We start from the raw sequence: 134,185 nt of genomic DNA, 5'->3' as shown, positions 1-134,185 counted from the left end.
AAGAGCTTTTCTCTTCTTACGGTTGTTGGGATGAATGTTTTCATTATGATAGCTTCAGCAATGTATGCTTCTTCTGTTTCTAAGGTTTACCATATGTAACTATGCCATTATAAAATTGTTGTGTTATCCTCAGTCACTTATCTGTATCAAATAATCACTCCCACAATTATTACCGTACAAGAAACTAGTCCATAGAAATTTTTTATTTAAACTCTGTTGATTGGTGATGTTATGTCTTAAATAATATTTTCTTCCTATCTGAGCCTGTAGCTGCCTAATTGAAGCATGTTTAGAATTCTCCTTTGTATCTGATGATATGCCAACGGTAGCCCATAGAATCATATTGCACATTTCTCATCTTTGTGGTAAATTTTTGAACATTAATATGCACAACTATCTTCTCTATCTAGTTTTCTTTTGCAATTTGTTTCTATGATGATTCATTTTCCCTTCTCAGGATATTTCCCGTTCAAGAAACAAGGAGAAAATTGTTGGGGTTCAGAAAAGTTCAGCTGTGCCTGTTAATAGGAAACATAGCAACCATAAATCTGACAAGATGTCTCAGCAGGCAGCTGTGGATGACATACCGATGGAAATCGTTGAACTCATGGCGAAAAATCAGTATGAGAGATGTCTTCATGATGCTGAACATAATAAGAATATTTTAGAAAACACCAATAAAGCAAGGAAAGCTCAGATGATGGATCATAGTTATGGGATTGGGGACTTGAGAATATCAGAAGAAACCAGTCAGAAACGAAAGCCTCAGGCAAGAAATGCAAAAAATGGCATAACCACAAGGAAAATTTCAGGACCTGCCAAACAGAAGTCAGTTGATTATTCTACTTATATGAACGGAAAAGATTTTGGTGTGAGCCGTCTTGATCAAATGCATTGCCCTACAGGGTTTAGTGCACTCAGTCAGGCGCAAAAGAAGTCAACTCGAGACCAATTTCCTGCAGCTGGTTACAGCAGCTGTAGTTGTGCTCAAAATTGCAAATGGAATGGGGATATGATGGGCCCTGGGTTCTCACATTCTAGCTTGCGGACGTTAGCAACATCTAACACATGCCAGTCTATTCCACACCCAAAGGAAGAAGCAGCTCGTCTTTGGTCATCTGGAATGCCAGTTCACTTGCCCTTAACGTACAGCAATCCTCAAAAGTGTCCAGCTCAGCCTTCTAATGTCGATATGCTTTTACGTCCTCCTGGCTCACTGCATAAGGGAAACGTAAATGGGGATTATGACCTGAATTTGTTTAATCTAAAATCTACCAACCGGGAAAAGCATACTGAAGAAGTTGGTTCTGGGAGCTTCAGCAGATCAAATGCAGAGTACTCATTCTCTTGCAAACGTCATGGATCTGAGCCTCATCAAAATGCAATGGGGTCATTTGATCTATATTCTAATGAAACTATACCAGCAATGCATTTGCTCAGCCTCATGGATGCAGGTATGAGGTCAGGTGCGCACTTCAACATGGGTGGAAACCCGAAATTTCTCAAGAGACCCTTTCCTAATGATCTCTACTCTAAGGAGTATTCTGCGCCGGACATCGGTGGTTATAAGGCTACTGATACTGTGAAGCTTCCATCATCAAATTGTTGTGGCACAAATCACCATTCTGAGAAATCCCTTGATCTATTTCCTATGAATCCTGGCGGGGCATCTACTTCTTCATTTCAACATTCTAAAGGTTTCAGAAAGGCTACAGAATTTATGGGTCAAGGTTCCTTGAGTTGTCAAAAGAAAGAAAAGATACAAAACTCCAATGCACCTGCACAGAATAGAGGTCCTGGATCCCGAAAAGCTGCATGTCCAGGTGGTGGTTTGGGCAAAAACTGTGGAACTATCCCTGTTATGCAGAAAGGATTTCTAACGGTGTCTGATACTATGATGTTTCCCCAGAACTTCCACACCATTGAATATCCAATGCTAAAAAAATTGGAAGCTAACAATGGTAATGGGGCCATGAACCCTCCGAAGAGCAGTTCCATGTCTTTAATGTGCTCAATTAATAGAAACCCTGCAGATTTTAGCCTGCCAGAAGCAGGAAACGAGTACATGATCAGGGGTGAAGACCTGAGAGTTAGGAAGCGGATTAATCAAAGTGGGGACCGGAACAAGCGACGGAGGAACAGGAAGCAGACACCTTGAGTTTGATGAGGTTCGTGATATCTATACTGATAGTACTTTAATTATAACCTCGTAATATCTGAACTGTTTTCAACAAACCATCCTCTTGACTTAGCTGCTGCTTTTAAGTTGTTGCATATATTATTTACAAATTCATCCAGTGGGGTTAATTTATTCAATTTTGACAGGCGAAGATCTCCCCAGCTGGTGCAAAAATAAGGTTCTTGGAGGATCTAAGAGCTAGTCATATTTTGGTGCAAGCTAAGCTGATATTAGTAAGAGACTCCGAAGCTCTGACTCCTCCGAAATATAATCTTGCTGGGTGAAGGTCAAGGCCTGTATATACCTATGTCTTGACCTGCTGCAGGTGTACTTTGCTTGTTATCTTTTTCTTTTTCAATATTTTGAAATATATTGTTGTTTGTTCATGTCATAAGAACAAGGTTATATTACAACCTCAAGATGGCCTTTTAGTTTTCAAAGGCTTAGCCTACAGTTAGCATGGTATTTTGGATCGATGTGTGTGTAGTTTGAGCATTGAGAAATCCAGAGGGGTAACTGATGAACTTTTTTCATGGATATAAACTTCAAAACTTGTAATTTAATACAGTGCCAAAACACATGTGAAAGAAGACATTTGGTTTCACTGTTATGTGAGTGAATTGAGATTGAGATTGAGATTGAGATTGAGATTGAGATTTGGCCTCATATATATCAAGCAGACACAGATGAGCATATCCTAGTTTCTAATTGCAATAGTTCAATATTCTAGCATTATTTTCTGTAAAGATTTTTTATAATTGCTCAGATGGGATATATAGTTTCTTTTTTTAAGTTTATACTGGTAATTTTGCATAGTTTTCCGACACACAAAACAGAGACATCAATCGTTATCACCCATGGCCAAGCAAGAATGTAGCAACATCTGTTATCAAAGCCAAAAGGCAAGAGAAAAGCAACATCTGTTATCAAAACCATCATTCATACAGGACTATCTTATTTTGAGTTGAGAAATGCTAACGGAACTTGCTCAGAAGAGAGTTTGTATTTGGATTTGCTGCCACCTCATGTTTATTATATAAAGTGGGTCGAGTTTAACATTAATTCTTAAACCGAACTCATAAGATAATAGCAAGTCCACGTATATACTCTCTTTTGAGCAAGTCCGTGGGCATCGTGCATCTAAATTATAACCTGGTCCTCTAGGAGGAGTATATTGCAAGGTGGAGTGAGTGATTATAAAATGTATGATGCAAGAGAGCATTGGAAAAAGTGGTTGAACCCAATTATGAATTAATTAATCAGAATATATTATACAACACTTGATGTTATTAGACTTACTTATTAATGCATTATTAGAGATCGAGTTGCTTGAACGTAGGGTAACGAGTAAAACCCTAGCTACTTCCAAAACATATACAACTTTAGATCTTGCCGGGTCTATTTATATGCGAGTGAAGTTCAATGTGGCAGGGACGATAATATACTATTAGGACTCGAACCCAAGACCTTGTCTGAGAAAACGATTGCCCCGAACCTCTACACTAGTGAGTACTTTGCGAATTTATGTTTTATTTAGATAGTCACATTTAATCTTCTTTTCCTTTGTTGTTGAGCACAAACAAACCAAATGCCCCCCTCTCAAAAGAGTACTGCAAAAACAAGCTTTTACCCCAATTAGATATACAGACAACATAATTCTAAAAAGGGTTGTTTAAGTATCTTCAAAGCATGTTTATTGCAAAAATTAGAAACCATATTTATATACATTGATACATCCAAAGTTTTTCACCCAAAAAATAAAAAAAATTAATTGGTCATATTCTGATCCAAAGACAATGCTGCTGAGCTCCTATCTGGTTTATCAAGCAGATTTTAACCTCCTTGGTAATCTTCCATGCAGAACTCAACTGCTCTTTCAATCAGTCTTAATCATATACTACCAGCTAAGATAATAAGACTTATTAGTAATAATTAAGTTACTAATTAAACAACCAAAGTTTGATTAAAATGGTCATGTTCTACATCAAATAGTGAAAATCATGAGAAAAATGAGGGCCTAAGCAAAGGCAGACATATATATCGAGGAACGCCACGACATGCAAACATCGAGATGTTGACTGATCAATGGCGTCAACAGTTCCCTTTTGGATCCTCTTGCTGTTGTCGTATATCCATGTCTTTGTTGGTTAAATCCCATTTTAAATCAACAATGTTGTAGAGAAAAAAATTATTATTTTTAACACAAACGATAGTCTAAATTATAAAAGGGAGAGGGGTTTCTCACACACACAATACAAGGTGTCATAGAGTTTCGAATCTAAGACTACTAATCTGCAAATCAAGACTCTCTTTCATTAAACTAGACGATTATTTAACATTACTTACGTATACCAACCCATTCATTGTAGATAGATAATATGATCATTTACTAAATTGATTTGGAAAATTCCAAATTAAAAGTATATCCAACAATTACAGTTGGACAAAATACCAAATCATATAGAACAAGCTAAAGAATAACCATAATTGATTCTCAAAATAAACAAAATCAAAACAATAATTAATTTACAAAATCAAAACCACTGAAACTTTTAATTATTCAAAATGGCCAATGATGTTTTACTACAATAATTAATTCATCGAATCATAAATCATTCTTATCACTACCTGATCCCACAGAGAATGGTGATGGTGATGATGATGAGTACCTGCAAACTCTAGCCTCCTTATAAACAAGGCCAGGTTTACAGAAATACCCTTTTCCAGGGCTGCAATGCCTGTCCTCGGAGCAAATGCATTGGCCCTCCAGAGCACACCCATCACTCTTCACACCCTCTTTCCCAAATACAACCTCATCAGACCACTCACTTGAGAACAAATTCTGAGGGTCCAATTGTCTTTTCACAGCTACAAATTTATTAAAATTAGGATATTTTTTCTGCACATCCAAAAAGGCTAAGTTCCTGTTCTTAGCCCAATGTGGCTTAGCCCCATACTTGAAGAAAGCCAATTGCTCCACTTCTTCCCACACATCTTGATTGAATCTTGGAGTCAAAGCATCATCAGCACGAAAGTAATTAAAATCAACGACCACGGAGTCTTCAGGTTGGCCAAGATATGCCTCAGATGCCCTAATGAAACGTATCAAAAACCCATTGTATATATCAACCCCACAAAAGTTTTCTGGTTTTAGGTCTCTTAGTTTCTTCACGTCTCTGATGAAGTCTCCAAATTTTGATGCTGGAAATATTGCTGTTGTTTCATAGAAGAAGAGGCCATTGATTCTTGGGTCCCATGCACATGAGTTGTCTGCGGCTGTTGAGTATAGGCATGAGCCTGAGGTTTGCATTTTGCCCTGGGAACCAGTTACTGGGTACCCAGTAAAGATTAGGCCATTCTTCAAGCCATTAGCCACTAATTTCTTCACCCCCAAAAATGAAGCTGCCATTGTGCATTTTCCACCCAAGCTGCGTCCATTATCCATGGTTTTCTCTGCACATTTCATATTTACAGTCTTAAATTAATTTTTTATATTCTTGTACTACTAGTGATGTTTTCAACGAACAAAACTACTTGTACCATCTCAATTAAGTACCTAGTGTAAATTGAAATTACAAAAGTGGGTATCATCTCAATTAGAAAAATTAGTGCACCAAATGATTAGTGGAGATCGTACTAATAAGAGCACTCAGTAACATTTAACACACATTTTTAACCACATCTTTTCAGAATTGGGACCCATCTCGCATAAGAGATGCAATAAATATTTTTTCTTTTACCAAGTAACACAACAATTAATTTGTTTAATATGTTGCCCTAAAGAACAGAAATTAATGTTAAATGAAAGAATGTTATTACCTGTTGCTCTAATACTCTTGGAGATGAGAATAGAATTGGATTGGAAGCCTAGGAAATCATATGTTCCATCGCCTGAGGCATTTAAGGGAACTCTGTTATCATATCTGTAAGCAGATGTATGCTTTGATGGGTACCAAGTTATATCTGCAAACTCATATTTCTTAGCATGGTCCATGTATATGTTCTCAATTTGAGCATCATCCGTAAAGTTGTAAGCTATGCTCCTTTTGAATCTTGGCTCTAGCGATAACTTCACCTATTGACCAATTCCAAAGTTATCTATTTAAATAACTTAAGGATACATAGCATAATGAATTAAATTCGCGACACGATAAACATTTAATGTTATCAGACAAATGTTTATGTCGTCATACTGCAAATCTGGATGAGACGTTAAGATAACATTTTATATATATATATATATATATATTCAATTAAAGCAATTGAAGACAGGGTGTACCAACCTTGGAAATGACACCTAATAATCCCAATGATACTTTGGCAGCATTAAAGATTTGATCTTTTGGTTCTAATTTGATAATCTTGGCAAACCCTTCTGATTGTTTTGCTGGAACAATGAGACTGAGCCCAACAATATGATCATGCACAGCTCCTCCTTTTCCCCACCATGAGCTCCCATGTGCCCCTGTGCTTACAAGCCCTCCTACACTCACACCCTCCCAATATGGCGCAGCCACCAAGCTCAATCCGGCTTCTTCCACCGCGTCGATCAATCGGCGCAGCCCTATGCCAGCATCAACCGTGACAGCCAAATTCTTCGCGTCGATTTCAATCGAGGAGCTGTATTTGGCTGTGCTTATTAGCATTGAATTCCCGGAGCTTGTGGCAGGGCAGGCCAGCTTGGGGATGGTGTGAGAAAATTGGCTCACAACTTTGACTTTGAGCTTGTTCTGATTTGCATAAGCCACAGCTAGCCGGAGCTCCTCTTCGGTTGTTGGGTAAGTGACATTCTGAACACGGCACTCTTTTCTGTCACCCCATACCCCATAGGAGTTGTAGAGGTTGCAGCCATTTTTGTCGCATCGAACCGGGGGTTCAGGCGGCATGGCTTCGATGGAGATCAACATGATTGCAGCCCAGATGACATGGTGAAGAGCACAAAGGAGCCACCAAAATCTGTGCATAATATGATGTCTAAAATCTGGTCCTGGTTTTTTTTTTTTCTGCAAACTGTAAAGAAGGCTTTTTGAGGTTTTTGAAGGAACGGGTTTTCTTATAAGAGGAAGGGCAATGCTTTGAAGGGAAATGATGGAATTAATTACTTGAATTGTACGCTACGATTTGGAAATATAATTCAATTTATACCAACTTGGGGTGGCCCTTTTTCGGTAGGGTTGGCAAGGGGGCTTGTTCGCGCGGGTCAACGGGACCGATAACTATTTTGTTTAAATTCCTTTTTTTTTTTCTTTTTTCTTTCTGATATAATAATGATTTAGTATGTAAAGTGCAAAGCATAAAATGCAACATCTGCTAAACGAACCCTAAAATTAACTGAGTACACCCTATAATCTAAGTACACCCTAATATTTAAATCAAAATATAAAATTAACCAAGCACACCCTATTTAATCACCAAAAATACCCCTATACACTCTATCACACAACACCAAACCTAATGCCTCCTCTGCAGCTGGAGATGATTTTATTGAAGATATTACAACCATTGTAAGTTGTTTTGGATTTGTTTTCCGATCTCTAGTTATTACTGGATGAATTTAAAATTAACCTACTACCCTTTGAAATTTCTACATAGCCATTCAATGCTCATACTGGTCGTCTAAATCTGTTCCGTAAGTCTCTATTTTTAATTACTCTTCCTTCTTCCTTTTGTAGTTCCAGAACCAAATAATAAATAGAAAAAAAGAAAAAAGAAACCAAGAGAATGTTCTAAGTTTGAAGGGCTCAACTTTCATCCAATAAATTATTTATTTATTTTTCCTCCTCGTATGAATCATCCACAACCCCTTAAAGAACCTGTCGGAGTGGACTCCATGGAGCATGTATCCGCTAGAGTGTTATCTACCACAAATGACCAAGATCTGTATCAAACAAACAACTTCATAGCATTTGCTTGCGTTTGATTAGGGTTGAATATAGTGCGTAGGGTGTACTTATTAAAATAATTTGTTTCATAATTCAATATATCCATTTTGGTCATTTTATATTAGGATAAAGTAGTAATTCAATAAATAGTTTGATAGTAGGGTGTACTCAGTTAATTTTAGGGTTCATTTAGCAGCACTCTTAAGAAATATCTAAGAGCAAATGACGCTGTAGTGCATCGGTTTTGGAGCAATTGCTGCATTCAAGAAAATGTCCTGAGTTCGAGTCTTAGTATTCGTATAGTGTGTGTAAGTTTAGTATAATATCGCCCCTCTCAATAAGAAAGATCCTTAAACAAAAATATGAGTTCGAGTCTTCATATCCGTATAGAATGTGTAAGTTTAGTATAATATCGCCATTCTCAATGAAAAATATCCTTTTAAAAAATCTAAGAAATATCCTACATATTTATTAGTAATATAGAGGATGCGGTTAAGAAAAGGCCCAAAGGCAGTAAACGCATATATGTTGACAGCCTTTTTTTTTTGGTTACATTGGAGGAAAGAAACCCCACTGGGGTTCGATCCTGGGTGCCATGGGGGGAAGGGGGAATCCACCACCACTGTGGTGGGAACCCATTGGCATATGTTGACAGCCTTTAGTGTAGACTCAATTGTGATATTTGAACCAGGGTCTTGAAGATGTTTACAAATATTTCCATAAGCTTAAAAATACCAACGAGAAACACAATAAAGAGGATTTGGCTTAATTATGAATAAAACGAGAAATAACCACATTTTGTTGATCCTCTGCTATTTTGGGTCTAAATTCTCTCTCTCTTGAAGGGGGTCTTGAAGCGCCTTCAATAGCTGGGCTCCTTTCCTCCTCCCCCTGCCACTACAATCCCCTTTCAACGCCAGCTCCACCGCACGCGCCACCTCCTCCGCCGGTGCCGCCGCCACAGCCTCCGCAGCCTCTTCTTCCCCGTACCCACCGCTATAGATCACCGCTAACACACCGATAGCATACTCCTTCCCCCGCGCCGATGTCCGCCCCATCATCATCACCATAATCGGCACCGCCAGTGCGTGGGCCCTCACCGCCGCAGCCCCCTCCGCCACAGTACACATGAGCTCCAGTGCCGCGAGTGCCCGCTCTGCCGACGCGGCCTCCAGCTCCAGTGCCGTCTCTACCACGGCCGCCGCCGCACCCGCCTCCACCGCCACGTGGCGGTTGCCCTCCGCCAGGCAGAGGGCTAACAGAATTTTAGTCGCCGCTTTAGCCCCCGCTTTGTTTTTCAAATTTCGCACCAACCCGCGCATCAATTCGGGTGGGCAAACCGGGTCAGGTGGTGGGTAGGGGACGAGGGAGCGTTCTAAGAGTTGGAGAGCCGCGAGCTGCTCCGGGTGTGACCCGACGCTGAGCTGGAGCTCCGCTGCGTGGAAGAGTTCTTGGAGGTTGGTGGAAGAGATGGGTGGTGGTGGTGGTGGTTTTGATTTGGGTTCGGGTTTCGGGTCAGGTTCGGGTTGTGGGTAAGGGAGGATGGGCGAGTCAGGGAGAGCGAATTTCCACTGGGTAAAGCTTTGGGAAGTTGAGGAGGAAGAGGACTCGGATTCAGGCTTGGAGGGATGGTGGGTTGGCGGGTCGGGTTGTGTTGGAGAGGGAGGTGATGAATCTAATGACAGTGAAGGTGGTAATGGGTCGGTGGAAGAGAAGGGGAGAGGTGGAGGGTGAGGGGTTGTGGGGCTGGGGACGGTCCGGGTGCAATGGCGGAAGAACCCGCAAGAGAAGAGCTGGGTTTTGATCTTGGGATGCTGGGCTTTCATGGGTTCTGACTGTTTTGGTGATTGGAGAGAGAGAGAGAGAGAGAGAGAGAGAGAGAGAGAAGTGGTGAATGCTTTGGTTGATTCAGAGAGAGGAGGAAGATGATGAAAGTTGTAAGGAAGTGGCCATGTGAGTTGTGGGGAGTGTACTACAGAAGTTCCAGTATGTGTCAGTTTCCACTTTCACAGAAAAATATTTTAAAAAGAAATTTTTTAAAAATGTCGTGGCATTTCTTCTAGCCATTTGAAGGCAAGAAATGCTCATAATAATTAAATAATAAAAAGAGGTGCCATTTACTGTTCATCACATGAAATTATAAATAAAATAAAAATAAGTAAAAAAACTTTTTTACTTGCTGCTACACAGAGCAATCACCGGCATGGTACAACAGATACAGAACAGAGAGTCAGTAATTTAAAAACTTCTAGGACCAGGGCAGCTCAATCATGGACTGGCTAAGCCAGTACACAGAGCAGGGGAAAAAAAATCTGTATGGCCAAATATCAAATCTGCAGACACAATTTGGATCTAAAAGGCGCGAAAGAGTTCACTATTTTCTTGCACTTCAAATGTACAACATGAAGACTAAATTTGGATTGTCAATACAACTAAACAATATAGAAATTTTACAACAAAAAAATGCCTCTAAAGGAAGGCATGCTAAAAAAATTACAAGTTAGGAGTGGAACCCTCCTAATTTAAGTTAAACTAAGGGCCAAAAAACAAAAATGTCAAGATGCGAAAGACTAGCGGAGGTGTTACCTCCACTTCTCTCGTAGTTCTTTCTTCTCTGACAAAATCCAGGTTACAAAGATTGCTGCTATGAGTGCAACAATGGTGATGAGAAGCAATGCATAGCTGAAATCATCTGTTAGCGAATCGTAGGTCCTCGAGGGTGCGAGTTGAGTGAAAAACAGATCCACTCCGTATGCAAAGGCAAGCGTTGTTGACTCCAGCTTGGCTGGTACTGTCATTATGCCTCGAAGTCCTTCCACTTTGAGGGCATGCGTCACATAGGACTGCATGTGCAAAATTTGTATAATTATAAGATGTTAGGACCAAATCTTCATAAAAAATGAGCTATACTGCTGTCTCATTCATATAGCCTAACCATTTAAAATCTTTAAACACCTCAACTATTTTTTGATTTCACCACAATTAACCACAGAACCAAGAATGTGATATCCAAATACCACATAAAGTTATACACTAAGCCAAGTGACTCACATACAAGAGCATTGCTTCTTTGAAAACCGAACTTGCAAAATTTAGAATAACAGTAGTAATAGTGATTATAATAATAAGAGAAATATGAAACTAAACAACCATAGCTTATATTCAGTCTATTATAATAATAAGTGCAATGACTACGTTGCTAGCAAGCAGATTTTTGTGACCATACAGTAAGATTGAAGGTACTGCTGACAATTAAGAGGATCTAAGGGAATGTTAAGAAGTGCTTTCTCAAAAAACACTCTCAAAATGAAGATGGTAGAGTGGCATACCTGAGGAATTATTGGCAATGAATCTGTTAGAGGAATAATGCCTTCCTCTTTCTCAGCTGTTGTGGGGTTGACTGATCTACGGGGATCCAGAAAACGCTTGTCAAGTGCCAAAACCTACAAAGTGCTTACTCTCATTAAAGACATATATAAAAACAAATCCAATTAATTACATGTGAACTGTTGCCCCAAAATGAGGAATAGAATCTCAAAGAACAAAACAAAATAATAACTCAGGACCCTCAGAGGTTATCCTACCTGATCACCAATTGTACCAATAAGAACCTGCTTTGAAGTTATACCCTTTGCTGTTAATGTCACAGCTAGAGCTTTTACAGAATACGTGAAGAAGTAAGACTGTGATTTTGTCACAACCTCTGGTCGAGAATATGAAGAAATAGGCGAAGTAAGATTATGCTTTCCCAGAACAAGCTTCCAAACATCCTTATTATCCTGTTAATTGTATTTTGATTCAGCTTGCATTATTTTGGGAACCAATAGACACAATAATACACAAAATATTTAAGTTGTGATTTAGCATACCGCTCGGGACTGATCGTATATCTCAATGACTGACATCTCATATCTGTGTGCTCTAAGATTAAAGTAGTGGTAAACAACCCAATTCTCACTAAAAACCTGCAAGATGTATAAAGTTGTTAAGAGAAAGTCTCTCATTCACACAACCATAAACAAAGCTGAAGGAAAACTTACAGCATGCACAGGCCCCTGTGAGCCATGGTGGGTCATACGATGCAATATACGACCAGTTACAGTATCAATAAGATATACAGTCAACCAGGACTCCTCTGGGGTTGCTGTTCCAATTGGACCACTACCCTTTGGTGCAACAGTTGCCACAAAGAGTAGATTTTTAGATATATACTTAAACATCACATCTTCATCTGCAATAGCCTTTGCTTGAGTATGAACAACCTAGAGAAACACAAACCTCTGTCACAAAAATATATACAGCGAAGCATTCTCAAAGACGAAAAGACTAGCATTCTTCTTTTTAGAAAAGAAAATCCATTTGTTTAGAAAGAGGCAAGGGGAAACAGCTCCAGCACACAAGGATAAAAATGGCAAGGTTTAGAGGGAATGGTCAAACTAACCCAAAAAAAAACAGAGAACCAATAATATCATAAAACATACAAAGTGAAGAAATTAAAAGCTACAATAGATTCAAGAAAAGGAAAAATTGCAAACTTTTCAAGGACAATATGTTCGCCAAACCCATATATTAAGTGGCAGCAAGAGAAAACCATACCTCACTCAATTTTCTTGTCACAGTTGCAATGATCCTTTCTGAGTCAGATGGGAATACAATTGACCATATATCCTTGGACTCAAAGCAGTAGTTATCTATGACTTCCTGGATGCAATTGCTCTTCAAGACATGTCCTTTGATGCCATTGTCAGCCTCAACTGAGTACCAGTATATGTTTGTAAGCTCACGTTGAAAAATATCAATGGCCTCAGATGTTCTCGGGTATAGATGCCCGTGCTGGTTTACATCTATTAGTAGATGAAGACGCTGTTCTGTTGAATCAGTAAATGGCAGTGGTATAACTTGCGCAATAGAATGTATGGCAGCCATGGAATTAATTTCCTTGCCAGTGTATGCATCAACAATAGAAAGAACACCTGGTGCATCAGAACTTTTCCCACATCGACCTACTACAAGGACAGATGGATTTTCATCCAGTGCATGATGATGGGGTACCTGCCACTGATAAATATTCAACCCAGTCGGATACTTACACGTTTCAGATCTACGCAGAGTAGGTAGTAAGAGAGACCAGACAACTTGTCCATATCCAGTGTGCAAGGCAAAAAGTTTTCCTGCTCTCGTAAGCACTATGAGCAGCTTCCGGAAACCATTATGGTCACGGGTCATTTTGCTCTTTTCAAAACTTTTCAACCTCATCTCTTGTATAGCTGCAACATCCTCAGCACTTGCAAGCATTAAGGTTCCCTTAAGCTTCAGTATGTGTCCCTTCAAAATAACACAAAATCAAATGAGAAATGAAAAAACCTGTGAGAGAGGAAGTAGTCAATCAGATATATATATTCCGTATTTAAAACCCTGGTCCAAAATGACAACAGAAGTATGCAAAACATCAAAGGAGCATATGCACGAGCGCACACACACACACAGTGCATACCAGACCGCACTGCTATGAAATTCTATAGAATAGGATGACAATGCCATTACATTATGGTGAAACTTGCAGAAAATTGACACCTTTTAACCTTGATTTTAAGTTTCCACTCTATTAAAACACATCATAGTTCATACCTTAAGCCACTCAAAGAGGTTCTGCTCCACTTTTGCTACAGATACACCTTCCTTTTCCACAGGTAGTTCTGATGTTACCACATCAACAATTGAGGCAAGCCCATCCTCCCTACTCCAGACAATTGCACCTTGTTGTAACAATAAAAGTGAATGATCCTCCATCACAATTAGGGCCCTAAACCCGTGAGACCTGTCTGTCCGGATATAATTGTTAATGAAAATCTTATGGACAGTCCCCCTCTGATTGTCCATTTCAATACTCTCTTTCAGCAAATCACCACTCAGGTCATGGCTAGGCTTCACTGTGAGATGGATCTTACCATCTCCATGTTGAATTAGTGCAAAAGCTTGTTGGCCCTCTGAAAGTGAGATTGCATCACTAATAGCCGCCACATTGTTTATTTTATCCAGTACCTCTAATTTTCCTTCACCAGTCACTCTTATGAATACCACCGCTCCATCAATTTTAACAGAAAACACTCCAGGAAGTTTTGAAGGTAATAGCACTGGTGTTCCAAAAGAATCCCCAAAGATATCAGATATGTGTGTCTGTTGATAGTTAATTTCTCCATCCTGAAAGCTTATAATTACCAACTTTGATCTTGTGGAATCCAATGTCACAAGAATTTCACTTGAAACTACTAGCGCTTCACCAGAAAAGCCACCTGAAAACGTTGCACTGTTGTGTTTCAGCAACTCTCCATTCCTAGCATTGATCTTATATGCATCAAACTGGGAAGAACCAAAAAATCCTAGTACATAAATTATATCACTGCCAAGAGGCTGAATAATCTGTTGAACCTGTACACTGAAAACATGGAAACAAAACAAATATTAAGGAAACAGAATTGTTTAAAAATAAAAAAATGAAACATAATATTAATATTACAAATAATTATTTTAAGCATAAAATTCTAAATCTGCATACCTTTCCGGTGCAATTTCCTTTTTCCAAAGAACCTCACCGTCAATGCTAGAAATAGCATGTAGAGACCCTTTACCAAAAACAAGGATCAAATTGTCCTTGTCAACTTTCAAGTTTGTCTGCAAAAGATAACAATAATGAACCACATGTTCAAAAAAATATATATACATAAACTGAATTGTGTATAGCCTTCTTTTTTATTTTTAAAGAAACGAAATTGTGTATAGCCTATACACCTGTGCAACCTGCACCTGAGCGTTTTATAGAGGAAAAGCTGCAAATTAAGCTAGTGAAAAGGAACAAGAAAGAATGATTCAAGATATAAGACGATCTTGAAACACAAATTATTAATTTGGAAGAAAGTTTTGATGCTTATGATAGTGACTGGGGGATCAGAAGCCATGACTACTAAATGTAATAACAATGGATGAGAGAGTGCGAGTAAATATAAGACTTATATCAAGATGCTAAATTAGAAGATAACAGTGAGTAAAAAATGTGGTTTACTAACCGGGACAGTTAATAGTGACTTTGAGGCCCCTGAGCCCTCCAAAAAAGACTCCCACACCATCTGACCATCAGGAAGGTTCCATGCTCTTAAAATACCTCCCCCTGATGAGAGGGTTATGACATCTGAAAATACAAAATGGAATGTTCAACTGTATGATCAACAATATAAGTTCACTGCTCAAGCCTTTAATAGGTACTTCATAAAAGAGAAAAATAATGCAGAAAAATTCAATCCTCATTCTTTTTCTATTAGCAAATCCCATACTGTTATAATGTGAAAACTGTTTGTGATCAAAGAAAGAATCTTTTAACCACAGAGCTCAAACTATGCAATCGTTTATTTTAGAGGCAAATGAAAAACATTATATAAGACAAACGATGAGTGCAAGCATAACAATTACATTTTCCCAAGGCTATGTCAATTCCGTCTATGACATCATTGCTCCCAAGAACATGTCTCCAGACTGCACAAAACAAAAGCACAGATTAACATTGATTTGAGGCGTGAGCTGAGGGTACAGAATAAATTGACATTCTCAACAGTGGAACCTACATATCTCCCCGTGGCGGAGATCAAGTGATGCTATAACATTCTCTTCAGTGGACACTACAACACGCCTTCGCCCGCTTTTCTGAGTATGGAACACTGCTCCCTTCACTTTCCCTATGTACTGCTGGTGCCTGCATTGAAAGAGAAAATTAGAAAATTCAATTTAAAGCTTTTCAGAACATAATCAATGAACTGACTAGAATTGAAGCTCTGTTTGGGTATCGAGATATTGTTCGAAAGCTAAAAACTTTCTATTAACAGCTCGAGACGATGCAATTGGGTATAACACAGATCGAATTACAAAGCTATCCAATAAGAGAGAGGATTGAATTCGTTTCGATTCAGAACTATCAAATCAAAACAATAGAAAAACAGGTCATGAGCGAAGTGATTTCAATCGAATTGAAAGTTTTCTTCCTTTTTCTATGATTTCTGGGCGATGAAAACAGAGGCAAAACAAAAGGAGTATGAGATTGAATCTTACCAATCCATGAGACCAACTTGATCTTCGTAAAGCGAAAGACTGAGATTTGTAGACGATAAGATAATCAGAAGAAGCAGAAAAACCCTACTCGCCATGCTCGTCGTGCCCATGGCGACTCTCTCTCTCCCTCTCTCTCTCTCTCTCTCTCTGTGGGCGTGACAACGAATGAAGTGATGGATCTGAGACTACGATGAAGAGTTTTGTAGGAAGTAAGAAGAACTTCGAAGTGAGCAAGGAGAGAGAGTCACAGAAGTGCGAAGAGCCGGCTCTTCGGAGAAAAGGGAAATCCGAAATGACGGAAATACCCTTCTGTATGGACCGGTCGTAGCGGGCTGAAAATTTTGACCATTGGGTCGAGTTGGACTTAATATATGAGCGAGGCCCGGCCCAAATAATTTCCAAAAATGCAAATAGTTTATTGGAAAAGTAGATGTGCATAAAGAATGCTTTTTTTCGCCAAAAACCTGCTTCATTTTAAAGTTAAGCAGTTTAAGGTGTTTGGTAAAAAGAAAATATCCCGATTATTTTAAAAGCAATGAACTTTTGACATCAGCTTTTAAAAGCAGGCTCTGGGTTGCTTTTCAAAGTTGCTTTCAAAAGAAGCAGAGATGAACATTTAATGAATTTTTTTATTTCCCAAAATACCATCATTCATTTTAAAAAATGACACCACCTCCACTTCCACATCCACCTCCACCACTTGCACCACCACATATTCACTACCTCCACAACCACCACCACCACATCCTCCTCCTCCTCATCCTCCACCACCACCACCGCAACCACAACCTCCTCCACCTCCTCCACCACCTCCTCCTTCACCTCCACCTCCACCTCTACAACCACCACCACCACCACCACAACCACCACCTCCTCCAAAACCTCCAAATCCACCACCACCTTCACAACCAACATCACCACCACTAACACCACCACCACCACCACCACATCCTCATCCTCTGCCACCACCACCTCATCCACCACCTCCTCCACCACTACCACCATCACCACCACCACCACCACCACCACCTCCTCCTCCTCCAAACCCTCCAAATCCACCACAACCTCCACAACCAACACCACTACCACCACCACCACCACCATGCTGCCACTGCCACCACCACCACCTCCACAACCGCCATCCCCACCACCACCTCCACTCCATCACTACAACTACCACCACATGATTAGTACATAACACTTTTAACATCATGTCTATTTTAGTCATTATTCACAGTTACAACAATTTTATATTAAAATTTACCAAACGTTTTTTATATTGCTTTTTGTACTAACAGCACTTTAAAAATATTGTTTACCAAACATGGAGCTGCTTTACTTTACAGCTAATTATTTTCAAAGCACAGCAGAATCAACTTTTTTTTAAAAGTGGCAGCAATCCCAAACTAGGCCTGAGTGTATCCGCCTTTTTACATCCGAGTTCGATCTCATTCTCCATATATACACTTTTTTAATAAGGAATTTTGTTTGACTTCTCTCTTTATTTGTAAATTACATACAACTTATAGAAATATTCATTGATAAAGGAAACTTTTCTGCGCATGTATGAAATTGTGAAATTTTTTTTTTAGTTAAGGAGGAAGGAATTGCTCCTTCAAGGCAAACAATCGAGTATTTTTCTTATTTAATTAATTAATTTATAATTCTTTTACAATTTAGATTTTAGTTCTTCTTAATTTAACATTTTAATTATGCCCTATATATATTTTGCTTAATAAAAGGGAAAAGTAATCCATTATTAGAAGGGGACTGTTTTTATTTTGCTTAATAGATGGCGTCCTCATGAATTTTAGAGATCCTTAGTTGACTGTTCTTATTTCTTGTGGCCGATGGTCAGCTGACCGTTGACAATGAGTTGTTATAATAATACGAGATTAATATATTAACTTTTATGAAAAGAAAAAAAAAGAATTATCAAGTTTACTATATTTGTACCCAAAAAAAAAACAATTTAGTACGTACAGTTATCTATTCACTAAGGTGATTTGTGCATTTACCATCAAAATTAAAATATTTTAAAATTAATCATTCAAACTTATAATTATTTGTATTACCAAAAAAAAACTTATAATGATTTGTATTACCAAAAAAAAAATTATAATTATTTAATTATATGATATTTTCCTCAAATTTTCATTAGATATGAGCATGTGACTTGCATGAAAGGATCTACAAAAGGGGCGAGTAAAGGAACTTGCCTCCACTCATCTAATTTCTTGTCTACTTCCCTAACCTAACAATAATGCGAGTAAATGAAAACTAGGTAGTCACATTCTAAATATTATTTTCCCTAATAAACTCAAGTTCTTAACTTTTTTGGTTAATGAATTTAAAATCTGTTTACATTTTTGGTGAAAACTTTTTTGAGTACAAACGATAGTTTAAACTAAAAGGGGAGAGAATTTCTCACACATACTATTAAGGTGCCATAATATTCGAACCTGAAATCACTGATTTGCAAATTAAGGTCATTTTCTACTAGTTAATCTACTAATTTGAAGTATAGTGACAAGCAACAAATAAATAGGAGCTATTATTAAGTTGTCGTCAACTTGGCAAGACATAAATGGATAATCTCTATAATCTTAGAGCAAGTGGGACCTAATTAAAATGACCCCTCAAAAACGCAAAAATAAAACAAATAATGCAGTGAATCTGAATAACATGCCCAAATTGCACTTGCCCCCTCTTCTTACTATACACAGAAAAACAAAACAAAACAACATAAATTAACAAAAAAACAAAAGAAAATAAGGGGTATAAATGAGTTTTTCCTCCATTAATTGTACGTACTAATTTTTTTATTTTTTTTTCCCTTTAAACAGATGGATTATTGGATGCCGTCGGTCACGCAAGCCAAAAAAAGGCACTGTTTTTCTCTCACCCCAAAAAAATAGAAAGAAGAAAAAAAACAGTATTTTTTTGTGTCTGAATCTACATGAGAGAGAGAGAGAGAGAGAATGGGTGCTGTCACTTGATATGATCTCTTAGAGATTCCTACACTCCTGGCATCGCTACTTCCTCCTCCATAGACGTCTTTACTCTCTGCTTCTTCAACGTCGACGTTTTGTCTGTCCAGCTTGAACAAAGTGGAGCTTGCTGCTGCCTTGCTGGTTTTCTCACTTCTGGGTGTCAAAGATCGAAGACCCATTTGCCATTGAACGGTAATGCAGTGACCCATTTGGTTTCAATGCGAATTTTGCACATTTCATCTGGCATCTCATTGTTTTGGGCCCAAAGCTTGTATCTTTTTAGTCATATTGTTGGTGTGTGATTGGGTGCGGTTCCTTGGTTTCTGGCTCTTTCACTGTAGATCAAGAACTTCACTTTGAGGTGAAATGCTGCAAATTTTTTCAGCTGGTTTTGGGAGTTTATATGGGTAATAAGTAAATCAGATTGAGGCTTTGCATTGATTGGAGGTTGGGATTAGTTTCATATGAAATGCCCACACACTAGTTTGGTAATTTTCTTGTTCTGCTGGTCAACTTTGCTGTAATTGTTAGTAAAGATGAAGCTTTTGACGAGGGTCGTACAGAGAACAAATTTACTACTTTGGACATTGTAGTTATGATGTTCAATGCGAAATAAAATGATGTTTTGATACATCAGGATAAGTTTTTGTCCCATGTGATAGCGTTCGTAAGCAGGTGGAGTATGAAATCAGCTAGATCGAATTGTATTTTGTTTTGATGGCGTCTATTAGAAGAACATTGTCTCCAGTGCCTCGAGCAGGAACTGCACTAAATGGGGAAGCTTGTTCAGTTGCTTCTCCATTGTCCAGGTCCTCATGTACTCACAACAACTACCCAACATCCAATGGATTGTTATCGTCTCTGTCCGCTTCATTGGACCCTTTTGTTCTCAGTGTCTTTTCTCCAAGGTCTTCTAGGCCCCTTGAGAAGTCAAAACCAAAGGGCCATATTTGGAGGAGGGCACTTTCCCATTTCTTCATTTGTTTCATTGTTGGGCTATTCATTGGGCTTACACCCTTTGCCTCAATGAATTTCTCCATGAATCTCATGTCGAAGCATCAAGACTTCTCCTTTGACATGATATCTTCAGTTGGGTTTCAGTTGCATGATAGTGTACACAGAAATGTCACACCATTCGACAGTGTGAAAAGGAAGAAGAATGTTACGACAGAGTTGCAAGTCAAGGAGTGGGAGGCAAAAGATGGCATTCTAGAGAAAGCTGTAGATAACCGGTTACTCATCCAAGAATCAGATTTGGAGTTCCGAAAGCTTTTGATAATTGTGACCCCAACATATGCTCAGCCATTTCAAGCCTATAATCTGAATCGTTTGGCACACACGCTAAAATTAATCTCACCTCCATTGTTATGGATTGTTGTGGAGATGACCTCCCAATCTGCAGAAACAGCTGACATCTTGAAGAGAACTGGGATTATGTACAGGCATCTCGTTTGCAATAAGAATCTTACTGATGTAAGAGACAGAAGTGTTCATCAAAGAAATGTTGCACTTTCTCACATTGAAACTCACCGTCTTGATGGAATCGTCCACTTTGCAGATGAGGATAATGTCTACTCAACTGATCTTTTCGAGCAAATGAGGCAGATCAGGTATTTCCATTTTTCTAAACTAAATTCCTACTATTAGTGTTATACTTTAAGGGAATGTTGTTGATATATCACCTTTTTCTGCATCATCATCTACCAATACATCATGAGAAGATAAGAGAACTTTGGTTTAATTACATTTGCTGGATTTCATAACTTCTTGATAAGTAAGCTTGAGAACTCTTCGTACACAAGGAACACCTTTTTATTGTAATGTCATCGTTTATATCATTTTCTGCTGAAGATCCTCTGCATATAGTCTGTTCATTTCTCATAGAACCTGCTGGAGATCCAATGAGAGAAAGTAATATTGCATTCAGCACAATAAAATTTGGAAAAACTTTTGGTGCCTGCAGTATTGTTGTAAGACAGAACATCATCTTTGCCCCTGTAGTAAATGTTCTTCGTTTGACATTGCATTCTGCATGTTGTGGTGACAATGCCCTTCTTTTTTCCTTTTCCTTAATTCAATTGCAGGCGGTTTGGGACCTGGACAGTGGCCAAACTATTGAGTGGCAAAATGAAACCAATTATTGAGGGCGCGGTTTGTAATGGAACTCAGGTCATAGGATGGCATGTAAATGAATCAAGTAGAAGATTTCAGAGATTTCATGCTAAAATATCAGGATTTGCCTTCAATAGTTCGATACTCTGGGACCCCAAAGGGTGGCATCGACCGACCCTTGAACCTATTAGGCAGCTTGACACAGGCAATGATGATTTCAAGGTTGGTGTCTCTTGTTCCATATTGTCTCATCATCCATCATCCATCATCCATGATAGTGCCCCACATTATAATATGCATGGCTGCTGTGACCTTTAAAGCAAAAGCAACTGGTAGACTTGGATCAAAGTGGCCTATTTTTTAGTAAACTGATATAGTGACCTGAACCTCCTAAATTACTTATTTGTAATTGTACCATATTTAAGCACACCCTTCAATGTTTAAGCCTTTTATTTTTTGTATTGGAGAAATAGAGTCCACACTCCACCCACTGAAAACCTAAATAGTCACTGATTACCGGGTATGACGGTCCGGCTTCAATTTCTAACTCTCATTTAGCAATTTCAATTGGAATTGGAATATTCCCCCTCTCGAAAGAGTTCACTTACTTATTTGCATTTCCAGGCGAGCACATTTATTGAACAAGTTGTCGAAGATGAAAGTCAAATGGAAGGTTTGCTGCATGATTGCTCAACAATCATGGTTTGGCACCATCACCATGAATCATCTAATACCTTCTATCCTCACAAATGGATCATGAAAGATAGCCTGGATGTAATTGCCTCACTTAAGCAAAACTCTTGATGTGAATGGAGTCCAGGTGGATGGCAAAGGTAAGTTATCTTTTTAAAATCTGCATTTCTATAAAATAGTCAATCTCTTTTTTCTTTCAGAAATATTAAGCTGGAGATGTTATCAGCAAAAAGTCTGGGATGTTCAGATGTCAACTAAAGTTAAAAGTGAAAAGAAAATCTCCTGACATGTAAGAGTAGATCTCATCAGAGCTTAAAACAAGGAAATGATATGGGGAATACTTCCTGAGATTCTCAAATAACCTGAACTCTGATGAATCATTGGTCTTCAATTTTCTAGTCCAGACGTTGCACAAATATCAACATACTCACACATATGAATGCTGCTTAGAGGGTAACTTCTTATAGCAGTGAAAGAGCTGAACTTTCCCACCTAATTACCAACATGGATTGTGAAGGGGATAACTTTTGGCTACATAAGCTGGTGGTTTTCAATTAAAAATGATTGATTTAAGTGCTACAATGAATATTTTATTTGGTTGTCAAAACACCTGGTTAACTAATGAAATGCAGTTGAGCTTTCTTGCATATAATTGCTCTCTCTCTTACAAACGCATATTTTTCATGCAATTTTTTTTTTTTGCAGTGCGGGATAGATTGATGCGGAACCACAGATAGTTTTGCCTGTGGTTACTAATCCTCACTGCAGCTGATGCCCGCTCAGGCTGTTCAAACACTTCACCAGTTTCGTGGGGTCATTCAACAAATTGGTTGAGAATTTTCCCACAACGTTTTTCCCAGTTGTTAGATCAGATGCTTTTCCCCTTTTAAGATCAGGGGTGAAAATGATTATTTGTAGTTGTATGAAATGCCCATTTTCCTTTGTAGGCTGCTCTGTTTACCAAGAGAAAATTTATTTGATGAGCTAATGCTTCATCCTAAAGCCTAGAAGGATCCAGGGGTCGTCCATGTCAGTATCAGCTTAATTTTGCCTTTTGTCATGGTTAAGGTATTCTTTGGGTGTGGTAATGTGTAAAAAATTGAATTATTAAGTTGGTGCTTTAAGTCACTTCTTCTTTGTTATTTTGCATTTGTTTCCCCAAAATCCAAACTTGAAAACTGATCAGGTTTGAATCCTGCTGTTAGCGTTTTCATTTAGAGTTTTTCTTTCCTTTTTGTTTTCCATTCATGGAACAAGCACGCAAGTAATTGCAGACAGAGCTGTAGGATCATGGATGAACACCTTTCCAAATGTATGTTACGCCTCTTTGGAACCTTGATCTCTTGAAGCTATTCCAATTACAGTAAGATCCTTAATGATTGCAAAACCTTGTCCCATTTTTTTAAAACCATGAATCTTACTCATTTTATGCAGTTTGACATTTAATGAGCTCAAATGGAATGTCTTGCACTCCAAATAACTGAGCAATATAACTTGAATGCCTTCCACATAGGTTGAAAAAAGGTACCCTTTCAATAGGATGAGTGCAAGTCACTTCATTCTCATTTCTTCTTCAAGCTCAACTTTCTTCCTTTAACAGCCATTACATCCTTATCTCTCTCCCACTTTCTTCAACTACACCCACAGATGGAACCCAACCTAGACCTTATCATACTTGCTCTTCTCCACGGCTCATTCATCGCCGGCTTTCTTCTTCTTGTTACCTCTGTCATGTTGACGGCTCTCTTGCTTGCATTCTCCCTTGGTCTCGTATCAATTCTCATAAATGATTTGTGCTACATTTCCTTGCTTTTTTCTTTCTACTTTGAAACAATTCTGAAGCATAATCTTGAACTGGGTTTTGTTCTAATTGTCTGCAAACTATTGCATCATGCCGTTCGCATCATCTTGGCTTCAAAGCCTTTCCTTGAACGTAAGATTTCCCAGCTCAAAGCAAAAGCAAGACATGTGACGAATCTTATTGATGGCCTGAGACTTTCTTAAATTCCGCCACATTACTTCTCCAACACAAGTAAAATTTCTTTGAGTTGTATTAGAAATTGTTCATGCAATGAGAAGCTTTGTCAAAATATGTTATAAAATGCAATGGGTTATATTTAAAAGTTACAACTTTTGTAGCATCCCCATGTATTATTTTGAAGAAATGTTCTCTTATCGTATAGTCTGACATGTTATGTTGTCAAATTGTCAATATAACATGTTATGTTGTCAAACTATCAATCTGAGTGATTGGTTAGATGAATTCTTATAATGTAAGTTGCAGACTAACATAACGTGTCAAACTGTGTGATAAGAGAACATTACTCATTGAATCCTTATTCCTAATGACGTAGTTCATGTATATGGGCTTTTGATTCCGGCCCAATCTTTGTGACTCTCAATCCAATTTGGGTTCATGTAAGTTGGGCGTGGTTTTGCAAGTACCGGGCCCATCAGCATCCCCCACGACAATTTGACTTTTGTTTCGTGTTGATTCCAAAATACCCGCCACCTCTCATCCAGCTGTCGTCGTTTCACTTGAACACACTCACACACACCTCACCTTCTCTCTGCTCCTCTTTTCCATTTCCAAGTAGCGCAATGGAACCAAGCTTGTCTTCTTCACTGCGCGAACCTCACCATTTCTCTCCGAACTCGGGCTTTCGAACCGCAAACCCTCTGCTCTTCCAAGCTTCAAAGCGCAGCTCCTTGAGGACTCTCAAGCTAGGGTTTCTCCGAACTAATTCCTCCATTTCCTCTTCCACAACTCAACAGGACAAGGACTCCGCGAGCTCTGTGAACCCCGTATACGTCCCCACACCTCAAAATCGAGACCTTCGAACCCCTCACAGCGGGTATGTATGCATATGTTGGGCTTTGATTTCTAAATCGAGTGACATGTTTCTTCTTTATTTTGACTTATCGTGTAATTAGGTACCATTTCGATGGAACGAGCCGGAAATTCTTCGAGGGATGGTACTTCAAGGTTTCGATACCGGAACGGAGGCAGAGCTTCTGCTTCATGTACTCCGTTGAGAATCCTGCGTTCCGTAAGAAGCTGACGCCATTGGAAGTGGCTCAGAACGGGTCTAGATCGACGGGTGTCGGTGCTCAAATTCTGGGTGCATATGACAAGTACATTTGTCAATATTCTGAAGAATCTCATAACTTTTGGGGAAGTAAGAATTTTTATCTGCTTTGTGCTATTCAATTTGTTGTTTTTGAAGAAGTTCAGTACTTTTGGGGATGATGTGTTGGTATCTGATAAAAGAAAAGCTGCTCCTCTAGTGGGCGTCCTAAATTTCTTGTTTTTTACTTATAAATTAAAATTACATTGACATTTTAAATGCATCTATCTTAATTATGCTGGTTGTTAATGTTTGTAATGCATAGGCAGGGATGAGCTTATGTTGGGGAATACTTTTGTAGCAGAAAAACAGTTGAAGCCTCCAAACAAGGAGGTTCCTCCTAAGGTTAAAATGCTTTCTTTGGAACTCCATACTCTTTTGTCTGTTTATATTCATTGTTATTTTGACATGGCCATTTGGTTTCTGATTAAATACTTTTTCCCTGCTAAGATTGTAGCACTGCAGTGTAGGGAGGGTATCTTATTTATGTGTGAGGATTTTACTAGGTGGCAACATAAATTTTTTAACTTTATTTTTAATTTTTTCTGTGTATATGTTATACTGTACAGGAATTCGATAGGAGAGTGATGGAAGGTTTTCAAGTCACCCCACTATGGCACCAAGGTTCCATTCGTGATGATGGCAGGCATGAGTTTCCTTTTGTTTATCAAATTTTACCTATAGAAATATGAGTTTGTGGGCCCCGTAGTTTAGTACTTTGAGGTACAATTTTGTTCTAATGTCAGGTCAGATTATGTGGAAACTGTGCCAACTGCTCGTTGGGAATACAGTACCCGCCCAGTTTATGGCTGGGGTGATGTTGGATCTAAGCAGAAGTCTACTGCAGGATGGTTAGCAGCTTTTCCTGTATTTGAACCCCATTGGCAAATATGCCTGGCTGGTGGATTGTCAACAGGCATTTGCTTATCTCCCCACCTTCTTGCTAATAATTCCTGCAATTTTCTATTGATGCCTTGTTAGTTTTGCAGATGTTCTTTTCTTGCTAAGTTATATCGATTCTTCTTTTAGGTTTTAATTCTTAAAATCTAGAAACTTGCAATTGAAAATTTATTTAGAAGAGCGAACTGTGGAGAGAAATCTGGAATAGTATTTTCGATGTACACTCTGATAGTAATATTTCTCTTTGTAGATGAAATGGAATGCATCTTGGCATGTTGCACTGCCAACTGTAATAGTTATGTGAAACAGTGCAGATAGGCAGAGGGGTGTGAATTTATTAATAGATTATGAAATAGAAGTCAATCATAAACGAACTGAATACTTGTTATACTTGAAATTTCCAAGAGATTTAATCAAATATAAGTAAAATAAGTTTTGCATAAGATTTTTACAAAAATTAGAAACACTGTTAAATTGTAATGAGTTAAGAACTTCTAAGCTATAAATAAATGTAGAACTGGAATCCTCATATGGTTTGTCACAAAAAAAGTTCTATAACTGACCTTACTGTTATAGAGACGGAGAACCCTTTGCACACATATGATGTCCACTTTCACTAATTGCATCTAAATACTCTGGTTCAGCTTTATCCTGTGCATGTTAGCTGTGTTGGTTATAAGTCATCATCCTGTGGAAAATACCATTTGGTTATTCAATGTTTGGACAATCATGTGCTTTTTTCTTTCGAATATTCTATGCTCCAAAATGTGCTCTTTTTAGAAACCTGCATGCATTTTTTCTAGCCATTGTCTAAGGTTCAGTTGAAATCTCAGGTTGGATAGAGTGGGGTGGTGAAAGATTTGAGTTTCGAAATGCCCCTTCTTATTCTGAAAAGAATTGGGGTGGAGCATTCCCAAGAAAATGGTTCTGGGTAGGCTTTTATCCATTCATCAATATCTTATATGGTAAAGGTTAAGCTCATTCTTCATTGTATTATTTATTTGGCATGTGAGCTTCAACCATTTTCCCTTTCTGGAAAGGGAACAGATAATCAAGATCATTGACCCACGATGAACAAAGATGAGCCAGAATCATAGTTTTTATTTATTTATATATAATTAATAAATTTAAGAAAAAGCCTTCGAGTTGTATTTGAAAATTACAACTGGAAGATTTAAATTAACATCAATGGTGCGTGCTAGCCAAACAATTGAAGAAGCCTGAAGAGCAGGGCCTGCTTCTTCATTAGCCAAATCGTACAATGCTTTTTAAATTATAGTTCATTGGTGGAGCCTTGTGGGGATGCTTGGTATATTTACAGTATTATTATTCTTCTTTCATTGCTTTATCTGGAATACATACTGCAGGTTCAGTGTAATGTTTTTGAAGGCGCTAGTGGAGAAGTTGCACTCACTGCAGGTGGTGGATTGAGGCAACTACCTGGATTAACAGAGACTTTTGAAAACGCTGCATTGGTACTTGTCCTGTTGAGAGTTCTGTAAATATGTGTAATTTCCAGTTAGGGTTAGAGCAAACCATGCTCTTTATTGCAAACAAATAGTACCTGCATTTTTTTTCCTTAATACATGCTCATGCATTTTTTTATGCAGATTGGAGTTCACTATGGTGGAAAGTTTTATGAATTTGTACCATGGAATGGTGATGTTAGTTGGGAAATTTCTCCTTGGGGTTACTGGTCCATTGCTGCAGAGAATGAAACGCACAAGGTAAATGAACATCTCTTTCGTCTTGCCCCTCCCTCCTTTGTGATAGTAGTAAAGAGTTACATCTGATACTTCTGGAAATGAAATCTATTTAGTTGTGCTAAGTGGTCTGTGCTCTTGAATTCTTTTGGAATATCAGAAGGTTCACGTTGGTTCTAGCCTTTTAGTTAGTATTAGTAAAACATTTGTAGTCACCAAAAAATTGGTGTTGGTAATGAGCAGATTGAATTAGAGGCAACAACAGAGGATTCTGGTACAACATTGCGTGCTCCAACAGCAGAATCTGGACTTGCCCCAGCTTGTAAAGATACTTGTTTCGGTGATCTAAAACTGCAAATGTGGGAACGAAGATATGATGGCAGCAAGGGGAAGGTGCACAATTGCTCATCACTTTATGTTTAGGCTCAATTGATCGCTTGTGCAGCGTTATCTGATTTGACCCTTTGCCTTTTCAGCTGATATTGGATGTTAAAAGTAACATGGCCGCTGTAGAAGTTGGAGGAGGACCATGGTTCAGTACTTGGAAGGGCAAGACCTCCACACCAGAGCTCCTTAGCCGGGCTCTCAGAGTTCCGGTTGATGTGGAAGGGGTGTATAATTTGGTTCCATTATTCAAACCCCCTGGTCTGTAGCCTGTTGATCACTGTGCTCTTGAAGGATAGCAAAGCATTGTCATCCATGCCGTGCACACCAGTACCGTAGATGTGCGTCTAACAGTGTAATACAATAGCACTATACCTCCTACTTCTAAATAAGCTTGAAGACATGAAAATGAGTATTAAGTTGCTTTGTATACTGAAAATTTATCCGAGAGTGACGGGCATCAAGTAGTTTACTTCAGACTGGTGGGCTTTGAAAATTATATGGTACCTCAAACTCAGACTTGTGGGCTTGTTAATATGACCTAAAGACTTGTGGGCTTTTTACTTTTTTCTTTTTCCACTTGTCATTTTCTGGGGTGTAATTCAGTTGGTACAGCATCTAAAGAGAATCGGCAAAAGAAGCTACAAGGGGATGAGATATGTCATATGACGGGGACAAAGACAAAGCAAACCTATAAAGCAGCTTATTTCCTCCTCCCTTTATTTTCTTTGGGTTGCTATTATAAAAATCTAGAGTTTTTCTATGTAAGTCCCGCACTTCTCTTTGTTCACCCTAATTTTTAATTTAAATTTTCACAATTTCTAAGAAAATTCAACTATCTTCCCAAATTACCCCTAAAAAGCTCAACAATCTCACACCCCGTTATCTTGCCTCTCATCACTCTAAGTTCACCTCAACCCTAAAATTACAACAAGTTTTTAATCACAACATCCTAAATAATTCTGGGAGGAGTCCCAAACCAAGAAATAATATCACATTGCATACCTCAATCGACGACCCACAAGCCACTATTTGCATGCTGTATTTAGGATTTGTAAAAAGAAGATGAGAGTGTAGTAGGTTTCTTGGATTGAGGGAGAAGAGTAATATGACAATAGGGTGTAGAGGAGTTTGTGTTTTTCTAAAACTTAATATGAAGAGTGGTGGGGTGTGTGAGGCGTGTGTATATGTATTAGGGTTATGTACCAAGTTGTATGACTTTTTTGGTCATTTTGCACAATAATAACACTAAAGCGCTTAATATTTTAAGTATTAAGATGAACAAATAAAATTGCGATTCCTACCCTTGGGATTGCTCCTTTTCCTTTCTCACTTTCTTTTCTTTTAATAACTTACTGCTCCGTCGCTTTCCTTGCTCTTCTTTTTCCATCCCATTTTAATGACTTTTCTATTTTTTAGGAAACTTGACTGGCTCTCTCATTTTGAAGGGATGATAAGTTCAAGCAATTTAAACTCTGTTTAGCAACTAGTTGGATTATTATTGTCAGTATCCATCAATAATAATCCAACTATTATTTACATGCATGCCCTCAATTTTCGAAGTCCGGTCTACCACGGGCGTCACCTTAACCATCCATTTTGACAAAACTGCAGCGTTTAGGCTTACGTGTCACACTTGAGAAGGACTAGTTATTGTGCTTTCTATCCAAATGGCACGGGATTGGTAGGTATTAGTGCTCATAGATTTCCTATAGATTTCCTAATATCCCTAACTCTTCATCTCTTTGTCTGAAAAAATGGGAGGTTCAGAAGTAGCTTGGCCTTGCATAGTTGTTTATGCTATGATGATGATCAGTTTGATGCTTAACACACAGCAGATACATGGTGCATTGCCGGCGAACACACAAAAGCTGATCGACGAGGCCAACGAGCGTGGCCCTTATCTAGGCTTGGTCATTCCAAACTCTTTCGAAATGAACCCTCTTCTTCAATCTCCGAACTTCACCTCAACTGACTTGATCATAGATTTTTCCGGTAATAAACGTACAAATATTTATTCTTTTTTCTTCTAATCTCGAAAAATGGAGATTAAAACTTAAAACTTTGTACAACCAAAATGAAGCAAATATGCTAATTAATTTAGGGCTTGGAACTTAGTTTGATTACCATTAATTTGCTTTTGTGGGTTTTGAAGGAAGGAGATTTCGATTCGGAACCATTGCTAACAAGAAAGTCATATTAGTTATGACAGGACTATCATTGGTAATACATATTATTCTTCTTTCAAATTTTCAATGAATTTTTTGTTTCTCTTCTCTCTTTCTCATTTCTATTAATCCTTTTTTGTGTGTTTGATTTATAGATTAATGCAGGCATAACCACTCAGCTTTTATTAACCCTGTTCAACATAGAAGGAGTGGTGCATTATGGAATAGCTGGCAATGCAAACCCATCTCTCAACATTGCAGATGTTGCCATTCCTCAGTATTGGGCCCACACTGCTCTTTGGAACTGGCAGGTACCTACAATTTCACTAGCTTGTTAAAATATGCGATCAAGGAATTAATATTGAGAATGGTTAACTAGTGATTTGCCCCCTGAATTTGTACTTAGATTTCAATTGACCCCATATCCTTTTTTTTTAAATAGAAAATTAAGGACCTAAACTATTTTTTTTCGCCAATGTGCCCCCTGATGTCAAAATCTGCCACTTCCCATCCATTCTGCTATCAAGTTGGAGGTTACTTTTGTCATTTCGTGTCTCCACTCAACTCAAACAAGGCTTCAGCTATCTCTTCCTTCTTTTTGGCTCATTTTTTTCCCAAATCATTTTCCCACCATTTTTATAACCTCCATTTTCGTACCCTAATAAAAGGGGATCTAGGGTTCAGGAAAAAACCCAATATTACGAGATGAGGAGGTCCTTACCTGGCAAAGGTCATGGAGGTCATGGGTCACAGAGGTGGAATTCATAAGTTGAAGAGGATAGTTCATGGATGGCGCCTTCAGTTGTTTGCTACTGTGGGAAGACTGCGAAAATCCAAACATCTTGAACTGCTGCACATCCATGGAAGAGGTTTTACATATGTGGGAGGGTAAGTTTATAATTGAAATTTGGGTTGCCGATTAGAAATTTGGACATGCATCTTTCTTGGTCTCCAGAAAGTGTTGCTTCGAGATTCCTATGACAACCTCGCTGATTTGTCAAATCCAGCTACTATGCAGCTCAATTTCGTGAAATCCCCAATTCCCCCCCGTCCCCAAAAACTTTTGAACCCTACAGTTGTCTGAATGGAGTCTCTAACCAAGCCTCTTTTTTTTTTTTTGTTGAAACTCTGACCTAGCCTCCTTCGACTTAAATTGGGTTGACTTGAGTGGAGACGCGAAATGACAAAAGTAACCTCCAATTTGAAGGAGAATGAATAGGAAGTGGCAGATTTTGACGTTGGGGTGCACATTGACCAAAAAAATAGTTTGGGTCCTTAATTTTTCTAAAAATATAGGATAGGAAGTCAATCAAAAGTTAGGTACAAGTTCAGGGGGGAAATCACCAGTTAGCAGCATATATAAGAGCACTTTCACCCATGGTGTCATGGCAAAGGGTAAGGGCAAATAAGGGCAGTCACTATTTATGTGAATAGTGACTATCGTACCCTTTTTTATTTTGCTTTTCCACCCATTGCCATGGCAAGTAAAGGCAAATACTATTCACATGAGATATAAAGAGAGGAATTTGTATGGAGTTTTAGTGTGGGAAGTGAAGAACATGGCTAGGTATTTATAAAAAAAAAATTATAAATTTTTTGATATTTTTTAAAAATATTTTTGGTATTATTCTTAATTTTTTTGGGTATTTAAATTAGTCATTGATAGAGCCCAAGCAACAGCCCATGCAAGTCTTGCCTTTGGGCTTGTCCAGGTTGATAGAGCCCACTTCTTACTCGAGCTGGCCTTCAGCACTGGAGTTGGTTTTTGGGGACTGGGGGGCCTTCTGCCCGTGCTGGCTTGCACGGTTGGAAGTGCTCTAATAGACAAATTAATTAGGGAGCTTTAATTTTAAGACACTATATAGTTTATTAATTTGGAAGATAGGAATACAATTTCACCTAATTAGCATAAGACCAAAGACCAAAAAGTAATATCTAATTTTACAATAATATAATTAAAGAACATCAAAATTACACAAAATGCCACTCCTTCAAAATCAAGCACACTATGCCACATGTCCACCTCCAAACTCAAATCTTATCACAAAAGGAAAAATGAGAACAAAATCTACATCAAATACTTCAAAATCAACTTCTCAAACCAAAACATAACTACAAAATTGAAATAAGAGTCTAATCTAGAAAACGCATACCTCACCAGATGAAAAACAGAGCTTCGTGTGAGAAGAAGGAAGATGAGAGAGAGGGTGTCATTGTCGATGAAGCAAATAAGGAAGAGGAGAGAGAGCGGGCGTCGTCGTCGTCGTTTTTTAGACTATCGCTTGTATTGAAAAAAAAGTTCAATTTAAGCAAAACTTATGAACTTGGGTGTGTGTTTGGCATGATGCAGAGATATGGGAATGGGCCTGAAGATGAGCTACCTCTTGAAGCAAATGGAGACTACACAAGAAAAATAGGGTACATAAACGTTGCAAATTACACAGTGAATGTGACAGATGGCAGCTCATATGGCAACCTGTTGAACAACATTTGGTTTCAACAGGAGGAAGTCTTCCCCATAGATGGAACTCCAGAAGAAAGACAGCATGCCTTTTGGGTTGCTGTTGATCCCCTCTACTATGAAATCTCCCAAAAAGTAAAGGTAATTTAGGGCTTTCCTGCCCTTGATTGGCTGAGCGCGTATGACGTGACGACATATGGGTACTTACTACATCAATTAATATGTTCATTAACGGTCACACGAATTAATGTGACACTTGAGGATGTTTTAGAATATGTGTTCATTAACATGTATTGATTATTGCTTGCATGTTGTTTAGGACGTGAAATTGGAAGGCTGCCTCAACTCAACAACATGTCTGTCCAATATACCAAAAGTGGCAAGAGTCCAAAGGGGAGCAAGTGCAAGCATTTACCTAGACAATGCTGCTTATCGTGGCTTCCTATATAACAAATTCAACATAAGCCCTGTGGACATGGAGACTGCTTCTGTTGCCTTGATATGTCTCCAACAAAGGGTTCCCTTCATAGCCATCAGGGCTCTCTCTGACTTGGCCGGCGGTGGCTCTGCTGACTCGAATGAGGCCGACACGTTCACCTCTCTCGCTGCCAAGAACTCGGTTACAGTTGTTGTGGAATTTATCAAACAGTTATAAGCTGCTGCTACCATCTCTGTTTAATATTCATGATTTTGCTTCTTTTATTACTTTTGTATGCAGCTTTTGTAATTTTAAATAAATTGAGGGCCTTTTCCGAAAATGGGACCCCCTTGCTGCTGCTCTTGTGCTGCCTCATTATGCAACTTTATTATTATTTTGTCAAGGATTTATAGCCAATTATTGCTTTTCAAGGCTCCTCAGTGCCTCAACCCACCTATCAAATTTTCAACCTAAAAAAAAAGTTTATAAAAAAAGTGAAAAAGGGCTCACCTTCAGGTCTTGCTTGACTTTCTGGGATATTGTGATCGAGCAGAGCAGGTTGGTTGCCTCGCCTCAGCTGGTGTTGTTTCTGAGATCTGGGTTTTTTTGGCTCACAGATTGTTTGCTTTACTTCTGGCTTGTTTGTAGCTTTTGCTTGTTTGTGAGTTTCTGCTCTCTCTTGTTCTGGTATGTTTATTAGTTGTTTTCATTTGTCTTTGGTCTTTGTTTCTGTAACTGTGGAATTTCCCCTGTCCTGCTCTGTAGACTGCAGTTTGTATTTGGGGACTTTAAGCTTTGCTCTCTCTCTCTCTCTCTCTCTCTCTCTCTCTCTCTCTCTGTGCAGATAAGAAAGAAAATGGGAATTTCAGTTGTGGCTTGCATAGTTCTCTCTGCTATATTGATGCTTAATGCACAGCAGTCAAATGGTGCATTGTCAGCAGAGACACAGATGTTGATTGAGGAGGCCAACATGAGTGGCCCTTATTTAGGTTTGGTCATTCCAAATTCTTTTGAAATGGACCCTCTTCTGCAATCTCCAAACTTCACTTCAAGCAACTTGTTTGTAGATTTTTCTGGTAAGGATATGCAAAACCACAATATACAATCATATCAAGCAAGTTAATTACCGTAATATTTTTTTTCTTTCATTTTTTTGGGTTTTTAAGGGAGGAGATTTAGGTTTGGAACAATTGCTAATAAGCAAGTTATATTAGTGATGACAGGACTGTCAATGGTATGTACTAATTCTTCCAATTTTTCTCAATTTCTCCTTGAATTCTCTCTCTCTCTCTCTCTCTCTCTCTCTCTCTCTAACTTTCTTTGTAGATTAATGCAGCAATAACTACTCAGCTATTATTAAGTGTGTTCAATATAGAAGGAGTGGTGCATTATGGCATAGCTGGGCATGCAAACCCATCTTTCAATCTTGCAGATGTGGTCATTCCTCAGTATTGGTCTCATTCTGCTTTATGGAGCTGGCAGGTAGGTAAAAATCACTTTCCCACAAACCTACCTAGCTCTATATTTGGCTCACCAATTACTAGCCATGCCTAACATTTTCCTAGCTAGGCAACTAGAAGAGGGAGAGGGAGAAAGAGAGAGAAAGAAAGCCTCCTTGTTTGTTTTACTATCTAACTATATGTGGTTGCCATTTTCACAAATGTCATTTTGGTGCAGAGATATGGAGAAGGGCCTCAAGATGAGCTGCCCCTTGAAGCAAATGGAGACTACACCAGAGAATTTGGATACTTGAATGTTGCAAATTACACTGTGAATGTGACAGATGGCAGCTCATATGACAACTTATTGAACAACATTTGGTTTCAACCAGAGGAAGTCTTCCCCATAGATGGAACTCCAGAGGAAAGACAGCATGCCTTTTGGGTTGCTGTTGATCCCCTCTACTATGAAATCTCCCAAGAATTGGAGGTAAGGCTACCTAATCTAGAGTCCAAATTATCGGTTGATATTCCTGCTCTTATCCAAAAATACGTCACTTTCGATCCTAAACCCTAAAACGAATTTGTTTCACGAAAATACTGTTAGAACATCCTCATAACTTGTATTCATACATGAATGTCGTTTAGGAACTGGAACTTGAACGTTGCCTAAACGCAACAACATGTTTGCCCCATACACCAAAAGTGGCTAGAGTCCAAAGGGGTACGAGTGCAAGCATTTTCCTGTCCAATGCTGCTTATCGCAGCTTCTTATATGATAAGTTCAACATAACCCCTCTGGACATGGAAAGTGCTTCTGTTGCCCTAATATGTCTTCAGCAAAGGGTGCCTTTCATTGCCATCAGGTCTCTCTCGTCTTCTTTGACCAGCGGCGGCTCAGGTGATCCAAACGAGGCTAGCAAATTCATAACTCTCGCATCGAAAAATTCAGTTACAGCAGTTGTGGAATTTATCAAACAGTTGTCTCTTCATCAGCTGCTAATTAATCATTGAACATATGTTTATTGCTCTAATAAAACTATCTATTTGTTGGAGGCATGCTCATCTTGCTTCTGTTAGCAATAGTCAATTAATGAGGATTAGTTTGGCACCTACAATGTTTAGTCAATTAATGAGGATTAGTTTGGTTGCCTAACTAGGTTGGTTGCCTAACTTGGTTGGTTGCCTAATTTGGGGGGCTTGACTAATGTCTTAGGAACTTGTATATATATATGTGTTGATTGTAAGTAATGAAATACAAGTTGAAATCAGAAAATATGCATAGCTTCCAAATTCTCTACACTCTCCATTCTCTCTACTCAACCTTCAATATATCTTCCTAATTTGACATGGTATCAGAGCAGCGATCTTGCTGACTCTAGTCTCGAATCGTTGCTGCAATCATGGGAGAAAACGATTTCTTTCCCACTGAAAGTAGCACCACCGATCCGGCTACTCCTTCTCAACCTACCTTCACAGAATTTGCTACTCAAATGGCTGAGTTGATGAAGACACAAGCATCAACATCGACTACGACTCCGACTTCGACAATTACCTACGAAACCTCCTCTGCACAAATTGGCATTAAATTGGATGGCTCCAACTATGCCTTATGGTCTCAAGTTATTGAGATGTATGTTGCTGGCAAAGACAAGCTGGGATATCTCATTGGTGAACTCCCAGCACCTTCTCAGACACCCTCTACATTCAACCGATGGCGGACAGAAAATGCAATTGTGAAAGGGTGGCTAATCAACTCCATGGAGCCAAGGTTGATTGACAACTTCATTAGATTCCCGACGGCCAAAGGAGTATGGGATGCAATAGCCACAACTTACTTTGATGGCACTGACACCTCCCAGGTGTATGATCTTAAAAGGCGAATCTCCCGTATGCGACAAGGGGGAGGCTCGATTGAAACTTACTACAATGATCTCCAAGGCTTATGAAGAGAAATCGATTTTCGTCGTCCAAATGAGATGAAGTGTGAGCTGGATATCAAGAAATACTATGATATCATCCAAGAAGATCGAGTTTATATTTTCTTGGATGGTTTGGATGATCGACTTGACAAAGCCCGAAGTGATGTGCTCCAAATGAGTCTATTTCCTACAGTAGAGCAAGCCTATGCTCATGTTCGACGAGAAGATATTCGACAAGCTGTGGTGTTAGGAGCTCCAACACCAACCGGAGTAGGATTGACAACAAAAGGAACATACCGACCCTCTCGCCCAACTTCAACCCCAGTTGCTGCTTCTCTCCAGCTACAGACCACTACCAACAAGACGACTACTCCACCACCTTCTCGACCCAAGGCTCCCACCGATGGGAATGGTTGCACTCACTGCGGGAATCCAAAACACACTCGAGAAACCTGTTTTAAATTACATGGCTATCCAGATTGGTGGGAGGGTCTCAAGGCTCGTAAACTTGCTGCTGGAGGAACGGGTCGTGCTGCCCTTGTCACCATGGACTCTCCGATAACATTAATTCCTCATGAAGAATCTACCTCAGCACCAGAAAAGAACTCTTCATCTTTTAGTGACTCAGGTAACTGTGGATATGTATTTCATACATCATATACAAGTGACTCCACATGTTGGATTATTGATTCAGGAGCCACAAATCATATGACGTTCGATCCAACTGATTTTCTAAGTACAACTACACCACAACGAACAAGTATTGCCAATGCAAATGGTGTTACCTCTCCCGTGGTCGGTGCTGGAACCATTGGCCTCTCTCCATCCCTTACTCTTCAAAATACTTTGCTTGTCCCATCGTTGTCTAATAAATTGATGTCTGTTGGCCAAGCTACTGAGCAACTAAATTGTTGTGTACTCATGTATCCCGACTTCTGTTTATTTCAGGATATTCTCACCAAGGAGATCATTGGTCGTGGTACTAAGAGAGGGGGGTTGTACTATGTGGATGATTTCAGTATGGGAAAGGCACATAGTGTGAAGCACTCATCGACTTGGAAGGATCGACAACTTTGGCTATGGCACCGACGTTTGGGGCATCCGTCTTTTGGCTATATGAGACATCTATTTCCAGATTTGTCTTCAAATTCATGTACCACTGATTTCCAATGTGATACTTGTATCTTGGCCAAGAGCCACATAGCCTCTTATCCATCACAAGCACTTGCAAAACTTAACATTGTACTTGATGGATAAGAGGCTCTGTGGCTCTTGGCCAAGATACAAGTATCACATTGGAAATCAGTGGTACAGGAATTTGAAGACAAATCTGGAAATAGATGTCTCATATAGCCAAAAGACGGATGCCCCAAATGTCGGTGCCATAGCCAAAGTTGTCGATCATTCCAAGTCGATGAGTGCTTCACACTATGTGCCTTTCCCATACTGAAATCATCCACATAGTACAACCCCCCTCTCTTAGTACCACGACCAATGATCTCCTTGGTGAGAATATCCTGAAATAAACAGAAGTCGGGATACATGAGTACACAACAATTTAGTTGCTCAGTAGCTTAGCCAACAGACATCAATTTATTAGACAACGATGGGACAAGCAAAGTATTTTGAAGAGTAAGGGATGGAGAGAGGCTAATGGTTCCAGCACCGACCACGGGAGAGGTAACACCATTTGCATTGGCAATACTTGTTCGTTGTGGTGTAGTTGTACTTAGAAAATCAGTTGGATCGAACGTCATATGATTTGTGGCTCCTGAATCAATAATCCAACATGTGGAGTCACTTGTATATGATGTATGAAATACATATCCACAGTTACCTGAGTCACTTAAAGATGAAGAGTTCTTTTCTGGTGCTGAGGTAGATTCTTCATGAGGAATTAATGTTATCGGAGAGTCCATGGTGACAAGGGCAGCACGACCCGTTCCTCCAGCAGCAAGTTTACGAGCCTTGAGACCCTCCCACCAATCTGGATAGCCATGTAATTTAAAACAGGTTTCTCGAGTGTGTTTTGGATTCCCGCAGTGAGTGCAACCATTCCCATCGGTGGGAGCCTTGGGTCGAGAAGGTGGTGGAGTAGTCATCTTGTTGGTAGTGGTCTGTAGCTGGAGAGAAGCAGCAACTGGGGTTGAAGTTGGGCGACAGGGTCGGTATGTTCCTTTTGTTGCCAATCCTACTCCGGTTGGTGTTGGAGCTCCTAACATCACAGCTTGTCGAATATCTTCTCGTCGAACATGAGCATAGGCTTGCTCTACTGTAGGAAATGGACTCATTTGGAGCACATCACTTCGGGCTTTGTCAAGTCGATCATCCAAACCATCCAAGAAAATATAAACTCGATCTTCTTGGATGATATCATAGTATTTCTTGATATCCAGCTCACACTTCATCTCATTTGGACGACGAAAATCGATTTCTCTTCATAAGCCTTGGAGATCATTGTAGTAAGTTTCAATCGAGCCTCCCCCTTGTCGCATACGGGAGATTCGCCTTTTAAGATCATACACCTGGGAGGTGTCAGTGCCATCAAAGTAAGTTGTGGCTATTGCATCCCATACTCCTTTGGCCGTCGGGAATCTAATGAAGTTGTCAATCAACCTTGGCTCCATGGAGTTGATTAGCCACCCTTTCACAATTGCATTTTCTGTCCGTCATCGGTTGAATGTAGAGTCTGTCTGAGAAGGTGCTGGGAGTTCACCAGTGAGATATCACTGCTTGTCTTTGCCAGCAACATACATCTCAATAACTTGAGACCATAAGGCATAGTTGGAGCCATCCAATTTAATGCCAATTTGTGCAGAGGAGGTTTCGTAGGTAATTGTCGGAGTCGTAGTCGATGTTGATGCTTGTGTCTTCATCAACTCAGCCATTTGAGTAGCAAATTCTGTGAAGGTTGGTTGAGAAGGAGTAGCCGGATCGGTGGTGCTACTTTCAGTGGGAAAGAAATCGTTTTCTCCCATGATTGCAGCAACGATTCGAGACTAGAGTCAGCAAGATCGCTGCTCTGATACCATGTCAAATTAGGAAGATATATTGAAGGTTTAGTAGAGAGAATGGAGAGTGTAAAGAATTTGCCTCGAGGAAAAAGGGACTGTTGGATGCAGATGGGTTTACACCTTGAAATACAATCCTGATGGGTCAATTGAACGTTACAAAGCACGACTTGTGGCAAAGGGATACACGCAAACATATGGTATTGACTATGAAGAAACCTTTGCCCCTGTTGCAAAACTTAACACTGTTCGAGTGCTATTGTCCATTGCAGCAAATCTTGATTGGCCTCTCCACCAATTTGATGTGAAGAATGCCTTTCTCCATGGAGAACTCACAGAAGAAGTGTACATGGATATCCCACCAGGATATGTTACATCTACTCCTGCTAATGTGGTGTGCAGACTACGAAAGGCATTATATGGATTGAAGCAGTCTCCTCGGGCATGGTTTGGGCGTTTTACCTTGGCAATGAAGAATTATGGTTTTAAGCAGAGTAATTCTGACCATACTCTGTTCTTAAAACACAAGGGAGGAAAGGTAACAGCTCTTATCATTTATGTCGACGATATGATTATTACTGGGAATGATAAGCAAGAAATTTCTCAACTACAACAATGTTTGGCAAAGGAATTTGAAATGAAAAATCTTGGTGGACTCAAGTACTTCTTGGGCATTGAAGTTGCTCGATCAAAGCAAGGCATATTTCTCTCACAACGGAAGTATGTTCTAGATTTATTGGCAGAAACGGGAATGTTAGATTGCAAACCTGTGGACACCCCAATCGTTCAGAATCACTGCCTTGGGGAATATCCCAATCAAGTACCCACTAACAAAGAAAGATATCAAAGATTGGTGGGACGACTGATCTACCTATCCCATACCCGACCCGACATCGCGTATGCTGTAAGTGTTGCTAGTCAGTTTATGCATTGTCCAAGTGAAGATCATATGGATGCGGTTCTTCGGATTCTTAAATATTTGAAGTCCGCACCGGGTAAATGACTTATGTTCTCTAAAAATGGTCATCTGAATATCAGTGGCTATACATATGCAGATTGGGCAGGGAATGTCACTGATAGACGATCAACATTAGGGTACTTCACATTTGTGGGAGGTAACTTGGTTACTTGGAGAAGCAAGAAACAAAATGTTGTTGCTTTGTCTAGTGCAGAAGCCGAATTCAGAGGAATGACCAAAGGAATTTGCGAACTCCTTTGGTTAAAGAAATTGCTTACAGAGATTGGATATGCACCTACATTAGGAATGCATCTCCAGTGTGATAACAAGGCTTCAATATCCATTGCACACAATCCAGTCCAACATGATCGCACTAAACATGTTGAAGTGGATCGACACTTCATTAAAGAAAAACTTGACAATAAAGAAATTCAGCTTCCGTTTGTCAAGTCCGAAGACCAGCTGGCAGATATTTTGACAAAAGCAGTTTCTAGCAGAGTATTCCACAACTCACTGATCAAGTTGGGCATTGGTGATATCTTTGCACCAACTTGAGGGGGAGTGTTAGCAATAGTCAATTAATGAAGATTAGTTTGGCACCTACAATGGTTGGTAGCCTACAATGTTTAGTCAATTAATGAGGATTAGTTTGGTTGCCTAACTAGGTTGGTTGCCTAACTTGGTTGGTTGCCTAACTTGGGGGGCTTGACTAATGTCTTAGGAACTTGTATATATATGTGTTGATTGTAAGTAATGAAACACAAGTTGAAATCAGAAAATATGCATAGCTTCCAAATTCTCTACACTCTCCATTCTCTCTACTCAACCTTCAATATATCTTCCTAATTTGACAGAGAGAAAGGGACAAATATTGTATAGATAGGGTAGGTGATGTTGACAAGTGTAAGAGGTGTTGAAACGGAAGAGGCATATGGTGCAAAACAAGTCCAATAAAATAAAGGGAAAAGGAAGCCAAGTTATTGGCGTGAAAGAGAAAAATAGTCAAATTGGAAAGGAAAAAAAAAAGGCAAGATAGGAATAAGACAAGAAAATAAAACACCCTTGGGCCAACAAGTTGGCAAAAGCAAATAAAATCAATAAAGAAAAGAAGAGCAAATTGGAAGAGGAGAGGATAAGAAAAAATAATTAAAGAGGGACAACCATCACGTGGGCTAGGTAGTAAAAGAGAGAAAAACATGGGAAATGGAGCATGCAAGTTTTAGAAAAAAAAGGAGCGGAAGAAAAGAAGTGGCTCCAAAAAAAGGAAGAATAAAGAGAAGTGGTTTCATAGGTATACAGACACCAGAAATGAAAGAGAACAAAATAGAGAGATTGCTAAAAAAAAAAGGAGAAGGAGAAAGGCAGCTCAAGAGAGCAGCAAAGAAGACAGAGACCAGCAGACAAGTCAAAGAAAAACATAAGAGAGCTCGTTAGAGCTTGAGAGAGATGCAAACACCAGAGTGGCTATGCAAAGGGAACAGCGGCAGTAGTGTAGCTCGGCATGACAGAGACAAAGCCGAGTAGGAAAAGGCTCAACGAGCGGTGACGAGGCTCGCGGAGGAAAGGAAATGGCTCGGTGAGCGATGACGAGGCTCACGGAGGAAAGAGATCATGGTGATCAAGGAACGTACTACCCATAGGAAACAAATTAGGCCATCGTGGCCAAGGGACTTATTGCCCATACAAATAAAAGAGAGGAAATTTAATAGAAACAAGAGAATTTACAGCAACATGAAAAAACGCCAACGACTCTCAATTTGATAGAGGATCTTAAGGATTAGCCATTAGGCTCTGATACCATGTCAAAACATAGAGAATATTGAGAGTAGAGAGTGGAAAGTGTAGAGAGAATGAGAGTTGTAGAATATTTTCTGATTTTCACTTATGTTTCATTACGTACAATCAACACATATATATACAAGTTCCTAGGACATTAGTCAAGCCCCCCAAGTTAGGCAACCAACCAAGTTAGGCAACCAACCTAGTTAGGCAACCAAACTAATCCTCATTAATTGACTAAACATTGTAGGTGCCAAACTAATCCTCATTAATTGACTAAACATTGTAGGCTACCAACCATTATAGGTGCCAAACTAATCCTCATTAATTGACTATTGCTAACACTCCCCCTCAAGTTGGTGCATAGATATCATCAATGACCAACTTGCCAAAAGAGAGACTGTCGTTATTAATATTTCCGCATCAAGCTTCTTCTTAATAGAATGTCGATCCACTTCAACATGCCCCCTCACGTGGGACCACTACATGGTGGGCCACACGTGGAGCAAAGGCCACATCGAAGTTAATCATTTCAGTCTGTCGGTGGCAACACCAAATCCAAGTGCAGCCGGTTGGTCGGTAGATCACATAAACCATGCGAACAAGGCAAAGGCAAAGCAAAGAACACAAAAACCCTGTGAACACGGTAAGAACACAGAAACCCTGTGAACACAGCAAAGGTAAGGTATAGGACACAAAATCCCTGTGAACACGGCAAAGGTAAGGTAAAGGACACAGAAACCCTGTGAACACGGCAATGACACAGAAACCCTGTGAACACGGCAGAAGCAACAACAACACTGTCCTCAACAAGAGACAACAACACTGGCAGCAGCAAGAGCAACACTGGCACCAGCAAGAGCAATATAAGGCACTGGCACCAGCAAGACAAGGCAGGGCAAACAACTGTGGCAGTAGCAACAGCTGAGGCAACTTCTCTTCACTCCCCTCTCCCCCTGAAGAGAAGGGGTCGATGGAGCCATATGATTAGTGGAACTAGCACCAGTGAGAGAAATCTAAGACACTAGCACCAGCAAGAGCAATATAACTATCCCCAGCAACACTGTCCCCAACAAGAGTCATAACAGGTAGGAGCAACAACACTGTTAACAGCAAAGGGACACAAAAGGCAGCAGGTAGGAGCAACAACACTATTAACAGCAAAGGGACACAAAAGGCAGCAGCTGGCACTAGCAAAGGATATAGTAGGCAGCAACAACAATACTAGCAGCGTCACAAATACTTCCATTATTGCAGACACAACTTCTCTTCACTCCTCCTCTCCCCCTGAAGAAAAGGGGTTGTCAGAACCATAAAAGCAGTGGCACTTGAGAAACAGAAGCTGACTGAAGCTCAGATGTAGAAGAATCAGTCATGGCAGATAGGTAACAGAATTGCAGCGGAATAGATGAGCAGCAATGTCACTCCCCCTCAAATCCGACGACGTATGAGAGTCGAGATTTGGAGAAAGCAACACCGGTTAATGACAATAAAGTTGCAGCACCCAAATAAAGTTGCATCTATCTCCCCCTAAAATCTGACACTGGTAGAGGGTTGAGATTTGGAAGAAGAGAAAATGAAATAATAGTAAAGAGACTCAAACATGTCAGTCTCGTGGCAGAAACAAATGTAAGGAAAGGTGGAATGGAGATGGGCAGCCGACAACTGGAGAAAAGGAATAAAAGATGGAGAGGAGTCTGCAACAACCCAAAAAGAAAGAAGAAATAAAAATGAATGAAGGTGGATGACTTCTGGCAAAGGGATACACGCAAACATATGATATTGACTATGAAGAAACCTTTGCCCCTGTTGCAAAACTTAACACTGTTCGAGTGCTATTGTCCATTGCAGCAAATCTTGATTGGCCTCTCCACCAATTTGATGTGAAGAATGCATTTCTCCATGGAGAACTCACAGAAGAAGTGTACATGGATATCCCACCAGGATATGTTACATCTACTCCTGCTAATGTGGTGTGCAGACTACGAAAGGCATTATATGGATTGAAGCAGTCTCCTCGGGCATGGTTTGGGCGTTTTACCTTGGCAATGAAGAATTATGGTTTTAAGCAGAGTAATTCTGACCATACTCTGTTCTTAAAACACAAGGGAGGAAAGGTAACAGCTCTTATCATTTATGTCGACGATATGATTATTACTGGGAATGATAAGCAAGAAATTTCTCAACTACAACAATGTTTGGCAAAAGAGTTTGAAATGAAAAATCTTGGTGGACTCAAGTACTTCTTGGGCATTGAAGTTGCTCGATCAAAGTGTTGAGGCCCAAAAAATTCATGGTTAGGCCCGAATGAATTCATGGCCCAAAAGCAATATATTATCGAGAAAAGACTTAATTTGGAGCATGCGAAAATCTGCCATGCACGAATTATACTTTGCATGCCATGCCAAATAAAAATCCATCATGCTAGAAAATAAGATTAAAAGCATAATATGCATTTAGCTCTGCAAGTCCGTGCTAATTATTTTATCAATCGTCAGTATGACAAGCAACATGCCGTGCCAAGTGGGAAATCGTTATTTCACACCCAATTACACTGCAAGCTTAAGTGGGCCCAAGCCACTCAAATGCCCGGGGCTTGCTTGAGTGGGTTGTGGTATGGATGGTGACAAGTTATCACGGGGCCCATCGATGGGCCAAGAAATGGAAGTCTCGGGTCGCTTGGGGGCCTCGAGACTCAAGCCCATTTTCTTAGGCCCAAACATGGGTAAGCACAAGGAAGGAGATGGATCATTGCCTCAACCAAAGTAAGCCCATTAGAATAAACTAGCCAAATAAGTCTATTGACCCAATTAGCATAGCCCAACCAAGATAAGCCCATTGCCCCAATTAAAATAAGCCAACACTTGATCAAAATATCCCATTCGTTGGATGAATCATGTGGTGGACTTAAAAGACTTATAAAATTAGAATGAGAGGGCAGCATCAGACCTAGCACTCAGTTTGAAAAGCAAAACCAACGTTGGAAATCTACACATAGGTAGCTGCTGGGAACTAGTTCCAAGTGTAGGAATTCAAGAAACCAAGGGATTTTGGCATGCAAAGGAGGATGCTACCCCTTAAACCAACGGGTACAGTCACTTTCTTTCCTTCATCAGACTGGGCCATGGAAAGAGGAAGAAAGAGGAGAAAGAAGATGGGTGAAAAGGGGAAGCTCCCTTATGAGGTCGCCGCTGGAAGAGGCTTAGAGCACCCAAAACATCTGATTTTGTGGGATTGGGCAGAACTGACCTTGCCACTATGAGGTAAGTCAAGAGGGAAGAGGAGAAAGGAAGAAGAAAGCCTAGCTAAGTTAGGAAGAAACCATTAGGGTTTCTTGAAGAAGAGCAAACTCCAGCAACTATAAATAGGGCCTCTTCCACCCAGCCAAACAACAACAATCGACAGCCTTCAGAGAGCAAGCTTTCTCTCTTGCAAACCCAGCAAATTTTCGTGCTTTGCTAGCCCATTTCCCCCATCTCCCCTGCTTTGGCAAAATTGCTACAGCTCTGACAGAGTCACTGTCGAGCTGCCGGAAGCTACGAAAACCACCTAAAACTCTCTTCCTTAGAACCTCTCCTCTCTTCCATTAGAACCTCTGACCTCCATAGGAACCCACAAGCTTTCTCTTTCCAAAAGTGCTAAACCCATGATAACTTTGCTCTCATGCCACATGCCCCTCATGCTAAGCCCAAAAGTTCATCTGTGAATGTGAAGAAATTATCTGTAACTTTCTGTTGTTTTTGTTGGAGAAGATAACCAAAATACTTCCTAAGGCTTTGCTGCCCTTTCGAAGCATTTTGGGGCTTAATTTTCTAACTCAAACAAAGGGGACAACTTCATCAGTCCAGCCCACTCGCTGCCGGAAGGAAAAAGCCCCTACATAAATTGGCGACTCTGCTGGGGATTAAGCCAATATCTGATCCAATGCCTCCGAAGAAGAAGACTAGAAGCAACAATATGACCTCTCAAGATGGGCCAGACCATGATGATTCGGAATCAAGGCAAAATGCCTCCTCTAGAGAAGAAGGACGTGCAAGTGAGGGAGCTTTCACTCTCTCCGACCTCATAGCTGCCATCCATGCCATGGGAGAAGCTCAGAAGGAGATGGCAGACACGATCAAGGAGCTGAAAAGTTCGGTCTCCAAGCCAAGTGAAGAAAATGAGAGACACCCACAAGAGGAGTCTGCTGCTGCTGGAAAGGGGTCTGAACAGAAGGGACCATCTTTTGTCACTCAAGAAGATGTCATTGCCATGCTAGAAAAGGAGCTGAGTAGAAGCCAAGAGGATTGGAAGTATATTCCTCAACCACCGTATCCATCGAGCCTGCTCCAGTAGCCATATCCTAAGGGCTATGAAACACCAACCTTTGTCCTCTTTGATGGGAGGAAAGGAAGCCCAAAGGAGCATGTCAACCGCTTTCTCGATGCCTTGGGACCACATGCTGGCAACCATAATCTCCGGCTCCGCGAGTTCTCAAAGAGCCTTACCGATCGTGCTTATACGTGGTATACGACACTAGCACCAGGGTCTGTTCGTTCATGGGAGGATTTGGCAAGTAGGTTCTGCAAAAAGTACTTCCAGCATGAGGAAAGAGTCACAACCACTCAACTCAACAACACTCGCCAAAAACATGGGGAGGATCCCGTGGACTTTGTGCGCAGGTTCCGGGACCTGGCCTTGGATTGCTATGATGAGAAGGATGAGGAGGCGCTGGTCGAAATTTGCATTAGCAATATTGTGGCAGACTATAGGGTTTATTTGGAGAATATTGGCATTAGCCAATTCTCTCGGCTGCTGGAAGCAGCAAGGAAAACGAGCATGTCAGTTAAGTTAATTGGGCAGGAAGCTTGGAGGAGTGAAGAGGAAGAAGCACACCAGACATTAGATGAGGATGACAAATCCTCTAATGACTACAATTCACGCAAAAGAAAAGACAAAGAGATAGCTGCTGTCATCACATGCTCCGATGACTTACTCAACGACGATGAGTTATGCCACCCGTGGAAGAATGATCCGAAGCCACCGGAGGCTATGCGGGAACCTTGTGGAAATATGGAGAAGGCTTACTGGTGCAAATATTCGAAACCTTCAAGTTATAACATCCCATGGCCATTTGCTGATGGATGGGATAATAGCACAGGCGATGAAGTCTTTTCGATGGACATGTCGGAAGAATGCTACTTGGGGGCTTCATCTGTGCTGCAGGAAACAGCTGATGTAACGTTTCACAACCTTACGGAGGCCGAAACAAGTGTGATGGAGCATTATCTAGGTTTGAAGCAGGAACCCACAGCCTCACAAGTCCTCCAAAATAATCCAATATTCAAGTCACTCTTTGATCAACTTGGCTTTGGGCCACATGCAAAGGAAGCAGCTGCTGTAGCCCTCATGAATATCTCTGCAGAGCATGGCAGCCTAGTACAACACATGCCAAATACATGCCTAAGCCACAAGCTTTCATGCTATTGCAAGTCATGCACACCCCTGGGCCCTTTCATACTTGGGGGCTTAATTTGATTGGAGTATTCATCAATGCAAAGTGGCTCAAACCGTACTACTGCTAAGTTAATTTTATGCTCTGCACTTTTGTTATTGCATTTCTTTTCATTTCGGATATGAACTCCTTCTATTTTCTCACTTGGTATTTTGGAAAATTCTTGTATGATGCACCACTATGGTAGCATAAGCTTTGAAATATTACTTTATGTATCCCAAACTTACTTTGCACCAAACACTATATATATATACATAAATAAATAATGACAATAAAAAAAAAAACACACGCTACTTAGCAGTCAAACATGCCAAGCAAAGCCACTCGGATGGGGTCCCAAGCTGTCAGCAAGCATCACGCCTAAGCAAAATAATGTGAGCCAAGCTATTACAAAAAAAAGGGGGGCATGCAATTCTTGAGGTGCTGGAACAATTGCACCCTCTCAATAAGCAATGAAAAACATCTGGAATTCTGGGAAAAACCATGCACATTAACCTGGCCCCTTCAAGGCATGATGGGGGTGTGTTTTTCAGGTCTGATAATTACGCAAGCCATGCAAAGAAAATTTAGAAGTTCTACCCCCACCAAAATTTTGGCGGCATATGCCTTGTTTTTCTTAGATATCCAACTTTTCAGAAAGTCTCCAGGAATTCACAAGAACAAGTTTTCCAAACAAGCAATAGATATATATATATATATATATATATATATATATATATATATATATATGAGATTACAATATCCTTCAAGCATTCAGAAGTTGACATGAGTGCCAGCGGTTCAAAATTACATCGCAAAGCTATAACGACATAGTCGTTAGATTATCCAAAAGATACATAACCATAACAAAAAATAAAGTGATACATGCTGAAGGTTGATATGTCCTATGGTCATGAGGAACTGCACATCAATTCAAGTGGCTCCAAGTCAAAGGGGGTAACCTGCGAAAAAAAGAGAGGGAGAGAAGGCATGCGTCAAGGCCAGGTGATGCTGGAAGAAGTGGTGCGATAGGGAAATAAAGAAAAAAGAAGGAAAAAAAAAAAGAAAAAAAGATCGCGTACCTTAAAACTATGAAGAATGCCCGAAGAGAACGGAGGAGGCCTTGAGAGACGACCTGGCCGCTGCCTCAGCCACGCATTTGGCACTATCAACCGAGACACCCTTAGCAAGAAGCGAGGCATGGAACTCACGATGCTTGTCTTCCAGTTCGCGCTGCTTTAGGTTCAGCGCATCAGCTGCAGCCTTTATCTCATCAGAGCCCGGCAGCGATCTCATGCTATCAATAGCTCGTGCTCCAAATACAGCACGTGCTAAATTTCTCACTAGATTGAGAAGAAGGTCCATAGGAAACCCTAAAGTCACGGCCTCACATATCGCATCTCGCCAGCAAAGGAGCCGGTGATCCGTGATGTCCAAAAGCTCCATAGAGTCCATTCCATGAAGTGCCAAACCCAAAGCTCGGAAGGCGGCGCTCCTGGAAAAGGATGAAGTGATACCCGTGACCTCTGCAAAGCATCCATACTTGTCCATAAATTTCCTCAAGGCTCCAACTGTTTCTGGGTACACGAAGGCACCTAGGAAGATTGCATACCCATTGAACCTGTAACAGAGAGTAAGAAGTTTGTCGACGGACCGGAGAACCTTGACGCCACCATCAAAGAAAGCTTTGAACGCCATGAAGGAAGTCTCCCAATTTTGCCAAGACATGTTTTTCTCCAATAAGCACTCTACAGTAAGAATTTTTGTGGAAGCACTGCCAATTGGGTGACCCACATCAAGGACGTCACCAGGAATTGACGCTGCTGGAAGGCCTGAAGAGGTACCGGCAGCTATGTCAAGGAGGGCTGAAGCAAGAGTTGATGCTGCAGGAAGGTCTGGAGTGGTGCTAGCAGCTATGTCGAGGAAGGTAGAAGTAGGAATTGTTGCTGCTGGAAGAGGCGGAGTAACAACGACAGTGGCGTCAATCGGAGGAGTAAAGGGTGCGCCTTCCGCGCCTTGTGAAGCGCCCTCAACCTGAGAAAAGAAAGAAAAGCAAGTCTAAGTGATGAGTGACCTAAGAGGAGGCTAAGCCGAGACATAGAAAATGGAGAACAAGGGATGGGTCCCTCGTCGGCAGTCTGCGTAGTATCAACAGCAGGAAGGCTAGGGCCAACCTATGAGAAAGTATCAGCATCCGGGTAGGTGCCCTCATCACGGCTGTAATATTGGTCCTCGTCAAGATCCTTATCCGTGCCACTCGTGCTGCAAATGCCCTCTTGCTCATGGGCACTAATCCTAGTTTTGACAGTGTCCTCATCTTTGTCACTTCCGTCATCAACTGCCACTACTACCTTAGGCCCCGAGCTTTCGCTCCTACCTTTGCGGGCATTGGCGAATCTTGTTTGAAGTATGCGCATGCTTCGGCGCTTTGGAATTAAGGGAGCCTCCTTGCCTTTGCTTTTGATTTGGGAAGTTCCTAAAAAGAAAGGGGGAAATAATTTTTTCAGCACATGCTAAATATGCGCCAAGCATGGCAGGTCGAGTTTTTCCAAGTAAACATGCAAATTAAAGTTCAAGCTCATGACAGGCAAAAGTATCACTTTGTGATCAGCAGGTGTGACGAGTAAATCCTCTCTAAAAAAGAAACAAGCATCACAAGACATGCCTTCTGTCAATCTCTATTTCCAGCAGCGACAAAAAAAATAAACAAATGCATACACCATCAAACAAGCATGTGTTCGTAAAGAGGGTAAGCCTAGGCCAAGCACCAGTCTATACTTATGCTTAAGACGCTTAAATTGGCAGAATTGCTCACCAATAGATCGGTATAAGAAGCTAAGTGCTCAAAATTCGGAAGCACAGGCACTCAGAGATTCCAGCAGCAAAGAATGCGAGGGCAAGGTTTCCAGCACCTATCCCTGCGTGTATCAGAGACGTGGCCACCTGCACCAAAAAGAAAAGGGAACACATCGTTCAAGTTTCAACCCTCCCATAAACGCAAAAGAAATCAGTGCAAGAAAGGGAAACCAAAAAAAAAAAAAAAAAAATGGAAAAGGGAAAAGAGGGAACTCACCGATGAAATATGGTGCCCTTCCAGCAGCTCGTGAAAGGGCAAACCAGCGAAAGGAGAACCCCAGAAGATCAGTACGAGCTCTTCCTTGCCGATACCCGCACCGTACGAACTCCCGTTACGACGGCGACGAAACGGGTCTAAAGGGTCTGCCGATTGGCTGCCAAAGCAAGGGTAGAATCCCTGGGTATGAGAAAACCAACAAATTTCTTAACAGATCCAGGGGAAAACAAAGGAAGGGGCTTACCTTTCTAAATTTCCCGGAGGGTGGCCTGAGATACGCTAAGAAGAGAAGGAATCGGGGGTTCCGAGAAGGGGAGCGCGCACAACGAGGCTCTTTCCGGCGGCGGCGAGCGGGTTTCCTTGTACGGAGAAGGAGGGCGGAGTCGAGCTCGGCTCGATTTTCTCTTCCAGCGGTCGAAGATGGATGGATTTTGGCTGATTCTACTTTTGCTCGTTGTGGGTTTGTGGGAGAACGAAGAGACAAGTGAGGAAGGAGGTTTTGTGTCTGATGCGTGGAAAGAGAAAAGGAAAGGAAGGAAGAAAACCAAAAAGTTGGGTCTGGTGTGCGGAACGAGAAACAAAAAAAAATAATAAAAAGGAGGAAGAAGGCAGTTGGTATTGGGAAACCGCAAGCAACCGTTCCATCATGGCACGCCGTCATTTTGCACGCGGGAAGAAGAGAGGTGCCCTATAATTACAAATCTGATTTTTTGGGTTGAGTTTTAATTATCAGGCCCATTCCAGCACCTGTCCATGGCCCTTATAATTAAGGGGGCTAATGTTGAGGCCCAAAAAATTCATGGTTAGGCCCGAATGAATTCATGGCCCAAAAGCTATATATTATTGAGAAAAGACTTAATTTGGAGCACGCGAAAATCTGCCATGCACGAATTATACTTTGCATGCCATGCCAAATAAAAATCCATCATGCTAGAAAATAAGATTAAAAGCATAAAATGCATTTAGCTCTGCAAGTCCGTGCTAATTATTTTATCAAGCGTCAGTATGACAAGCAACATGCCGTGCCAAGTGGGAAATCGTTATTTCACACCCAATTACACTGCAAGCTTAAGTGGGCCCAAGCCACTCAAATGCCCGGGGCTTGCTTGAGTGGGTTGTGGTATGGATGGTGACAAGTTATCACGGGGCCCATCGATGGGCCAAGAAATGGAAGTCTCGGGTCGCTTGGGGGCCTCGAGACTCAAGCCCATTTTCTTAGGCCCAAACATGGGTAAGCACAAGGAAGGAGATGGATCATTGCCTCAACCAAAGTAAGCCCATTAGAATAAACTAGCCAAATAAGTCTATTGACCCAATTAGCATAGCCCAACCAAGATAAGCCCATTGCCCCAATTAAAATAAGCCAACACTTGATCAAAATATCCCATTCGTTGGATGAATCATGTGGTGGACTTAAAAGACTTATAAAATTAGAATGAGAGGGCAGCATCAGACCTAGCACTCAGTTTGAAAAGCAAAACCAACGTTGGAAATCTATACATAGGTAGCTGCTGGGAACTAGTTCCAAGTGTAGGAATTCAAGAAACCAAGGGATTTTGGCATGCAAAGGAGGATGCTACCCCTTAAACCAACGGGTACAGTCACTTTCTTTCCTTCATCAGACTGGGCCATGGAAAGAGGAAGAAAGAGGAGAAAGAAGATGGGTGAAAAGGGGAAGCTCCCTTATGAGGTCGCCGCTGGAAGAGGCTTAGAGCACCCAAAACATCTGATTTTGTGGGATTGGGCAGAACTGACCTTGCCACTATGAGGTAAGTCAAGAGGGAAGAGGAGAAAGGAAGAAGAAAGCCTAGCTAAGTTAGGAAGAAACCATTAGGGTTTCTTGAAGAAGAGCAAACCCCAGCAACTATAAATAGGGCCTCTTCCACCCAGCCAAACAACAACAATCGACAGCCTTCAGAGAGCAAGCTTTCTCTCTTGCAAACCCAGCAAATTTTCGTGCTTTGCTAGCCCATTTCCCCCATCTCCCCTGCTTTGGCAAAATTGCTACAGCTCTGACAGAGTCACTGTCGAGCTGCCGGAAGCTACGAAAACCACCTAAAACTCTCTTCCTTAGAACCTCTCCTCTCTTCCATTAGAACCTCTGACCTCCATAGGAACCCACAAGCTTTCTCTTTCCAAAAGTGCTAAACCCATGATAACTTTGCTCTCATGCCACATGCCCCTCATGCTAAGCCCAAAAGTTCATCTGTGAATGTGAAGAAATTATCTGTAACTTTCTATTGTTTTTGTTGGAGAAGATAACCAAAATACTTCCTAAGGCTTTGCTGCCCTTTCGAAGCATTTTGGGGCTTAATTTTCGAACTCAAACAAAGGGGACAACTTCATCAGTCCAGCCCACTCGCTGCCGGAAGGAAAAAGCCCCTACACAAAGCAAGGCATATTTCTCTCACAACGGAAGTATGTTCTAGATTTATTGGCAGAAACGGGAATGTTAGATTGCAAACCTGTGGACACCCCAATCGTTCAGAATCACCGCCTTGGGGAATATCCCAATCAAGTACCCACTAACAAAGAAAGATATCAAAGATTGGTGGGACGACTGATCTACCTATCCCATACCCGACCCGACATCGCGTATGCTGTAAGTGTTGCTAGTCAGTTTATGCATTGTCCAAGTGAAGATCATATGGATGCGGTTCTTCGGATTCTTAAATATTTGAAGTCCGCACCGGGTAAATGACTTATGTTCTCTAAAAATGGTCATCTGAATATCAGTGGCTATACAGATGCAGATTGGGCAGGGAATGTCACTGATAGACGATCAACATCAGGGTACTTCACATTTGTGGGAGGTAACTGTTCGGTTCATTTTTACACATGATTTTTCATGTTATTCACCTATTATTTTGAGTTAGTTCTTGACATTTTATAGCTTTTTACTTCCTTTTTGTGTTTTCTTAGATTTTACCTTGGTTAGAATGAAAATGAGCTAAAAGTGCATTATTGGTTATAAATTCTGATTTTGTTCATTTTCGTAGGTCAACTTCTTGGCCTTGGATCAGCATGCTCCAATGCTCGGATGAGGTGAAGATCTTCATGAAACTTGTTCCAATGGATGTTAACTACAACATATCCAAATTTGAGCTCCATTGGACAAGTTTAGCCTATCCAACTGATCCTATATGTTACAGCAGCTCTGGAATTCCGATTTTGGCCAGCTTTCACCTCCTTTGTGTCATCTTAATTTCTTGTTACCATAACTCTTGGTAACAAGGAATTACCTTTGTAAAAGAGATATTTTCTGAAGCATTTGGCATCTTTGTGAAGTCAAGGCTTCATCATGACAAAGGGGACAAGGCTTAAGGCTTTAACAAAAGTAATTGTTTTATATTAAAAGATATTTTGGAAAAGCTGGAAAGGAGGAGAGAGGAGTGCAAAGAGCATCAGCCATTGCAATCAGAATCATTCCACAATTTGCAGAGTTTTGTGGAGCTAGAGATGAAGCTTGGAGCTAGGGAGCTCAAGGAGGAAGACAAGGGCAACAAAGCAAGAAGTGGAAGAGATTTCCACCATTGAAGACCTTGAGCTCCCATGTTCACAAAATCTGTAACTTCTTTCTAGTTTTGTTTTGAGTTTGTATTTGAAATAAGTATGAGGAACTAAACTCCATAGCTAGGGCTTAGGTTGAAGCCCTAAACATGAATACCTTATTGTTTTGATGCTTTGAGTGTATGAATTTCTAGATGTTGTTGATGAACCCCATTCACTATTGAATCTTATGATATGTGTTTGCTTCCTTTGCTTAATCACCTTAGGTTGTATGCATGTAGCTAAAGTTGAGAAGTTGTGTAAGATAACCAAGAACATAATTTCTAATTAGCAACAAATGATTGAACTTGTTTAAGTGAGCATCATGTGAATTGGTTTCTTGACAACAATTGATGAATTCCAATTCACCAAATTAATCTATCCTTGATGTGTGTTTTCCTTGATTGATTACCTTTGAAAGCATGCTTCTTGAGGTTGTTGGGATTATGTGTATCTTCATGTTTTCCTAAGCAATAAATGGATGAAGTAAGAATCATCCATGTGAATTGGTTTCTTGAATACCTAATGTAAACACCATGCTATTAGGATTCTTGTGATGTTCATATTCTCTTTGAACTTAATGGGTTCTCCTTGTAATTGAATCGAAGTACGAACCATACCTAGGTTCGGTTATGGGGAGGGCACAAGTATTGTAGCACGAACCATGCACTTTACGTATATTAGAGAGAATCAATGCGTCTTGAGCCACGACCCATGGTCTTGATTGCGAACATTTTCATCAATACGTTTAGAGTTCATGACTTGAGTATCCATGAACATGGTAGAATTGTTTACGGTGGATTCCGAAACCCTAGTGTTTGTTACTTGGTACTTTCACTTTTTGATAATTCATCTCTGCCATTCTCATTTAAATTCAAAGTCCATTTACTTTCATGCAATAGAAATAGGTCACTTGAACCAAACCAACCCCCCCCCCCCAATGTGTGTGTGAGTTGTGTGTTTGATACATTGTGTGTCTTGTTTACTAAATTCTGTTTATTTTCGTAACTGTTTTGGACTTTTGGTCCGCGTTATGTTCTTCGTTTTTGTGTGCTGAATCCAACCGTATAAAGAATGTGAAATTTGGATAAACGGTTGGAAAGTTATAGGCAAAACACTGGACAGAGGTCGAAACTGGAAAAACAGAGAAACGAATCTGCCCAAAAACGACCGGTCGCCACTGTTCATTTGCACTGTTCACATGTGATAAATAGGTGATAAAAGGGTGATAGAAAGTGCTGTTTCTGTTTTTCTTTGGTTTCTTGTGTTGTTTCATTTCTTTTACATTTCTTTACTCATTTTTAGTTTCCAATTTGTATTTGTGCATTTGTGGTGTGTTAAATTAGTGTTCTTTACGTACTCAAACTAGAACTTATAGGAAGCCGACAAGTTCTTCGTGGGATCGACCCCGTACTTACATAATCTTTACTTCATTAGATTCGTGCACTTGCGGGTATTTTTAATTGGTTGTTTGCACATTAATTTGTGTCCTCTTAGGAATGCAACAGTAACTTGGTTACTTGGAGAAGCAAGAAACAGAATGTTGTTGCTTTGTCTAGTGCAGAAGCCGAATTCAGAGGAATGACCAAAGGAATTTGCGAACTCCTTTGGTTAAAGAAATTGCTTACAGAGATTGGATATGCACCTACATTAGGAATGCATCTCCAGTGTGATAACAAGGCTTCAATATCCATTGCAATTTGCACACAATCCAGTCCAACATGATCGCACTAAACATGTTGAAGTGGATCGACACTTCATTAAAGAAAAACTTGACAGTAAAGAAATTCAGCTTCCGTTTGTCAAGTCCGAAGACCAGCTGGCAGATATTTTGACAAAAGCAGTTTCTAGCAGAGTATTCCACAACTCACTGATCAAGTTGGGCATTGGTGATATCTATGCACCAACTTGAGGGGGAGTGTTAGCAATAGTCAATTAATGAGGATTAGTTTGGCACCTACAATGGTTGGTAGCCTACAATGTTTAGTCAATTAATGAGGATTAGTCAAGTCCGAACCTTCCAAGTCGATGAGTGCTTCACACTATGTGCCTTTCCCATACTGAAATCATCCACATAGTACAACCCCCCTCTCTTAGTACCACGACCAATGATCTCCTTGGTGAGAATATCCTGAAATAAACAGAAGTCGGGATACATGAGTACACAACAATTTAGTTGCTCAGTAGCTTGGCCAACAGACGTCAATTTATTAGACAACGATGGGACAAGCAAAGTATTTTGAAGAGTAAGGGATGGAGAGAGGCCAATGGTTCCAGCACCGACCACGGGAGAGGTAACACCATTTTCATTGGCAATACTTGTTCGTTGTGGTGTAGTTGTACTTAGAAAATCAGTTGGATCGAACGTCATATGATCTGTGGCTCCTGAATCAATAATCCAACATGTGGAGTCACTTGTATATGATGTATGAAATACATATCCACAGTTACCTGAGTCACTAAAAGATGAAGAGTTCTTAGTTGAGCGAGAGGGTCGGTATGTTCCTTTTGTTGCCAATCCTACTCCGGTTGGTGTTGGAGCTCCTAACATCACAGCTTGTCGAATATCTTCTCGTCGAACATGAGCATAGGCTTGCTCTACTATAGGAAATGGACTCATTTGGAGCACATCACTTCGGGCTTTGTCAAGTCGATCATCCAAACCATCCAAGAAAATATAAACTCGATCTTCTTGGATGATATCATAGTATTTCTTGATATCCAGCTCACACTTCATCTCATTTGGACGACGAAAATTGATTTCTCTCCATAAGCCTTGGAGATCATTGTAGTAAGTTTCAATCGAGCCTCCCCCTTGTCGCATACGGGAGATTCGCATTTTAAGATCATACACCTGGGAGGTGTCAGTGCCATCAAAGTAAGTTGTGGCTATTGCATCCCATACTCCTTTGGCCGTCGGGAATCTAATGAAGTTGCCAATCAACCTTGGCTCCATGGAGTTGATTAGCCACCCTTTCACAATTGCATTTTCTGTCCGCCATCGGTTGAATGTAGAGTCTGTCTGAGAAGGTGCTGGGAGTTCACTAGTGAGATATCCCAGCTTGTCTTTGCCAGCAACATACATCTCAATAACTTGAGACCATAAGGCATAGTTGGAGCCATCCAATTTAATGCCAATTTGTGCAGAGGAGGTTTCGTAGGTAATTGTCGGAGTCGGAGTCGTAGTCGATGTTGATGCTTGTGTTTTCATCAACTCAGCCATTTGAGTAGCAAATTCTGTGAAGGTAGGTTGAGAAGGAGTAGCCGGATCGGTGGTGCTACTTTCAATGGGAAAGAAATCGTTTTCTCCCATGATTGCAGCAACGATTCGAGACTAGAGTCAGCAAGATCGCTGCTCTGATACCATGTCAAATTAGGAAGATATATTGAAGGTTGAGTAGAGAGAATGGAGAGTGTAGAGAATTTGGAAGCTATGCATATTTTCTGATTTCAACTTGTGTTTTATTACTTACAATCAACACATATATATACAAGTTCCTAAGACATTAGTCAAGCCCCCCAAGTTAGGCAACCAACCAAGTTAGGCAACCAAACTAATCCTCATTAATTGACTATTGCTAACATGGTATCAGTGGATATGTATTTCATAATGAGGATTATTCCCTTAACAAATTAAAACTAAAATAATAACAATTTATGTTATACCTGTTTCTGTCCTATTAAAGACAGAGGCCAAAAATTGTGAGGATCCACATCATCTCCTTATCATTGTTATTAATTTGTTTAATTGATTATGGATCCAAATCATTGTCACACGTTTTTTGGACAGAGAAAATCCAAATCACAATTCCAATTAAGTTGAAAATGTACAATTTTTCGGTCCAATTCTCCGAAACAGAGCGAACTGAAGACTAATTTGGTGCTTCTTATAAGCTCTAACAACCATCCAAAAAGTCCTTCAAAGCTGGAGCAAATAGAGGGCATAAAAAGGGCACCAAGCAATAAGAGAAAACAGGGCAAAGATCCTTTTTATGCTCTCTCTAAAATGTCCATCTTGCTCAAATCCCTCACTCTGCTCTCCCTCTTCTTCACCTACTGTCTCACACAACCTTCTCTGTTTGGAAACTCTAGGGTTACAAAAACCCCACTCATAGCTATCTACAATGGAGGTGATGATACAGAGTATAGAGGTGGGTGGGAATTGGTTTCAGAGAATGCAGGTGTATCAGCCATGCACATGACCATAATGCCTAACACTAACAAGGCCGTTATGTTTGATGCTGCTGGATTTGGTCCATCTGGGATCTCTTTGCCTCCTGGAGATTGCCGTCCGGTTTTCGACGAAAGGGACGGAAATGAAGATCATTATGAACTGGATTGCTGGGCTCATGCTGTAGAATTTGATATTGACACTGCAGATATTAGGCCACTTAAGGTATGCACAAACTAGCCTACCATAATTTTGTTTCAGAAAATTATATGCAGTGGATTTATTTTGGTATGACTTACTTTTTTCTTTGTTAGTTAAAATCAGATTTTGACAGATACATGGAGCTCATGTGGTGGATTATCAGCTAACGGTACCCTTGTCCAAACTGGTGGATGGGGTGATGGAGGGAGGTCTGTGAGATACCTCTCTGGATGCAAAGCTTGTGACTGGGAGGAGCACCCCATGTCACTTTCTGCCTCAAGATGGTATATAATACAACTCTGTTAATTACAATCTTTATACCCGCATAAACAACTGTGAACCGTTTGATTGATAAGTCCGATTATTTGACTGCTAATATTTTTATGATTTTTTTAAATAGGTTCTCCACACAACATATTTTGCCAAATGGCGATTTCATAGTGATCGGAGGTCGTCGCATGTTCAGTTACGAGTATGTCCCTAAGGTGGAAAGTTCCAATCAAATGTACTTCCTATTACCGTTTCTCCAAGAAACCACTGACCCGGTAGAGAACAATCTCTACCCATTTGTTTTTCTTTCCACGGATGGTAATATTTTCATCTTCGCTAATAACCGTTCGATCTTACTCAATCCAATCACCAATAAGATCATTCGCGAACTGCCTGTCCTTGATGGTGGGTCCCGAAACTACCCTTCATCGGGCATGGCGGCGTTGCTACCTATAAAGCTCAACGTCAACGACCCAAACTCGAATGTGATTCGAGCTGAAATCTTGATCTGTGGCGGAGCGGATCCTGGGGCGGGAAAATTAGTTGAGAAGGGTATATTTGTGACTGCACTGCAAGACTGTGGAAGGATTGATATAGCAAACCCGAAAGCCACGTGGCAGAAGGAGATGATGCCAACGCCAAGGACTATGGGAGATATGCTGATCCTTCCTACTGGTGACATCCTCATGATTAATGGGGCCAAAAAGGGCACATCCGGGTGGAACTTTGCCGAGGATCCGAACTCGACCCCGCTGCTTTATAAACCCGACAACCCGGAAACCCAACGGTTCATGGAGCTAAAGGCAACGACCATACCACGAATGTATGGTTCAACCTCCATGGTATTGCCAGATGGAAACATCTTAGTGGCTGGGAGCAATACAAATTACTATTACAATTTCACAGGAGTAAAATATCCAACTGAACTTCGGGTCGAGAAGTTTTACCCGCCATACTTTGACCCGTTACTCGTTTTTGCCCGCCCCATAATTGTATCCGATTACAAGGGTATAATGGTAAAATATCAAAGTAATTTTGTGATTGAGTTCAAATTGAAGAAATATAAGGTGAACCAATTAGATTTGAAGGTGACCATGTATGCACCCCCCTTCACAACACATGGTTTTTCAATGGGTCAAAGGCTTTTGGTATTGGGCATAAAGGGGTTGGAAAATGTGGGGTTGGGATTGTTCCAAGTTGAGGTTGTGGCGCCACCAACGGCCAAGATTGCGCCCCCAGGTTTCTATTTGGTCTTTGTTGTGCACAATGGAATTCCAAGTTCTGGGATATGGCTGCAAATTGCATAGAGGAATTTTATACAGTTTGAATTTTTTTTTTGGGTTTCTGTACATAATATTTTTTTTCTTCATTAGTGATCATATTGGAAATTTATATATACTCAATCCAGATTTTTCATATTTTTTATTTTCACTTTCGGTTTTCATATGCTAACTTACTAATTATGAAATTGGGGAATTATGGAATCATAATTGATTTATTATTTTTGTTAATACAAGCGATATTTGAAGAGTAGAGATTCGAACACAAAGGAATCAGAATTGAATCAACCACTCTCCTCATTGATCCAATCCATAATTTTGAGAGTATTCAATTACCGATTTAATCATAGAAATCACATAATTTTTAAATTTTTATGTGTAACAAAGTCACAAATCAATATAATTAAAATATCTGTCAACGGGGTCTAGTCCAATAGAAAAAAAACTTTGACTTGCAGACCAAAAATTTCAAGTTTGAATCCCTACAATGTCATAATTGTGTGTGAGAGAAATTCACGGACTAGAAAAAAGTATATTTCTAAGTACAAAATATTAAACAAAGACTGAGAACCACATTCAGACATTGTGGCCAGTCAACGATTCTAAATACCAAATGTTAAACAAATACTGAGAACCAATTCTTTGTCTTCCTAGCTTCTGTTTGATTAATTAATTAATATTTTTCTGTTCTTTGACCAGCAGAAGTTGTAGAACCGACTTTTTAATTTTTTAAGTTTTTACCTTTCGGTAAAAGCCTGGGAACCGACTTTTAATTTGTAGGACTTTGAAAAGCGATTTTACCGCCATCTTCGCTTTTCGGTGATCGTGAGCTTACAAATTGACAATTACAAAAGCCCCACCATCCAAAACTTTCATAAATTGAAGAATCACCCTTCCATTTTGAAAATTTTAATTCGCGCCCCACATTCCTAGATCGGAAATTACCATATTCGCCCAACTCTTTTTTATTTTCTGTTTTTAGATCCCTGTCTCCCTCATCTGTGGCCGCCATTCAAGTCCTCGTTTCTGCTTTCAACCTCTCCCTCCCTCCCTAAAATTCCCAAAACGCATCCGGCCAAATCGTTCTCTCTGCTATTCGATCGAAGCCTCACCCTAAAAACCCTAGATTTCTCTCTTCCATCCACGAATTCAATCAGTTCTAGAGAGAATAGGGTTTTTATGGAGAGGATCGTCGCAGAGAAGTACAAGTTAGGTCGCAAAATTGGGAGCGGCTCATTCGGCGAATTGTACCTCGGTCTGTGAATCATTCGATTAGCTCTTCTTCATTTCATTTATATTTGCCTTTATCTTTCATCTCCTCATCATGATCACGATTACCATTGATGCTGTTTTTTTAAAATTTGTTCTTATTATTTTTTTGGTGTTTCAGCAACTCATATTGAGACTGGAGAGAATTTGGCCGCGAAAATTGTAAGTCTCGATTCAATCCTCTTCATGTTTCAGATTTTATCAGTAGTTTGAGTTTTTGTTTCCGCAGAAAATAATTTTCAGAAAGAAATTGACCCTGCGTCCTTTGTGGATAAATGGCCTGGTTTTGAGCTCATCAAATTACAGTTCACTTGATTGTTAGTGGAATATTTAGGTGCATGCGGGCGAGTGCGTGTTAGGAGCTTATCTTAGATCTCGACAATAATAAGAAATTCATTTGTGTTAAATTCAATTGGATAATATTGTCAGAAGTTTTATCATGGCAATGAGCCTTGGGTTCAGAATGGACGTGGGTTTTTCATGGGAAAACATGTTCTCGTTTTCCATGTTCTCATTTTGGGCAGACGGATAGTATGATGTACAAATAATTGATTGTAATTTTTTCATTGCCAGGAAAATAACAAGACAAAACATCCGCAACTGTTGTATGAAGCCAAGCTTTATAAAACTCTACAGGGAGGAAGTAAGGATTGAATATCAGTAGTTTTGTTTTGAACTACGTGCTCTCATAAGTTATCACCTTGGATATTGTTTTCACTTATTGATGGCTTGAGTTTGTCACCCTTCAGGTGGTATTGCAGGCATAAAATGGGCTGGATTTGATAGGGACGATAATGTTCTCATCATTGACTTACTGGGACCGAGTCTCGAGGACCTCTTCGTGTACTGTGGGAGGAAGTTTTCACTGAAAACAGTCTTAATGTTGGCTGACCAGATGGTAAGGGGTTGATTTTGATGACTTGTTATTTTTGAAGCCTATATCAAGTTGTCGATGCTAGAAAGGGAATGATTTTGTTTCGTTTTTATGGATTGTTTTCATAAATTCTCTTTATATTCTTCCTTCAGTTGCAACTAAATGGGGACTCACCTTTTAAGACTTCACTTGAGATTTTTTCTGTATCTTCTTCTAGAGTATCTACTTGCTAAGTGCCAAATTGTTTGCATAGTGGTAACTTTGATTCTTTTGTTCATTCAATTCTAGATTACAAGAATAGAGTATGTGCATTCTAAAGGGTTTTTGCATAGAGACATCAAACCCGACAACTTCCTCATGGGTCTCGGCAGGAAAGCAAATCAGGTAATGTTAAAGCATTACTCTTCCACATCTAACTTGTAGGAACAATATAGAATTTAGAATTTTCTGTTGTTTGTCAATTTTTTTAATCACTGTTGGGTACTCATTCATTAGGTTTACATTATTGATTTTGGACTTGCAAAAAGATTTCGGGACCAAAATACAAACCGGCACATTCCGTACAGGTAAAGTTCGATAATCTGTTCCATGCTTAATATCTTGGGGGATTTATTTCTCTTGAATGGGCTTTTCCTGTTCTGGGCAATTTTTTTGCTTTTGAGGCTCAGCTGTTTACAGTGATATGCGTCATGTAAATACAACTTTAGCCACATAATCTGAGATTATGTAAAGAATTCCTTTTGTTGATATTTGACTGAAATTCAATTATAAGGTGGCAAGTTTCTTTGTTTACATAACGAGATACAATTCTATGAAAATGCATCTCTGAATTGTTTATTCACCAACAGTATAGCAGAATTTTTCTACTTCCTTTGTTTATTCAATACCCATGTTTGGCTAAATGTTTCTATTTTCCTTGATGAAATCATACAGAGAAAACAAAAGCTTAACAGGAACTGCACGTTATGCTAGTTGCAATACCCATTTGGGAATTGGTAAGTAGAGAGGAACTTAAGTCTGTTGTTCTATATGCTTGGCTGTCTGCTTCCTCATTATGTTGTTTCATTGTTTTAGATCAGAGTCGTCGGGATGATTTGGAGTCACTTGGCTATGTTCTTCTGTACTTCTTAAGAGGAAGGTATGTAGTAAAGTCGATACCACATTTCAGAAGAGAATTTCCACTGGAGTTCCAGTTAGAATTTTTGTCATTTTGATGACTTGTATGGTTTGCACAATGTTTTGACCAGATAACAAAGTACCATATTATTTCATGGCCTGACTGACTGATTGGTTTCTGCATTTAGCCTTCCTTGGCAGGGTCTTAAAGCTGCAACGAAGAAGCAAAAATATGATAAGATTTGTGAGAAGAAGCTATCAACTCCCATTGAGGTATGTGCCACTTTCCATTAGGTGATAGTTTTGCATCTTGTGAATTGGGGGGATCATAATGAACTGATTGTGAAATCTGTTTTCAAGGTCCTATGTAAGTCTCATCCTGTGGAGTTTGCATCCTACTTCCATTATTGCCACTCTTTAACATTTGATCAACGCCCGGATTATGCATTCTTGAAGCGCCTGTTTCGTGACTTATTCAGCCGTGAAGGTATGATATTTATTTCACACTTTTCACCATATTCTATATCCTACAAAATTAATTGGGTGTAAAAAATGCAACCCACATCATCTGGCAAGTTGATGCTTCGCACAAATGAGCTTTTCCGTCATGGAAGACTTTGATCATATATTTTGGTGTTTATAAATTATCTTCCTTGTTTTGCAGGGTATGATTTTGATTATGTATTTGACTGGACAATTCTAAAATACCATCAGGCACAACAGACAAGGGCCCAGGGTCAATCATCTGTTAGTATCTTCATGAATTTTCTTTTATTACCATCTCCTATTAATTGCTGCTAGAATTTCAAGCATGGGACCATGTTCTGTTTCTTTTATGTATTTAATTTTGCTTCAAGTCTGTTTTGTATTTAAGTACTGATATATTCAATTTTACATGTTTAATTTTTTTTTTTCCTTCTAACTTTATCTAGGGTGTTCAGCCAGCTGTAGTGACTAACGGTCGAGCAGCGGCTAGCAGTCGACCATTGCCTATGGATGCGATGAGACTTAAGGGTAAGGTCCAGAATTCCAGTTTGCTCTTGATTTCCAGGGTAGTTAGTGAACCAAATCTTGATGAGATTGGCCTTAAATAAGGGTATTTGAGAAAGCATTTGGCATCTCAGAGCCTTGCTTGCATTACTAGAGAAGTCTGATTATATAAAATGTTGGTTTACTGAATATTCTCAGTTCTTACGTTTTATTTATGGATTTCAGGAGTTAATGATGCTTCTGGATCAGCTGAGGTCGCAGACCATAGACGGTCGAGTAATCTTGCTCATCCGGATGTTCGTATGCAATTTAGATCGTCAACAGCCCAGAATTTGGGTGCTAATAATCTGGTTGAAAAACATGTATGTAACCTGAAATGTAAATCATATCATGGTTTGTTTGCGTATTTATCAAGTATCTACTCTTGTTTGCCTGGAAGATGTTCTCATCTGTTGCACGTTATGTTGTAATCCTGTGTTGTGAATACTGTACTGGGCAATTGTAGATCGTGACTTTTTTTGGTAATTGGTACAGAATGTGAGCAATGTGCCGATGCCATCTTCGACATATGCTCTTAGAAAAAATTATCAAAAACCAGAGGGGCCGGCTGAAAATGCAAACTTAGGTCGTGGAGTTGGGAACCAAAATGGTGCTTCGAGCAGTTGGATGCCATCACTAAACCAGGTTTCTTCCTCAAAGTAGTAGGTATGCAGTTTTCTATTGCATAAAACTATATTTTATGTGCTTAAGTTTTGTATCATATGGAATATAATTGCTCAAAACCTGCATGGTTGTTTACAAGATATTCAGCCTTGGTTTGTTTTTCAGCTACAGATCTGAAGGAGATTACTCAAAGCATGCATCTTGCTGTAGCAAATGTCATGAAGTTTGGATTGCTCTCGTTCTTCCATGTCTGATATCATAACGTGTGAGAAAAATGTGACTGGAAGAGCATGAACACACTGGATGCACTTGGAGCTCACCTCCGAAGCTTGGACTTTTCGCATGCATAGGTGGCAAAAATGACTAAGCCCATATCATGTTGTGTGAATGATGTGTGAAGTGTAGCTTCCATTATTCTGATAATAGATGATAATTTTTTTTCTTCGGTGCTATTTGGTTGTTTTGACCATGTATTTCATTCAATTCAGGATTGAGTTGCTTTCTGTTCTTATTGCTGTATCTTTTTCGGATCAAAGCCCTGGATGTTCACCCAGGCTCTTCAGAATCTGGAAAAAGAGTAAAACTAGTATTTCAGGTATCAACTATATTGATCTCTTCTCAAGGCGTTTCTATGTGGAAAAATGTTAAACTTATGGACTTCTTTTGCTTGATTTCTACACAAGTGCTCATTGATGCTATTTTTCTTTGCTTCAGATCTTGATATGAGATGTTATAGAGGATGAATGGGACAACTTCATTGGCTGTCTCGATGTCGATTTGAAGAGGGTATTAGAGATCCTTCTATCTATTAGTTGTTAAATTCTTTCGAGTTTTGTATTTAAAAGCTTTAATAATCCATGATTTGAAGCAGGGTTGGAGTCACTTGATTATGATTTTTGTACTTCTAATTACCGAACCCTATCCCTCAGATTCCTGCCAATCTCTTTCCTGCGTCTCTCACCTCCTCCTTTGCTTGTTGTTCTACACTTGTATTTTATTAATAGCTAATTTTTTACTTGTATAGGTTGGAAATTGCAACTATCAATCAACCTCGTAAAGCAGAGAGTTTAGGGGGTGATTTAAATTAAGCTAAGTTATGCAAATCACAAAATTTACGATAAAAATAAATAATCGGTTGGGACCTCAGAAATTGTTGGTGCTCTCTCTCTCTCTCTCTCAATTAAAACCCATGATTTAGGCTCCAAGCAATGATGAAAGTTGTACCATACCCTCAGCTGGGTGCGTGGGTCTTCAAACAATTAAGTTATATCACCACTAACCATGCCGCTGTCTAGAATGAGATTATATTCTAGGGGCTGTTGGTGGGCCCAGGGTGCTTGCCTCAAAGTTTGTCCTTTCTTTTTTTCTTTTCAAAATTTTATTCTGAGCTACAGTAAAAGTTACAAGTGAAAGAAAGTGAAAAGAGATCAGCTTTAGACAGAAGTTACTTTAAACCTCGATGCGGGACACATTTGCAGAATTTCTCTCGTCAATCTAAATAAGAAACTGAGGACGAAGCTAATCAATGGAAGCATCATTTACTTTCTTTAACCTAGGGTAAATGATCCTAGGGTTATGATCCAGAACCAGAAGGCAATGTGGTGTGCCGCTGGGTGCAAAAGGGCCCCTCAGAATAATTTTGCTTTATTAAATTAAGCTTTGATAATGGTGGTGACAAAAGGAACCTTAGCCTGGTAATCATGAACAGGCCGCTGAAAAAATGGGGTCTTTACCTATAAATGCATAAAGCACACACAAGTGAGTGTGAGGAGGAAAATAAAAGGCAACAATTTTATGAAGATGGGGACAAAATTTAAAATTAAATATAAATTTTAAAAAAAAACCATGCAACTCACTTTTGCAACCTTGTTAAATAGGCACTGTATTGTACCCCTCCCCTTCAATCTTCATCATCTCATTCTTCCTTTTCGCTATTGGGCTTCAAAAAAAGTAAGCAAAAACCCAAAAAAAGAAGAAAACTAGACTGGTTTTTTTGGCTTGGCTCTTAACTCTAACTCTCTGAGTGTGTATGTGTGTGTTTTTTTCATGGTGTTTTAGTGAGCTCTTGCGGTTTGAAATGCTCAACAACACAGGGGATGCATGGGGGGCTAGAAGACATAGACGAAAATGGTGGCATGAGTTGGGCAGGCGAGGCTTGTGCCCCGCCACCGGAAACTCCAACGGAGTCCATGGAGTTTCTGGCCAGATCATGGAGCCTCTCTGCCATGGAGCTCTCCAAAGCTCTTTCCCACACTCATGTTAATGTTGCTTCCAAAAATCTTGACAACAACAAGTCTGCCTTCACTTCTACTGATGGTGTTGGTTCGCATAATACAGTTTCCATGCGTTTAGGAGAGCCTGTAAGTTAATTTAGTTTCCTACTTAACAAGTTAACAAAGTTATTATAATTTATTTATATGTCCAATAAGTGTTTTATGTCTGACTATAAGAAAATCTTTATTTTATTTTATGGTATTTTTGGGTTTTCTTTAATGGGGTTATATGTTTGTGTGTTTGCTATGATCCAATACGGCTACTTCAGCCAAGTGGGGGTAGCCCTCCAATTTCACCAAGAGACAGTGAAGAAATGAAGGTACTCTCTCTCTCTCTCTCTCTCCTATTTGTTTTGTTGGTCAAAATTCTAAAGTTTCTAATCTAAGTAAAAATGTTTTACCACCCTTTGGTTGAAATTCACTTTTTTTCTTTCTTTTCAATTTACTGAAAAAACCCATTACAATGATCCCTGCTCTCGTACGGAGTCACCACTTTGGTCAACACTTTACCCCTTACGGGCCGACCCGGTGTGAGTGGGGATTAGTCTGGATTGTGGTTAAGGCTTAAAGGTGCCACCCATAGTTGGGGCCCATCCAGGACCACGGTTTAGACCAAAAAAGAAAAAAAACCCATTACAATTTCTGCTTGGGTGGTCTATGATTTTATGATATTTAATTTTGAGAGTGTAGGATCACCATGATGTTTTATGTGCACGAGCGCATGATTTTAAAGTAAGTCTATAATTGATTACCAACTTTTTTGTCATTTATACTTGATTTAGAAAAGACAACTTTTCCCAATAAAATATACACTGAAGCAGAATAAAAACAATCAACTGGATATTGATTTAGTGGTATTTTTCTTCGATAATGTTGAGAGAGGTTCCAACTTCGAATCTTCTCCCTCAACACAAGTAGAGACATGAACTTTTTACAGCTGGTTAATATATGCAGGAGTTATTTTTACTGCATCAAGCACTCCACCCAGAGTTCCTTTCCACTCAACAGCAATTGCTCAATAATGGGGTAATTCAATTCACTTTTCACCAATCAACCTCATCATTGTGATTTCCCAATTCCTCATTGTTGTTTCTCTGCAGCTATACAAGAGCATTTTGCGAGGGAAAACAATGGGAAGGTGGTTGAAAGATCAAAAGGAGAGGAAGAAGCAGGAACTCAGAACCCAAAATGCTCAGTTGCATGCAGCTGTTTCTGTGGCTGGGGTTGCTGCTGCTGTAGCAGCAGTTGCAGCTTCAACTGCATTGCCTGAAACTTCAGCTGCCCACCAGAAAGGGCCACTAATATCAGAGCTGAGGACCGAAACATCAGCTGCACTAGCATCTGCGGCTGCTCTTGTAGCGTCGCGTTGCATTGAGATTGCGGAGGAAATGGGAGCTGATCATGACCACATTCTATCAGTTGTCAACTCTGCAGTAAATGCAAGGACGAATGGAGATATCATGACCTTAACTGCTGGAGCAGCTACAGGTACCACTAAGCCTCTACAAAGCTATACTAAATTCCATCATTTTAGAACAAAAATCCTTGGCTCAACAATTTCCCCCAAAATTTCAAACCAAACAAACTCAACACTCAAACCACAATAAAGCTAATCACAAACTAGTTTAAAACATATTGACACCACAAGTTTTGGTTCAACTTTATTATGATCCATGAGTTACAGCTTTACGAGGAGCTGCTACACTAAAGGTAAGGCTGCAAAAGGAGTACGGAGGCACGAACTTGGTTCTGGCTGACGAAAAACTTGAAGGAAAAGAATCAAATTCAGCACTGAACTTTGTCACTAGAGGAGGTGAACTCCTCAAACGTACAAGGAAAGGTAAACAAAGGACATTACCAAGATACATTCATGCAGCAATAGTGAATTAAGCTAACTGAATTCATGGATAAATTCGATGGCTAATGTGAAACTCACAGTAATATAACTTTTGAATGCAGGTGATCTCCACTGGAAGCGAGTTTCTTTCAACATTAATTCAAATGGGCAGGTAAACAAGCCAAAGAAACAAAAATTTGAAAAAGAAAAAAAAAACACTAAAATCAATGAATGAATTTGATCAGCTTACTTCGAATGATAACAGGTTGTAGCCAAAATGAAAAGCAAGCACATGGCGGGAACATTTACGAAAAAGAAGAAATGTAAGAACATTCTCATACCCATAGAAAATATTTCACATTGACTTCTGCCCCCATCAACCGTGATGCCGCATTGTGATGCATGCAGGTGTAGTCTCTGGAGTCTACAGTGACATCCCAGCCTGGCCGGGAAGAGGGAGGGAAGATGGAAGCAAACCAAGGGCATACTTTGGGATAAAAACAGCTGAAAGGACAATAGAATTTGAATGCAAGAGTAAAGGTGACAAACATATGTGGACTGAGGGGATCCACCATATGTTGAATTTCATGCCAACATAACACAATTCCAAGGAAGGTTAAAATTTGGATTGATGTAAAATTGAATTGTTAGCTTTTTCATAACAATCAATGTGCAGTAACCATCTCAAAATCTTAGCTCTACATATCGTTGGGCAAGGATGGCACTTATAACAGATGTTACAGTCTTGTACAGAGTGCTATATCTACAAGTTTGGTTTGGGTATGTTCTCTCCGGGACTGCTTCAAGATAAATAAAATTGGCAGGTTAGAATAATCTACAGTCAAAATTGTTACAACTCTTCCCATGGACTCAATTTAGAGTCTTTGGTGATGCTTTTAGTCACTCCAATTCCTTCATAAAATCAACATTATCAACAAAGACCTGCAGGATGGCGAGGGGCGAAAATCAAAGTCATTGAATTAAAATTGTAAATCAATAAAGTTATACGTATTGCTTAAAAAATATGATAAATTTCATGCATAAAAATATGCCATATGAACACCAAGGTGCCATCAATTTTAAATTTTTGCACCCTAACTGGTACCAGAACTACCAACTAAGAAAATAGAACAATTACTATAAGGAAATGCAACGAAACCAACTTTCACTTATGGAAGGCCGTAAACAGATCATACCGATTTCCAGCCATCAGGGTCAAGGCAAGCAGTTATCTTTGTGTTGATACCTGGCAAAGGCCCAGGTTCAAGAACAATCTTCCCTCCATAGAGTTTGATTGCTTCTGCACTCTTGTAAACTGCCAAATATAGTGTAATTGAGAGAGTTGAGAATGTATAATAAGAAGAACAAGATAGGTTTTGCAGAGAATTCAAATCTGCCAATTGAGTTTCTTACTTAGTGAAGGGTTAGATATACAAGTATACAAGGTGATTATTAGTTACAAACAATGCACAAGACATGGAGGGAAACATGGAGAGTTTCCATCCCTAAAACAAGGAATATGAAAACAAGGAAAAGTAACAAGGTGGTAGACAAGCCATTTAGGGATGTCTATGTTTTGTCTTTGACTTTACTAACACTCCCCCTCAAGTTGGTGCAAAGATATCACGCATGCCCAACTTGTCCAGTGAGTCATGGAAAACTTTACTCGATACGGCCTTCGTCAAGATGTCAGCAAGTTGGTTTTCCGAGTTTACAAATGGAAACTTGATTATACCCCTTTCTAGTTTCTCTTTGATGAAGTGTCGGTCGACTTCCACATGTTTGGTACGGTCGTGTTGTACTGGGTTATGTGCTATCTCGATAGCTGATTTATTGTCGCAGTACAAGTTTGTAGCTTTCAATGGTTTAATTCCCAGATCCTTCAGTAATTTCCGTAACCAGAGCAATTCACAAACTCCTTGAGCCATTCCCCTAAATTCTGCTTCAGCACTTGATCTAGCCACAACTTTTTGCTTCTTACTTCTCCAAGTGACTAAGTTGCCCCCCACAAATGTAAAGTATCCAGAAGTAGAACGTCTATCTGTGATGGATCCTGCCCAATCCGCATCTGTGTATCCTTCTGGGTTCATATGTGTATGTTTGGAGAATATCAACCCTTTGGCAGGGGCAGCCTTCAAGTACCTCATGATCCGAGTTACTGCATTCATGTGTGCCTCACTTGGTTGATGCATAAACTGACTCACCATACTCACAGCATAAGCTATGTCGGGGCGTGTGTGTGATAGATAAATCAGTCGCCCAACCAATCTTTGATACCTTTCTTTGTCAGTGGGTGCTTGGTCTGGATACATCCCTAACTTGTGGTTCTGCTCAATAGGTGTGTCAGCTGGCTTACAATCAAGCATTCCAGTTTCTGTTAACAAGTCTAACACATATTTTCGTTGGGATAGAAATATGCCATGTGTTGATCTAGCAACTTCTATGCCAAGAAAATATTGTAACTCACCTAATTCCTTCATCTCAAATTTACTAGCAAGGAGCTTCTGCAGATTCTTCATTTCTTCATTGTCATTACCGGTAACCACCATATCATCAACATAGATGATAAGGGCCGTAAGTTTGTCACCACGACGCTTTAAGAATAAAGTGTGATCCGAGTGGCTCTGAGTGTACCCAAAGCGCTTCATAGAATCTGTGAATTTTCCAAACCAGGCTCGTGGTGACTGCTTTAGCCCGTATAATGATTTTCTCAGCTTGCACACGGTGTTGGGACCAAGTGCCATGGAGATCCCTGGTGGTGGTTCCATATACACTTCTTCTTGCAATTCCCCGTGAAGAAATGCATTCTTTACATCATACTGCAAAAGTGGCCAATCAAGGTTTGCAGCCAATGACATGAGAACACGTACGGTATTGATCTTGGCAACAGGTGCAAATGTCTCTTGGTAGTCAATTCCATATGTTTGTGTATACCCTTTGGCCACTAATCGAGCTTTGTATCGATCTATGGATCCATCAGCTTTGTATTTAATGGTGTATATCCACCGACATCCAACTGGTTTCTTCCCTTGTGGCAACTGGACCATTTCCCATGTAGAATTCTTTTCCAGAGCTTCCATTTCAATCGCCATTGCTTCAGCCCATCTGGAATCTGTTATAGCATCCTGCCACTTATTTGGAACACATACAGTAGATAATTGATTGACAAATGATGCATATGACTTTGACAATCTATGAGTTGAAACATGGTTATTAATGGGATATTTAGATTTGGCAGTAAGGTCAGGACAATATTGAGGCTTGGGTTTTCCTCTAGTGGTCCTAGGTGGGAGAGTGTATGGTATAGCATTAGGTGCTTCGGGAATTACCTCAAGTGTTTCCTCATCACGAGACGACTGGTCCGATGGTTGAGAAGAAGGGGTTGTATTTTGTTGTTGATCGCAGCAACCATTTGAATTGTCTCCTCCGGGATCTTCACCAAATAAGAACGACAATTTTCCAATACCTTCATCGCTGTCCAAATTTTGAAGTTCACTGGTGCTTGGCGACCGGTCGCTGGATTCTGTGCGACCGGTCGTTTTGTCACGACGACCGGTCGCTTCTGGATTACGACCGGTCGTTTTGTCACAGAGTCGATCTTCATCATCGCTGGAGCAAGGCGACCGGTCGTGGTCAGTGCGACCGGTCGTTTCAGGAAAGCGACCGGTCGCTTCTGGGTTGCGACCGGTCGTTTTGTCACAGAGTCGATCTTCATCATCGCTGGAGCAATGCGACCGGTCGCTGTGGTCAGTGCGACCGGTCGTTTCAGGAAAGCGACCGATCGCTTCTGGGTTGCGACCGGTCGTTTTGTCACAGACTTGGATATTTTCTTCCTTTTCTTCCTTCTCTTCATTCCTTCTCTGTGCGACCGGTCGTTTTGTCACGACGACCGGTCGCTTCTGGATTACGACCGGTCGTTTTGTCACAGAGTCGATCTTCATCATCGCTGGAGCAAGGCGACCGGTCGTGGTCAGTGCGACCGGTCGTTTCAGGAAAGCGACCGGTCGCTTCTGGGTTGCGACCGGTCGTTTTGTCACAGAGTCGATCTTCATCATCGCTGGAGCAATGCGACCGGTCGCTGTGGTCAGTGCGACCGGTCGTTTCAGGAAAGCGACCGATCGCTTCTGGGTTGCGACCGGTCGTTTTGTCACAGACTTGGATATTTTCTTCCTTTTCTTCCTTCTCTTCATTCCTTCTCTCCCCCTGAAGAGAAGGGGGCATAGCAGCTTTAAAGTAGGATAAATCTTCATGAAATGAGGCATCCATAGTGACAAAGAGCTTACGAGTAGGAGGATGGTAACACTTGTATCCCTTTTGAGTTGATCCATACCCAACGAACACACATCGAATGGCACAAGGGTCCAGCTTACTTCTTTGATGAGATGGAACATGAGCATATACAACACAACCAAATATGCGAGGAGGCAGCTTGAGGACTGTAGGAAGAGAGACATGACGAGCCAAGGTGTTCAGTGGAGTTTCAAACTTCAAAACACTACTCGGCACTCGATTAATTACATATACTGCAGAAAGAAGGGCATGTCCCCATAAGTAGTGAGGGACCGATTTATCCAGCATGTAAGCACGAGTAACCTCAAGTAATTGTCGATTCTTTCGCTCTGCGACACCATTTTGTTGCGGAGTGAAAGATGTGGAGGTTTGATGAATGATGCCTTGGTCCCGAAAGAAATGTGCCAAGACATTGTTCACATATTCCCCACCATTATCAGACCGGAATACTTTGATGGAAGCTTGGAACTGTGTGGTAATCATAGCATGAAATTCACGGATTGCAGCGGAAACGTCACTTTTATGAGCTAGTAAATATACCCAAGTCATGCGAGTACAATCATCAATAAATGTAATAAACCATCTTTTGCCATTGGAAGAAACTTTAGCAGGACCCCAAACATCAGAGTGAACCAAATCAAAAGGGAATTCCGTTTTATTATCACTTAAGGGAAAAACAGTTCGATGGCTTTTGGCCAATACACAGGTTTCACACTGAAACTGAGAATGATCTAGGCCACGAAACAAAGACGGAAACAAACGTTGAAGATAGCCAAAGGATGGATGTCCTAGACGACGATGCCAAAGCCAAATCTGATGTTGATTGCGAGCTTGTGAGCTGGAACCTTGAGTATGAGCTGCCCTTGGTGGTGAAGAGACCGTCAAGGAATACAACCCCCCTCTTCGTTTACCATGCCCAATCGTCGCGTGAGTCGTGAGGTCCTGAAAAAGACAATGGGAAGGATAGAATGTGGCATAACAGTTATGTGAGTCAAGTAATTTTCCAACAGACAGCAAATTGCAATTGATGGAGGGAACAAGTAGTGTATGAGATAAAGATAAGGAAGGGGAAAGTGATATAGTTCCTTCACCAGCAACATTAGAGGGGACTCCATTGGCACTAGTGATGTAAGGATGACGAGACTTAGAAGATATTGTGGAAAACATAGTAGAGTCAAAAGTCATATGATCAGTGGCACCTGTGTCAATTATCCATGTAGTGGGTTGTGTACCTGATTCGGAGTCGGAGAGTAGGGTGGAAGATGGAGAGGCATCGGTAGTTATAACACATGCTGCCTTGGGTGTTTTGTTGCGGGATTTGAAAGCATCCCACCACTCAGGATAACCATGAAGCTTGAAGCACTTCTCAACAAGATGATCACCACCACAATGAGTGCACTTCTCAGTTCCCTTTGCATTGTCAGTTTTGGGACCCCGGGGGGGAAGTCCGGAGGACGTACGGTGTGGTGGCCGATATGGCTTGACCGCCATTGCACTCCCACCGCCAAGCATGGAAGATTGGCGATTATCTTCTTCTACCACTAGTGCATAAGCTTCAATGACTGCTGGAAGCGGATTCATGGCAAGAATCCGACTACGAACGGAATCAAAGTTGGGATCGAGTCCTCCCAAAAAATCGTACACACGTTCCACCTCAAGTGCTTGTTGGTGAAGAGCCACATCATCGGGATTGGTATGTTTGCAGGGACGGAGGCTGTCAATTTCCTGCCATATTATGTGTAATTTTTCGTAGAATACATTCACAGGTTCACCACTTTGAGAGGTGGTGACTGACTGACGACGGAGTTGGTACAACTTGGAGCTATTCTGTGTGACAGTATATGTCTTCCGAGCTGCGTCCCACACCGCATAAGCCGTTGAGCAGTGATCAAATAAGGCACGTACATTTTTGGTCATGGAGTTGAGGAGCCATGACTGCACCAAACAGTTGTCTTCATCCCAAGCTTCATAGCTAGGATCATCAATGGCAGGGGCAATCTTTTTACCATTAATGAAACCAGCCATACGACGAGCAGTGATGGCCAAGCGAACACTACGAGACCATGCAGGATAGTTGGACCCATCCAACTTATCAGGAGTAATTGGAGAGTAGTCATGAGAGGACCGGGGTGGTGGTGGTGTTGTGGAGTCGATCTTGGTGGAGTCGATTTTAGAGGAGTCGTCCGTGGAGTCGTTGATGGAGTCGTTGGTGTCACCCATGAGGTAAGTATATAAAAGGATGTAGAGGAAGAAATAGCTTAAAACTTCAGCAAACAAGAGCACAAAAAGGGCTTGTGATCAAGACCAATTTTGAGGCAAGGCAAAGTATGAGGTAGGAATAATATAACAGCAAATTATGGGCAAGGATAGGTAGAGATTTAGGCAAGAACAAGGTTATGCAGAGGCAACCAAAATCGATTGCTCTGATACCATGCCAAATATAGTGTAATTGAGAGAGTTGAGAATGTATAATAAGAAGAACAAGATAGGTTTTGCAGAGAATTCAAATCTGCCAATTGAGTTTCTTACTTAGTGAAGGGTTAGATATACAAGTATACAAGGTGATTATTAGTTACAAACAATGCACAAGACATGGAGGGAAACATGGAGAGTTTCCATCCCTAAAACAAGGAATATGAAAACAAGGAAAAGTAACAAGGTGGTAGACAAGCCATTTAGGGATGTCTATGTTTTGTCTTTGACTTTACTAACATAAACATCATCTGTGCCTATTGCGATCTGTTAAAATTAGGGATTCAGTCTTCTCAGTATAAAAGCACACGGAGATTTATATAACTTATATAGTAAAATATGTTGTAAGAAAAATAATATCATATACCTGTGCATAACCATTTCCTTTGTCATAATCTGTGATCCCATAGTTGTACGTCAGTTCAAGCACTGGATTCTTATCTTCAGGACCATAGCTCATCAGGGCATATGTATACTAGTAAACAGACAGAACCAAATATCAGGTAGAGTAGCAAAATCCAGACAATGTTGAGCAATAGTTTTCAATTTAATTACATATATTAAAAGGAAATAGATGGAGGTGGGGGGAGGCTAAAGCACAGAGAGCTTTCACAAAAAGTTATTTCTCGGGTTAGCATGGATAAGAATAAAGTTGTTAGTAAGCAAAAATATGTTAGCCCAGCAGCTAGATTTATTAATGCAATATATAGTGCCAGGATTCTGATTGATGGGGAACACATTTCAACACTCCCCAATAGAAGGTTCAAAATCACATTCCAGCATGCGTCTGTGCTCATGGATTTCTCCCTTTTTGTGCAACAAAATTAAAAAACATGATCAGATAGTAGTTACATAGGCAATGCAAAGCCCACAGAGCACCTGCTTCAACTAGACAAAAGGAAAGTGTATGGGATACCTTCCTGCACAGCTACTGCCTTACGCCCAAATCCAGGAAGAAATAAGAAATGGGCATAACAAGAAAACCCATTACAACATCAACAAGGACCTTCAAAAACAAGCCATATGTATGAACACTACATTATTCAGCAAGATCCTCATATTCATAGAGATATAAACTAGATTATACTCCTACACACCACATAAATGCGAAAATAACAATGGCATGTTTTGGTCACAATTTCTATAATGGTCATGCAGTATTTAAAAAAATTTGTGGTGTATAGAGATTAACATGAGCATCATTATTTCAAACTATCCACAAGTATCGGGGAAGGTATCAGTGGGTGGTAAGTGTGAAGTCAAGTCACCTTGTACTCAGGATAATCTCTCTTGCGAAGAAGTTCCATCCCAAAAGCCTTCAAGTTAAAGAAACACAATGTTAAAAGCTAAATGAAACTTACATCTATAAAAGCCTAAACAGGATCAGATATTATTAAGTTTAATAAAGAAAGTCATTTAAGACATCTCACCTTCTTATAAAAATTAATAGCACGGTCAAGATCGCCTACACGAAGCATCACTTGACATAAGGGCTCAGGTGAAGGCCCTCTCTCCAAAAGCTCAAACGTATAGCCATCAGGATCCTCAACAGAAGCAATTATTGTACTGCCACCTTTAGCAGGGCCAGGTTCCCTGGTAACTTTCCCTCCCTTTGCCTTTATCAGTTCCACTGATTTGCTGACCTACATAAAATCGTATAACCTATGTAAGTCCAAAATTTTTGGCAAATAAAACATTATAGATACGACATAAAAATGTTAGAGATAATAATGCTCCGAAATTGCTGAAGAGGATGGATATTATAGAAAGAAAAAAAACTACATCTATATTAAGAATAGCAACTTACATCTTCAACATCAATACCAAAATGGCCAAAACCAGTCCCAATGTTGTACTTGTCTACTCCATAATCTATAAGAAAAATACGATAGAATTTCACAATCATACGAAAGCAACTGAGCGGTATTAAAAAAAATACTTGTACTAAACAACAAAATACGCTTGAAATCATACAGAGTTACATGTACAAAAATGACTTACTGTATGTAAGTTCAACAACAAAATTGGAATCTTCTGGCCCATATCCGAGAAAAGCATTTGAATATTGCTCCTCTGGTATGTCACGCCTTCTTAACAGCTTCATCCCCAAACATTCGGTATAGAATCTGCACCTCAAAAGAAATAATCAGCTATCTATATATGATGAACAGTGCATTGTTGAAGCAGTATGCCTGTTACTAAATAGACACGTACTTTATAGTCTTGTCCAAGTCCCCAACACGATAGACAACATGAAGCATTCTTCGTTTGTCATTTTTTACCCACTCCAAAGCATTTTCCTTGGTGATAGCGGTGCCTGCTTGTGCCAAATTTGCAACTGGGGCAGCCTCTAGTGTGTTTCTCTCTCCTCTTAGCAACTCAGATGCTTTTGCGCCTAATAGTTGTGACTGAGGTAGAGCTAGAGAACCACCCCGAATCCACAAGCGCAAGGCATATTAAATCCAAATTATGGGTTCTTTTTAATCAAAAATTAAATTAACTAAACGGAGTGCCTACAAATGTTTGCTAAAGTTCTTCATGTGATTAGAAAGTAAACAACAATAAGGAAAATTGATTAATTTTTGTAAGGTGAACCTCATATAGTTATTTATGATGACTTATGTAAAGATCATTCTTTTATGTATAGCAACTTAATTTCAGGTCATGTGTCAAAACTCAAGCCTCCATATAATTTGAATTTTTCATAATTTCTCTATTTACAAAAGCAAAACTGCAAACTTTCAGCCATAGATAACCAAATTCCCATTGTATTACAAGAAAAATTGAAGCAAAAGAAAACAACCAAATTTCAACTCTTATATATCGTACACTATTCAACCCAAACTTAGCATAATGCATATACATTGCACATTTGAGTATAAACTAAAACAACCCAAAAAATCAGTAACTCAAAATAAGAACAAAATGAAACATGGGTTTTTCAAGTTTTGTGTTTCCAATGGGAACAAAGTGCAAAACAATGATGATAAGGGAGGAATTACCAGAGCCGAGGTGAAAGAGAGCGAGCCTTCGAGATGTACAATATGAAGAAGCAGAATTTCTCACATCACAAAACCTCAAGGAGGGCGGTGGTGGAGCAAGAGAAGGTCTTAAGAGATTCAGGGTAGCCGATAAAGATGACATTTTGGTTATCTTTTCTAGTTTCCACCACACTCTGCAACTGCTACGTGTGTCCCTCTGTGTTTCGCTCACTCTGAGCTTTTGCTCTCTCTGTTATCTGCATGTTGATAAATGCGTGCGCGGGTAAATGGGCCTTGCATGTAGTATTTGGGCTTTTCATGACCAATTTGTTTTCACAGGCCTGTCTTGTCGTATAGTGTGAATGAGTTTGGGTTGGACAGAGGTTTATGGCCCAAGCTTCTATTGTCCTATCACATATTTCATTTCATAATGACGGGTACACTGTCTCAACTAACTGGCTTAATTCACATTTTTTTTGCTTACATTATCACGTACATCCTAATTGTTAAATTATTGTACTGCCTCGACCAGCCAACTGGTGTACCTGGAACGTACAAAAATTTCTCTAGCCCTTGTACATATATAACTCTTGCCTCTTGGATTTGAGTTGAGAGTGGCTAATGATTTTCTGGTATGTTCTTATGAATAAATAAAAATTATTTTCTGGTATACATCATCATGGACGTTTGACGTACGGAAATTTGTGAAATATATTAGGCCATAATGAATCACAAATAAAAGTCAATAGTTTTGTTGGGTTACTTTGTTAAGTATTTATTCTTACTGACCCACATTCAAAGTCATCATTATACAACATTAATTCCGAGTTTGGGGGTTAATTAGTGATCATCGTACTCACAAAAAATGAAGATATATCTTTGACTTTCAAGCTCCCATATGTATTGCAGGCCGGTTAGTTAGTGATCCATCAATATCATCGCAAAAGAAAATTCAATAAAAAGTTGTTGCAGGCCTGGATATATATGATATTCGTCATGTTCTTGTGTTGATCCATTTTATGTATAAACATTGAGAGGTAGGCAGATGATGGGCATGGCATCGATGAACCCTAATAATTCATTACATTATTAGGCATGGTTGCCTCCTTTAACTTTGCCATCACTATGTGCTCACTGCATGATTATTGCAAAACTCACACATGTTATGGTACGTGCATTTAAAAGAGTGAAGTTGACAAATGTTTGACATGTTCTCACAAACATCAAAACTTAAAAGAGTGTGAATTTCACATCACGAAATTGAAGTCTCGCTTAACAGTTTTAAATGATTTTGAACTCCTTTATTAATTGTCAATTGGTTTTAAATTGGATGCTCACAGTAATCGCCCTATTCTTGTGTGTAATTATGGATTTACATGTCGATTAAAAAAAAATTAAAAGCGGAGAGGAAGCAAGCATGTAGTGGATCTCAATAATTGTTGGAGGAAGAAGAGTGGATTCATGATGAACAAAGAGACAAAATGTTGAGTTCCATTTGAGTAAACTTTTGGCTTTTGCAACAAAATAATTTAATGAAAAAAGATTGATAAAGACTTTTACTTTAGTATTCAGATTTTTATACCATGAAGAAGACTTTTACTTTAGCATTCAGATTAGCTAAGTCATCATCTTCATCACAACCCAACAAACACAAACATGCTTGCTTATCTAAAATTAATATTGGATTTTCATATAATAAAATCCTCCTTCAAACGTTTACTTTCGATCAATAATTGAAATTTTTACTATTTAAATGTCTATTGGATATAAACTATATTAAAGACAAAGGAAATGCATTATGCATCTGCCCAATTAAAATTAAAAAACAAAAACAAAGACAAAGGAAATGCGTATGGACACAAAAGTTGTACACTCAGAGAAACAACATGCATTAGAATATGACAATTATTCTTTATGAATCAATCAATCGCAAACTTGCTAGCATGCTCAGCTTTTGTGATGATATGATATATAATGCTCTCTTTTATATGATAATTTGTATAAGGTTCGTGTTTTATATATTTTCGAATTCACAGCTTTTAAGTTATTAGAAAATGAATCGACAATGTATTAGTTCGTTAGAAACATACATCATTGTATACCTTCCTTCCGTTTATGTATTACCTAAAAAATTGATTTTGTTTAATAGTTTCCTCTTCGATCTTCATGCCGAACATCAAATCCTGATAATGGACAACGTCTAAAGCACTCAATAATATTATTGGACCCAACTTACTATATATATTGTCATGTGCTCAGTTAATGCCTGCCCAATTCAAATCCACCGTGGCACACAGTCATACATTGACAGACGATAATGGCAAAACAGCAAATACACCCCAAGTCAAGGGGTTTAGCTGTAAAAGGATATCACAATATCATTGCTTATAAATACCAAACATTGTCATTGTGCTGTAGAAACTGCAAAGTTCAGAGACCCTCAACCTCACTCAAGGCAAGGCTTAGACCACTCGATCTTAGGAAACTAGGACAAAATGGCGAAAATAGCCTTGGGAACCACCAGTGAGGCTGCCCTGCCGGAATTATGGAGAGCCCTCGTGGTTGAGTTCATCACCACCTTCCTCTTTGTCTTTGCTGGTGTTGGATCAGCCATGGCTACTGGTAATTCATAATTTTATTTATTTATTTTCTTTCATTACATTTGTACTGTTTGTCATTAATTTATCTGTCGTTTATATATAATTGGTAGTCCCATTTGTGTATATACGGTAACTTTAAAATACGGTGTTGCGTTTGGTTGGTAGATAAGCTAGAAGCAGATGCATTAGTCTCGTTGTTTGCCATAGCTGTGACACATGCACTAGTTGTGGCCGTCATGATATCCGCCGGCCACATTTCCGGCGGTCACCTTAACCCGGCTGTCACCCTCGGCCTCCTCGTTGGCGGTCACATTACAGTCTTCCGATCCCTACTCTATTGGATCGATCAATTGTTAGCAGCCGCCGCAGCTTGTTACCTGCTAGAGTACCTCACTGGTGGATTGGTAAGTCACAAATTATTAATGTGACATTATTTTTCGGAATATCATTTATTTATTTATTTATTTATAAGGTCATGTTATTTGTCACATAATTTAATTGTTAATGTTTTGGCAGACTACACCAATTCATTCGCTTGCAAGTGGGGTGGGATACTTACAAGGTGTGATATGGGAGATTATCCTCACATTCTCCTTGCTCTTCACAGTCTATGCTACAATTGTGGACCCCAAGAAAGGAGCTCTTAACGGTTTGGGCCCCACACTCACTGGGTTTGTGGTGGGGGCCAACATCCTAGCTGGTGGGGCCTTCTCAGGGGCTTCAATGAACCCAGCAAGATCCTTTGGTCCGGCTTTGGTGAGCTGGAACTGGACTGACCACTGGGTTTACTGGGTTGGGCCCCTCATTGGTGGTGGGCTTGCTGGGTTCATCTATGAAAACTTCTTCATTTTCAGACCAACAACTCATCTCCCCATTCCCACTGAGGAAGAGGCTTTTTGATTCTTGTGGTGTTTAATTAAACTCTACTTTGTTAGTTTATTCATTTTGCATGTATTCTATGAAAACTTTCAATAATAATTCTGGGATATTTTTCCTTTAAAAAAAAAAAAAAAAGAGGATTCGAATACAAGACTTCAAGTGCAGGAGCAACTGCTTTAATTTAGCACATTTGCATCGTTGTTTGTTATGCTATTTACTGTATATTGGTCCTAAAAAATATAACAAAATCCAAAAATCCAATAAATAGGATATTGACATTTTTATAGTTCAAGGAACTAAAAAGGTTTGGCTACAAAAATTAAATAAGCTCTCGTGGAGAAATTATTATTTTTCTGATACATCTGCTAGAGAAAATTTTACCTTTGAAGCAGCTTCCTCTCAACCCATGAAGGAGACAACACAGGGCTAGTCTCATAATCCCTAACCTTAGTCCTGGAAAAACTCCTCTTCATATAACTGAACCCCATCTTCTCTTCTGGTGACACCTTGACCCTCCAAACTTTAAAAGTCTGGTCCAAACTTGCACTATAAACCAGAAACCCCTTCACTACTTTGTCCATCTCCAAACAAGCAGCCAAACACCTCACAGGCCCTCTGTGCCCATTCAGCACAGCCAAACACTCATGGAAACAGCTCCCTTCCTCTCTCCTCCAAACCCTAATGGTTGTATCCTCTGACCCACTAAATATCAACCTCTCCACAGCCACTAGGCAGAGCACTGCAAAATTGTGACCCTGTAAAAACCCACCATGGTTAAATCTATAGGTAATTTTCTCCTTCTCCCAGAAATTAATTGTTCCATCTGAAGAACCAGAGTAAAGGAAACAATTGGAGTTGAATGATGAAGTGCTTAGGGCCAATGCATATATAGGGTAGTTTTGGAAATTCAGAGTCATGATGAGAGTGTGAGAGTTTTCACTAAATACCCTTCTCCAAATCTTCACTGACCCATCTGAGGAGCAAGTGAAAACACAGCCATCATCTTGCTTCACCAAAATTGCATTGACATTGTGTTCATGTGCCACAAATGAATCCACACAGTTTTTGGTTAAGACCCTCCAGGCTTTGACTGTTTTGTCATATGAGCCAGTGTATAGCAGGCCTTCTGCATGATAATATGCCAAGCAGGAAACACATTCTTTGTGTTTTTGGGTGTTGGTTTTTGAAAACAAAGAAAATGAGCTCTTTTTGGGGATGGAGGAGACCTTTTTGGACCTGAAATTGTCTGGGACTTTGAAGTTCCATATTCTGATTTTGTGATCCTTGTGTGTGGTGAAAAGAATGTCCTCATAAGCCAAAGTGCTTCTTACTTCACCTGAAGTTGCCTTAATGCAACCGTATTCTATGTAGTCCGGCTGCCTCCATACGCGAATTCGGGTGCTCTTGGAGCCGGTGAAGACTAGCCCCCGCTGCCTTGAAAGGGCAATGGAGTAGATGGTGCCTTCACGGCGATGCAGCGAGGCAATGCAGTGGTAAAGAAGTGAAGGGGATGGGGTTTGGAGAGGGGAGAGGGTCCATGGGGACTCTGGGCTTGGGGGTGGCAATGGCATTGTGGTGTGGGGGCTGGAAGGCATTGAAGGGCTGCTGCTATCTTCTTGGTCACAGATGATAGCTTCTTCTTGTTGATCAATATTGTTACTTCCCTCCATTGCATTATCTCTCTCTACATATATGAAGCTAACGAGGGATTTCTTGGGATATTTCAAGTCCAATTCCATGGCTTGAAGGTGTTTAGAAGGAGGTTGTGGGGCTAGCTAGAGATATATAAAGATCAGAAGGGTGATATATGTATTTATGAAGAACATCTTGAAGTAGCTTGGATACATAAATTTCCTATACATATAGCATGCATTTCAATTCAATATGTTAGGTGGGTTCCATACGTTGGAAGTTTTTTTAGACCTTTCCTCTTCCAACCCCTCCTTCCTTTAGCCAATGAACATTAATTTGGGTTAGAAGACTTGAGACACAAATATTTAGAGCACCCATACCAACCCATCAAAGTTGCTGGTTCGTTTTGATATATTAATCTCCATACATATAATTTGGTGTAGGGGGAATTATATTGCAGCAATAAACAGATGGAGACATTAATTGAGAGGATGAGGGGGTAGAGTTGTGATTAATGTGGTGTATTTAATCTCCATCCACAAGTAATAAATCCCCAAACATTGCCATAGAGAAAAGGCTAGCATGTCAATCAAATACAGCAATGGTATATAGGAAGACAATTAATCTTTTCATTTATTTTTTATTTATAATATTCATTAATACGATACAAATCAGCTTAACTTGGATCAATGTCACGTATGGAGTAAAATCCCGAACCCAATACGTGACAATCAAACATTCGAAGCTAGTCTAATTTCCAGCTTAAATTGCACATATGGGAAATCTGGGAAGACAAAGCAGCATTTATAATGCATAATGCTAAGATTGACATGGCATTGACACAAAAGTTGCATGAAAACCATATGGCACCCGCTGTGGCAATGTGAGTTTCGCAATCGGTTCACTTTCAAACTTCTTTGCATCAATTACATGAACCTGGCAGCAAGATATGTAATTAAAGTCATTTATAATCTGATCAGCAACACTAAATAATTCTAAATAATATATCAATTGAACATAAAATTAATGTTTCTTTTTGTGAATCCAATAAATTTTAGAACTGCTTCTAAAACGGCTAAAAGTGTTTCTTGACTATAAAAGCAATTTCTGAATAAGACGCTTTTTTAGGAATCACTTATAAGTTATTTTTTAAAAAGTATATACTTTAATTTTTAAATTTTTTTTATATAAAATGTTGACATGCTTCTAGAAAAAGTGCTTATGAACGTAAGTGCTTCTTACAAAAGCACTCGGAAACTTATCATCGCAACTCACTTGGGTGACATCAGTTTCTTCATTGTGGACAAAAGTGACAATCCAACCATCATCTTCCTCCATGCCTTTGCCTCCATGCCTAGCCACAAAAACGCTTCCACTGCAAAAGTTGTTCTCCTCAAACTTATGGTATTCAACTTTTATCAAATCTTCACACTTTCCCTCCTGCTATAGTAGTACACACACATAAACATGAAACCCAAAAATTTAGTACTAGGTTTTATTTTTTTTATTTTTTTATGGTCATTAAATTTATTGGTTTGATGTAAAATTAATATTAATCCTTACCACAAATGACGTAGAATTCGATTCCTCCAAATATAATTTGGCTAGAGATCCATATTTTCCCATGCCTAGGACAAACAAAATCTCAAATAATTCAACAAAATAATTCCTAACATAGCACATTATTTTAATTGAGATGAATTTAATCAAAGTTTCCCCTTTTTTTTTCTTTACCACAGTCAGAGCTTGCCATAGAATCAATGACCTGTGTATAGCCATACTTGTGCTTCAAGCCAGTTACTTGTTCATTGATGAAAGGAAAATCCATGGAGAAATCAGTTGCAGTTAAATTTCTCTCCTTCACATCTCCAGAGACCATGTTCAATCTCCATTCATATAAACGAGAAAACAAATATCCAGTCTCTGCAGAATGATCATCTGCAAAGTTGAACCCTTTTGAGTACCACTCATATTTGTTAAGTCCACCATCAGGACCTGGCAAGAGGGATGTGAGAGCCCTGCATCCCCTCACTACAACCTGTTCTCGTTTGTCACATATTAATTATGATTTTAATAAAATATTATTAGAAAGAAAAACTTATTATTAATAATTAATCTATCATCAAATGAAGTCACAATTATTAATTACCTCATTAGCCTCCTCAAAGCAATTGAGAATGTGAAATGTGCAATTGGTTTGTACCTCAAACCATTTGACTGACTCTGCATCACCATAACGTGGCATCACTCCAATCCTTGCATACTCTTCCTTTTCATACTTCATTAATCTATAATCTATATATTGTACACTTACATGAGAATTAATTCATAAGTAATCCATATATAGATTAGCTGATGCTCAATCCATACCTACATAGCTAAGATTAAGAAATTAAAAATCAAATTAACATAATAAGTTTGCAAATAAACAACGGATTTTTTTTTATATGGGAGTTGTAACTCAAGTAGTTAATAGCAGTAACTAGTTCTATGTACTTGCGGGCCACCCATAGTGACTCTCTTTACATCAACCGTGAGGGGATGATCAATGATTATATTGTACCTGAAGCCAGTAAAACACCAAAAGAGAAGGTTAATTCTGATTAATTACTACAAAATCTCTGGATCAAATATTTATTTTTCCTAATAAGTTCATATTTATTTTTATTGTTTATACTTACTTCTGTGTGACTCCTATATCATGGCTAAGCGTACTTCTTTTGAAATTGAGATCAACCTTATGCAGTAATTTTCCATCAGCTGAGGTAATTATTTGCAACAACATATGGGAAGTTTAATTAACATATAGCCGAGCCGAAATAATAAATAAATGGACAAATATAATAAGCAGTTCTTAATCAAATCAATTAGAGGATTCGTACCAGAGATAACACCCAAAACATAGTAAGGTTTCATTGCATCTACCCCCATTATGACTAGCTCTCCGGAGTTTGGAGCTTTCTGCACAATTATAAGCATAACCAAGAGTGGGAATTGTACGCACAATATAATACAAAAAAGATAGAAGATATACAATAATAATTAAAAAAAGGTTGTATCTCATTTATTGACTATCTTATTGGTCAAGTTTCTAATATAAAGGTGAGTCTCACATGTATATGTGCACTGTGTGGGTTCATTTTTCACGGACCTCATCTCTATTAGAGAAGTGATCAGTAAGTCCAAGTCTGTAAGTTTGTAAGTAAATGTGGTCCGAATAGTAAAAATATTCAAAAGAAAAAAACCTTTGGATGGCTGGTGAAAGGTCGATTCCAAGCTCCATTGACATTCCAATCAGAAATAGTTTCTAATGTCAAGATGTCCACCTCTTGTGGTAAATAATTCTCTGCAATCGAATAGAGCCTTCCTGAATGCTCAAAAACATTGGTGTTGCTCAAGTGTTTATTGATTGTGCCAAACCTCAACTGCAAGAATATAAAAATAAAACAAAATTAACTAATTATGGATATATATGATAATCAGTTAAAGTAAAGCCTAGTTCTTATATAAGTTAACCATATATATATATATATATATATATATATATATATGTGTGTGTGTGTGTGTGTGTGTGACTAGCTAGCTACCCCATTTAGAATATATGCTGCTATAACTGCTGCTGCATCTCCTTCTAGGGCTGGTAAGAAACATGGCTTGTTGTGCTTCTGTTTCTCTAGCTTAAATGTTTCAGTCTGAACATATCTGCTGTTGTAGGAGATAATCCAACTTCCATAATGATCCTTTTTGAAGTAGAGTGCATGAAGCATGCCTTCTCCCTCTACCCAAGTGTGCTGTGTTTGTCCGAAAATCGATACTGCTGATTTTAAACCTCCGAATAAAGGATTTATGCCTAGATTAGAATTATAAATTACTCATTAGAAAGCAATTAAACTAGCTAAAATCAGTTAATATATAATATTACATATGTAACATAGAACAATGAGAGGTCGCATACCATTTCTTACAAAAACACCTTCAGCAAAATCAGCGGGAATTTCTTCTTCGGTCCAGATAACCTCAACAAGGTCTCCAATCTCTTCCACTGGTGCAAAGTTTTTCTGTAACCACGTGCACATGATAAAGCTTAATTATATATATTCTTGTACAAACTGCGAATATGAGCCATCAATTAGGCTAGTTCTTACTTAAAAACACACACGGGTACTATGGGGACTTGAAACCAAGATCATTGGGAGCACACCAATGACTTGGGCCAATCCAACTAACACCCCATTGGTAAGATCCCATTATAATTAAGGAAATAAGATCATATTCTTGATAAGATCCTATTGGTAAAATGATTATTAAATTAGCAAGAGCAAGCAAATAAATTAGGGTTTAATATATAGTAGTACATTATTGTTGGAGTACCACGGAAACAACCTGAGATGGGAGCAACGGTTGATCTACAAACTGGAAAATAGAGTCCACAAGTGCATCTAACATCTTCCCAGAAGTGTTTTTCATGGTTTTAGAATCATCGACCTTCCTTGGAAGCAATTGCTGCAACTCTTTGAATAGAGGCTACAGTGTTCCAAGCATGTGTGTAAATCAAAGTTCAAACCAAATAAAGCAATATGTTGTGGAAATGAAATTCAAAATAATCATATATATATATATATATATGTATGTACCTTAACAGACGAGGAAAGTGAGGTTTTGAGGTGATTTAAGCGGTGGGAGATGAAAGGGTTTTGGAAAGACCCATGTACGTGAAAATTAGCATAAGAAGAGAATGCCATTTTTTTTCTTTGCTATGATCTCGTAATGCAGAACCTGAGGCCATATAAATAAACAGGCAAGTGCATGTGGTAGCTAAAGTGGCTCTTTCGTTCTAAGTAGTCTTTTTTCGTCACGTGAAACACAATTGAAATAACTTATTAAAAGTACAAAAAATATATATATATATATATATAAATATGTGTCAACCTGTAATTTGTCTCAATGGAGGAATCACTCTCACTCTTACAAAGAAAAACTTAGGCATTTTCCTTTAATAATATATATGACGTATGATTGATGGCATCACAGTCTTCAAACATTTGAGGATCAGTCAACGGACATCAGCCTCTCTATATATGAGATTATTTTAAGTCCAATTTGCGTGTGTGACGCCCGAGGCCTGAGCAGTGAGGACATAAACCAAGCCAACTCTTAAGAAGGGCATCAAGCAGTTGCAATATTCCTTCTTGCATAATTTGATTGGATGCTATGGCACCTCCCTCACAAAAGTTCAAAAAAAAAATAAGTAAACCTCCCTCAGAAAAAAAGAAATAAAATTAATGCCACATGAATGTTTTAAGCATTCTTATATATATATATCCAGCCAAAGGTATCAAATCATGTTTCCTAGGAATCTTATGCGGCAAATGGGTTTGTCTTCTAATTGCATATATACGACTACGCCTATGATGAATATGAATGGATTCCTTGACTGAGACCGTAGTTTTTATTTATTTATGTACAATCAATATTGAGAGATGGTGAAATCAAACCTAAAACCCTTGAGTACATATGTAAAATCATTTCAATTACAAGTCCCTTGCGACTGAGACCATAGTTTAGTAATTATTTTCTTCATAGAAAATAAAATTTTAAGATATCTTTAAAAGAAAAAGAAAAAGAAAAAAAATCAGCCAACACATATATCCAACATACTATACCCATGTCACTAGGCGGTAGTAAGGGTGGTTGCGGTTCGGTTACCGCAACTTTTCAATGAAATCGTGAACCAACTGACATTTTACTGTATAGTAAAAAGACGAACCATGAACTGACCGAAATATTGCGGTATACCGCAATTGTCGGTATATTGCGGTCGGTATACCACCATTGTCGGTATAGAGAACAACACAACATTAGAGAATTTTCCATGAACAAAAAAAGAGTCTGCTGTCATACTTAAAAATACTGTTGAAATAAGCAGAACTTTTTATCATTGGCAATGATTCTTTAACTCATATATGGAGATAAAGAACTTTATTATTAAAAATAAACCAATACAATCCACAATCCTGCTAATACACAATTAATCAACTAAATAGTTGATTGCAAGCTAGAGATTATCTCGGCTAACCCACTAATAACAATCTAACAAAATTACCAACACAACCGATGAGTTTGCAATACTAATCGAAACTCTGGTTCCTACTAGATAAAGTTTAATTATTTACTAATTAAGTTATATTAATTCACTAAATATTCAAATGATATTTCTTCAGGGCTGAGATTAAAAAAAAACAATATAGGGAACTTCAAGAGATTGGCGGAGAATACACTTCATTAGTAATATATTCAAAGCCTAGGTGAGTCCCACAGAGAGAAAAAAGATGAGAAAGAGAGAGAGGAAGAATAAAAAGAAGAAGAAAAGAAGAGATAAGAGATAATAGAGAAAGATTCATCTAAATGATGAAGTCCTAGCCTCTTCTTTATTTTTAGAAGTGGTTCTAAATTTGATTCCCTGCCTCTACTCATGTTAATAAACTTCATCGTGATAAGGCTCAATGTGTAGACAGAATTTATAAGAATATAAAGGCCTCATAAAAAATAAAAAAATAAAAAAAATGAATTAATTCGGGTTGAAAAACTTTTGTAGGAGAACCGAGACAGAAATATTTAGAGCTAGCACCAATATCAATAATTAAAATTGCTGGTTCGTTTTGATATTGCTCTATACATAGTTGGTGCAGATGAGAAAGTAGAGTTCTAATTAATGTGGTAATCTCCATCTACAACTAATAAATCCCTCACAAATCATAGATAGTCAATCAATATATACCGCAACCTGAAAAAAAAAAATTCAAATCAAGTCAATGGGGTCTAGTCCAATGAAAAATGACATTGATTTGCGTACCAGTGATCTTAGGTTCGAACTTCCATAACACTTTGACAGTGTGTGCGAGAAAACCTCCCTCCTTAAATATTGCTTGTATAATAAAAAATCAAATCAAATATACCGCAATGGTATATGGGAAACAAAATATTTAACCTTTTTCATTTATTTATTTCTTAACATCCATTAATACGATACCAAAGCAGCCAAACAGTTGAGGCTAAACTTTTGTGGCTTAAATTGCACCTCATGAGAATCTAGGAAGATAATCACCATAATGTAAATTGCTAAGATTGACAAGGCATTGGAACAAAAGTTGCATGAAAACCATATGGCACTCGCTGTGGCAATGTCAGCTTTGCAATGGCCTCACCCTCGAACTTCCTTGCATCAATCACATGAACCTGAAAGCAACATAATTAAAGGTTTGATTATATAGTCAGCAAAATATAAGGAAATTATTGCTAAGGTGACATTTACGTATCACACTGTGTATCAACCACGGGTGAGATTTATTGTATGGGTGAATTCCACTTCTATTGGAGTTGGAAACAAGATACAAAATTAATGTTTGTCCCTTTTTTGGAGCCAATAAGCAGGTTTTGAGAGAATGGAGTAGCTGAGATTGTGACAAGAAGAACTCACTTGGGTGACATCCGTTTCTTCATTGTGGACAAAAGAGATAACCCAGCCATCATCTTCCTCCGTGCCTTCATGTCTAGGCACAAAAACGCTTCCACTGCAAAAGTTGTTGTCCTCAAACTTATGGTATTCTATCTTTATCAACTCCTCACACTTGCCCACCTGAGATCATAATCAGTCTAAATGCGAATTTTATGATGATTAAAATGGTAAAGTTCAAGGATTTTATTTCAAAGAAATATTATATATAATTGATTACCAGAGACGGCGTAGAGTTTGATTCCTCCAAATATAATTTGGCTAGAGATCCATATTTACCCATGGCTAATACAAAGAAAATATCAAGTTAATAATGAATTAAATGAGAGTGAAAGTATATATAGAGTAATATGTTCTTTCAAGTTAACTAATGAACTACATTGTTAGGAATCTAACGGTGGTGGGTAGGTTGATTAGTTTTGTATACTTCGGAAAAAAAAAAAGTTTAGGGGATAAATTGGCGCCATGTCGATATAGTTCACGGGGAAAAATGACAGATTATCCTTTTCTTGATTACCTGAGTTAGAGCTTGCAATAGAATCAATGACTTGGGTGTAGCCATATTTGTGTTTCAAACCAGTTACTTGTTCATTGATGAAAGGGAAATCCATGGAGAATTCAGTTCCAGTTAAATTCCTCTCCTTAACTTGCCCAGTTACCATGTTCAGTCTCCACTCATACAAACGAGAAAGCAGATATCCAACCTCTGCAGCCAAATCTTTGCTAGCAGGAGCTTCAAAGTTGAACCCTTTTGAGTACCACTCATACTTGTTTAAACCACCATCAGGGCCTGGTATGAAAGATGATAGAGCCCTACATCCCCTCACTACAACCTGTTCCTCATTTGTCACAAAATGGTGAAAATATTATTTAAAAATTTAAAGATGAATCAAAGAAATAAATATTACTTAATCAACATTAATTTTAATTAATCCTCGTTTGTTGCTTCTAAATTACCTCATTACCCTCCTCAAAACAGTTGAGAATGTGAAATGTGCAATTGGTTTGTACCTCAAACCATTTGACTGACTCTGCATCACCGTAGCGTGGCATCACCCCAATCCTCGCATACCCTTCCTTTTCATACTTCATTAATCTATATATGCACACGAACATATTAATTTAATTAATTTCTTCATAGCTTAGGATTTTTTCTTATAAGCAAAAACTAATAAGATTTAATTTAAATGCCGCTTAAGAACTATATATATATATATATATTCTCTCATCCGGATGTCCGCACATTATTATCGTGTGGATAACAGGGAGAAAAGCACAGAGGGGTAGTAGAAAATACATGACACAATAATAACATCCGAATGTCCGCATAAGAGAATTTTTGTACATATATTACATGTACTTACTGGCCACCCATGACGAGTCTTTTCAAATCCATTGTGAGGGGATGATCAATGATTACATTGTACCTGATGCCACCAAAACACCCCATTAAAGAAATGTTCAATTCTTACTATAAGTACATGATTTTTGTTTAATTTTCAGGATACTTAGATGATACCATCTTCCTAATTTTCTCTTTTATATACTCTTACTTCTGTGTGACTCCAATATCATGGCTAAGCACACTTCTTTTGAATTTGAGATCAACCTTATGCAGGTTCTTTCCATCAGCTGAAATAGTGACCAGCAATATTAGTATTTATCAGGAAGAAAAAAATATATGACTTAATAACACATTTAAAATAATTAAAAAAATCAAACCAGTGTACCAGAGATAACCCCCAGAACATAGTAAGGTTTCTTTGCATCTGTCCCCATTATGACTAGTTCTCCAGAGTTTGGAGCTTTCTGCATAATGCACGCATGGTTAATTACTGAAAGCAGAACCAAAAGTAGCAATTGTACACAAACTTGTAATTAAAGCAGCATAACTTAATGCTTATGTTTTCAAACTGTCAATCTATACCGTTTGATTAAGTTGATTATTGATCGAATGTATGGTCCCTTGGGAAGTATACGTTCCCATTCCCAGACAAACTAATAAGACAACATTGCCCTACATACACATGGGCGTGCGAGCGCACACACACATATATGATAAGAAAGAGACTGCAAAAGAAACCTTGGGATGGCTGGTGAAAGGTCGATCCCAACCTCCATTGACATCCCAATCAGAAAGAGTTTCTAAGGTTGAGATGTCCAACTCTTGAGGCAGATAATTCTCTGTAATCGAGTAAACCCTCCCTGAATGCATAAAGACATTGGTGTTGCTTAAGTATTTATTGACATCGCCAAATCTCAACTGCAAGAATAGAAGAACCAAACGTATTATGGGTCTGCACAAATAGATAGATAGATAGATAAATACGCGGAATTAGATCAGGCTACCCCATTCAGAATATATGCTGCTATAACTGCTGCTGCATCTCCTTCTAGGGCTGGTAAGAAACATGGCTTGTTGTGCTTCTGTTTCTCTAGCTTAAATGTTTCAGTCTCAACATATCTGTTGTTGTAGGAGATAATCCAACTTCCATCACCATCTTTTTTTAAGTAGAGTGCATGAAGCATGCCTTCTCCCTCTACCCAAGTGTGGCTTGATTGTCCAAAAATCGACACTGCTGATTTCAGACCTCCAAATAATGGATTGTTACCTGCAAGATATATAAGACATTATCAACTAAGCCAGTGTTGATCTTAACATACATAAATTATAATGAAAAATTAATAATATTGGGACTAGGAAGTCACAAATATATTATATATGTTGAAATATAAGTGCAATAGCTGAAATGTTCATTTAGTTTATTTCAGATTGTATTTTCTGTTTGCTTAAATGTGAGCCATTGGATTATAGTCCAATGAACAGCTAAGATGTAAACTTAGAGAAAGTGTTAGTTTGTGCCATGTGTCTCTATCTCATAGGGTAGAAGAATGGATGGTTAGATTGAGCTGATGTAAGAGAGGAACCTTCTTATTCCTAACAGTTTTATATTCAAGCATGTTGTGTGCGTGAAAATATAGATGAGATTACAGACTCATTTCTTGTGTTTTTCGTTCTCCTCCAAGTTCTCTGAGTTTTCATTTTTCTTAGATTCAGAGCTCCATTTACCAATAATCCAAAACCTAATCAGATTATAGTCTGAGAATTCTAACAATATATACCGTTTCTTATGAAAACACCCTCAGCAAAATCTGGGGGAATTTCTCCTTCAGTGCAGTTGATCTCAACAAGGCTGCCAATCTCTTCAACTGGAGCAAAGTTTTTCTGTAAGCACGTGATATAATTAATTAAGCTTATACATATATAACAAAAGATTTTAACTAGAACAAATTAAAGTATGCATAGGTACCTGAGAAGGGAGCAATGGTTGATCCACAAATTTGAACATGGAGTTGATAAGTGCATCTAACATTTTCCCAGAAGTGTTTTTCATGGTTTCAGAGACATTATTCACCTTCTTGATTTGAAGTTGCTGCAACTCTTTGAATAGAGGCTATAAATATTTATAGCGATCATCAAAACATGTCAAATCAAGTTCTGAAAAGGTGTTTACAAGTAACACAACATCCCACAGAATCATGCATTAGAATGAGCAAATTAATGCCCAAAAAAAAAAAAAAATCATATGCCACTGTGTGAAAAACTTGGATAGATTTAAATACCTTAACAGTTGAGGAAAGTGAGGTTTTCAGGTGATTAAAACTCTGAGAGATGAAATGGGTTTGAAAAGATCCATTTACTTGTAAAGCATAAGTAGAGACTGCCATTGCTGTTGTAATTTTGAATGCGCATGAGTGTATTTATATATGTACACGTGTAGTTACATATATTATAATTAATTCCATGACCAATTATGCTATAACGATGTCAAAATGATGCCTTTTGGTAATGGACACATCGCTATTTCTTAATCCTTGTATGTTAATGCCTGTCTTGAAACAAAAAATCGAATTAAGACAGACAAGTTTTAGTTGTGAATGCATTAGGCTTTGTGAGATTATTATAAGGGCAATTTGTGACAGCCGAGGCAAAAGGACATATAGACCAACTTGGTTGCCTAAGAGGATAACATGCGATTTCAATGTTTTGATTGGATATCAGTTTCAAACCCACATGCGTACATATATTTACATTTTGAGGTTTCAATTCTGTTATTCGAGAAAAGGGTATCAAAACAAGTTGGTACGGGTCAATTTAGAATACAAAAAGTTTTTCATTTTCGTCTGTATGTGGGGTGGGTTTGGAGATGAGAGACATTAACCCTACCACATTGAGTGGAAGGATGCTACTTCTATTAGTGGACCCTACTTTTATTAGAGATGTATGACATGTTTGAGACTATTTCTATAAGTACTTCTGCTCATAAACGCTTTTTTTATAAGCACTTTTATTAGATGAATGTCGGAATTTTGGTTAAAAATCCAAGTGCTTTACAAGCACCTAGAAGTGGTTCTTGAAAAAGTACATGTTAGGTGCTTCTCCAGAATGTGCTTTTTTATATGACCCAAAAGCATTTTTAATTGTCAAAAAGCGCTTTTATGCTTTTATCCAGAATCAATCCCAAACAAGCTCGTAGTATAATAATATGATTTGTTAAAAAAATAGGAGAGTATGTAATTGTGATAATTTTTTGTGTATTCTTCTTTTTTTAGGCGACACACACATATATATAGTACATCATGCCTTAGAGTCCAAGTAACCTTGAAAGCCAAGACAATTACTTCTAATTCCATTTACAGAAGAAAATCAGAAATAAAAAAGGAAAAGGATTACAATCAAGCAATACGGGAAACGTGAACTCACTCCAACATGATTTCTCTAGCATTACTTTTTATTTTTTCATACATATATATGCTAAGATTGACTAGGCATTGATACAAACGTTCCATGAAAACCATATGGCACCCGCTGTGGCAATGTGAGTTTCGCAATCGCTTCACTTCCAAACCTACTTGCATCAATAACATGAACCTGGCAGCAATAAAGTAATGAAAGTGTTTATAATTAATTAAGGTTAGCAAAACAAAATTAATGTAATTTTTTCTTTTCCTTTTTATTCAATCCAATAAATTCTGGAGAGAATGGCATCAGAACTCACTTGGGTCACATCAGTTTCTTCATTGTGGACAAGAGTGACAATCCAACCATCATCTTCCTCCATGCCTTTACCTCCATGCCTAGCCACAAAAACGCTTCCATTACAGAAGTTGTTCTCTTCAAACTTGTGATATTCAACCTTTATCAACTCCTCACACTTTCCCTCCTGATAATATTATCAATTCACTCATAATATAAATATGCAACACCAAAAAGCTATAGGGCCTTTCAACCAAAAAAGAAAAGGAAAATATACTACTGTTGGGTTGGTTTTCATCAAGAAAAACTTCAAGAAGAAACAAAGATTGAACGAAACATGAACTCATTACCGCAGATGTCATAGCATACGATTCCTCCAAATATAATTTGGCTAGAGATCCAAATTTTGCCATGCCTAATACAAAGAAGATATCAAGTAATGTTGACAACAGGGTACATTATCTTAATTGATCAGAATCAGAGTTTAAATTTTCTTTACCACATGTAGAGCTTGCCATGGAGTCGACGACTTGGGTGTAGCCATACTTATGTTTTAAACCAGTTACTTGGTCATTGATGAAAGGGAATTCCATGGAAAATTCAGTTCCAGTTAAATTTTTCTCCTCAACTTCCCCAGATACCATGTTCAGTCTCCATTCATATACACGAGAAAAGAAATATCCAGGCTCTGCAAAAATATCATCAGCAGAAGAGACGTCTTTGGTATGGTGTGCAAAATTGAAGCCCTTAGAGAACCACTCGAATTTGTTGTTAAAACCAACATCATCATCAGGACCTGGTATGAGGGATGTGAGAGCCCTACATCCCCTCACCACAACCTGTTCTCGTTTGTCATCAGACATTAAATATAAGGATTAATTAGAATAACAATATTAATTAGTAATTATAATTGAATTAAAGGTTGATCTGATGATGCTTTGTTATTACCTCATTGCCCTCCTCAAAGCAATTGAGAATGTGCAATGTGCAATTGGCTTGTACCTCAAACCATTTGACAGACTCTGCATCACCATAACGGGGCATCACTCCGATCCTTGCAAACCCTTCCTTTTCATACTTCATTAATCTAGCCACACATGTACCACGAGCATTAGCTTAAGAGCTATAGCAACTTGACAACAATTAATAAGATTAATTGTTAAAGAACTACGTATATAACGGACTTGTAGCTCAAATAGTTAAGATTTAAAAAAACATTCGCTTATGTCCTCTAATTCTTGCGTATAATATATACTTACTGGCCACCCATGACGAGTCTCTTTATATCAATTGTAAGGGGATGATCAATGATTACATTGTACCTGATGCCACCAAAACATCCCCATTAAAGAAATGATTACATTGTAGATAAAAATTACCCATTTATATACTTACTTCTGTGTGACTCCTATATCATGGCTGTAGACACTTCTTTTGAATTTGAGATCAGCCTTATGCAGTTTTTTTCCATCAGCTGAAATAATAATAATTAATAATAATATTATTATTATCATGATGTTTATAAAATTCTCCAGCATAAATAACACAATGTAGTTATTTTAAATCGAACCGAGTACCAGAGATAACCCCCAGAACATAGTAAGGTTTTTTAGCATCCGTCCCCATTATGACTAGCTCTCCGGAACTTGGAGCTTTCTGCAAAATATCCAAAAGCATGACAAAACCAAAATTTATAATTATTGGAGGCAAAATATTATATAAGAAAAAATAGGAGAAATTAAATAATTACCAACAGAAAATAAAATAAAAAATAAAATAAAAAAACCTTTGGGTGGCCAGTGAAAGGTCGATCCCAAGCACCATTGACATCCCAATCAGAAAGAGTCTCTAAAGTTGAGATGTCCAACTCTTGAGGCAGGTAATTCTCTGTAACAGAGTAGACCCTCCCTGAATGCTCAAAAACATTGGTGTTGCTAACGTATTTATTCACTGCGCCAAATCTCAGCTGCCACATCATACAAGAAACAAAATTATATATATAATTGCTCTATATAGCTGCATATGATATATTTTTTTTTTATACAACCGATAATCTACTCTAAATTAATCTAATTTATGAGAAGGGGGGATTCAAACTTGAGTGCAAGGTCATGGCCAACTTGGCGTAACCCACGACTGTTGATATAATTAAATTATGGTTATAAACCATCGCTAATGCTTTCTTGCCAACTCCAGATTCACAATACAACATAGAAGTATGGCAAGAGGTACATTTTCCTTTAAACCGTGTTCTGGCCAAAATAAATAATTATAATAGATATATATATGAGTAGTACCCCATTTAGAAGAAGTGCCGCTAAAACTGCTGAAGCATCTCCTTGTAAGACTGGTAAGAAACATGGTTTGTTATGAATGTGTTTCTCTAGCTTAAATGTTTCAGTCTCAACATATCTGTTCTTGTAGGAGATAATCCAACTTCCATGTTGGTCTTTTTTAAAGTATACTGCGTGAAGCATTCCTTCTCCGTCTACCCAACACTGGTGTGATTGTCCAAAAATGGAAACTGCTGATTTCAGACCTCCAAATAATGGATTGTTACCTGCAAGATTATTATTGAAAATAAAAGCCATTATTAACTAAGCCAAACTTAATTAATGTTGATCTTACTCAAAAATAAATACTGGGGATGTGTTCCCCACTCTACACCTGGGTTCGAATCCCCCTTCCCATAATTAGAATAGAATATCGCTTCTATCAGAAAATATACATAATAACAAATTAATAATATTGGGACTAGGAAGTCACACATAATATATACCGTTTCTTATGTAAACACCCTCAGCAAAATCAGGGGGGATTTCTCCTTCAGTGCAGTTGATCTCAACAAGGCTGCCAATCTCTTCAACTGGAGCAAAGTTTTTCTGTAAGCAGAGGATGTAATTAAGCTTATACATATATAACAAAAGATTTTAACTAGAACAAATTAAAGTATGCATATCTGGTAGAGCTAAGTTTGAGTAAGACATTGCTGAAACTGGAAAGTACCTGTGAAGGGAGCAATGGTTGATCCACAAATTTGAACATGGAGTTGACAAGTGCATCTAACATTTTCCCCGAAGTGTTTTTCATGGTTTCAGAGACATTATTCACCTTCTTGATTGGAAGTTGCTGCAATTCTCTGAATAGAGGCTATCATCAAAACATGTCAAATCAAGTTGAGAAAAGGTTACAAAGTGGGCAACTAATGACAAACAAATCATAGCTTTTGTGTGAAACAAAAATGGATGAATGAAATACCTTAGCAGCTGAGGAAAGTGAGGTTTTCAGGTGATTAAAACTCTCAGAGATGAAATGGGTCTGAAAAGATCCATTTACTTGTAAAGCACAAGAGGGGACTGCCATTAGTTGTTGCATCTTGCATCAAATGCGCTAACCCTTCATTTGTGTGTATATATATATTGGCTCAATATTATACAATCCATTGTGGGGCATTGTGCTAACCATTTCAAAAGAGAGCACTTGCCGACAACAAGTGCGTTGGATGCACAAATTGAATATTTGAGCGAGCATCATTATGTTTTGGCAGAGAGTTGTCTCCCTTCGTTTTTCTTGTAGTTGAGTGTTTGAGCTTGGGTATACTTTGTGGATTTGGGTTTTCTTTTGTGATAGACACTTTTAATGCTCTATTTAATTATAGTGGATTACTTTGTTGCCTTTAAATTAAATCTAGGCTTATAAAGCCTAAACCCTATAAAGTCGAATTAATATAAATTTTGGTGTTCTTGTTGATTGTTGTTTGTTCATTTTATCTTATGTTTGTGTTATTTGTTTTCACTCAGAGTTTTGCAAATATTGATTGAGCTTCCGCACAACATATATATATATATAGTTAAATTCCTGGTATGTTAATAATGCTTGTCTTGAAACAAAAGACGAATTTAAGACAGACAACTTTTAGTTGTGGACGCATTAGGCTTTGTGAGATTATTATAAGGGCAATTTGACGACCGACGCAAAGGGACATAAACCAACTTGACGACCTACGAAAAGGTATCAAAATAAGTTGGTAGGCGTCAGTTTATGATACAAAAAGTCTTTCCATTTTCGTCTGTATTTGGTTTGGCAATCGTTTACATGAAGAATAGTACATATTGGGTTTACATGAAGAATAGTACGAGAGACACCAATTATTATTGTAATCAACTACCCACTAATAATAAACAAATAACGTTTGAAGTGAGACCCGTCCTTCCTTTAGCCAATGAACATTCATTTGGGTTTGAAGACTTGAGACACAAATATTTAGAGCACCCATATCAACCCATCAAAGTTGCTGGTTCGTTTTGATATATTAATCTCCATACATATAATTTGGTGTACGGGGAATTATATTGCAGCAATAAACAGACGGAGACATTAATTGAGAGGATGAGGGTGTTGGTGAGTCCTTACTTAATTAGGATTTTGGTTCTTATTTAGTTAGAATTTTGGTTACTTATCAATTATTATTTAGTCCTATTGTAATAGAGATTTATTTCCCATTGTAATATAGATATATTTCCTATTTTATTTAAGGTTAACACATCTTTGTATTTGTATAAATACCTCTATATTGGAGAAGAATAATAATATGAGCATATCTGAGCATATCTGAATATTTGCCCTATTTTGTTTCACATGATATAAGAGCCTAGGTTTTCTTGTGACCTGTGTTTGCGTTCTACTTGCAATTTAAGTGCTCTCCTCCCCTCCTCTTCAAGGGGAGGGGAGGGAGAGTGAAAATGATATGTTTATTGACGTATCCCCATTACCTTGATTTATTCCCATGAAGATATTGCATATTTCTTGACTCCGACGACCCCTTCTCTTCAGGGGGAGAGAGAGAGCGAAGATAAGTTGTATCTGCGTGAATTAGCTAAAGTTGATATGGAAGAATTTGTCATCGTTTTTAGCTACAGTTTCTGTGGTCGTTGCCGTTGCCGTGGCCTCTACTGCCGCCTTTGATGTTGCCTTTGTTTGCTTCGCTTTCCATTGCTATGGTTATTGCCGATGCCATGTTGCTGTGTTTTGATCTGTCTCTACAACATAAAAAACCCTAAACTTAAACACTACCTATTTCCGCTGCACTATAAACCTAGCTTATAATCCTAGCTCGCTGCCATTGTCTACCTTGCTATGCCGCCTACCTTGCTATTGTCGCCGTTGTAGCCACCCCGCCATCCATCACCATGCCGAATGTTGATGCCTTTATTTCTTCAGCTTCTGGTTCTACTTCACCTACTGCTTCTCCTACCCATATTGTTGAATCGTCCACCAACCTACTGTTGGGATTCAAATTGAATAGATCCAACTATGCGATTTGGGCTTTGATGATTGAAATCTATGCTACTTCACAAGGAAAATTGGGTTACCTAACTCGTGACTCTAATGCCCCATATTTCAAAGATCCATAATTTGGAAAGTGAAATATTGATGATTCTACCATGAAAAGTTGGATGATGCGCACTATGGAACCTAGTTTGTTGAATATGTTTATGCCTTATCTACTGCCATGTTCACAGACTTTCTGTGCTCTCCCTATCTACTACCGTGCTCACAGGGTTTCTGTGTTCTACCTTACCTACTGTCGTGCTCACATTGGTTTCTGTGTTCTGCCTTACCTACTACCGTGCTCATAGAGTTTCTATGTTCTACTTTTATGTGCTCTTCTATGGGCCCTATTTGTTAGGATTTGTCGTGGTTTATGACAAGGCCTTCTCTACAGTTGTTCGATTGGTCAATGTCGAGTATGGTGTTCTATGACTCGCTATTTGCCCCAACTTGAGGGGGAGTGTTGGTGAGTCCTTACTTAGTTAGGATTTTGGTTCTTATTTAGTTAGAATTTTAGTTACTTACCAATTATTATTTAGTCCTATTGTAGTAGAGATTTATTTCCTGTTGTAATTTAAATATATTTCCTATTTTATTTAGGGTTAACACATCTTTTTACTTATATAAATACCTCTATATTGGAGAAGAATAATAATATGAGCATAACTGAGCATATCTGAATATTTGCCCTACTTTGTTTGACTGAGGGGGTAGAGTTGTGATTAATGATGTGGTGTATTTAATCTCCATTCACAAGTAATAAATCCCCAAACATTGCCATAGAGAAAAAGCTAGCTTGTCAATCAAATACAACAATGGTATATAGGAAGACAATTAATCTTTTCATTTATTTTTTATTTATAATATTCATTAATACGAGACAAAGCAGCTTAACTTGGATCAATGTCACGTTTAGAGTAAAATCCCGAACCCAATGCGTGACAATCAAACATTCGAGGCTAGTCTAATTTCCAGCTTAAATTGCACATATGGGAAATCTGGGAAGAATACAAATCAGCATATATAATGCATAATGCTAAGATTGACAAGGCATTGACACAAAAGTTGCATGAAAACCATATGGCACCCGCTGTGGCAATGTGAGTTTCACAATCGGTTCACTTTCAAACTTCTTTGCGTCAATTACATGAACCTGGCAGAAAGATATATAATTAAAGTGATTATAATCTGATCAGCAAGATTAAATAATTCACAATAATATATCAATTCAACATAAAATTAATGTTCCTTTTATCGATCCAATAAATTTTAGAACTACTTCTAAAACGGCTTAAAAGTGTTTCTTGACTATAAAAGCAATTTCTGAATAAGGTGCTTCTTTAGGAATCACTTAAAAGTTCTTTTTTAAGAAGTATATACTTATATTTTTTATTTATAAAAATATTGACGTGCTTCTAGAAAAAATGCTTATGAGCATAACTGCTTCTTACAAAAGCAGTCCAAAACTTATCATCGCAACTCACTTGGGTGACATTAGTTTCTTCATTGTGGACAAAAGTGACAATCCAACCATCATCTTCCTCCATGCCTTTGCCTCCATGCCTAGCCACAAAAACGCTTCCACTGCAAAAGTTGTTCATCTCAAACCTACGGTATTCAACTTTTATCAAATCCTCACACTTTCCCTCCTGCTAGTAGTACACACATAAACATGAAAACCCAAAAATTTAGTAAATGGTTTTATTTTTATGCATTTTATGGTGATTAAATTTATTGGTTTTATGTAAAATTAATATTAATCCTTACCACAAATGACGTAGAATTCGATTGTCTAAATGAAGGAATCAATCTCACTCTTACAAAGAAGAACTTGGGCATTTTCCTTTAATAATATATACGGCGTATGATCGATGACATCAGTCTTCAAACACTTGAGGATCAGTCAATGGACATGAGCCTCTATATATATATTTTAAGTCCAATTTGGGTGTGATGCCCGAGGCCTGAGGAGTGAGGACATAAACCAAGCCAACTCCTTGCATAATTTGATTGGATGGTATGGCACCTCCCTCACAAAAGTTTAAAAAAATAAGAAGAAAACCTCCCGCAGAAAAAAAAAAGAAATAAAATTAATGCCACATGCATGTTTTAAGCATTCTTATATATATATATATATATCCAGCCAAAGGTATCAAATCATGTTTCGTAGAGGAATCTTATGTGGGATAAGGTATACAAGTCCAAATGGGTTTGTCTTCTAATTGCATAAGACTACGCCTATGATGAATATTGAATGGATTCCTTGACTGAGACCATACAATCAATATTGAGTATTGACAGAGGATGGAATCGAACTTAAAATCCTCGAGTACATAGGTAAATCATTTCAGCTACAAATTTCTTGTGATTGAAATTGTCAAATTTTTTTTTTTCAAATGAACCCACATGCGTACATATATATATTTTGAAGTTTCAATTCTTATCGAGAAAAGGGTATGAAAACAAGTTGGTACGGGTCAATTTAGAATACAAAAAGTTTTTTCATTTTCGTCTGTATGTGGGGTGGGTTTGGAGATGATTTACAATAATACGAGAGATGTATGACATGTTTGAGAGACTGCTTCTATAAGAAGTACTTCTACTCATAAACGCTTTTGTTAGAAGCGCTTGCAAGCACCTAGAAGTGCTTCCTGAAAAAACACACGCTAGGTGCTTCTCTAGAAAGTACTTTTATATGACCTATAAGCACTTTTAGATTTTTTTGCCAAACGCAGTCAAAAGCATTTTTAATTGTCAAAAAGCGCTTTTATGCTTTTATCCAGAATAAATCCCAAACAAGCTCGGAGTATAATAATATGATTTGTTAAAAAAATAGGAGAGTATGTAATTGTGATAATTTTTTGTGTATTCTTCTTTTTGTAGGAGTCACATATATGTAGTACCTCATGCCTTGGAGTCCAAGTAACCTTGAAATCCAAGTAAGACAATTACTTCTAATTCTATTTACAGTAGGAAATCAGAAATAAAAAAGGAAAATGATTACAATCAAACAATACGGGAAACGTGAACTCACACCAACATGATTTCTCTAGCATTACATTTTATTTTTTTCATACATATAAATGCTAAGATTGACTAGGCATTGATACAAACGTTCCATGAAAACCATATGGCACCCGCTGTGGCAATGTGAGTTTCGCAATCGCTTCACTTCCAAACCTACTTGCATCAATAACATGAACCTGGCAGCAAGAAAGAATGAAAGTGTTTATAATTAATTAAGGTGAGCAAAACAAAATTAATGTCATTTTTTTCTTTTCTTTTTTATTCAATCCAATAAATTCTGGAGAGAATGGCATCAGAACTCACTTGGGTCACATCAGTTTCTTCATTGTGGACAAGAGTGACAATCCAACCATCATCTTCCTCCATGCCTTTACCTCCATGCCTAGCCACAAAAACGCTTCCATTACAGAAGTTGTTCTCTTCAAACTTGTGATATTCAACCTTTATCAACTCCTCACACTTTCCCTCCTGATAATATTATCAATTCACACATAATATAAATATGCAACACCAAAAGGCTTGGGTCTTTCAACCAAAAAAGAAAAGGAAAAGATACATCTGTTGGGTTGGTTTTCACCAAGAAAAACTTAAAGAAGAAACAAAGATTGAACGAAACATGAACTCATTACCGCAGATGTCGTAGCATACGATTCCTCCAAATATAATTTGGCTAGAGATCCAAATTTTCCCATGCCTAATACAAAGAAGATATCAAGTAATGTTGACAATAAGGTACATTATCTTAATTCATCAGAATCAAAGTTTAAATTTTCTTTACCACATGTAGAGCTTGCCATGGAGTCGACGACTTGGGTGTAGCCATACTTATGTTTTAAACCAGTTACTTGGTCATTTATAAAAGGGAATTCCATGGAAAATTCAGTTCCTGTTAAATTTTTCTCCTCAACTTTCCCAGATACCATGTTCAGTCTCCATTCATATACACGAGAAAACAAATATCCAGGCTCCGCAAAAATATCATCAGCAGAAGAGACGTCTTTGGTATGGTGTGCAAAATTGAAGCCCTTGGAGAACCACTCGAATTTGTTGTTAAAACCAACATCATCATCAGGACCTGGTATGAGGGATGTGAGAGCCCTACATCCCCTCACCACAACCTGTTCTCGTTTGTCATCAGACATTAAATATAAGGATTAATTAGAATAACAATATTAATTAGTAATTATAATTGAATTAAAGGTTGATCTGATGATGCTTAATTATTACCTCATCGCCCTCCTCAAAGCAATTGAGAATGTGGAATGTGCAACTGGTTTGTACCTCAAACCATTTGACAGACTCTGCATCACCATAACGGGGCATCACTCCGATCCTCGCAAACCCTTCCTTTTCATACTTCATTAATCTAGCCACACATGTACCACGAGCATTAGCTTAAGAGCTATAGCTACTTGACAACAATTCAAAGAAATATGTATATAAGGGGCTTGTAGTTCAAATAGTTAAGATTTTAAAAAAGCATTCGCTCATGCCCTCGAATTATTGCGGATAATATATACTTACTGGCCACCCATGGCTAGTCTCTGTATATCCACTGTAAGGGGGTGATCAATGATTACATTGTACCTGATGCCACCAAAACATCCCCATTAAAGAAATGATTACATTGTGGATAAGAATTACCATTTATATACTTACTTCTGTGTGACTCCTATATCATGGCTGAGGACACTTCTTTTGAATTTGAGATCAGCCTTATGCAGTTTTTTTCCATCAGCTGAAATAATAATAATATTATTATTATTATTATCATGATATTTATAAAATTCTCCAGCATAAATAACACAACGTAGTTATTTTAAATCGAACCGAGTACCAGAGATAACCCCCAGAACATAGTAAGGTTTTTTAGCATCCGTCCCCATTATGACTAGCTCTCCGGAACTTGGAGCTTTCTGCAAAATATCCAAAAGCATGACAAAACAAAAATTTATAATTATTGGAGGCAAAATATTATATAAGAAAAAATAGGAGAAATTAAATAAATACCAACAGAAATTAAAATAAAACCTTTGGGTGGCCAGTGAAAGGTCGATCCCAAGTACCATTGACATCCCAATCAGAAAGAGTCTCTAAAGTTGAGATGTCCACCTCTTGAGGCAAGTAATTCTCTGTAACAGAGTAGACTCTCCCTGAATGCTCAAAAACATTGGTGTTGCTAAAGTATTTATTCACTGCGCCAAATCTCAGCTGCCACATCATACAAGAAACAAAATTATATATATAATTGTTCTGTATAGCTGCATATGATATAATTTTTTTTATACGACCGATAATTTACCTAAATTAATCTAATTTATGAGAAGGGGGATTCAAACTTGAGTGCAAGGTCATGGCCAACTTGGCGTAACCCACGACTGTTGATATAATTAAATTATGGTTATAAACCATCGCTAATGCTTTCTTGCCAACTCCAGATTCACAATACAACATAGAAGTATGGCAAGAGGTACATTTTCCTTTAAACCGTGTTCTGGCCAAAATAAATAATTATAATAGATATATATATATGAGTAGTACCCCATTTAGAAGAAGTGCCGCTAAAACTGCTGAAGCATCTCCTTGTAAGACTGGTAAGAAACATGGTTTGTTATGAATGTGTTTCTCTAGCTTAAATGTTTCAGTCTCAACATATCTGTTCTTGTAGGAGATAATCCAACTTCCATGTTGGTCTTTTTTAAAGTATACTGCGTGAAGCATTCCTTCTCCGTCTACCCAACACTGGTGTGATTGTCCAAAAATGGAAACTGCTGATTTCAGACCTCCAAATAATGGATTGTTACCTGCAAGATTATTATTGAAAATAAAAGCCATTATTAACTAAGCCAAACTTAATTAATGTTGATCTTACTCAAAAATAAATACTGGGATGTGTTCCCCACTCTACACCTGGGTTCGAATCCCCCTTCCCATAATTAGAATAGAATATCGCTTCTATCAGAAAATATACATAATAACAAATTAATAATATTGGGACTAGGAAGTCACACATAATATATACCGTTTCTTATGTAAACACCCTCAGCAAAATCAGGGGGGATTTCTCCTTCAGTGCATTTGATCTCAACAAGGCTGCCAATCTCTTCAACTGGAGCAAAGTTTTTCTGTAAGCAGAGGATGCAATTAAGCTTATACATATATAACAAAAGATTTTAACTAGAACAAATTAAAGTATGCATATCTGGTAGAGCTAAGTTTGAGTAAGACATTGCTGAAACTGGAAAGTACCTGTGAAGGGAGCAATGGTTGATCCACAAATTTGAACATGGAGTTGACAAGTGCATCTAACATTTTCCCCGAAGTGTTTTTCATGGTTTCAGAGACATTATTCACCTTCTTGATTGGAAGTTGCTGCAATTCTCTGAATAGAGGCTATCATCAAAACATGTCAAATCAAGTTCAGAAAAGGTTACAAAGTGAAAGTGGGCAACTAATGACAAACAAATCATAGCTTCTGTGTGAAACAAAAATGGATGAATGAAATACCTTAGCAGCTGAGGAAAGTGAGGTTTTCAGGTGATTAAAACTCTCAGAGATGAAATGGGTCTGAAAAGATCCATTTACTTGCAAAGCACAAGAGGGGACTGCCATTAATTGTTGCATCTTGCATCAAATGCGCTAATCCTTCATTTGTGTATATATATATTGGCTCAAGATTAAACAATCCATTGTGGGGCCCTGTGCTAACCGACAACAAGTGCATTGGATACATAAATTGGATATTTGAGCGCGCATCATTATGTTTTGGCTTTCTCGGTGTGTTGTACAACTACGTTGTAATTGAGACAGAGAGTTGTCTCTCTTTGTTTTTCTTGTAGTTGAGTGTGTGAGCTTGGGTTTTTTAAGTGATAGACACGTGTATGCTCTATTTAGTTATAGTGAATTACTCCGTTGTCTTTAAACTAGATCTAAACTTATAAAATCGAATTAATATACATTTTGGTGTTCTTGTTGGCTGTTGTTTGCTCCGTTGTCTTTCACTCGCAGTTTTACAAATATTGGTTGAGCTTCCGCACTATATATGTACATGTACATAGTTAAATTTGTAGTAAGTTAATAACGCTTGTCTTGAAATAAAAGATGAATTTAAGACGGACAACTTTCAGTTGTAGATGCATTAGGCTTTGTGAGATTATCACAAGGGCAATTTGACGACCGACGCAAAAGGACAAAAACCAACTAGACTGCCTACGAAAAGGTATCACAATAAGTTGGTAGGCGTCAGTTTCTGATACAAAAAGTCTTTCCATTTTCGTCTGTATTCGGTTTGGGAATCGTTTACATGAAGAATATAGTACGAGAGAGAGACATCACTTATTATTGTAATCAACTTACCCACTAATAATAAATAAATAATGTTTGCAATGAGACCGAAATATAAAGAACTGATAGATTGGAATATTTATAATTCAATCTACATTGGATAAGATGCAAATTTATTAAATTTATTAATTTCGAACCGACGAACACCTCTAATTTAGAATACTAATCAAAAACCCTAGCTAAAAGAAAAACTCTCTCTCTCAAAAGCTCAGCCGCCGCCCCCTTTGGGGGTTGGTGGCCATCTTCTAACCCGTTCCGTTTCTTACCCCTCTCCTTTCCTCGCAACCCTCCCCTCTTTCGTCTCTCCCCCCCCCCCCCGTTTGGGGTTTTTTTCCTGTTCTCACGCACTTTCCTTTGCTTTGCTTTGCTTTCTTTTTTCGTTTTGGCCCAGATCTCCCCTTGCCCTCCTTACTACAGCTCGTGTGGCTGATCTTGGTGGGTTTGCGGTTTTCTGTTTGCTCCATCGGCGGTCTGCTCGGTGTTGGCTCTGATTTTGGTGCTCCTGTTTAGATCTACTCTGATCTTCTCGCCCCCGGGGGCTGCCCATCGGCCTGGTCGTTTTGGGTTCTCTCTGCTTTTCCTGGAGTTCAAGAGCTTGCTGTGCGGATCTTTTTCTTTGCAGTTTTCTTGTTGTTTTTAGTGCCTCTACTCGCTTGAGTATGTTGCTTGTTGCAGTCTCTGCTGGTTTTTTTACTTGTGAGAGTTTAAAGTTGTTTTGTTGTATTTGTAGTTTGAGTGCTTTGGCGTTTGGCCTTAGGCTGTTAGTGTCTCTTTGCCGGATTTTTTCCTGGCTCGCGGTGCTTTTTCCGCTTTCTCTCTGGCCTTCTGTGGCCATGACTGGAGTGTCCAATGTTTTCGGTGTCCCCCCTCTCTGGACTACTGTCCACATTTGTTCTCTCTGGCCCTCCGTGGCCATGTCTGGAGTGCCCAATGCTTCCGGTGTCCCCCCCATTTGGACAACTGTCCACACCTGTATTAACCCTTTTTGGGTATCTGTAACCGTTATGGTTCTTGTTCTGGTCTGTATGGCCTTTAGCCTTGTTCTGGTCTGGTTGGCGTTTTGCCTTCCGGTTTGTATGGCTTTTAGCCGTGTGCTTGATTTATGAATACAATATCGTTTACTCTCAAAAAAAAAAAAGAATACTAATGCTAACATTTTAAGCCACGAATGGACAAAAGGCTCATCCAAAAACTTGTTTGTGTTAAATGGTTCAAGAAAGAGTTCCAAGAGAAGTTGGAGAATGAGTGATTAGTTGGGAATTAAGCATAAAAAAGAATATAATTAAAAAAGAAAAGCTCTGATAGGAAACACTGGAAATTAATTAACCAACCTGAGATGGAAGCAATGGTTGGTCCCACAAACATTATACAGGAATCATATGCTGGCATTTGGATCATGACATGGAGATTTCTTAAGGAAGTCCTACTTGGATCTTAATGCTTGTCTTCAAACATAAGATCCATAGCTACCCTTTCATTTAGGAGACAGTGTTAAGGAAGTCATGCACACGTGTACGCCACATATGCATACCTTTAAAGGTTATATTGTCTGTATATACGTCGGCTGGGATGGTTGATTGGGTTTAATTTCGCTTCTAATTGGATGACCTACCTATAATCAACATTTTGCCTTGTTTCTTTCGAAAAAGAAAAGGGAAAAAATAAAAATAAAGAGAAGGATTTGAGACGCAAACCCCCACGTAGGAGTCCAATTGCTTCATATAGCCCCAATTTTTTCTACATTCTTTTTCGCTGATTAAATTACAAGCTATTTTTCATGACGAACGGAACTTCTACAATGAAAAAGCTTGGCTTTTAAAATTGAGGAGTTCCTCCTCACAACAAATATAGTTTTGACACTGTCAAATTTCTTGAACTTTGTTTTCTTTTGAAATTTTACAATGTCATCATCTCATTTATTGTGAGGAGGAGCTCCTCTTCAATTTTAAGGGGTCAAGTCATGCTCCTTCTACAATACACAACACAACCTCTATACATCCATCACAACATTTTTAACCACGAAATTAACCGCAGCTAAAATGCGAGTGTCAAAATTTCATGATGATGTGATTACTAGATTAATTAGGTAAATTATTGTGATGAGATTGGGATGAAAGCTCCATGAAATCCGTATGGAACTCTGCAGGGCAATGTGATTTTAGCAACAAGCTCATCGGAAAACTTCTTGGTGTTGATCACGTAAACCTGCAAGAAAAGGATCGATCAACTTATTAATATTATAAACGTGCGTCAATCTAAAGAACATAACAAATTAATTAACATCTCAAACTAAGACTTGTAACATTATATACATAGATCGACTTAATTACTTGAGATATGTTGGTATCTTCATTGTGAACAAAAGTGATGGCCCATCCATCATCTTCTTCAAGGCCTCCTTGTTTAGGGACAAAAGCAGCTCCACTGCAGAAGCTCTTCTCCTCGAGCATGTGGGTTTCCACCTTTAATTGGCTTTCATTTCTCTGGTAATTCATGCAAGGAAAAAATAAATATGTATACATTAAAATGCAGAAGAAAAATGATAAACAAAGAATGTTGATGGCCTATTTATTTACCAAAGAAACATCAGCTGGCTCTTCAAAATGTAGCTTGGCTAGACCACCATATTTGAGCATGCCTGAAATGCATATAGCCATAGATCATAACAATTAATGGTATGATATAAGAGTAATTAGTGAGTAATTCTATTCTTTTTTCGGGAAAGATTATCAATAATTACCCGAGGTAGAGCTTGCAATTGAGTCAACTACTTGGGTGTAGCCATATCTATTTTTAACACCGGAAAAAGCTCCATTGATCATGGGAAAATCCATGGAAAATTCTTTTCCAGTGAGATATCTCTCCCTGACTTTCCCAGTGTTCATGTTTAATCTCCATTCATAAGCATGAGAAAATAATTTTCCATCCTCTGCTGAAATATCATTATTGTTTTCTTTACTTGGATCTGCAGGCTTAAATCTTCTTGGCAACCACCCAAATTGATTCAAACTCATGTCAGGTCCTGGTATAACTGAGTCAAGAGCTTTGCAACCCCACACTACAACCTGCTCATCCCACACACAAACATCAAATTCCTTATATTGATTGATTCCACCAAGAAGATAGTAAAATTGCAAATAAAATTACCATTTTGTAAAGTTACCTCATCACCATCTTCAAAACTATTGATGATGTGAAATGTGCAATTGGGTTCAACTTTAAACCAGTGGATTGAATTTGCATCGCCGTGGCGTGGCATTACACCAATTCTTGCATATCCTTCCTCATTGTACTTTACTAATCTGCAGATCAGCATTACCACATCAAGCACAAATACATGTGTGTGTGTGTGTGTGTGTTTTTATGGGAATAATTAGCAGGATGTGTGTAATTAAGAAGGGTTAATCACTTACGGGCCTCCATTGACAAGTCTGTTTATGTCTAAAGTTAGAGGAAAATCCATGATCACATTGTACCTGCAAAACAAGAATGCATCCTTATATTAACTTGCTTGCTATTTGAGCCTTGATTTTTAGTTGACAAAATCTGACTACTAGCTTTACCTTTGTGTAACCCCTAGTTCATGGCAAAGGCTGCACCTATCGAGTTTGAGATCCACTTTATGAATTAATTCCTTTCCATCAGCTGAGAAAGGGAAAAACATGTGATGCATCAGAAGGCCAGGATGTCTTCTTTGTTATATCACAGCTGAAATCTCATACTAAATGCTGCATATGGTGTTCTTAAAATATGAATAATACCAGAAACCACTCCTATCTCCATGAAAGGTTTAACTGCGTCGATTCCCAGTATGACCAGCTCCCCTGTGCCTGGAGCTCTCTGAACCAGGAAAAAGAAAATAAGTAGTAATTAAGTGTGAAACAGAACTAAGATTAGTGTATAAATTAAAGTACAAAGGGCTAATTAATCATACCTTTGGATGGCTGGTAAAAGGTCGGTTCCAAGCTCCAGAGACATCCCAATTTCCTAAAGTTTCTAATGTGATGATGTCAATCTCTTGAGGTATGTGGTTTTCTGCAATGGAGTAGAACTTCCCCGAATGCTCGAAAACATTGGTGTTGCTCAAGTACTTGTTCACTTTGCCAAACCTCAGCTGGGTAGCATCGTAAATTGATAAGACCAAAATAAGCTACTGGTTTAGATATTCAACAAAAATAAACATATAATATATATGCTTACCAAATTGAGGAGATAAGCAGATAAAATAGCTGGCGAATCGCCTCCTATAGCTGGGAGAAAAGATGGCTTGTTTCTCTGTTTCTCTAGCTTGAAAGTTTCAGTTTTGACATGTCTGTTGTTGTACCGGACAGACCAGCTTCCATCACTGACGTCTTTACTAAAATACAAAGCATGAAGCATGCCTTCTCCTTCTATCCATATGTGGCTTGACCTTCCAAAGATGGATTTAGTAGATTTCAGTCCTCCAAATAGAGGGTTTGGTCCTGCATAATTAATTGCAGTAACATGGGGTGCAAATTAGTAACACTATCTTATCAACTGCATGCGCTTTCCAAAGTTTTGGACCATTTCTTGCACAAAAAGATAACATCATCCACACACAAAAATTGGAACAATTACCAACCAAGTTGTTTTTTAGTGGTGGAGTGATACAGGAGCATCTAGTATTATTTAGCAGATAAGATTCCTGTCTGATTTCATCAATCATATTGTTGAACTAGTAGGGTTCCCTCTTTTGGCAAAAATACAATTCTGACCACCATGTGGATTCATAATTGCTCAAATGAGTATAAGTCCAAATAAAAAAAATATTTAAAATAAATAAAAACCCATATGAGAAGTTTGACAACTGGTTGGATTATTTAGGATAATAACACCAATCCAAATTTTGTCTGCCAAGCAAGCTTTCTCTGTATTAAATTATTAATTTCTTATTGGCAAGCTCATGGATCTTGAGTCTTGAAAATTTGAAGCTGATGAAGATATGATATACGATACATAAGTCTTAAAATGTAAGCAAGCATAGAACCAGAAAAAATCTAAGCAAGCGTCAAATATTAAGTCGACGGCAGAATCTCCTTGCCTTAAAATATCCGCAACAAAACATAGTAAATGTTCGATATATTTGTCCTCGCAAATGAGTTTCTTGCATTAATTTTCTTGAAGAAGAAGAACAGAGAATGATTTGGATATATCTGTTGTCTGATTATGATCTTAAAATAAAATATTGCATGGATCTGAAAGCCTTAACTAATAATATATGAGAGCTAAAATTAATATTGTGTTAAGTACTGACCATTTCTTATGTAGACACCCTCTGGAAAATCATCTGGGATTTTCCCTCTGATGCTGCTGGTGATAACACTTCTCCTCCCAACTCGTCTACCGGGCCAAAGTTGCTCTGCAATGAAAAACACATAGCTATAGATGATTTGTAATAGGTGGGAGGGTGGTGGTGCCTGAAAATAGGCTTACCTGAGATGGAAGCAGGGATTGATCGACGAATTCAAACATCGAATCGACCAAGAAGTCCAACACTTTTGAAGAAGTGTTCTTGAAAGTTTTGGAGACATCTATCTGCATGGGAAGTACTTGTTCCACTTTTCTCATCAACAATGGCTGCAGTTGTAAATAACAAGCACATTAATCAAGTCATGTATAAGATGCATTTGAATGATTTCAAGTACTAAAGCTACTCACCATGAAAGCTGAAGAGGAGAGGGTGGTCTTGAAGTATTCAAGATTATCAGAGACAGAGGGCTTCTTCTGAAGAGCAAAGCACTTCAGTTGAATTGACATACATGAAGATGCCATCAGTTTGGTCTCATTAGCATCTCTCTCTCTCTCTCTCTCTCTCTCTCTCTCTCTCTCTGTGCGTCCTGTATTTCTCAGAACCAAGGCTCACAAAACTATATACAAATATACCACAAAGTGTCTTCAGTTTGGTCTCATTAGCAAACACATACAATACAAATATCTTTAGTTTGGCGTCAACACAAATGCTAGAAGCTCAAAATGATTTCACTAAACCCAACCACCTCACCTCCCCCAGCCAAAATAAAATTTGAGATAAATATTTCAAAAAAAATTATAAAAAAAAATATTTCCACAAGCAATTTGTGTGAGCTCTGTTTGAAAGATACGGCACTTTTATTCAGACCATTTTGTCAACGAATATAAATAATACAACTTGTGACATAAGGCTACGTACTTGCATCCATTATTTTACTACTGGAAGGTGTTAGAACCTAAGGGCTTAGCAGAAGCTACAAAACAACACCAGTCTTAATCAACAGCACACCAATCTTAATCAGCTTCCACGCATAATATTGTAAGGATTATTGGAGATTAAGCTCTATGTTAGCATTATATTAAGTAAAATATGTGAAAAGATGAAGATCCGATTGATGTCCAAGGCATCTTTCCTTGTCAAATGCTTCTGGATTAGTGGTTGAAAAGCTTGGAATATGCTGTACAAATAAAGCATATTTGGTGGGTTCATTTCTGTCTCAGACAATTATCCAGAAGTGGCAACACAAAGCCATGTAAATGCCGTACAAACTTACTTATCCAGCGGCCTTCTGTTCTGCTTTACTGCTTTTCACAAAGTAATTGCCGCTGTATGAGCTCTGTTTAACTTACTTATCCAGCGGCCTTTTGTTCAGAGTCAATTTTTTATAATCTTAACTCAAAACTAACGAGAACAAAAGGGGGAATATAATTTACCAACAATCGGGACTACATTGAAAATTACTGTATTACATTGTCTGGAGGTTCTTCTAATACAATTGTAGGAGATTATAACCAAAAATCTTGTCAACCAGGCTACTAAATTTAGTGGGGTTCTCATTTTATAAGATATTACAAGAAGTCTTCCATATAGGGTTTCCATGATCATCATGTATAGCTCTCAAATCTAGCTATAGAGGCTGGTTACTGTCAGTAACAAGTGAAATCACCCGGCTTTAGACGAATCGATTGGAAGCTGTGGTTGCAAGCTCTTCCTGAGAAAAGCAGACATCTTTGCAGTGGCAGCACGCCCTCGTTCTAAACAGTGAAGATAGTCGTCCACTAGAGTAATATAGACAAGACCCAAATTAGATCAAGTATCAGAACTGTTACAAACAAACCTATTGCATAAGGTCTCTCCAAAACAAACATTTACATGATCACACATTGCATAGCCTTAATGCCCAATATGCCTCCAAAGGATCAAACTAGGAAATGTCCAATATCAACGGATAGAAAAGGATAAATGAAGAGTGGGGAATACCTGACATTGCACCCTGGGTAACAGAGGTGATGATCCCATGCTCCATGGGTTCACCTCCAACCTGTAATTGTTCTTCTGGAAGGATTGAAAGAACTGAGTTTGGAAAGACCAAATATGCAAACGCCTTCATTTTCTGTCGTTACAAATTCAAACATCTTAAGGATGGAGATTTATGAATCGTCCAATAATGCAACTCGGTCTTGGCTTGGTTTTTTATTATAATTGAACTGCAATTGGATGTTTGTCAGCGTAAAATAAATTATAAGAAACAAAGTAAAACCTGCTCTTCCAGCTTGCTAGGGTCCAATATGACGTATCCACTCTCTGCGAGGCAACAACAAATGGCAACTGCAAACACCAGCATAATAAAGTCAACATTCATTCATCAAATGAAGAAAATAAGACTAAAACATAGGTCGCATTTACCAGCAAGATGCTTTAGAGGAATCCCGGCATCAACAAGGGCAGCACATGCGGCATTTATGGCACATGGCAGAAGCTATAGAAGTAGTTGTCAAGGTACTTCTACATATATCAACATGTAATAATATATTTTTTTTTATATGTGCCAAAATCGAGCAAAATCTTTATATTCTCAAGGTGATAATTCAACACAGAAAGAATACTGATTGCGTGTGCAGTTTGGAACTTTACTTAACAAATATGCCATGTGAATCTAAAGGAAATGAATGTAATCCATGGGGCATCTTAAAAACCCTTATGCCAGAGGAATTGAGAATCCTGAGCTTTGAAATAAAACACTAGCCCAGTTTTGTCAGTTAACTTTTTTAAACGCCAGAGGCTGTCTTAATGTCATCTATATAGGATCACAGACAGACAAGTTTTTTTTTCGGTGAACAAACAAACACAATCAAAGAATAAACTTGCAATACGGAAGTTCAATGAATGTCAGAACGGAGCTTCAATAAACCTATTAAAACTGCTAAAATTCCAATGTGTAAAATGCATAACCTTGAAGGATACAGCACCATCATCATTGACAACCTGCCGCAGAAACATAAGGTTCTTTAGGTAAGGATGATTACTTGGCCAAAGTTGTAAACTAGTTTATTTATTTATAAAGGAAGAAAACTGAAGAAAGCATTTGGCGACTTAGTTACCAAGTATATAAAAAAGTAAATTTACATACATTAAGATATACAAGACATGGGAGCTTATATTACTAGATGGACATAACTTTAAACAAAATCAGCATTTAGAAAACGGATTCAACACAAACTATACTCATCTTGCCTACCAGGTAACATACATTCAATTACCTAATTTCCATCCTTCATCACTTTCCAAATCACAGTGCGTAATATTCATGAAATTTTACCTACCTATGTAGCAAAGGCATTTCCATGCACAGGCTTAAAAAGCCGAAATAAAGTTAACACTTCTTGGCAACTTTGACCTACCTATATAACATATTCACAATTTACATATCACCGTTAGCCCTCTAAAACTCATAAACTTCAAAAACGAACATATCCTTAAAGTGATCCTATACTACATGTATGTATCGTAAAAGGCATCAAGGCTACATGTAATGCATTACAGTCATTTTAAGCGGCCTACACAATGCCTAAACTCAGACATAAAGTTTTTCAAATAAGTAAAACCACCTCACCTGAATAATAACTGAGGTTGTGGTATTTGGATTGAGAGTCAGTATGCAGATGCTTTGCAATGTCCTCTTTAGTATCATCTCATATTCCCTTTCCAGTTTTCCTATATCAAGCAGACATCTGTTTCAATTTAGACGGAACTAGCAGAATTCGTGTCACTCTACAAACAGAGCATACAGTCTCTGAACCATATGGCGTCAAACAATCCGCTTAGCTTTTGTTCTTAGAATTGACATAAAACATTGAGAGAGCGAGAGAGGAAGAAGCAAGCATAAATATATTTGCAAAAACCCACCACTCTGGCCTGTTTTTGGCTTCCAAATAATCTCAATGCAAGCTTTTTCAGGGTTTTCATTCTTCTTTGTTCCCGCTTTAGGTCCATAAACCGCAACGAGAACTTTGGTATCTCCTATAAAAACGAACAAAACAAATCTAAACATAAATAACTATATATAACGATACCCACATGAGAAAATGTGATTACTTAACGCAAAATGAAAATGAAAACGGAGGTATAGCAATTACAATTCAAACCCAATTACACATTTGAACAAATACAGAAATGCAGTGTCAATATAATCCAAAAGAACACCAACCCATCGAAGAAAAACTAAAATACAGAGCACAATGCCCAGAGTGATACAAGGGGTAATGAAGTAGAAACCTTGACACCAGCTGGCGGAGCCATGAGCACGGTTGAGGACGTTGCGAGAACAAGCCAATGGCCTCAACTGGTTCGGTGTACGACCATCGAGTCTATCTATCTCCATTGTCTTCCACTGTTAAAATCACAAAATTGATTCTTTCGATAGACGAAACAGCTCCAAAACTGCTAGCTATGTGAAAATTGGTAGCCGAAGAAGAAGAAGGGGAAGGGCAAAAACTGGACTTTTCGGTTAATTTGGGTTTGGGGTTAGGGTTTTTTCGTTGTTGTCAATTTTGGGGTTAGGGGTTTAGGTGAGGGTTTACTTCTTTTCTTTTTTAATATTTTTAACTTGCTCCGCTTTTTTTCTTTAAAGGGAAAAAAAAACTTTCTTCTCTTTAGTTATCCATGTCCATCTATCAAAATATATGTATATAATATTTTGGCTTTTTATCACAAAACGTCCCTCACGTTTGCAAAACTATCAGATTGCATCCTTTAAGTTTTTTTGTATCACTTATGGTCCTTAACGTTAATATAGATGCTCTTAAATAGTCCCTCTGTCAAAAAAATTGTTAAATTCAGGGATATAATCGTCAAATCAATCCAAAATTATAAAATATATATTATTTCCTTCCTCATGTCTTTTTCTTTCTTTTTGTTTTTTTTATCTCTTTCTTCTTCTGCTGTCTCCAATTCTCTCATTTTCTTCATCTGGCCGATTCTTCTTCCTCTTTTATATTTCTCTTTTTCTTCCTCTGTTTTTCTGTTTTTCTGTTTTTCTTCTTCTTCTTTCTCTCTTTCGTTTCTTCTTCTTCTTTCTCTCTGCCAGATTCCTTATCTCTAAGATTTGAGACAAGCCCTCCGCACAAGCTCCTGAGCTCATCACTTGACCAAAACCCACCCCTTAGTTTGTGACAACTTATCTTCAGAACCAGAATACCACTTAGTTCCTTTTTTCCTTCTCTTATAATCCCCCTCTTCCTCAACACCACCCCCACCAACTATTAACCTGAGAAGAAGAAGCTAAGGAAAAAAATGGAACTGTGGAAGGCTTGAAACTACTATCACGCACCACCAGCTCAAGTATACAGAGACAGAGAGAGAGAGAGAGAGAGAGAGAGAGAGAGAGAGAGAGTATTCCAGTGTCTCAGCAAAAGGAAGGTGCTGATAAGAAGAAGAAAAGAAAGAGAGTAATAAGAAGAAGAAAAACAGAAAAACAGAGGAAGAAAAAGAGAAATATAAAAGAGGAAGAAGAATCGGGGTAGAGGAAGAAAAAGAAAAAGAATTGGAGACAGAAGAAGAAGAGAGAGAGATAAAAAACAAAAAGAGAAAAAAAGACAGGAGAAAGGAAATAATATATATTTTTTATAATTTTGGACTGATTTGACGATTATATCCCTAGATTTAACAGTATTTTTAACAGAGGGACTATTTAAGAGTACCTATATTAACGTTAGGGACCATAAGTGATACAAAAAAACTTTAAGGATGCAATCTGATAGTTTCACAAACGTGAGGGACGTTTTGTGATAAAAAGCCTAATATTTTTCCTCTTACTCGGGGAAGAAAAATAATTGTTGAATAGAATATTCGTTACTTGTTAAAATGTATCATTAAAAAAAAAAATCTTAAATTCCAAAAATTAAATTTTGGGCTTTTCACAAATAGAAATTTCCTTACTAAGTGCCCATTTGGCATTGCTTATTTGGGGTGATAAATGATTTTTAAATTTTTTTGAAAAACTCAACCTGATTGGTAAATTATGAGTCTATGAGAAAATCATTTATTGTTGAAAATTGTTGTAAGAGAAAGTTATAAGAGAAAACAGCTAATGAGGTGTTTTCATTTTTTGATTATGCAGTAATCAATTTTGAAGAAGCGCTGAGTTTAATGATTATGCAGGAATCATTTTTTTTTTAATTATGAAGTCATCAGTACCAACAACACTTTTAACAAAAAGTTTACCAAACACCAAATGCTTTCTCTCATCGCTAATTTCTCTCACATCGATTATTTTCATGCACAGTAATGCCAAACTGACCATAAGTTTATGCTAGTTAAAATACTTTATTTAAACTTAAATATGAGAAAGAATTACTTTTCTCTTTTATGATATGTTCACCTATTTTCAGTGTTGAAGATAAAAGCGGTAGTCTAAACTATTAGAGAGGTTTCTCACACACACGCGACCAATATGATATGGGATTTCGAACCTGAGACTACTGGTATGCAAGTCAAGGTTTTTTTCATTAGGCTTTTAGCTTTGGGCTGGATTTGTTATTCTTTTGAACATTAGGCCCTTTAGCGTCCAAAAAACAAAAAAGTTGAAATCCTTCTTCTGCAATTTACTTTTTTTATACTTGACTTGAGCATAAAGGAAGGAATTTGCTTCACTTTTTCTATGAACAATCTAATTGAATTATTTGTCCCCAAAAAATATATTGAATTAAACATTTTTTTGGGTCAACTCTATTGAATTAAACTATTTCTGATTAAAAGTGGACCTGAAACGCTCCAGTTGCATGGATGATGACATGCGTACGTTACACGTGGCATGATAAGGCCGTAAAATGTGAGGTCTCTGTAAACGTTGCGGTGATGGCATCAAGAATCACATGCCCCAAATGAAGGAAAAGGAAGTGATTAATGGCCCAGAAAGGACAAAGAGGATAATCGAACGCTCAATCAGAGGCCCACGGCACCCTGGTCCCACCGCATTATTTGGGGACCAAATCAAATTATCTTTAATTACATCAATCACCCCACACCCAAAACACAAGCCAAGAAAATAATAAAAGAATGTTTTGAGTCTACCCCCATTTATGGAGCGTGTAACTCACTTTCTTTTTATAGAGTTCTAACTCACCCTTTCTTAAATCACATATGAATACAAGTTCACTATGAATTTATATAAGGAAACTATTTAATATTTTTAATTATAATAATTTTCAATTGGCAACGAGGAAAATTCTTAGATTTTTTTGTCTTTGTGCCCATCTAAGCTATGAATCTATAATATTTGAGTTTTCAATTGGAAATGAGGATTTTCAAGCCTAACACGTAGACAACATATATTAGGTGATGTGGAGTATGTATAGCCATTGAATTTTCACACGTGGGCAAACCCGCTCTGATACCATAAAAGAAGTTGATGTTCCACATGACAATTGGGGAGTAGCCCAACTTCTTATAAGCTCTTGAAAGGTTTTCTAACTTTCCAATATGGGACATTTTTACCTTCATATTCTCTTCATATATTAAAAGATATTTTAAATTCGAAACTTCATTTTTCATTACTAAAAAATATATACGTACTGGAAAAACGCAAGGAACCATTCGATCAGACAAAAAAGTCGTCACCAACTGCTAAAAACTCGCGTGGACTAAACGATTCTCTCATTTTATGTTATTATGTAGTTGGACCAAAACCCATTTTTCAGACAAGGATTAGAGTTGGCAAATTTGTGAAGACGAGTCATGAAGCTTCCCACTTCTCCTCGGTAAGGCCAAAACCACTATAACGGCGGAAGACCGTAGAAGCTCTGCACCTCTCATACCAAGGTACTTTTGCTTAAACCCAACAAGGTACTCTGTTTCCTTTTCCTGTCCTTGAAGAGAAAATAACTGTTTGGTTGCTGAGAAAGTGTGGGAGAATGAAAGGAAAAATGAACAAGGTTTGGAATATAGTGTTAGAACCGAGACTTTCAAACCAAACCCAGTTTGTAGAATTCAGGATAAATTTGGAATCTTTCTTCCTTTCTTCTTCTCATTTCCACTCTCTCTCTCTCTGTGCTGTGTATTCTAATTAAGAAGCTGTTTTGTTTTATAATGTTGAAGATTTGGTTTTGAATGTTTTCTTGTTTTACTATTTATTAATGGGATTGTTTCCGCATGCCAAGATATTTGATTGAAAGTGAACCTTTTTAACTTGGTAGTATAAGAGTTCTTTGTGTATCCAATTCTAACTTTTAATGACTTTTAATGAGTTTAAAAGTCTGAAGGTATTCAATTGTGACTTTTAAATAGTCTTTAAAAGTTTAGTTGTATTCAATTGGGAGTTTTAAAGAGCATTTAAAAGTTTTGAGGTATCCAAAATGTTAATGACTTTTAAAGACTTTGTTAAATAAATGACTTTTCAATACTTTTAAAGCTAATTCTTACTACCAAAAGTCTTGGTAATTTACACCAGACTTTATAATTTGTATTATGGTTTATTCAACGTCATAATGAATCATGGCTAAGCTCACTAAAAACAATGAATCATGGCTAACTTGAACAATGTCGTTGCTCCATTGCCGCCATTTCCTTTCTTTAACTTGAACAATGTCGTTACTTTACTGCTCAGATAGTCATTCTAATTTTGAAATTGCTGTCAAAATTTCATTCTCAGTTTGATACGAAAATTTTGCAATTTGGGCTGTAATTGGATAGTTGAATTTTGTCTTTTCCTTTGCGTTTCTTGTTTGAAATTTCTAAAGATAGAGACTTCTTAGTTCTAAATTGAGTTGAATTTTGTTAATGCTCTGCTGTTTTTTGCAACACAGGGAGCGCAAGCAGTTGGAATGGGAAGGGAATCAAAAAGCATGCCTGCTGCTGCGGAGTTATACAAGAAAGCAAACGATATTTTAGGGTAGCATTCATACAGTTATTTCATTATTATTATTTTTTAAACTGAATCATGGCTAGCTGAACACCAATTATTTCCTTGTGGTACATTTTCTAATGCACTTTGTCATTTTATAATTGTACTTTGTCATTTTTATTATTTTCTAATGTTAAGGATAACTATTCTTTGCTTTTACGTAATTGTATCCAATTGTTTTTTTTTTCTTCTAGTTTTTTGTTCCATGTATGCCGACTAGTTAATTCAACACATTAAAAGATAAATGCTATTCGTAAAATAAATATAAAAATAAGTATTTAAAAGTCTATAAAACTCTATGACAAAAGTATATGAAAGTTTGTCACTTTAACTTTATAAAGTATGTAAAAGTCATTAAGAATCTGTCAACTCTTGGAAAGTCACTTACTTAAAAAAAGTCTTTAAAAGTTAGAATTGGATACACCCCCTTAGTGGGAAGCTGGAAATGTTAGCCGCCTGTAATAGATATTTATTCTCTTGAATTTAATTTAATTCACTTGGAAAATTAAGAAATGCAGGGGATTGATGTTTGATAGTTGATAAGCAGGTTAGAGCCAATTTGTTTCAACAGCTTTCACAGCTGTTGATTATGTATATTGATGTAATTGTTCAACAATTAGTTGCATGTATTTGTTCTTAAATTATAAACTTGTGTGATTGTGGAAAATGTACAGGGTGGATTATGGTGATTGAAAATTGGCCAACAATCACTAGAGTAGTTTATCAAAATGGGTCAGGATCTCTTATCTATATGTCAAGCAGAAACCAGGAGATTGCTGTGGATTGCGGGAATGCTGTGTGCTGTGATCTTAGTTGTCCAGCATCTTGAACTTCCATATGGTAATCTTTTATCATCTATACTCTCTTCTACAAAGGTTCCTTTAGTGGGGAAAAGTAGCTTCCAAGCTGGATATTCACCATCTAATTCTGAGATTGTCGGTAACTTGTCACTTTCTAATGATTTGAACAACACTGGCACATATGCAATTCATGAGATAGCTAGCAATACTAAGAGCTCTGATTCTGCATTAGAAGGAAATGAAGGCTCAAACGGAACTTTAGAAATCGATGAAGATGAAGATGATGGTAAGGATGCGTCATCTGGAAATTTGGTAAAGCAAAATAGAACTATCATTGTGGAAAATGTAAAACCCTTGGAGACTGATTTTGCTCAGGAGGGGGGTAGAGAACCTGAAGTGAGCTCTGTTGAAAAGAAAAATACTACAGATAATACTTATTTAGAAGGCAGGATTGGGAATGAAAATAATACTGTAGATGTTGTAAATTCTACTGCTGGTTTACCAGTCAATTCACCTGCACCCCCAATGATGAATTCGTCACCGAGCACAGCTCCTGCAATTTTTGAAACAAACGTTGGGGCTCCCATTATATCTGTTGACTCAAATGTGACTTCAGTGGAGAGAGATCGAACAACCCCTTCTGAGAAAACTGAAAATTCTGAGCTATTGCATAGTAACCTCAACCAAACAGAACATAATTCTTCAATGACCAGAGTCCCTGAAGTGAAAATAGAGCCAGAGGTTACAATCTTGGATGTATATTCAATATCTGACATGAACAATCTTTTGCTCCAGAGTCGTGCCTTGTACCATTCAGTGGTATGTTTGAAGTTTAGATTCATGTTATTTTGAATGTGATTAAGTTCTTTAAATCTTCAACTCCTTATTCTAATTTTTTACCTTCATTTTTTTGTGTGTGGTTAGATACCACAATGGTCTTCACCTGTTGACCAAGAGCTGCAATATGTAGCATCGCAGATTGAAAATGCACCCATAATAAAGAGTGATCCAACTCTTTATGCTCCACTTTATCGGAATCTATCCGTGTTTAAAAGGTAAGTCAATGAAATCCTTATATGTTTGAATTTCTTATAGTACAGTCGTTTTATGAAAGTTATTGTGAACAAGACACTGTCTTGTGCGTGCAAAAATGATCTTACTGAAAAGCATACAAACGATATTATGAGCTGGTAAGTCTATGGATAGGATCAAATGACAACGTTGGACAGTTGGAGTATACATTATCTTGCAATGTTGGTTATTTCTTTCTCATTTAAAAATCATCCTATTTCTTTCAAAGAATTTCATAAGCTGCAAGTTGTAACTACACACACAATCAACTACTACTGCTGAAGTGAAACTATCATCTAATTTGCAGAAGCTATGAATTAATGGAGGACACTCTTAAAGTATACGTTTACAGGGAAGGAGAAAGACCTATATTGCACTCGCCATTTCTCAAAGGGATATATGCTTCTGAGGGATGGTTCATGAAGCAGCTGGAAGCTGATAAGAAATTTGTTACTAAAAACCCTCAGAAAGCCCACCTGTATTACTTACCCTTTAGTTCTCGAATGTTAAAGGGAAGGTTATATGTGCCCAATTCACACAGTCGTAAGAATCTTATACAGTATTTGAAGGACTACGTCGACATGATTGCAGTGAAACATCCTTTCTGGAATAGAACTGGAGGAGCAGATCATTTTCTTGTTGCTTGCCATGATTGGGTAAGCTTTTCATACTCCCTATCTAGTTTGGTTTACCAGTTACTTGTAGGAATTCAATTTCTAATGAAGCACAAATTAAGTTTCGATTTGTTTGACATATCGTTTGAAATGAGTTGGTTTGGTTCATCATAGAATCTGAAATGATGAGTATACATGTTGCCTTGAGATGGTTATTTCCATTTGTTTGCTTTCTTTTTAACTGCCAATTGCTATGATTCTGCCAATTATTGTTATATTATTTCTCCCTTTGGTTGATGACCAGTGACTTTGCTGTAGAGGATGGATGACATTCAAATCTACACGTCATTTGGACTAAAATTTTATTAATACTTTTCTAATAAAAATCTACTTCCTCAGGCCCCATCTGAAACAAAGAAATATATGGCTACGTGCATTAGGGCCCTCTGCAATTCTGATATCAAAGAAGGTTTTGTATTTGGCAAGGATGTGTCTCTTCCTGAAACATACGTCAAGAATGATAAGAATCCTCTCAGAGATCTTGGAGGCAATCGTCCTTCCAAGAGATCAATACTTGCTTTCTTTGCTGGGAGCATGCATGGTTATGTTCGGCCAATTTTGTTGCAGCATTGGGAAGATAAAGATCCCAACATGAAGATCTTCGGCAAGTTGCCGGAAGCGAATGGCAACGAGAACTATGTTCGTTATATGCAAAGCAGCAAGTACTGCATTTGCGCAAAAGGTTATGAAGTGAACAGTCCGCGAGTTGTGGAGGCCATTTTCTATGAGTGTGTTCCGGTGATCATATCAGACAATTTTGTGCCTCCATTTTTGGAAGTTCTGAATTGGGAGTCCTTTGCTGTTTTTGTGTTGGAGAAAGATATTCCGAACTTGAAGAATATACTGCTTTCAATCCCAAAGAAGAAATATCTACAGATGCAAATGAGGGTGAAAAGGGTGCAAAAGCATTTTCTGTGGCATGCTAAGCCCGAGAAGTATGATATTTTTCATATGATTCTCCACTCTATTTGGTACAATAGATTCCATCAATTAAAACCCATTTGACATAGAAATATCTAGTCTTGTAAATTGTATATTTTTGTTTTTTGTTTTTAAATTTATTAAATTTATTTTTATGTTGGAATAAAAGAACCCTCTTGGGAGAAAATGAAATAAATTAATTAATTAAATGAAGTAGCAGGTCACATTTGAAATTTCAGAACATTTTGTTTCATGAATTGTTGAGAAATTTTCTTCTATATATAAACGCATAGAGTATATGTAGTAGGTTATGTCAGTTCGTCATGTTAATGAGCCTACTTTCTTGCTTTCTTGCTTTTTCTGAATTGTTGAAAAAGACTATTGCTTATATATATATATATATAAATAAAAAAAGGCAGTGAATTTATTTTTCCTATTTCAAATCATTACAAAGTTTATTTGTATCACCATTATATTTAAGCAATTTATTTAGTGGAATTAATTAGAATCTCATTAAAATTGATTTATTTGGACAAACCTAAATCAACCGTTAAAGTTACAGAGTATTAATTAAATCCTAGCTATTGTTCCAACATGTGGTCCGACCATCGTTAACGTTAAAGTCAGTGAAAGACTGAACCTCTGAAAGTCAAGGTTAAAAATAACGAAAGAAGAAAACCCCCATGCTAAGAACCTCCAGCTTTCTATCACAACCGTCCGATCATGGGAATCTTCACTCAATCTACACCGAGATCAATTCGACGTCCACAGAGAATAGTTTACGATAAAGACGTCCACACCTTATCCAAGGTTCAAACACTTTTTGTCAGTAAACTTTTTTAAACGCCAGAGGCTGTCTTAATGTCATCTATATAGGATCACAGACAGACAAGTTTTTTTTTTCGGTGAACAAACAAACACAATCAAAGAATAAACTTGCAATACGGAAGTTCAATGAATGTCAGAACGGAGCTTCAATAAACCTATTAAAACTGCTAAAATTCCAATGTGTAAAATGCATAACCTTGAAGGATACAGCACCATCATCATTGACAACCTGCCGCAGAAACATAAGGTTCTTTAGGTAAGGATGATTACTTGGCCAAAGTTGTAAACTAGTTTATTTATTTATAAAGGAAGAAAACTGAAGAAAGCATTTGGCGACTTAGTTACCAAGTATATAAAAAAGTAAATTTACATACATTAAGATATACAAGACATGGGAGCTTATATTACTAGATGGACATAACTTTAAACAAAATCAGCATTTAGAAAACGGATTCAACACAAACTATACTCATCTTGCCTACCAGGTAACATACATTCAATTACCTAATTTCCATCCTTCATCACTTTCCAAATCACAGTGCTTAATATTCATGAAATTTTACCTACCTATGTAGCAAAGGCATTTCCATGCACAGGCTTAAAAAGCCGAAATAAAGTTAACACTTCTTGGCAACTTTGACCTACCTATATAACATATTCACAATTTACATATCACCGTTAGCCCTCTAAAACTCATAAACTTCAAAAACGAACATATCCTTAAAGTGATCCTATACTACATGTATGTATCGTAAAAGGCATCAAGGCTACATGTAATGCATTACAGTCATTTTAAGCGGCCTACACAATGCCTAAACTCAGACATAAAGTTTTTCAAATAAGTAAAACCACCTCACCTGAATAATAACTGAGGTTGTGGTATTTGGATTGAGAGTCAGTATGCAGATGCTTTGCAATGTCCTCTTTAGTATCATCTCATATTCCCTTTCCAGTTTTCCTATATCAAGCAGACATCTGTTTCAATTTAGACGGAACTAGCAGAATTCGTGTCACTCTACAAACAGAGCATACAGTCTCTGAACCATATGGCGTCAAACAATCCGCTTAGCTTTTGTTCTTAGAATTGACATAAAACATTGAGAGAGCGAGAGAGGAAGAAGCAAGCATAAATATATTTGCAAAAACCCACCACTCTGGCCTGTTTTTGGCTTCCAAATAATCTCAATGCAAGCTTTTTCAGGGTTTTCATTCTTCTTTGTTCCCGCTTTAGGTCCATAAACCGCAACGAGAACTTTGGTATCTCCTATAAAAACGAACAAAACAAATCTAAACATAAATAACTATATATAACGATACCCACATGAGAAAATGTGATTACTTAACGCAAAATGAAAATGAAAACGGAGGTATAGCAATTACAATTCAAACCCAATTACACATTTGAACAAATACAGAAATGCAGTGTCAATATAATCCAAAAGAACACCAACCCATCGAAGAAAAACTAAAATACAGAGCACAATGCCCAGAGTGATACAAGGGGTAATGAAGTAGAAACCTTGACACCAGCTGGCGGAGCCATGAGCACGGTTGAGGACGTTGCGAGAACAAGCCAATGGCCTCAACTGGTTCGGTGTACGACCATCGAGTCTATCTATCTCCATTGTCTTCCACTGTTAAAATCACAAAATTGATTCTTTCGATAGACGAAACAGCTCCAAAACTGCTAGCTATGTGAAAATTGGTAGCCGAAGAAGAAGAAGGGGAAGGGCAAAAACTGGACTTTTCGGTTAATTTGGGTTTGGGGTTAGGGTTTTTTCGTTGTTGTCAATTTTGGGGTTAGGGGTTTAGGTGAGGGTTTACTTCTTTTCTTTTTTAATATTTTTAACTTGCTCCGCTTTTTTTCTTTAAAGGGAAAAAAAAAACTTTCTTCTCTTTAGTTATCCATGTCCATCTATCAAAATATATGTATATAATATTTTTCCTCTTAGGCCAGTTTGGCATTGCTTTTCTGTGAAAATAATCGCTGTCAAATTTACTGTGAGAGAAATCAGCTGTGAGAGAACATTGTTTGGCATTTGGTAAACTTTTTGTTAGAAGTGTTGTTGGTATGGATTCCCGTATAATCAAAAAATAATTGTTGCATAATCATTAAATCCAGCGCCTCTTTGAAACTGATTCCTGTATAATCAGAAAATGAAAGCACCTTATTAGCTGCTTTCCCAAATAGCTTTCTCTCACAGCAATTTTTAACAATAAGTGATTTTCTCATAGTTTACCAAAAGGATTGGGCTTTCTAAATTTTTTTTAAAATCACTTATTATCCCAAATAAGCAATACCAAACGGGCACTAAGTTAAAATGTATCAATAAAAAAATTGTTGAATAGAATATTCGTTACTTGTTAAAATGTATCATTAAAAAAAAATTCTTAAATTCCAAAAATTAAATTTTGGGCTTTTCACAAATAGAAATTACCTTACTAAGTGCCCATTTGGCATTGCTTATTTGGGGTGATAAATGATTTTTAAATTTTTTTGAGAAACTCAACCTGATTGGTAAATTATGAGTCTATGAGAAAATCATTTATTGTTGAAAATTGTTGTAAGAGAAAGTTATAAGAGAGAACAGCTAATGAGGTGTTTTCATTTTTTGATTATGCAGTAATCAATTTTGAAGAAGCGCTGAGTTTAATGATTATGCAGGAATCAATTTTGAAGAAGCGCTGAGTTTAATGATTATGCATGAATCATTTTTTTTTTTTTAATTATGAAGTCATCAGTACCAACAACACTTTTAACAAAAAGTTTACCAAACGCCAAATGCTTTCTCTCATCACTAATTTCTCTCACATCGATTATTTTCATGCACAGTAATGCCAAACTGACCATAAGTTTATGCTAGTTAAAATACTTTATTTAAACTTAAATATGAGAAAGAATTACTTTTCTCTTTTATGATATGTTCACCTATTTTCAGCGTTGAAGATAAAGCGGTAGTCTAAACTATAAGAGAGGTTTCTCACACACACACGACTAATATGATATGGGATTTCAAACTTGAGACTACTAGTATGCAAGTCAAGGTTTTTTTCATTAGGCTTTTAGCTTTGGGCTGGATTTGTTATTCTTTTGGACATTAGGCCCTTTAGCGTCAAAAAAACAAAAAGGTTGAAATCCTTATGCAATTTACTTTTTTAATACTTTTTTTTTTTTTATGAAAACAGGGGGGTGAAAACCCCAAAAGACAAAAACTACAGAACAGAAATCAAGCGGGCTGTAGAAGCCCCTGCGGCGTCATCAAGCAACAGAGGACCCAGCCAAACAGGACTGTCGTCAAAAAACCAGAAACCAAGATCCATATTGTGACTCCAAGCAGCCAGACGATCAGCGACGGAGTTCCTCTCCCTATAAATATGATTCAGCCTAATCCTTCCAATTTGATTCATTAGTCCCTTGCAGTTTCTAACCAAACCCCCAGTAGGATGGCAACTGTCGATCTCAGTCTTGTGCATAAGCATCACAGCAGTAGCTGAGTCCATCTCAACAATAACATCAGTTAAATGTTTTTCAACAGCTAATTTCAAATCAAAGAATAAGCCCCATAACTCAGCTTCAAGGATTTGCCCTTGCCCCAAATTTGCAGAGTAGCCAGCAACCCAGTGACCAGCATGATCTCTGATGATGCTACCAGCACCAATGCCACCGGTGTTGCCTTTACGTGAACCATCCACGTTTAGCTTGAGAACCCCAATATCTGGGGGAATCCAAGCTAGCATAATTTGAACTCTGCCAGCTCCAGGAAGGGAATTAGTTGTAGCCTTAACCCAATCTCTAGCCGCAGTAATGATCAACTCACGAGCATTGAAAGGCAAGTCTGCTGCATTGTTAAAGATAAAATCATTCCTCCACTTCCAAGTGTACCAGCAAATGAAGACAAACAGCAGTCTCCAAGGGATCTGGGCAAAATGGTTTTTGGAGCAGAGGTTGTTCAAGAGCCAAGGGTGCAGCTCAGCTTGGAAGAAGGGATTAGTATGACTGGTGTTCACGAACAGCTTCCAAACTCTTTTAGCTCTTGAGCAGTCACGCAGTAAATGCAGAATAGTTTTAGTAGGCCAATTACAGATGTTACATAAAGGTTCAGTAATAAGATGCCTGCGAGCCCGTTGCTCATTAGTCAAATTTTTTTCCTGAAAGGTTAGTGTTCGGTTCATTTTTACACATGATTTTTCATGTTATTCACCCACTATTTTGAGTTAGTTCTTGACATTTTATAGCTTTTTACTTCCTTTTTGTGTTTTCTTAGATTTTGCCTTGGTTGGGATGAAAATGAGCTAAAAGTGCATTATTAGTTATAAATTCTGTTTTTGTTCATTTTCGTAGGTCAACTTCTTGGCCTGGGATCAACATGCTCTGGTGCTCGGATGAGGTCATGATCTTCATGAGACTTGTTCCAATGGATGTTAACTACAACATATCCAAATTTGAGCTCCATTGGACAAGTATTGCCTATCCAACCAATCCATCATGTTACCACAGTTCTGGAAATCCGGATTTGGCCAGCTTTTACCTCCCTTGTGTCATCTTAACTTCTTGTTACCATAACTCTTGGTAACAAGGAATTACATTTGTAAAATAGATATTTTCTGAGCTTTTGGCATCTTTGTGAAGTCAAAGCTCCATCATGGCAAGGGGACAATGGGCTAAGGCTTTATCAAAGGTGGTAGTTTTATATTAAAAGGTAAAAGCTGGAAAGGAGGAGAGAGGGAGGAGAAGTCAAAATTGCAATCTGATATTGGGAGCCTTTTGATCGTGGGAAATCAGGCTATTCCACATTCTACACAACTTGAGAGCAGCTTTTGGGGAGCTAAGAGCAAGGAAGGAGAAGGAGGTGCAGCCAAGGAAGAAAGGAGAAGACTTCCACCATTGAAGACTTCAAGCTTTCATCATTTCCAAATCTGTAAACTCCTTCTAGTTATATTTCGAGTTTGTATTTGGAATAAGTATGAGCAACTAAACTCCATAGCTAGGGCTTAGGTTGAAGCCCTAAACATGATTACCTTATTGTTTTGATGCTTGAGTGTATGAATTTCTAGATGTTGTTGATGAACCCCATTCACTAATTGAATTTTATGATATGTGTTTGCTTCCTTTGCTTAATCACCTTAGGTTGTATGCATGTAGCTAAAGTTGAGAAGTTGTGTAAGATAACCAAGAACACAATTTCTAATTAGCAACAAATGATTGAACTTGTTTAAGTGAGCATCATGTGAATTGGTTTCTTGACAACAATTGATGAATTCCAATTCACCAAATTAATCTATCCTTGATGTGTGTTTTCCTTGATTGATTACCTTTGAAAGCATGCTTCTTGAGGTTGTTGGGATTATGTGTATCTTCATGTTTTCCTAAGCAATAGATGGATGGAGTAAGAACCATCCATGTGAATTGGTTTCTTGAATACCTAATGTAAACACCATGCTATTAGGGTTCTTGTGATGTTCATATTCTCTTTGAACTTAATGGGTTTTCCTTGCAATCGAATCGAAGTACGAACCATACCTAGGTTCGGTTATGAGGAGGGCACAAGTATTGTAGCACGAACCATGCACTTTACGTATATTAGAGAGAATCAATGCATCTTGAGCCACGACCCATGGTCTTGATTGCGAACATCTTCATCAATACAATTAGAGTTCATCACTTGAGTATCCATGAACATGGGTAGAATTGTTTAGGGTGGATTCCGAAACCCTAGTGTTTGTTACATTTTAATTTCACATTTTGATAATTCATCTCTGCCATTCACATTTAAATTCAAAGTCCATTTACTTTCATGCAATAGAAATAGGTCACTTGAACCAAATCAAAAAACCCCCCCAATGTGTGTGTGAGTTGCGTGTTTGACACGTTTTGTGTCTTTGTCACTGAATTTTGTTTGTTTCCGTAATTGTTTTGGACTTTTGGTCCGCGTTGTGTTCTTGCATTTTCTGTTCTGATTCCAACCGTATAAAGAACGTGAATTTTGGATAAACGGTTGGAAAGTTATAGGTCAAAAACTGGACAGAGGTCGAAACTGAAAAACAGAGAAACGAATCTGTCCAAATGGTGATAAACGGGTGATAGAAAGTGCTGTTTGTGTTTTTCTTTGTTTTCTTGTGTTGTTTCATTTCTTTTATCTTCCTTACTTCATTTTTAGTTTCCAATTTGTATTGTGTTTGTGTGTTGTGTAAAATTAGTGTTCTTTACGTACTCAAATTAGAACTTATAGGAAACCGACAAGTTCTTCGTGGGATCGACCCCGTACTTACATAATCTATACTTCATTAGATTCGTGCACTTGCGGGTATTTTTAATTGGTTGTTTGCACATTAATTTGTGTCCTTTT

General features: G+C 38.3%; 22 protein-coding genes and 1 pseudogene across 34 annotated transcripts in view; 11 read left to right on the top strand and 12 right to left on the bottom strand.

The window, feature by feature from the left end:
* EMF1 (embryonic flower 1 (EMF1)) overlaps window positions 1-2,785 on the top strand; it is a 7,405-nt gene extending 4,620 nt beyond the window's left edge. For both annotated transcript variants that reach the window (XM_021963671.2, XM_021963670.2), the window contains 2 exons: window positions 458-2,168; window positions 2,326-2,785. In XM_021963671.2, the coding sequence (XP_021819363.2) occupies window positions 458-2,158 (1,701 nt within the window). In that variant the 3' untranslated portion in view covers window positions 2,159-2,168; window positions 2,326-2,785. The remainder of the gene's footprint in view (window positions 1-457; window positions 2,169-2,325) is intronic.
* A 1,919-nt stretch (window positions 2,786-4,704) lies between these two features.
* On the bottom strand, window positions 4,705-7,259 carry GULLO3 (D-arabinono-1,4-lactone oxidase family protein). Its single transcript, XM_021963722.2, has 3 exons — window positions 6,463-7,259; window positions 5,999-6,254; window positions 4,705-5,632 (listed from the first exon to the last, which is right to left on the bottom strand). The coding sequence occupies exons 1-3, from the start codon at window positions 7,141-7,143 to the stop codon at window positions 4,785-4,787; spliced, it is 1,785 nt and encodes a 594-aa protein (XP_021819414.1). The 5' UTR covers window positions 7,144-7,259; the 3' UTR covers window positions 4,705-4,784.
* A 1,448-nt stretch (window positions 7,260-8,707) lies between these two features.
* LOC110761163 (ARM repeat superfamily protein) lies at window positions 8,708-10,063 on the bottom strand. The gene has a single exon (XM_021963576.2). The coding sequence runs from the start codon at window positions 9,885-9,887 to the stop codon at window positions 8,874-8,876; it is 1,014 nt and encodes a 337-aa protein (XP_021819268.1). The 5' UTR covers window positions 9,888-10,063; the 3' UTR covers window positions 8,708-8,873.
* A 343-nt stretch (window positions 10,064-10,406) lies between these two features.
* LOC110761162 (uncharacterized) lies at window positions 10,407-16,414 on the bottom strand. Its single transcript, XM_021963573.2, has 12 exons — window positions 16,159-16,414; window positions 15,678-15,805; window positions 15,526-15,588; window positions 15,126-15,247; window positions 14,618-14,733; window positions 13,690-14,497; window positions 12,658-13,386; window positions 12,102-12,323; window positions 11,931-12,026; window positions 11,646-11,840; window positions 11,391-11,504; window positions 10,407-10,904 (listed from the first exon to the last, which is right to left on the bottom strand). The coding sequence occupies exons 1-12, from the start codon at window positions 16,266-16,268 to the stop codon at window positions 10,644-10,646; spliced, it is 2,964 nt and encodes a 987-aa protein (XP_021819265.1). The 5' UTR covers window positions 16,269-16,414; the 3' UTR covers window positions 10,407-10,643.
* A 2,635-nt stretch (window positions 16,415-19,049) lies between these two features.
* Window positions 19,050-23,098, top strand: LOC110761266 (putative beta-1,4-xylosyltransferase IRX9H). The gene is made up of 4 exons (XM_021963706.2): window positions 19,050-20,761; window positions 21,236-21,485; window positions 21,888-22,096; window positions 22,662-23,098. Exons 1-3 carry the CDS (start codon window positions 19,869-19,871, stop codon window positions 22,065-22,067), a joined length of 1,323 nt encoding a protein of 440 aa, XP_021819398.1. The 5' UTR covers window positions 19,050-19,868; the 3' UTR covers window positions 22,068-22,096; window positions 22,662-23,098.
* Window positions 23,099-24,474: 1,376 nt separating this feature from the next.
* Window positions 24,475-28,638, top strand: VTE1 (tocopherol cyclase, chloroplast / vitamin E deficient 1 (VTE1) / sucrose export defective 1 (SXD1)). Its single transcript, XM_021963589.2, has 10 exons — window positions 24,475-24,811; window positions 24,891-25,135; window positions 25,350-25,429; window positions 25,654-25,730; window positions 25,831-26,000; window positions 26,818-26,915; window positions 27,352-27,459; window positions 27,595-27,711; window positions 27,931-28,080; window positions 28,164-28,638. Exons 1-10 carry the CDS (start codon window positions 24,558-24,560, stop codon window positions 28,338-28,340), a joined length of 1,476 nt encoding a protein of 491 aa, XP_021819281.1. The 5' UTR covers window positions 24,475-24,557; the 3' UTR covers window positions 28,341-28,638.
* Window positions 28,639-29,763: 1,125 nt separating this feature from the next.
* On the top strand, window positions 29,764-33,549 carry LOC110761175 (bark storage protein A-like). Its single transcript, XM_021963594.2, has 5 exons — window positions 29,764-30,066; window positions 30,227-30,294; window positions 30,395-30,550; window positions 32,590-32,841; window positions 33,020-33,549. The coding sequence occupies exons 1-5, from the start codon at window positions 29,829-29,831 to the stop codon at window positions 33,353-33,355; spliced, it is 1,050 nt and encodes a 349-aa protein (XP_021819286.1). The 5' UTR covers window positions 29,764-29,828; the 3' UTR covers window positions 33,356-33,549.
* On the top strand, window positions 33,541-35,833 carry LOC110761174 (bark storage protein A-like). Of its 4 annotated transcripts, XM_021963591.2 has the most exons (7): window positions 33,541-33,676; window positions 33,767-33,805; window positions 33,963-34,194; window positions 34,285-34,352; window positions 34,445-34,600; window positions 34,796-35,047; window positions 35,206-35,833. In XM_021963591.2, exons 3-7 carry the CDS (start codon window positions 33,975-33,977, stop codon window positions 35,569-35,571), a joined length of 1,062 nt encoding a protein of 353 aa, XP_021819283.1. In that variant the 5' UTR covers window positions 33,541-33,676; window positions 33,767-33,805; window positions 33,963-33,974; the 3' UTR covers window positions 35,572-35,833. The 4 variants fall into 4 exon arrangements, with proteins under 4 accessions (XP_021819283.1, XP_021819284.1, XP_021819282.1 ...); XM_021963592.2 differs by lacking the exon at window positions 33,767-33,805 and having other exon boundaries at window positions 33,554-33,676; XM_021963590.2 differs by having other exon boundaries at window positions 33,648-33,779.
* A 10,318-nt stretch (window positions 35,834-46,151) lies between these two features.
* LOC148297994 (uncharacterized) lies at window positions 46,152-54,520 on the top strand. Its single transcript, XM_088249320.1, has 3 exons — window positions 46,152-46,469; window positions 46,563-53,586; window positions 53,773-54,520. The coding sequence occupies exons 1-2, from the start codon at window positions 46,152-46,154 to the stop codon at window positions 47,742-47,744; spliced, it is 1,500 nt and encodes a 499-aa protein (XP_088105446.1). The 3' UTR covers window positions 47,745-53,586; window positions 53,773-54,520.
* Window positions 54,521-57,945: 3,425 nt separating this feature from the next.
* On the top strand, window positions 57,946-60,344 carry LOC110761146 (aldehyde oxidase GLOX1-like). Its single transcript, XM_021963547.2, has 3 exons — window positions 57,946-58,718; window positions 58,818-58,978; window positions 59,095-60,344. Exons 1-3 carry the CDS (start codon window positions 58,329-58,331, stop codon window positions 60,269-60,271), a joined length of 1,728 nt encoding a protein of 575 aa, XP_021819239.1. The 5' UTR covers window positions 57,946-58,328; the 3' UTR covers window positions 60,272-60,344.
* An 892-nt stretch (window positions 60,345-61,236) lies between these two features.
* Window positions 61,237-66,177, top strand: LOC110761237 (casein kinase 1-like protein 4). 4 transcript variants are annotated; one of them, XR_015832803.1, is made up of 17 exons: window positions 61,238-61,499; window positions 61,635-61,675; window positions 62,087-62,156; window positions 62,263-62,411; window positions 62,676-62,771; window positions 62,883-62,953; window positions 63,321-63,382; window positions 63,462-63,525; window positions 63,692-63,776; window positions 63,864-63,990; window positions 64,168-64,250; window positions 64,436-64,517; window positions 64,719-64,855; window positions 65,028-65,198; window positions 65,322-65,506; window positions 65,645-65,751; window positions 65,871-66,177. XR_015832803.1 is itself a non-coding variant. In XM_088246583.1 (15 exons), exons 1-14 carry the CDS (start codon window positions 61,424-61,426, stop codon window positions 65,193-65,195), a joined length of 1,311 nt encoding a protein of 436 aa, XP_088102709.1. In that variant the 5' UTR covers window positions 61,238-61,423; the 3' UTR covers window positions 65,196-65,198; window positions 65,322-65,754. The 4 variants fall into 4 exon arrangements, 1 of the variants encoding a protein (XP_088102709.1); XR_015832804.1 differs by having other exon boundaries at window positions 61,237-61,499; window positions 65,304-65,751; XR_015832802.1 differs by having other exon boundaries at window positions 65,322-65,751.
* Window positions 66,178-66,947: 770 nt separating this feature from the next.
* LOC110761331 (phosphoinositide binding protein) lies at window positions 66,948-70,026 on the top strand. The gene is made up of 9 exons (XM_021963792.2): window positions 66,948-67,106; window positions 67,215-67,516; window positions 67,699-67,749; window positions 68,384-68,455; window positions 68,530-68,917; window positions 69,114-69,269; window positions 69,389-69,438; window positions 69,532-69,589; window positions 69,675-70,026. Coding segments are annotated over exons 1-9 (1,269 nt in total). The 5' UTR covers window positions 66,948-67,105; the 3' UTR covers window positions 69,866-70,026.
* LOC110761332 (putative lactoylglutathione lyase, chloroplastic) lies at window positions 69,895-79,248 on the bottom strand. Its single transcript, XM_088246584.1, has 10 exons — window positions 79,031-79,248; window positions 78,243-78,447; window positions 78,030-78,154; window positions 77,836-77,900; window positions 77,459-77,671; window positions 77,297-77,344; window positions 76,396-76,503; window positions 76,275-76,295; window positions 70,463-70,582; window positions 69,895-70,208 (listed from the first exon to the last, which is right to left on the bottom strand). The coding sequence occupies exons 1-10, from the start codon at window positions 79,170-79,172 to the stop codon at window positions 70,167-70,169; spliced, it is 1,089 nt and encodes a 362-aa protein (XP_088102710.1). The 5' UTR covers window positions 79,173-79,248; the 3' UTR covers window positions 69,895-70,166.
* A 2,195-nt stretch (window positions 79,249-81,443) lies between these two features.
* Window positions 81,444-82,679, top strand: TIP4;1 (tonoplast intrinsic protein 4;1). The gene is made up of 3 exons (XM_021963711.2): window positions 81,444-81,631; window positions 81,775-82,013; window positions 82,126-82,679. Exons 1-3 carry the CDS (start codon window positions 81,505-81,507, stop codon window positions 82,507-82,509), a joined length of 750 nt encoding a protein of 249 aa, XP_021819403.1. The 5' UTR covers window positions 81,444-81,504; the 3' UTR covers window positions 82,510-82,679.
* Window positions 82,680-82,730: 51 nt separating this feature from the next.
* On the bottom strand, window positions 82,731-84,255 carry LOC110761268 (protein JINGUBANG-like). The gene has a single exon (XM_088246582.1). It carries the CDS (start codon window positions 84,225-84,227, stop codon window positions 82,866-82,868), a length of 1,362 nt encoding a protein of 453 aa, XP_088102708.1. The 5' UTR covers window positions 84,228-84,255; the 3' UTR covers window positions 82,731-82,865.
* A 649-nt stretch (window positions 84,256-84,904) lies between these two features.
* Window positions 84,905-88,862, bottom strand: LOC110761218 (carotenoid 9,10(9',10')-cleavage dioxygenase 1-like). The gene is made up of 13 exons (XM_088249315.1): window positions 88,755-88,862; window positions 88,504-88,644; window positions 88,076-88,178; window positions 87,708-87,970; window positions 87,366-87,545; window positions 87,003-87,081; window positions 86,802-86,880; window positions 86,621-86,683; window positions 86,270-86,408; window positions 85,855-86,158; window positions 85,684-85,748; window positions 85,396-85,560; window positions 84,905-85,056 (listed from the first exon to the last, which is right to left on the bottom strand). Exons 1-13 carry the CDS (start codon window positions 88,860-88,862, stop codon window positions 84,940-84,942), a joined length of 1,806 nt encoding a protein of 601 aa, XP_088105441.1. The 3' UTR covers window positions 84,905-84,939.
* A 1,923-nt stretch (window positions 88,863-90,785) lies between these two features.
* Window positions 90,786-95,368, bottom strand: LOC110761272 (carotenoid 9,10(9',10')-cleavage dioxygenase 1-like). Of its 2 annotated transcripts, none has more exons than XM_021963716.2 (13): window positions 95,258-95,368; window positions 94,945-95,088; window positions 94,757-94,859; window positions 93,983-94,245; window positions 93,717-93,896; window positions 93,364-93,442; window positions 93,187-93,265; window positions 92,998-93,060; window positions 92,591-92,729; window positions 92,151-92,466; window positions 91,854-91,918; window positions 91,598-91,756; window positions 90,786-91,356 (listed from the first exon to the last, which is right to left on the bottom strand). In XM_021963716.2, the coding sequence occupies exons 1-13, from the start codon at window positions 95,360-95,362 to the stop codon at window positions 91,240-91,242; spliced, it is 1,812 nt and encodes a 603-aa protein (XP_021819408.1). In that variant the 5' UTR covers window positions 95,363-95,368; the 3' UTR covers window positions 90,786-91,239. The 2 variants fall into 2 exon arrangements, with proteins under 2 accessions (XP_021819408.1, XP_088103440.1); XM_088247314.1 differs by having other exon boundaries at window positions 90,787-91,356; window positions 94,945-95,132; window positions 95,258-95,334.
* A 923-nt stretch (window positions 95,369-96,291) lies between these two features.
* On the bottom strand, window positions 96,292-100,087 carry LOC110761271 (carotenoid 9,10(9',10')-cleavage dioxygenase 1-like). Its single transcript, XM_021963714.2, has 13 exons — window positions 99,930-100,087; window positions 99,678-99,821; window positions 99,451-99,553; window positions 98,969-99,231; window positions 98,458-98,637; window positions 98,249-98,327; window positions 98,067-98,145; window positions 97,931-97,993; window positions 97,620-97,758; window positions 97,171-97,510; window positions 97,022-97,086; window positions 96,694-96,858; window positions 96,292-96,566 (listed from the first exon to the last, which is right to left on the bottom strand). The coding sequence occupies exons 1-13, from the start codon at window positions 100,044-100,046 to the stop codon at window positions 96,450-96,452; spliced, it is 1,854 nt and encodes a 617-aa protein (XP_021819406.2). The 5' UTR covers window positions 100,047-100,087; the 3' UTR covers window positions 96,292-96,449.
* A 4,763-nt stretch (window positions 100,088-104,850) lies between these two features.
* LOC110761270 (carotenoid 9,10(9',10')-cleavage dioxygenase 1) lies at window positions 104,851-108,694 on the bottom strand. Its single transcript, XM_021963712.2, has 13 exons — window positions 108,537-108,694; window positions 108,279-108,422; window positions 108,052-108,154; window positions 107,571-107,833; window positions 107,061-107,240; window positions 106,867-106,945; window positions 106,689-106,767; window positions 106,554-106,616; window positions 106,257-106,395; window positions 105,808-106,147; window positions 105,659-105,723; window positions 105,333-105,497; window positions 104,851-105,205 (listed from the first exon to the last, which is right to left on the bottom strand). The coding sequence occupies exons 1-13, from the start codon at window positions 108,651-108,653 to the stop codon at window positions 105,089-105,091; spliced, it is 1,854 nt and encodes a 617-aa protein (XP_021819404.1). The 5' UTR covers window positions 108,654-108,694; the 3' UTR covers window positions 104,851-105,088.
* Window positions 108,695-111,109: 2,415 nt separating this feature from the next.
* LOC110747552 (carotenoid 9,10(9',10')-cleavage dioxygenase 1-like) lies at window positions 111,110-115,166 on the bottom strand (annotated as a pseudogene). The gene is made up of 13 exons (XR_015833943.1): window positions 115,053-115,166; window positions 114,828-114,971; window positions 114,649-114,753; window positions 113,574-113,836; window positions 113,308-113,487; window positions 113,135-113,213; window positions 112,937-113,018; window positions 112,787-112,849; window positions 112,537-112,675; window positions 112,114-112,438; window positions 111,950-112,011; window positions 111,704-111,856; window positions 111,110-111,578 (listed from the first exon to the last, which is right to left on the bottom strand). The product of XR_015833943.1 is annotated as a carotenoid 9,10(9',10')-cleavage dioxygenase 1-like (transcript).
* A 907-nt stretch (window positions 115,167-116,073) lies between these two features.
* LOC110761155 (Ribosomal protein S5 domain 2-like superfamily protein) lies at window positions 116,074-119,245 on the bottom strand. The gene is made up of 8 exons (XM_021963560.2): window positions 118,921-119,245; window positions 118,552-118,665; window positions 118,259-118,359; window positions 117,610-117,630; window positions 117,052-117,124; window positions 116,906-116,973; window positions 116,626-116,758; window positions 116,074-116,423 (listed from the first exon to the last, which is right to left on the bottom strand). The coding sequence occupies exons 1-8, from the start codon at window positions 119,024-119,026 to the stop codon at window positions 116,308-116,310; spliced, it is 732 nt and encodes a 243-aa protein (XP_021819252.1). The 5' UTR covers window positions 119,027-119,245; the 3' UTR covers window positions 116,074-116,307.
* A 3,002-nt stretch (window positions 119,246-122,247) lies between these two features.
* LOC148297993 (putative glycosyltransferase At3g07620) lies at window positions 122,248-127,223 on the top strand. Of its 2 annotated transcripts, XM_088247599.1 has the most exons (7): window positions 122,248-122,463; window positions 123,447-123,532; window positions 124,219-124,384; window positions 124,577-125,163; window positions 125,269-125,399; window positions 125,723-126,071; window positions 126,429-127,223. In XM_088247599.1, exons 3-7 carry the CDS (start codon window positions 124,273-124,275, stop codon window positions 127,092-127,094), a joined length of 1,845 nt encoding a protein of 614 aa, XP_088103725.1. In that variant the 5' UTR covers window positions 122,248-122,463; window positions 123,447-123,532; window positions 124,219-124,272; the 3' UTR covers window positions 127,095-127,223. The 2 variants fall into 2 exon arrangements, with proteins under 2 accessions (XP_088103725.1, XP_088103724.1); XM_088247598.1 differs by having other exon boundaries at window positions 124,219-125,163.
* Window positions 127,224-127,553: 330 nt separating this feature from the next.
* On the bottom strand, window positions 127,554-129,691 carry LOC148297992 (exosome complex exonuclease RRP46 homolog). Of its 3 annotated transcripts, XM_088254809.1 has the most exons (5): window positions 129,358-129,690; window positions 128,989-129,102; window positions 128,696-128,796; window positions 128,035-128,067; window positions 127,560-127,810 (listed from the first exon to the last, which is right to left on the bottom strand). In XM_088254809.1, the coding sequence occupies exons 1-5, from the start codon at window positions 129,461-129,463 to the stop codon at window positions 127,790-127,792; spliced, it is 375 nt and encodes a 124-aa protein (XP_088110935.1). In that variant the 5' UTR covers window positions 129,464-129,690; the 3' UTR covers window positions 127,560-127,789. The 3 variants fall into 3 exon arrangements, with proteins under 3 accessions (XP_088110928.1, XP_088110935.1, XP_088110930.1); XM_088254802.1 differs by having other exon boundaries at window positions 127,554-128,067; window positions 129,358-129,691; XM_088254804.1 differs by lacking the exons at window positions 127,560-127,810; window positions 128,035-128,067 and adding an exon at window positions 128,406-128,483 and having other exon boundaries at window positions 129,358-129,691.
* Window positions 129,692-134,185: the final 4,494 nt, after the last annotated feature.

This window comes from Prunus avium, chromosome 1, assembly GCF_965620075.1.
Source record: "Prunus avium chromosome 1, drPruAviu1.hap1.1, whole genome shotgun sequence".
Lineage (NCBI taxonomy): Eukaryota > Viridiplantae > Streptophyta > Magnoliopsida > Rosales > Rosaceae > Prunus > Prunus avium.
This window is presented reverse-complemented; position numbering and strand designations above follow the sequence as displayed.

What these genes read in the sequence shown, in the direction of transcription:
- LOC110761174 (XM_021963591.2), top strand. Translation starts at nt 33,975, where the DNA reads ATGGGAATTTCAGTTGTGGCTTGCATAGTTCTCTCTGCTATATTGATG. An exon ending in CTGCTTTATGGAGCTGGCAG is followed by an intron (nt 34,601 to 34,795) that starts GTAGGTAAAAAT and finishes ATTTTGGTGCAG; the next exon opens with AGATATGGAGAAGGGCCTCA. An exon ending in AAATCTCCCAAGAATTGGAG is followed by an intron (nt 35,048 to 35,205) that starts GTAAGGCTACCT and finishes AATGTCGTTTAG; the next exon opens with GAACTGGAACTTGAACGTTG.
- LOC110761162 (XM_021963573.2), bottom strand. Translation starts at nt 16,268, where the DNA reads ATGGGCACGACGAGCATGGCGAGTAGGGTTTTTCTGCTTCTTCTGATT. An exon ending in TCTCCGCCACGGGGAGATAT is followed by an intron (nt 15,589 to 15,677) that starts GTAGGTTCCACT and finishes TGTTTTGTGCAG; the next exon opens with TCTGGAGACATGTTCTTGGG. An exon ending in AGTCACTATTAACTGTCCCG is followed by an intron (nt 14,734 to 15,125) that starts GTTAGTAAACCA and finishes TATCTTTTGCAG; the next exon opens with ACAAACTTGAAAGTTGACAA.
- LOC110761266 (XM_021963706.2), top strand. Translation starts at nt 19,869, where the DNA reads ATGGCGTCTATTAGAAGAACATTGTCTCCAGTGCCTCGAGCAGGAACT. An exon ending in GAGCAAATGAGGCAGATCAG is followed by an intron (nt 20,762 to 21,235) that starts GTATTTCCATTT and finishes ATTCAATTGCAG; the next exon opens with GCGGTTTGGGACCTGGACAG. An exon ending in CAGGCAATGATGATTTCAAG is followed by an intron (nt 21,486 to 21,887) that starts GTTGGTGTCTCT and finishes TTGCATTTCCAG; the next exon opens with GCGAGCACATTTATTGAACA.
- LOC110761218 (XM_088249315.1), bottom strand. Translation starts at nt 88,862, where the DNA reads ATGGCATTCTCTTCTTATGCTAATTTTCACGTACATGGGTCTTTCCAA. An exon ending in CAGCATATATTCTAAATGGG is followed by an intron (nt 87,546 to 87,707) that starts GTAGCTAGCTAG and finishes ATATTCTTGCAG; the next exon opens with TTGAGGTTTGGCACAATCAA. An exon ending in TGTTTTGGGTGTTATCTCTG is followed by an intron (nt 86,881 to 87,002) that starts GTACGAATCCTC and finishes TAATTACCTCAG; the next exon opens with CTGATGGAAAATTACTGCAT.
- LOC110761331 (XM_021963792.2), top strand. An exon ending in ACATTAATTCAAATGGGCAG is followed by an intron (nt 69,439 to 69,531) that starts GTAAACAAGCCA and finishes GAATGATAACAG; the next exon opens with GTTGTAGCCAAAATGAAAAG. An exon ending in ATTTACGAAAAAGAAGAAAT is followed by an intron (nt 69,590 to 69,674) that starts GTAAGAACATTC and finishes TGATGCATGCAG; the next exon opens with GTGTAGTCTCTGGAGTCTAC.
- LOC110761237 (XM_088246583.1), top strand. Translation starts at nt 61,424, where the DNA reads ATGGAGAGGATCGTCGCAGAGAAGTACAAGTTAGGTCGCAAAATTGGG. An exon ending in TAATGTTGGCTGACCAGATG is followed by an intron (nt 62,412 to 62,675) that starts GTAAGGGGTTGA and finishes ATTCAATTCTAG; the next exon opens with ATTACAAGAATAGAGTATGT. An exon ending in TGACTTATTCAGCCGTGAAG is followed by an intron (nt 63,991 to 64,167) that starts GTATGATATTTA and finishes CTTGTTTTGCAG; the next exon opens with GGTATGATTTTGATTATGTA.
- LOC110761175 (XM_021963594.2), top strand. Translation starts at nt 29,829, where the DNA reads ATGGGAGGTTCAGAAGTAGCTTGGCCTTGCATAGTTGTTTATGCTATG. An exon ending in CTTGATCATAGATTTTTCCG is followed by an intron (nt 30,067 to 30,226) that starts GTAATAAACGTA and finishes TGGGTTTTGAAG; the next exon opens with GAAGGAGATTTCGATTCGGA. An exon ending in TTATGACAGGACTATCATTG is followed by an intron (nt 30,295 to 30,394) that starts GTAATACATATT and finishes TTTGATTTATAG; the next exon opens with ATTAATGCAGGCATAACCAC.
- LOC148297993 (XM_088247598.1), top strand. Translation starts at nt 124,273, where the DNA reads ATGGGTCAGGATCTCTTATCTATATGTCAAGCAGAAACCAGGAGATTG. An exon ending in GTGCCTTGTACCATTCAGTG is followed by an intron (nt 125,164 to 125,268) that starts GTATGTTTGAAG and finishes GTGTGTGGTTAG; the next exon opens with ATACCACAATGGTCTTCACC. An exon ending in AATCTATCCGTGTTTAAAAG is followed by an intron (nt 125,400 to 125,722) that starts GTAAGTCAATGA and finishes TCTAATTTGCAG; the next exon opens with AAGCTATGAATTAATGGAGG.
- LOC110761155 (XM_021963560.2), bottom strand. Translation starts at nt 119,026, where the DNA reads ATGGAGATAGATAGACTCGATGGTCGTACACCGAACCAGTTGAGGCCA. An exon ending in GCCAAAAACAGGCCAGAGTG is followed by an intron (nt 118,360 to 118,551) that starts GTGGGTTTTTGC and finishes TGCTTGATATAG; the next exon opens with GAAAACTGGAAAGGGAATAT. An exon ending in TCCTCTAAAGCATCTTGCTG is followed by an intron (nt 116,974 to 117,051) that starts GTAAATGCGACC and finishes TGGTGTTTGCAG; the next exon opens with TTGCCATTTGTTGTTGCCTC.
- LOC110761163 (XM_021963576.2), bottom strand. Translation starts at nt 9,887, where the DNA reads ATGAAAGCCCAGCATCCCAAGATCAAAACCCAGCTCTTCTCTTGCGGG.
- LOC110761272 (XM_021963716.2), bottom strand. Translation starts at nt 95,362, where the DNA reads ATGGCAGTCTCTACTTATGCTTTACAAGTAAATGGATCTTTTCAAACC. An exon ending in GATATTGGAGTCACACAGAA is followed by an intron (nt 93,061 to 93,186) that starts GTAAGAGTATAT and finishes TGGTGGCATCAG; the next exon opens with GTACAATGTAATCATTGATC. An exon ending in GTTTTGAGGAGGGTAATGAG is followed by an intron (nt 92,467 to 92,590) that starts GTAATTTAGAAG and finishes AATGAGGAACAG; the next exon opens with GTTGTAGTGAGGGGATGTAG.
- LOC110761146 (XM_021963547.2), top strand. Translation starts at nt 58,329, where the DNA reads ATGTCCATCTTGCTCAAATCCCTCACTCTGCTCTCCCTCTTCTTCACC. An exon ending in CAGATATTAGGCCACTTAAG is followed by an intron (nt 58,719 to 58,817) that starts GTATGCACAAAC and finishes AGTTAAAATCAG; the next exon opens with ATTTTGACAGATACATGGAG. An exon ending in TCACTTTCTGCCTCAAGATG is followed by an intron (nt 58,979 to 59,094) that starts GTATATAATACA and finishes TTTTTTAAATAG; the next exon opens with GTTCTCCACACAACATATTT.
- LOC110761268 (XM_088246582.1), bottom strand. Translation starts at nt 84,227, where the DNA reads ATGGAATTGGACTTGAAATATCCCAAGAAATCCCTCGTTAGCTTCATA.
- VTE1 (XM_021963589.2), top strand. Translation starts at nt 24,558, where the DNA reads ATGGAACCAAGCTTGTCTTCTTCACTGCGCGAACCTCACCATTTCTCT. An exon ending in ATCTCATAACTTTTGGGGAA is followed by an intron (nt 25,136 to 25,349) that starts GTAAGAATTTTT and finishes TGTAATGCATAG; the next exon opens with GCAGGGATGAGCTTATGTTG. An exon ending in GGCTGGTGGATTGTCAACAG is followed by an intron (nt 26,001 to 26,817) that starts GCATTTGCTTAT and finishes TTGAAATCTCAG; the next exon opens with GTTGGATAGAGTGGGGTGGT.
- LOC110761332 (XM_088246584.1), bottom strand. Translation starts at nt 79,172, where the DNA reads ATGTCATCTTTATCGGCTACCCTGAATCTCTTAAGACCTTCTCTTGCT. An exon ending in CTATTAATTTTTATAAGAAG is followed by an intron (nt 77,345 to 77,458) that starts GTGAGATGTCTT and finishes TTTAACTTGAAG; the next exon opens with GCTTTTGGGATGGAACTTCT. An exon ending in AAGGAAATGGTTATGCACAG is followed by an intron (nt 76,296 to 76,395) that starts GTATATGATATT and finishes TAATTTTAACAG; the next exon opens with ATCGCAATAGGCACAGATGA.
- LOC148297992 (XM_088254802.1), bottom strand. Translation starts at nt 129,463, where the DNA reads ATGGAGATAGATAGACTCGATGGTCGTACACCGAACCAGTTGAGGCCA. An exon ending in GCCAAAAACAGGCCAGAGTG is followed by an intron (nt 128,797 to 128,988) that starts GTGGGTTTTTGC and finishes TGCTTGATATAG; the next exon opens with GAAAACTGGAAAGGGAATAT. An exon ending in CAACCTCAGTTATTATTCAG is followed by an intron (nt 128,068 to 128,695) that starts GTGAGGTGGTTT and finishes TTTCTGCGGCAG; the next exon opens with GTTGTCAATGATGATGGTGC.
- GULLO3 (XM_021963722.2), bottom strand. Translation starts at nt 7,143, where the DNA reads ATGCACAGATTTTGGTGGCTCCTTTGTGCTCTTCACCATGTCATCTGG. An exon ending in TATTAGGTGTCATTTCCAAG is followed by an intron (nt 6,255 to 6,462) that starts GTTGGTACACCC and finishes ATTGGTCAATAG; the next exon opens with GTGAAGTTATCGCTAGAGCC. An exon ending in CAAGAGTATTAGAGCAACAG is followed by an intron (nt 5,633 to 5,998) that starts GTAATAACATTC and finishes TGAAATGTGCAG; the next exon opens with AGAAAACCATGGATAATGGA.
- LOC110761271 (XM_021963714.2), bottom strand. Translation starts at nt 100,046, where the DNA reads ATGCAACAACTAATGGCAGTCCCCTCTTGTGCTTTACAAGTAAATGGA. An exon ending in CTTTCACTGGCCACCCAAAG is followed by an intron (nt 98,328 to 98,457) that starts GTTTTTTTATTT and finishes GATATTTTGCAG; the next exon opens with AAAGCTCCAAGTTCCGGAGA. An exon ending in TGTTCTGGGGGTTATCTCTG is followed by an intron (nt 98,146 to 98,248) that starts GTACTCGGTTCG and finishes TTATTATTTCAG; the next exon opens with CTGATGGAAAAAAACTGCAT.
- LOC148297994 (XM_088249320.1), top strand. Translation starts at nt 46,152, where the DNA reads ATGCCTCCGAAGAAGAAGACTAGAAGCAACAATATGACCTCTCAAGAT. An exon ending in CTTTTGTCACTCAAGAAGAT is followed by an intron (nt 46,470 to 46,562) that starts GTCATTGCCATG and finishes CTGCTCCAGTAG; the next exon opens with CCATATCCTAAGGGCTATGA.
- LOC110761270 (XM_021963712.2), bottom strand. Translation starts at nt 108,653, where the DNA reads ATGCAACAATTAATGGCAGTCCCCTCTTGTGCTTTGCAAGTAAATGGA. An exon ending in TGTTCTGGGGGTTATCTCTG is followed by an intron (nt 106,768 to 106,866) that starts GTACTCGGTTCG and finishes TTATTATTTCAG; the next exon opens with CTGATGGAAAAAAACTGCAT. An exon ending in CGTATGCTACGACATCTGCG is followed by an intron (nt 105,498 to 105,658) that starts GTAATGAGTTCA and finishes TAATATTATCAG; the next exon opens with GAGGGAAAGTGTGAGGAGTT.